Source organism: Scyliorhinus canicula, chromosome 17 (assembly GCF_902713615.1).
Source record: "Scyliorhinus canicula chromosome 17, sScyCan1.1, whole genome shotgun sequence".
NCBI classification, from domain to species: Eukaryota; Metazoa; Chordata; class Chondrichthyes; order Carcharhiniformes; family Scyliorhinidae; genus Scyliorhinus; species Scyliorhinus canicula.
The window spans coordinates 69,784,380-69,928,558 of NC_052162.1; the positions used below are offsets into that span (position 1 = coordinate 69,784,380).

Sequence of the window (144,179 nt, forward strand, 5' to 3'; positions counted from 1 at the left end):
TGGGCAGAGTCTGCATGTTTTCCTCATGTCTGCGTGAGTTTCCTCCAGGTGCTCTGGTTTCCTACCACAGCCCAAAGACGTGCAGGTTAGGTGGATTGGCCATGATAAATTGCCCTTAGTGTCCAAAAAGGTTAGGATGGGTTATGGGGATAGAGTGGAAGTGAGGGCTTAAGTGGGTCGGTGCAGACTCGATGGGCCGAATGGCCTCCTTCTGCACTGTATATTCTATGTTCTATGATGCTGGTTGACGATCTCATGGAATTAGCCTTTTAGCATAAATAAACAGAGTTAAAATAATCAAAATTCCCATAGCAAACATGGTTGAATATTTTAGTATTAGCTAACTTTAATCTGATACTGAAAAATATTATATTTAATTTCCAAGTTTAGGGCACGACTTTGGCAGTGTTTGCAGTCCAAGATACCATCATGTTTTTGCTTAAGTCTCTAACTTTGATTTTTAATTTGCCAAAGATACCTTTTCCCATCTCGTACTTTAGCTGGAATGTTGAACACTTCAGTCAATTTCGATAATACACTTCTTTAAATTTTTTCAAGTCATTGGTTTCCTTATTGCCCTCTTATTCTTCTGTTTCCTTTGTGCTCTAAACATTTTGATAATCTCTGTCCTTCAAAACTTCTCTGGAGTCATATTATTTAAGTGAACAATGCGTCATCTAAAGCATCTTGCCTTGTTGCAATTGAGCATCACTTTTGACCAATTTTCAAAAATAAATCTATTATCGTCAGTCACTATAAAAGGAGGTAATTCAGCTAGAAGATATCAACTTTCTATAAACTTTTACCCTTGTGTGAAAACGTTCAGAGTCGCAGTTTTAGTCTATTTCAAGCATTTTCCTGCACCTTACTATTGGCCCTAAGAGTAAAAAGAATAAGTCAAACAAAAGTAAGAGGAAGCAAGGCCTTGTTTTATTCCGATGTTTTGCTTTTTCCTCATACTTGATTGCTCAATTTCAGTATTGTTCACTGCCTATCTAACTCTACATCTGTTTGTCTGCTGTTAACCTCTTGTTGCTGCATCTTTCTACTACACTTCCCAACCAGCTTTCGAAATTTAATGTACACTTCTTGTCGACAAAACTTTTCTTTCAGTTGTCAGAGATTTGTTCCCATTGTGAGTCCCTATGTCCAATACTTGTAAACATTTTCTGAACTCCCTGGCTGAACAGTAATATACCACCGTGTCCAATTTCTCACGGAATTGTCCGCGTGAACTTGCCATGCTGTAATTATCACCTCCCACCACTGGTGACACTCTAACACCTCAGTTTTGATTCTTTCAGTTCCCCAGTACAGTAGAGAAACTTGAATAAATCAAATAACCCTGGTGTGTTGATTCCCAGCTTTCAAAAAGCTTTACCATTTAACTTTAAATGATCTGTAAAATTAGAGAAGAAAATCTAGATAATGTATGATTCTTAAATATATCCCGATTTATGTGTCATGCTTTATTTACTTTCAACTATCTTTCACCAGAGACCTACACTTGGCTACATGGCAGCACGGTAGCATTGTGGATAGCACAATTGCTTCACAGCTCCAGGGTTCCAGGTTCGATTCCAGCTTGGGTCACTGTCTGTGCGGAGTCTGCACATCCTCCCCGTATGTGCGTGGGTTTCCTCCGGGTGCTCCGGATTCCTACCACAGTCCAAAGATGTGCAGGTTAGGTGGATTGGCCATGATAAATTGCCCTTTGTGTCCAAAAAGGTTAGGATGGGTTATGGGGATAGAGTGGAAGTGAGGGCTTAAGTGGGTCGGTGCAGACTTGATGGGCTGAATGGCCTCCTTCTGCACTGTATATTCTATGTTCTATGATGCTGGTTGACGATCTCATGGAATTAGCCTTTTAGCATAAATAAACAGAGTTAAAATAATCAAAATTCCCATAGCAAACATGGTTGAATATTTTAGTATTAGCTAACTTTAATCTGATACTGAAAAATATTATATTTAATTTCCAAGTTTAGGGCACGACTTTGGCAGTGTTTGCAGTCCAAGATACCATCATGTTTTTGCTTAAGTCTCTAACTTTGATTTTTAATTTGCCAAAGATACCTTTTCCCATCTCGTACTTTAGCTGGAATGTTGAACACTTCAGTCAATTTCGATAATACACTTCTTTAAATTTTTTCAAGTCATTGGTTTCCTTATTGCCCTCTTATTCTTCTGTTTCCTTTGTGCTCTAAACATTTTGATAATCTCTGTCCTTCAAAACTTCTCTGGAGTCATATTATTTAAGTGAACAATGCGTCATCTAAAGCATCTTGCCTTGTTGCAATTGAGCATCACTTTTGACCAATTTTCAAAAATAAATCTATTATCGTCAGTCACTATAAAAGGAGGTAATTCAGCTAGAAGATATCAACTTTCTATAAACTTTTACCCTTGTGTGAAAACGTTCAGAGTCGCAATTTTAGTCTATTTCAAGCATTTTCCTGCACCTTACTATTGGCCCTAAGAGTAAAAAGAATAAGTCAAACAAAAGTAAGAGTAAGCAAGGCCTTGTTTTATTCCGATGTTTTGCTTTTTCCTCATACTTGATTGCTCAATTTCAGTATTGTTCACTGCCTATCTAACTCTACATCTGTTTGTCTGCTGTTAACCTCTTGTTGCTGCATCTTTCTACTACACTTCCCAACCAGCTTTCGAAATTTAATGTACACTTCTTGTCGACAAAACTTTTCTTTCAGTCGTCAGAGATTTGTTCCCATTGTGAGTCCCTATGTCCAATACTTGTAAACATTTTCTGAACTCCCTGGCTGAACAGTAATATACCACCGTGTCCAATTTCTCACGGAATTGTCCGCGTGAACTTGCCATGCTGTAATTATCACCTCCCACCACTGGTGACACTCTAACACCTCAGTTTTGATTCTTTCAGTTCCCCAGTACAGTAGAGAAACTTGAATAAATCAAATAACCCTGGTGTGTTGATTCCCAGCTTTCAAAAAGCTTTACCATTTAACTTTAAATGATCTATAAAATTAGAGAAGAAAATCTAGATAATGTATGATTCTTAAATATATCCCGATTTATGTGTCATGCTTTATTTACTTTCAACTATCTTTCACCAGAGACCTACACTTGGCTACATGGCAGCACGGTAGCATTGTGGATAGCACAATTGCTTCACAGCTCCAGGGTTCCAGGTTCGATTCCAGCTTGGGTCACTGTCTGTGCGGAGTCTGCACATCCTCCCCGTATGTGCGTGGGTTTCCTCCGGGTGCTCCGGTTTCCTACCACAGTCCAAAGATGTGCAGGTTAGGTGGATTGGCCATGATAAATTGCCCTTAGTGTCCAAAAAGGTTAGGATGGGTTATGGGGATAGAGTGGAAGTGAGGGTTTAAGTGGGTCGGTGCAGACTCGATGGGCTGAATGGCCTCCTTCTGCACTGTATATTCTATGTTCTATGATGCTGTTTGACGATCTCATGGAATTAGCCTTTTAGCATAAATAAACAGAGTTAAAATAATCAAAATTTCCATAGCAAACATGGTTGAATATTTTAGTATTAGCTAACTTTAATCTGATACTGAAAAATATTATATTTAATTTCCAAGTTTAGGGCACGACTTTGGCAGTGTTTGCAGTCCAAGATACCATCATGTTTTTGCTTAAGTTTCTAACTTTGATTTTCAATTTGCCAAAGATACCTTTTCCCATCTCGTACTTTAGCTGGAATGTTGAACACTTCAGTCAATTTCGATAATACACTTCTTTAAGTTTTTTCAAGTCATTGGTTTCCTTATTGCCCTCTTATTCTTCTGTTTCCTTTGTGCTCTAAACATTTTGATAATCTCTGTCCTTCAAAACTTCTCTGGAGTCATATTATTTAATTGAACAATGCGTCATCTAAAGCATCTTGCCTTGTTGCAATTGAGCATCACTTTTGACCAATTTTCGAAAATAAATCTATTATCGTCAGTCACGATAAAAGGAGGTGATTCAGCTAGAAGATATCAACTTTCTATAAACTTTTACCCTTGTGTGAAAACGTTCAGAGTCGCAGTTTTAGTCTATTTCAAGCATTTTCCTGCACCTTACTATTGGCCCTAAGAGTAAAAAGAATAAGTCAAACAAAAGTAAGAGGAAGCAAGGCCTTGTTTTATTCCAATGTTTTGCTTTTTCCTCATACTTGATTGCTCCATTTCAGTATTGTCCACTGCCTATCTAACTCTACATCTGTTTGTCTGCTGTTAACCTCTTGTTGCTGCATCTTTCTACTACACTTCCCAACCAGCTTTCGAAATTTAATGTGCACTTCTTGTCGACAAAACTTTTCTTTCAGTCGTCAGAGATTTGTTCCCATTGTGAGTCCTTATGTCCAATACTTGTAAACATTTTCTGAACTCCCTGGCTGAACAGTAATATACCACCGTGTCCACATTTCTCACGGAAATTGTCCGCGTGAACTTGCCATGCTGTAATTATCACCTCCCACCACTGGTGACACTCTAACACCTCAGTTTTGATTCTTTCAGTTCCCCAGTATAGTAGAGAAACTTGAATAAATCAAATAACCCTGGTGCTTTGATTCACAGCTTTCAAAAAGCTTTACCATTTAACTTTAAATGATCTATAAAATTAGAGAAGAAAATCTAGATAATGTATGATTCTTAAATATATCCCGATTTATGTGTCATGCTTTATTTATTTTCAACTGTCTTTCACCAGAGACCTACACTTGGCTTTAAATGAGTACATGGCAGCACGGTAGCATTGTGGATAGCACAATTGCTTCACAGCTCCAGGGTTCCAGGTTCGATTCCGGCTTGGGTCACTGTCTGTGCGGAGTCTGCACTTCCTCCCCGTGTGTGCGTGGGTTTCCTCCGGGTGCTCCGGTTTCCTACCACAGTCCAAAGATGTGCAGGTTAGGTGGATTGGCCATGATAAATTGCCCTTAGTATCCAAAATTTCCCTTAGTGTTTGGTGGGGTTACTGGGTTATGGGGATAGGGTGCAGGTGTTGACCTTGGGTCGGGTGCTCTTTCCAAGAGCCGGTGACGAAGCTGGTGTTTTGGTTTTCTTTGTTGTCTCTTCAGTCAGTTTTGAGAGAATTCATCTGTTTCTAAGAAGAAATGTTTCGGCTTTCCAAGAAGAAAGCAGTTTCAGACCCATGGGACTCTAACATTCCAGACGGACACTACGGCTGAAGGGATAGCGTCGTAAAAGCGCTATAGCTTCGTCGTGATGATGCGATAGCTTCATCACAGATAAAAGCTCAATTTGTTCTATGCTCTGAAAATTCTGGCCAGAATTTTACCTTGATGTTGAAAGGTTGGGCTGATCTGTCTCGGCCTGCCCTGAAAGTCACGACTCTATTCTACTTGATTTAAACAAATAGTTCACTGAAGTTGTGATTATTGCCTGCCTGAGGCAGGAGGCAAACAAGCAACCCCCCACCCCCCAACCCCAGTGCAACCAGGTGGTGTCAGGGATTGGCCCCAGCAAGAGAGAGAGAGAGAGGGTTATTTGGATCATTGACAAGGGCAAGGTAGTTTCCCCATAGCAACAGCCTGTATCATTGGGATAGACAGGGTGTCCATCTCAAGTGCAAACCTTACCCGCCTTCCCCAAAATCCTGCAGGGAGGCCATCAGTGTTTACTTGATCGCCTCCCAGAAGGCAAAATGACACCCTCCCCCCTACTGTTCAAATTCCAGCAGAGACACAACGGTGATGGGCACAATAAACCTCCCTTCATCCCCAACTCACCATCCCACCTGATTTTACATCACCACCACCCTGGCTTCTCGCCCCACACTCTGGTTTCTCGCCCCACACCAAGCATAATGCTCTGGCTGCAATGTGCATAAACAGAGACCTCACATTTTTATTCTTCTTTAATATTGTTAAAGTTGTGTCACAGTGGCAGCAGCCTGCAGAAATTTCAAATAGATAAGGAATAATTGGCAAGTATCAATCTACTTATTTAAGAAATACAATTAACAACAGTCTTCCAAGTTGTATATTGCAACAGAATGTGACTATCATCACGGTGACAGAATTGTAGTGGGTGTTTTTCATCAATATGCCGCAGATAGTCAGCAAATTGTCAGACAAGGAATCTCCGATACATCCCTTTTGACAGTACTTTATGCCTGAAATCTACTGCAGTGATATCGCACACCAAACGTATGTTCAATAAGGCTCAATCCAGGCAGAGTGGCTGCTTTATTTTGTAAGCCCTTGATTGATTCCCTTGCTCTTTCGTGGCAGCTCAGCTGTTTGCCATTGAAGACAATGCTACCTAAAACAACACTGCAGTCTGTAATACACACTAGTCTGGGCGCCTCAACTCTCTTCCTTCTGTTCACTCCAACTTACCTTCATGTGGATGGCAAGCACAACTCCTTTTAGTTTGCCATCCCCTCGCTTTCCACTAGTTTCACTCTTATCCTCTATGCTGCACAGTTACCATTGTGCTGTGATGTCTCATTTCAGGTAGCTATATATTTTTTTACTATTTGCCACCTCTGCTACTTGGAGTAATGACGGGCCCTTTCACTGTGCTGACCTCTCTGCTGACCATGGTGTTGAATGCATCTTTGCAGTGCGTCCTTCTCCCTTCCTATAACCAACATGGTAGCCACGTTTTTTTTACTGTGTTACCTGTATTTATGTGACACAGGGTTATTCTGCTACAAATAGATTGATACTGCCGAAGAACCTACAATTTTGCAGGCTGCCGCTAGTACGACCTAACTTTAACTGTCTGATACATGCCGTTGTTATACTGTGCAATTTTCTGTCACAGCTTTCTGCACATTGTGTACACTTCTCCTGTGCTACCTTATTCTTATTCTGCAACCAATGGTAATTGTATTCTGTTAGCCTCCCTCTCCTCCTATGTGTCTTTTTACGGTTACCTTCTTTCTCTGTCATAATTATTTACTAAGCTGAACTACCTCGTCTTACTCTCGCCCTGTCATTTCTAGTTATTATCTACCCATTTACAGTGTTGTGCTCTGATGTACCATCGATTGCACGCGAGGCGAGTGATTTACCAAAGTCTGGCTTTAATTAACTAGAACACAGCTCTGCGATCGTCTTCAGTGGAAAGGGACGATTGTCAGGCGTTTGAGCATTTATACCTCGTTAATAGAGGCGTGGTTAACTCAGCCTCTCAGCCAATCGGTCGAGAGGCACATGACCGACCAGGGCCAATGGTAAGCCGGCGTTCTGGCCCAATGGTAGATGAGTATGCAGATCATATCATCACATGCTCTCATCCTCTCTCCCTCTCTGAAACGTGTGGGGGTTTTCATGTCCTTTTATTGTGCTGCCCTTTCTCCTTGCTAAGCATGGTTACAGCACTGCACTGGTCTCTTTCTTTGTCTCCCTGCAGACTACTGCAACGACTTGCATTTATTTAATGTTGGCAAACATCCTGAATTATTTCACTGGAGCATGACAAGATGAAATGTACACTGAAACAAAGATGGAGACCCTGGAATGGGTAATTAAAAACTTTGTTCATGAGTTAGATTTAAAACAGGGTCTTAAAGGAGGTGAGAGTGGAAGAGAGGGAGGAAGATTTACTGAGGGAATTCCAAAGCTTAGGACAGAGAGAATTGAAGGCCGCCAGTGGTGACCTGATGGAAATCAGCGGTTCACAAAACTCTGGAGATGGAGAGTGCAAGCTCTCTGAGGGTTGAAAGTTTGGAGGAGTTACAGACAAGGGCAAAAGTGAGCCATGGAATGATTTGAACACGAGGATCAGAATAAAAAAATGGAGCCATTAGTGGACAGGTTCAGCAAGCGAAGGGTCAACAGGCAGACAGGTATGTGCTCGAATGCCAGCAGCATACTTTTGGATGACCTTACGTTTAGCTTTATTTTATTCTCCATTTATTTTACGAACCTTTTTCTTTTTTTGCTATTCAGTTTATATATTCCTTTTTACTGGGCTATCCCTCTTGCCGGTCTCTTGAACAGCATTGCTTTAAATGCAAACGGCCTAATCTTTTTTTTAAAATTTAGATTACCCAATTCATTTTTTCCAATTAAGGGGCAATTTAGCGTGGTCAATTCACCTAGCCTGCACATCTTTGGGTTGTGGGGGCGAAACCCACGCAAACACGGGGAGAATGTGCAAACTCCACATGGACAGTGACCCAGAGCCGGGATCAAACCTGGGACCTCGGCGCCGTGAGGCAGCAGTGCTACCCACTGCGCCACCATGCTGCCCCAAACGGCCTAATCTAACAATAGGTTTCTATTGGAGCTCTCACACAAGCAGGATGTGCATTGACTCCATAAACTATGTATGAGAACGTAGACTTTCATAAAATGTATGTGTGATTATACAGCTAAAGATACAGTGGCCTCATAAAATATCTGAATCTGTACCCTTAGTCAAGCTTTATAAAATATAAATGAATGTACGCCTACATGTGTTGCAACATCTTTAAGTGTGAAGTATGAAGCCATGAGAAAAAGGAAAAACGAAAATGAAAAAGAAATTTGATCTGGTACTAACAGTCTGTGATTTTCTTTTCACAGCGCCAGGTACCTTGAGTGACTGTCTAAGTAGAGTTTACACATCAGGGGCAGCTAAATCACTGGCTTTTAAAGCAGATCAAGCAGGCCAGCAGCACGGTTCGATTCCTGTATCAGCCTCCCTGGACAGGCACCGGAAGTGGCGACTAGGGGCTTTTCACAGTAACTTCATTGAAGCCTACTCGTGACAATAAGCAATTTTCATTTTCATTTAATTCTTCCTCTGTCTGCGTAGGTTTCCTCTCGGTGCTCCGGTTTCCTCCCGTAGTCCAAAGATGTGCAGGTTAGATCGATTGGGCGTGCAAAATTTCCCCGAGATGGGGTTACAGGGATAGTGTGGGGGATTGGACCCGGGTACAGTGCTCTTTCAGAGGGTTGATGCAGACTCAATGGGCCAAATGGCCTCCTTCTACACTGTCAGGATTTTATGCTTTGGTGATTCTATAAAAATGCATTTTTTCCTCACCATTTATCCCCTCAGTTTCCTCGCCATTCTCTTTCCCCTTGTCTCCTCCCCTTTATTGTACTGTTGTCCTCTATCACTTTGCCCAACTGGCCATTGTGCACGTATGAGAAGTATGAGATTTGAGAGTGAATAGCAATTGGTTATTTGATTGTGGGGATCTTCACACCCGAGTAAAATCCTATGCCCACCTGATGATTACATATGATTGTTTCCAGCAAGCCCAGCAGGATGGTAATTAGAGGCAGACATTTTGGAAAATATTCCCATCTCTAACCCAGGTTACTAAATCCATTCTCAACATCTCAATGTCTGACCTTGCTGACTTCAGCTAACTTAATGTCGATCAAGGATCGAACAGAAGTGCTCTGGATGAGTTTACTGAGGTTTTATGGGCAAGCATTTCGACATTTGGCTTGGATGGGTGTGGCCCTTGCTGACAACTATTTCACTCAAAACATGTCACAATCCAACATCATATGAATGTCAAACTGCAGGGGATATTTATCCAAGCAGATCTAAAATTGGATGTTAATTTCCTTATTAAATGAGCTAACGACCATTTATACTTTAAAATTAAAGTAAAACACTGCGGATGCTGAAAATCTGAAATAAAAACAGAGAGTGCTGGAAAACTCAGCAGTTCTGGCAGCGTCAACTGCACAGAATTTTCCCATATTTTATCAGAGTGTCAGGGTCTGACCAAAAACAAGGGTGTAGCTCTATAGCTGCACAGCCAACAATTTAGACCAGATTTTCTGGCATTCTGAAAAAGAAATTGAGCGGGCAGGGTGAATACTGTCACTGTGGCAGGGCAAGCCTTGATAGAACCGACAAGGCCTATTCCACAGAGATCAGGGCGCTATCTTTAAAGGGCGCCCCGATTAGTTCAGAAATTAAATGCCGCCCCCCCCCCCCCCCCCCCCCCGAGCCACCCACAACGGACATGGGGGACCCCCCTCAAAAGCATTGGGAGCTCCCATCCCACCACCACAGCACAAGCAATGGGGCTTTCTTCGATCCCTCCCCCCCCCCCCACTTCCCCCGCCAGCCACAATGCCAAATTTGGGGAACTCCACCACAGATTCAATATTTCTCCACCCCCACCCCCGCCCCCCCCACCACCACCTTGCAGGTATCGAGGCTCTCCCCTCTCTTCCTCCCTCAACACCCCCCCCCCCCCCATGCCCTTCGCAGAGCAAACCCTCCATCATCAGTCTCAGGGGCATCTCCTCCCTTTCTACCCTCCATAACTGCAGTCTCGGGGGCACTCTAGTCTCTTTCCATCCCCTACAACAACAGACTTGGAGGCCCTCACCAACACACATAAGGGAAGTTCCTCCCACGGGTCTCCTCAGAGGGCCCATACCTGGTACTGTTCCTGGCACTGCATTGCTGGCACCATCAGGTTGACATTACCAGGGCATCTCCCTCTCACCCAGGGGCTATACTTACATTCACACCCCCGGCAGGTTCCCCTCGACTGCTTCCCGTCTTCAGAAACTGTTGTGAACGTCGCCGATGTGACATCACGTTGGCAAGGTTTCAATATTCTTTGAGGGGGGATAAAGGGGTGAGGAGTGGGGAAAATCGGGAAATTACATTACGCCGTCGAGAAACCCGCTTCCAGATTCTCACAGAATTTTGCACCCTTGTTGCCATTCTCGCTGATGACAAACACGGGCACAAAATCACCCCCAACGTTTTGAGTCCTTATGACTCTTCTTTAGCGGGGAGAAGAACTCAAGCAGATTCAAAGTATTGACTATTTGTCTCTCCACAGTTGCTGTCAAGCTGCTAAGACTTTCCAACATGTTTTTTATAAACATTTATACATGCTTTGGAAACTGACATACCATTCCCTCTCAAGCATTTTTGCATTTATTGCTTGCCCTGCTTTGGAATACGGGGACACCAACTAAGTGGAATTGCAAAGCAGTGACGCAAAGCCATTGGAATTGTTTTGAAAAAGCTCAGTAATGACTGTTGTGGCCCTAATTGCCTTAGTTGTTCAAATGTCTAATACGATTGCCGTTTGGAGGCAGTTGAGGACAGGTACGATCATCGCTGCCGTTCTTTTGCAAAGTTGCTGCCAAAGTACACACTTCATTACTCATTACCTGTAGACAGATCTCCCAACAAACTACCAGCTACTAGATTTTGAAACAATGAACTGAATTAAAATATAAAATGACAAGATTTAGGAACAGTCCAACACCATGGGCTGGATTCTCTGATCCCCAACACCAAAATTGCACTCGGCGAGGGGGCGGAGAATCACCGATGATGGCAAAATCGGGGCGGTGCTGCTTTCGGGATGCTCCACCCCGTGAAAAGCGAACGCCGCGCCACGTATCCACGGCCTCAAGCCATTGCCTGAGACCTGCCCCACGATGCTCCGTCTCCGACTGGCCGAGCCCCTGACGGTGTGGGACTCTCATGGTCTCACCTGTCGTGAACTTAGCGTGGCGGCTGCGGACCCAGTCCAGCGCTGCCACAGTCAGGGGAGGGCCGATCCGCTGGCAGGGGGGGCTTCATTCAAGGGTGGGGGCACTGTTGGGGGGGGGGGTGCGGGGCGCATGAGTGGCCGAAGGGGGGTACTATTTTTGTGGTCCGGGTCCACTGGGTGAGCCTGCCATGAAGCCCGGTGCTGCCGCTGCAGGCGCATGAGCGGCCACGGACCTGGCAATGCTCCAGGCCCATATCGGCAGCTATAGCTGGGAGCTCTATGCTGCCTCCCTGCTAGCAACCCCCCCCCCCCCCCCCCCCCCCCCCCCCCCCGCCCACCCCAAGCAGGGATTCGGTGGTCGTTTCGTACCTGTTTTCCTGGCTTAAAGCACCACCGATTTCACGCCGACGTGGGGTCGTAGTCTCCCAAACGGAGAATCCAGCCCCATATCTCTTCCTCACATTGAACAAACTCTGATGACTGTTACCACCCTAAAGACCCAAATCTAAAATCAGTATGTTACTGTATTCTGTTCTTTCTATCATTATTTGTATTGTTATATTTCATCTGAAATTAATTTTAAAATTTACCTCAATTTGGCCCACGGCCAAGTCGGAGGGTGATTTTTAGATAAATAAACTTTAGATAGTAACTACTTTAGGTACTTGGGGGTACAGGTGGCTCAAGACTGGGCTCAGATCCGTAAATTATGCTTTACAAACGTAACAGCAAGGGTTTAGGGTGACTTACAAAGAGATGGGATAGTTTGCCCCTATCGCTTAAACTTCTACCAATCTTTTAAAAGAAGACCATTCCTTCGTCTCCATTGTAACCTCCTTCTTCTTTGCTGAACGATGCGATGACAGTGTTGCGGATTGAAGGGGGAGTTATCTCAGCTGTTTATGGGAAAATTATGGAAGCAGAGTCAGAATCCCTGGATAGGGCGAAGGCCAAATGGGAGGAGGAATTGGTGGAGATGTTGGAGGAAGGACTGTGGTGCAAAATTTTACAGGGGGTAAACGCATCGACCTCATGCATGGTTGGCACTAATAGAATTCATGGTATTTCACAGAACACATTTGACGAGATCACAAATGGGTCACCTGTTCAATGGGGTTGCGGACATTTGTGAAAGGTGCGGGAGGGGACTAACCCATGATGTGCACATGTATTGATCGTGCTTAAAATTGAGGAAGTTCTGGAGCACCTTCTTTAGCACCATCTTGACAGTGTCACAGTTGGACCTAGAACCCAGTCCCCTGGGGGCTTTACATGGGGTGTCAAACTTGCCAAAGCTCCATACAGGGGCGGGGGCAGACGTCTTATCTTTGTATCACTGGTGGTGAGGAGCCAAATCCTATTGGGTTGGAGGTCAGTTGCTCCACCCTGTGCATCAATGCACCAGTATGGTTGAGAGACTTAATGGAGTTTCTAAGCCGAGAGGTTAAATTTAGCTTAAGAGATAATGAGGAGGGTTTCACAAGAGATGGTGTCCATTCATATCACACTTTAAGGAGTTAGACTCAGTCAGCAGTTAAAAGGAGAGGGGGGGTGCAATTAGTTAGTTGATTAATTGTTTTCAGGTTGAGGGAGAGATTGTAAAATGTTAGTTAAAATATGCGTAATGTAAATTATGCAAAACATTTTGAAAATGCTAATCAAAATATTTATTAAAAAATGAATAGTAAGATCAGGGTGGAATTTTCCATTTTTGTAACTAAGTGCAGTGATGGGCGGTTCCAATGATGACCTTTCCACTAGCCAAAATGACGGAAACTCGGGCCCAATTCCGCGCCTCGTAGCTAATTAATTATGCACAGGCGAGTATCAGGTCGTATCACCTGGCAGGTCAGGAGCTCATATGTCTGCCTGCTGTCAACTGGGGAGTTTGAAGGTCCCAATGCCATATTTAAATGCCAGTCCAGCACACACATCTTGCTCACTCCAGCCTATCTGCCCTCACGTGACCGTGTAACATGTCCTCAAGCCAGAAGCAAAAGGCTTGCAGCCTCTAGAAGAAGATCGCGACATGGGCCCTCGAGGCCTTAATCCAATGTATCCATGCACAAAGGCATATCCTCTACCCCAGTGCTGGTTTGAGGAAGCATACAAACCTCACATTACTGGCTTGGAGGTCAGCACAGCTGGCAACCATGCCCAAAGTAGCATCCAGTGCACGAAGAGGATAAATTCTCTCATCCACTCTGTTGGGGTAATTCATATCTCAATTGCATCAAATACGAAAAGCTCATCATCGCATCATGTAGTCAAATGGCTACTCTTCACGGATCTCATACATCCTTTTGCAGGAACACATACCAACTCTCATTCCCTCTCGGAGACTTTCACATCACCAACATCAGTCATGACCTCATTGAATGGCAGAGCAGACTCAATAGGCCAAATGGCCTAGTTCTGCTCCGACGTCTTATTGTCTTATGATTATGCCACTTATTGGTCACACTCCATCCTCTGCCCCTTCTGCAGAGGGTTCACCATATTCACATGGGACATGCAGTGACCCAAAACTCTGCTGCATCCCCTCTGATTATGTTACTTTTTTTCATCTTCATACAGGCCAAGCTGTTACACAAGTGTGAAAGAGGCAAGAGGAAGGACGGCTGAGATCATTGACCTCAATGGGCTGGAGGAGCCTTCAGCCAACTTTGCAGGGGAGGAGAGGGATTGCTCCTGGAAGGAAAGGGAGATTGGTCTCTCCCAACAAACTAGTACAGGCCACAGCGCCATCACTTCATGGAATCCTGACAATCACCGTGAGACATGTACTTTTACTTAGCTTATGCTCATCAACTAAAATTCTATTCTTGATTTCCTAGGCACCAGCAGATCCAGAACCTCTAGACAGCCATGTCCTCAGAGCATGCCCAAGGATGAGGAGGTTCATGAAGAACCGTCACAGCGCTCACCTTCATCCTCCACTAGCACAGAGAAACACACTTTGGTGTGGCTTAGCTCTAGGTTACTTTCTGGAGAAAACTTCACTGACATGTCCCCGCAGCAGTTGGAGGCAGGGACAGCCACTCAGTCCCAGTCCGATGATGAACCTCTGGAGAGGGCTTGATATTCATTGCTGCCGATATGACGGACGGCAGAACAGCAGACAGTGATTCAGTAATCACTTAGCAGACTAGACTCAATGTTGGAAGAGTCTGTCTGTGTTCTGTTTAATGTTATGGCTCTGATATAGGTTACGGTGAGAAGGCCGATGACCACCCTGGAGACCTTGGCCCAGCAGATTTTGCTGGATTTGTGCTCAGCTGTGCTTTACACTCAATTTGGCTCTGTTTTGTTCCTTAGCTCTAGAGTCGCCAGGTATCGTTAAGATACCGCCACGAGTTTCAAGTTCAAGTTCAGACCAATAACTCAATACACCAGTTAGTAAGTTCAAACAAGACACGTTTATTATAATAGTTATCTACGAATTATGCATATAAAACTACAAGACTAGGCTAATCCTACCACTAACAGGCCAATACTTATTTGGAATAAGGGAACTGCCGGATCAGGGAACAATGGCCTCTTGCTTTGTCCTGGATCCGCAGGCTTCCAGTTGGTGTGGACTAAAGGGGTCAGGAGTGTCTACTCTCGTAGCGTGCGTTGTATGACACTTACTTGATGGTGGCTGCTGACCAGGCCTCTCCTTCTCAAGGTTCTTCTACGGCAACGGTGTTCTGCTAGGAGGGCTGGCTGGTCAAGAAGAGGCTGGCTAAGAGAGCGAATCAGTTCTGGGACCTGACTTTTATAGGTCCTAGGGGCTTCTGCACCAGGAAACCCACTGGCGTGGGTGCGCTGCCGGCAGGAAAAATGAATCGCAACAGCCGGCGAATTATGGCCGGTGTGAATTTATACTTTGGAATCCTCTCATTTCGGGTTTTAGTTATCCTCTCACTCAGTGACCCAATGCGAAATAAACATTCATGTGATGTTAACCTCAGTTGAACTAGCCTCCTTACCCTTGTGTGTTTTCACGGAGATAACATTAAACCTTTAGTAGAATTGTATGATGGAACCGCACTGATACAAAAGCAGCATTTGGGTCTCCTCAGTGGCAAGCATCCCAACACAAGATGTACTGTTTCGGATGAGGTACCTAGGCGGGTTCTTATCTCAGTCATGGCAGTGTTTGCATCATTAGATGGCGACAAACGTATCAAGGTTTGTTTTGCATCGCTATTGTTCCTCAGTGGACTCAAAGTTCGTAGTGTGAATGGATTCACAGGACATTGCAGAACAAAGCTGAAATCATGTCCTTTCGTGTCATGATCCTAGACATGCAGGACCCATTTTCTCAACAATTGTTTCGACATCTCTTGGGATGACAGAGAATTTTGAGGGCTCGGTTGGATGTGTTAACTTTACTCTCACTGGAACCTGTCCGCAGATAAAGTCTCATGGTAACGTCTATCACATCTTCCCTCCTCCATGTCATCAATGCACTCAAATTGTCTCTCAGCAGACCTCTGAACTTCCTGGACATCTGTATCTTCATCTTTTGATGAGCTCTCATCCATTAGCTCACTCGCTGGCAAGGGATTGTAGTGATCTGCATACTTGTATCATAGAATTTACAGTGCAGAAGGAGGCCATCTGGCCCATCGAGTCTGCACCGGCTCTTGGAAACAACACCCAACCCGAGGTCAACACCTCCACCCTATCCCCATAACCCAGTAACCCCACCCAACACTAAGGGAAATTTTGGACACTAAGGGCAATTTATCATGGCCAATCCACCTAACCTGCACATCTTTGGACTGTGGGAGGAAACCGGAGCACCCGAAGGAAACTCACGCAGACATGAGGAGAACATGCAGACTCCGCACAGACAGTGACCCAGTGGGGAATCGAACCTGGGACCCCGGCGCTGTGAAGCCATCAAATACATCAAAGTCGTATTCAAACGATGCACAGAGGAGGATGTGCAGACTCCGCACAGACAGTGACCCAAGCCGGAATCGAACCTGGGACCCTGGAGCTGTGAAGCAATTGTGCTATCCACAATGCTACCGTGCTGCCCTTGTATGTACATACATGTATGCAGATCATTACATCCCCTTTTTTTTAACATATTTTCTGTACTGTTCCTTTGTTTTGGTTTCAGGGTTTTAAATTGCATTGCAGATCTGCATTCTGAGATTGTCTTTGATTTTTCCACACTTTAAATATTGTTTGCCTTTAGCCAGACATTGCCCTTTTAAGTGGGCGTTGCCACATCAATGACTCCTCATGACGTCGTCTCTCTGATGCATTAGACACATTCGTGCATGCGCAAATATCTTTTCATCAGTTTTGCATTTTCATGCAAAGTGCGCATGTCCCAGGCTGGAGGTTGCGCGCGCAGGGTAGCTGCTGTTTGAAATGTGCTTCCCGGCTGCCTGTGACACCATCTTTATAGACTCAACCTCATGGTGGACTTTTGGGCCCTTTTCACAGTAGTAGAAAACTCATTATTTTGTTCTTTACTTTGTCATGAGATAAACACGTTTGAGTCGTGATTTCCAACGTTAAATCTTTCTGTTTTAATGATTCTCTGAGGCCCTCATCACATATTCCATGCACAATTTGGTCTCTGATGAGAGAATCATGCAAATCTGCATAGTTGCAAGTTTGTGCCAATAACTTTAAATCGGTGACAAAGCTGATGAAAGATTCCTCACCTTTTTGCACACGTCTGTTGAACCTGAATCTCTCAAAGATTTATTTTGTCTGTGTTTTGCAGTGGTCACCAAATTTGTTAATTATTCCAAGTGTTCTATTGTCCTCCCTTTCAGAGTAAGTGAGGGCAGCACGGTGGTGCAGTGGTCGCACTGCAGTCTCACGGCGCCAAGGTCCCAGGTTCTATCCCGGCTCTGGGTTACTGTCCGTGTGGCGTTTGCACATTCTCCCCGTGTTTGCATGGCTTTCGCCCCCACAACCCAAAGATGTGCAAGGTAGGTAGATTGAACATGCTAAATTGCCCCTTAATTGGAAAAAATGAATTGGGTACTCTAAATTTAAAATAAGTGAAAGAGTTGTATATTTCTACAGCTTGCTGTCCTGCGATGGATAAAAGCAGAGCTAATTTTCTAGGTTCAGAAGCGGTGGTCAAATCCTGTCCTTCTAGAAAGATATGGAATTGCTTTTTAAAAAGTTTCCATTTTGAGTTAAGATTACCGGTAGAATCTAGTTGACGTGGGGCTTGTACATGGGGTCCATAGAGTCGATTGTTCGCTGAGGGATCCAAATGCTGCGAAGCCTTCCAAAGTCGAATAGTCGGTCCGAATGTTTGTGCTTTTTTTCTTTCTAGTTCTTATCTAATCTATCTAGTAAGCTTTTTTGAAGTCAAACCCTGGTACCATGTTACATTACTATTTCAGGTAGCAATGTTATATTGCTTTGTGCAATATATGTTACTCACTTGCTTCTTGCCAGGATGATCTTTAACTCAATGTTGATGAACACTCGTAGTCTTCCAGTTAGAGCAAATACTTTATTGAGTAACGTTAACAAATAAACTGAGTTTGTACTTTCTCCAATACTAGATGTTACATGAAGAAGATCGAATAAGAAATACTTATGATTAACTACACCTGCGCTGAGCTGTCTCTGTCTGCCTCTGGTTACTTGTCACTGTCCTTACAAAGAGGCAGATCTTTGCTTGAGTATGCCTTTTTATGCCCATCTCTTAGTGCTGTCCTCTGGTGATTACTTAGCTGTTATGTCTATACATTAACCTCTTGTGTACATACAGGTATGCAGATCACTACAGGGATCACCTCTCTGCATAGTCAGATTGTGAAGGACACAGCACACTGTGGTCATACAGCAAACCCTCCACGGTGTGTACTGCAGACAGCCACCTGAGCAAATGAAGCGGATCTTCAGAAGTCCTATGGTCTGCTCTAATAGGGAGCATGTGGAATTGTGAGTAGCATTGTATCTCTCGTCAAAACAGCTCTGAGCCAATGAAAAGGAGCCATCAGCCAATATTTCAGTGGGTATCCCTTATTTCCCAGTAACCAACCCTGCTGACATTTTGGCTCCTTGAAAATCTCTGGCACCTGGAGGTAACTCAGGATGTACGAGTCATGGAAACTCCCAGGGTTTCATGCACAACATGCAGGATCACTCCCGATGATTACACATTGATGAAATGGAAGCCCTCGTGGTTTATGAACAATAGGGGCTGCTGCCCTGAAGCCCGTATAGCCACACAAGTGTAGTCTATTGCACACTGCACTCTTGGGAAGCCTGAGATGGTGATGAAGCCAGGGAATTTCACTGCCTGGCTATCTTCATCCAGAGTGAGCCTGACATAATGATGGGCCTTGCTGTAAAGGGCATTGGAGACTTCTTTTATGCATTGATGTGTTGTAAACTTAGAGATGCTGCACAGGTCTCTTATTGATCCCTAGAAAGACCCAGAGGCAAATAAATTGAATGTTCTGGCCACTTTCAAAGCTACTAGCAGAGGGAAGCCTCCAACCCCACTGACATCAGGTCTTTTTGAATAATGTGCTATCTGTGATGGACTCCGTCTCTAGACAAGCACAGGCATGCCTGACACTGCCCCTCACTCACTTGTAAGAAGAACACTCCAATAATAAACTCGTGGTCTGGTGAGTCGCCTCTACTTTCTGGGTCTCTCCTTCTCATAACCCTGTTCATGCTCTGGCTCTCTTTGGCCACGTCCCCCAAGGCTGTACCTGCAGATGGAGCAGAGCTCGGCAAAGTCACTCTCTCCTTCACCTCCTCCATTGCACAATGACTCTCACAAAGGCAGCATTGAGACCTAAATCCATTCATCCTTTTGCCTTCTCTCTGAAATGAAACATTGAAGATCAGAATGATTAAAGGGTCAAGAAAGAGAAATTCTGATTTAGAAACCTATGTGAAATGTAGGACTCAGCTTTGGGTCCCTTATTTGCTTATTGTACCGAGACGTTCGCGCACACATTGAGATGATCAAATTGGCATTCCAGAAATGTGACATCTGGAGCTCTCTATGGAGTAAGCAGGCGTAAATGAGATGGTTAAACCAAAGAAGCACTGTGCTTCATTCTCTGAAGTGGCATACCAATGACCTATCAGTTGCTCCTGGTCAATGAATGAAAGCCGTTTCACCAGTCATGGTGAATATATGTTTGACCTTAACTGATGGAATGCCATATATGATGCAGCTTCACGATTGCCTAAATTCACCAAGTCTACATTCCTACCTCATTCTCTTTCGATGATGCGACTTCGATCTGAAGCCATTGAGTTATGTGACTCCTGTAAAAGTACTAAGGAGTAGGTTGGCTTTTATTGCTCCCTGGGCAAGGTGGTCTTCATTTGTAACTAACTTGACTCCTGTCCACTTTTGTTAATCCAACAAGTTAGAAAGTGTCCCAGGAAGGGGCCCATTGGCCCAGGATAACAGTCCTCCCACATTACCTCACACCCCTCCAGGGTGGAATTACTGTTACTTTAATTTTCACTGAACATCATTACCCTGGGGTGCTGCTAAACCTGTACTTCAGGACCATGTTCAACGCTTCTTTCCTCACTGTCTGCGTGTTTCAGATTTACCCCAAGCCTCGCGGTGTGAAGGTATAGCTACCTTCTGCTGTTCTTCAGCTTCGCCCATTGACAATGGATTCCACCGTTGTACTGGACATTTCGATCCCCACCTCCAACAAGCCTCCCCCCACCTCCTGGGATGTGAGCCCATCACCTGAGAAGTGCCCATGCCGCATGTGGACCTTTAACCATCCTATCTCGAGGCTGTGTGCATGGTCACCTACCAAGGTTAAACCCCCTTCTCTTCCCCCCCTCCGGCGAGAGCTTCACATACCCACCCCTATATTATTCAATCAGTATCTACAGGCTGCGGATGTCTCCAATGACAATTGCCATACACTCCCTCACCAGCCCAGTACAGAGCCCTCCAAGCCCTGGGACATTGATTGTCAGACAGCTCTGCACGCTAAGCTGTGCTTTTTCCCTCTGGAACATACAACTCCTGCCCCTCATGCTTCCAATGATTGCTCCTGCTGTATTCCCGCTGCTCTTCTGCACTGTCTCCTATCTCTGACTTCAGACTGAGGGCCACATAGCTCCGGGCTATCTGTAATCTGTGACTCCTTTCCATTTTACAACAGCAGTGTCTGTACTTTGTGACCCCCTGTCTGCAAGCCTCGGACCAAAGACTTTAACCTTACACGGAGTTCCGTGTTGCACGAAGACTACGGACAACAATGCTTCTCCCAAAGTACACCCCCAACTCCTGAACCTTCCCTGATGTGCCAGCCACCCGCCTCCCCTCTTCAATTCCGGAGTCTGTGTGCATCCCCTTCCAATGAAAGATGTGATATTGCTTTGACCACCTTTAATGTCCACACGTAATGAAATATTGTCTGGGTCCAGCTTACCACCCCTCAATCTGCCCTGTGCCTTTCATTGCTCGCCTTCCAATGTGCCCCCTTGCCTTCCAACCCCCAAATTCCCTTGTTTAGCCTTTATCCCTATTGCTCCCCATGGTTTTGCACTCCCCCCACCCCCCCCCCCCCCCCCCCCACCCCCTCACTGCCCTGGCAAAGGCTTCCTTCCCCAGTGTCCCCCTTTTCTTCATCAGCTCCATCCTCAGCTTGCACCTCAACACAGTCGAACTTGGAGCTGGTCAAAGTGAAGGCTGCATGAGTCGGCACACAGCACAGTGCTGTCCTTGAGGACGACAGTGTCAGGCACCAGGAGCAAAAGACCCCTGTGCTCCCAACACGGGTGGAGTGCTGGACAAAGTGGAGGCTGCATGATACTGCAGCACAGTAGTGTACTTGCAGACAACATCAACAAAGAGCAGAAGGGCGCCAACCGTTACAGTCCCAGCAGTGTGGCGTTGAATGAAACAAAAGTGGTGAGCACTATGGCAGGCAGGCTCTGTATGGAGTACTCACTCTAAGTCACTTGTGAACTGAGGTCCGGCCTGTGCACACCACACATTTTCAAACAGGTTTGAGTAATTTCCCACCGGTGTGATTCAAGATTTGAAGACATGATGAGGTTCCGGTGAGCCGCTGCTTTAATGAGCATTCATGAGATGTAATTAATGGCATTCTCACCAGGCAGTGGGATAATTCACCTGCATTGGGAGAACAGCAAACTGTTTTTACGTAGGCGGGTTTCAAACGTTTGCCGCGAGACTCTCTGCTCCCGCCCGCCACGGAATCCACCGCGAGCAGGATGGGAGAATTCTGCCCTATGTTACGAACGTTTCATGGCCAGATTAGACAGAGATAACTGAAATAATTGCTACTTGATCCAGCATTCTGCTGCCAGCACATTAGTAAAGCTGCAAGTGAAGAGTTAGAAGGATGCAGAGGGCGCAATAGTAGAGACAACAGAGAACTGCATCTCAAATGGAAAGTAAAGGCATAGCGACAAATAAAAAGAAAGCCCATGGTATGATGTCAAATGTTCTAAAAGTTTTTGGACAGCTTTAATATGAGCATCAAAACTATTATCGACTATTTTCAAGGCTCAAGGAGTAACATACTAAGAAAAAGTCTTGCAACACCAGGTTAAAGTCCAACGGGTTTGTTTTGAATCACTGGTTTCTCCTGAGGAAGGAGCTGCGCTCTGAAAGCTAGTGATTCAAAACAAACCTGTTGGACTTTAACCTGGTATTGTAAGACTTCTTACTGTGCCCACCCCAGTCCAACGCCGGCATCTCCACATCATACTAAGAAGAGATGGGAAAACATGAAGGAAAAGTAAATCTAAAGAGCTGGCATCAGAGGAAAGTTCCATATGTGACCTATCGTCCCTCTATTCCTGTTGCTGAAGTGTTCAATGTGTATGCAAAGGTTGTCATATATGTCCTTCCACTGCTGACCCCACAGAGCTTTGTATTCCTGGATAATTACAAGGAAATGGACCAAACTTTCAGCCACGTATGATCACTACTGTCGCTGACTTGGTGTCAGTCCTGTGCAAGTTTCCCAGAAACAGATGGGACAAATCGGCATTTGTCCCTCTGCTTTCCTAGACCCTGAGAACACAGTAACCTCATGATGGTTGTCAGGTAGTTTGCAGGATAGAAAGAACTTGCATTCATACCACAATTTTGTTGATCCCAAGGTATCCCAACTTTCTTTCCAGCCAAGTGTAAGATATGTTACTTTTCTGAACCTAGGATTTGGTTTAATATCAAATGATTGAATTGTTTTCTTTCTTTTCACTTGTAAATAATTTGTTCTCTTGTTCTGTATCTGGAAATAATTAAATGGTCAAGTTGCTCATTCCCCAAATGGTGACATTTAGCAAAAAAAGGAAAGGTGTTTTGTTAGTCTGACAGACCTGAGTAAGGAATAGTTGTCGACAAGATAAGAGGGTAGCTAATATGACAAAAAAAATGATCAACAGAGCAGTTAGGAAACAATTCCTTTTTAAGGGATGGTCACGTGTGGCTAGAACCCTTCAAAGAATTTAAGTTTTCCTTCAAAATTCATAAAGAAAGAGAGATAGAAGAGTAAACCAAATGGATGAATGTTAGATTGGCTGTCCAAGACTGAAAGCAAGTTATATTGATTGTTTCTGCACATAACCATTCCTACAAATATTGAGTGGAGCAAGACTCAAGCACAAACTATTATTTGCATTCAAGAACCTTAAACAAGGAATTGCTTTTCATGTCTAGTTACTGTTGCTACGTGGACAAATCCAGCGGCCAGGTTATGCACAGCAAAGTTCTAGAAATCAACAATGAGTGATCTGTTTTGTGCTTTTGGTTGAGGGATCACTGTGGCTGGGGCAGTGTGAGGACTCCCTGACTTTTCTTTGAAGAATGCACTGTGGCCTTTTACATTCACCTAAGCTGGCAGACAGGGCTTTTTTTATTGCTTCATTCAAAATGTGGGGCGTGATTCAACGGACAGAAGTTAAAGTCCGCTTTGCAGTTTTTTTAGCTTTGCAGAGTTTCTCCCTGCTAAGGCTCCTCACAGGTTGGTGTGCCATTTTGTCCGGCACCCCGATCTTTCCCCCACCGCCTTTCAAGCACCCCTGCTTTTTTGACCCCTTCCCTCATCCCCGAAACTTGGGGCAGCCCCTGGGATCTCCCTTCACCCCGGCTCTACTTTGCAAGGCCCTCCTGGCCCAAACCATGGTAGTGCCAAATTGTATTTGGGTGCCAGGTGCAGTGCCACCCTCCACTGTCCCCAACCATCTGGGGTCTCCAATGGCCTAGGAGACCCCCACCAATGATGTTACGCCTCATCCACATTTGTGTGAACCAGTACTGAACAGCATCCTGGCGAGGTCTCCCAGGCGCGGCCAGTGAGTCCTGGTCACCAGGTTAATCCAGCGTCTGGGTATTTCATTGAGCCATTAGGCTCAAATAAATATTCAGATTTGGATCGCGCCCTGCGAGGGCGCGAGCCAGATCACACCGGATGGAGCGAATTGGGTGACTCATGATTGGCACAGAATGGAGCCCGATTTGGGCTCATTTGCGCCCGTTGTCGATCTGGTAATGAGGTACGCACTGAGTGCTACATGGAAATGTCATCTGCGATTGTGTGTTAAAGTCCTATATTTGGAACTGAAAAACACAATCTTCTGTATCAATACTGAGGGTAACAGTGAGAGGTTCACCACTGAGTCAAACTGATAAGGACATGCAGAAATAGTTGGTTTGTTGGATGTAGCCAATCAGGCAACACTGGATAGTGATCTGACTACCATTTGTGTAGGGTGTGATCCAACGGCCACGCTGCACCTGAAAAGCAGCTCGCCATGGTGCAACCTGGCCGATAAAAGCCGTGAGAGATTGCTCCTGGGATCTACCGCTCGCAAGACTTTGTGAGATCCAACGCGACCTCGTGAGACGTAATGATATAAATCCCACCCATTGTGGGCGGGACCACTTTATGGCAATTAGTCTCACTCTAATGTGCAGATTCCCAAGGTACCTGAGCCTTTGGAATTCATCTCCATTGCCTCGGAAACCTCGGATGAGCACTGTTCACCACGAATGGGGACTAGATGGAATATCACTCCCAGGGGATTGGAGGCCCCCAGGTGCATGCCTTTTGGGCAAGGTGGTAACCTGGCACTGCTAGTGCCACCTGGGGATCCTGACAGTTCCAGCCTGGCACTGTTGAAGTGCCACCTGGGTTCCAGCTTGGCACGCCAAGGTGGCATTGCCAGTTGGCATGGACACTTCCAGATTGGTGGTGCCACGATGGCATTTTTTGTGCATTTGATTTGGTTGGGGGTGCCCTGTGTGTGTGTTGGGGGGGTGTGCAGGGGTATTTGGGCTGGGGCATCATGGTTTGCTGCGGGGACCTCAGAGATTGGGTCACCATTTTAAAATGGCGTCCAGATCTCTCCTTGTGTCTGTGTGGGTTTCCTCCAGGTGCTCCAATTTCCTTCCACAGTCCAAATATTTGAAAATTGAAGCTGATTGGCAATGTAAGCAAAATATCCCTTCCTCAACAGTTTGCCATTTTAGCCATTTCCTCTGCAACTGACCCATAATTATCTGACAATTTTGCCATATCAAATTTCCTACCTTAGCCATATTACTTTAATTCACATTTGAACACTTGGCATTAGACATCCTCTGTATGGAGATTTTTCAATGCCTCCTGTTCTTCTCTGTAATCTGTGATCAGACAGATGAGAATTGGTATGGAAAGTGCCTGTATTCAATAATTTGGCTACTAGCCTATGAGCTATATGGAGGAGACGAGGACAGAAATGCTACATTACAAGACATGGAGAGCTAATCCACACCATTCTAATTTCCAGGCAGACATCAATGTCACACTTTGACGTGAATGAACATTCAGTTCTCTTTTTGACTCTGGGTGCAAACTTGAAGTATCTAAATTTCTGATATGCAGATTGAAAAATTTGAAATCAAGGCTTAGCATTGAATGAAAACATCCAAGGAATTAGGACACTGGGGCAACGTCTTACACCCTCACCATCTCAATCACAATGAGAGTCTCGGAGGACTCACTGATGTGTAACCATGAGAGCATTAGGGAAATGGGATGAATTCGATGGACCAAGAAAACACATCTACCTTGATCTCTTTATAAAGGAATAAAAACTGAAAACAAGCCAATCATTCTCCTGGCACCTGCAAATAAAAACATAGAAGCCTGTGAAAGATGTGCGTGGAAATGCTTGGCACCCACAGAGAGCATGCAAAGATGGGAAAAATATCCACAACGTGTGTGCAATATTACTTTCTCAAATGAACAGGCAGAATTGATTCAGATTTGACATTCTGTTCACAGCTCTACTCTAAAATGTTCACGCCACATTTGCACCATTTGTTACGGAGATACCAGCCAAATATCAATTGCCTTTTCAGTAGAACTAGTGCCCACGTGTCTTGGCACTCATGGAAACCTGCGATCAGCATTTTGTTCAACCTCCTGATTTTGTGGAAGGGACTGATAGATAAAGCAAACTGCCGGAATTATAGATAAGCTATTACTTCCTTGTCGTTGGCTTTTTGGCCACTGCCATATTCATTAACTAAATGAGGGTGAGAAATGTCTTCCTCTCTGCAGATGTCGCATCTTTGCTTTGCTGGTTAAGAAATGCTTATTTTTCATTGATGCAATCTAACACCAATCCAGCTAATAGGAATGTCTACAATGCTTTGTTTATGTTGAGACCTTGTGTTGTAAACCAGCCTCCCAGTACTGATTGCATGCAAACTAACAAATGACTGCTTCACGTATACTGAATACGTTCTGTAAGCAACCATTATGCCTTTGCGAGGGTTGGTTCAATTGTCCACATGGATTAAATAACCTTTTCTTCAAATGTAACACTGTCGCTTTGTGTGCATTCCTAGTGGCTAGCTTTATCACCCATACAGCAAGGTCACAGGCTAGTCTGTTCTCAGTCAACTGATTGAAGCGGAGAAACCTGGGAATCCACTGTTCCCAACTTCGGAAGGCTCATGGCACCCATTCTGGTCCTCTTTCCAATGAGTGTCTGAAGTTGCACACAAAGAGACAAACCCAGGACTGAATCACACTTAACGTACACATACACCCACAAGCAGGCCTCCATCCTCACCCCCCATCCCCAGCTTACATACGAACAACACTAAGAAGAGTAGGCCATTCGGCCCCTTGAGCCTGCTCCACCATTCTATAAGATCACGGATGATCTGATTTTAAACTTGACTCCCGATTCCCAACTACCCCCGGATAACCTTTCACCCCCGCCCCCTTACTTATCAAGAAATTTTTTACCTCGGCCTTAAAAATATTCAAAGACTCTGCTTCCACCACCTCCTGAGGAAGTCAGTTCCAAAGTCTCATGACCCTCTGGGAGGAAAAAAAAATCTCATCTAAACTTAAACAGCTGAAACTGGACTATCAATACTTACTGCCAACACAAAGCTTGCATTTGAAGGTTGGTCACAGGTAGCCAAGGACTGTCAGGAACCATGGGTTCACACCATAATATCTTCATGAGAGATGGGGAAAAATTTGGAAGAAAGTTAAATAACGTACATTTCTATCGCATCCATCATGCGTAGCAGATATTCAACAGTGCTTTATAGCCAATCAAAACCTTCTACCAGTCACTGTTGTACAGAAATGAAAACATTTTAAAATGCTTGACATAGAATTCCTACAGTGCAGAAAGAGGCCACTCGGCTGATCAAGTCTGCACTGACCCTCTGAAAGGGCACCCCATCCGAGTGCACTTCCTCACCCTATCCCAATAATCCCTTAACCTAACCTGCACACCAAGGGACAATTTAGCATGGCCAATCCGCTTAACCTGCACATCTTTGGCCTGTGGGATAAAAACGGAGCACCCGGAAACGGGGAGAATGTGCAAACTCCACACAGTCACCTGAGGCTGGAATTGAACCTGGGTCTCTGGCGTTGTGAGGCAGCCATGCTAACTACTGTGCCACCGAGCCGCCTCACATATTCTTATTGGTTCTTGCTATCTAAGGTTCAGTTAGATGGAGTATTCGGTCCTGTACCTCAGTTGTTCCTGACACCAATTACTTTCAATAGTGAACGTTGTTAAGATTAGAAAGCTTTATTTTAAGTGACACCACACAGTAATATCCATGTCACCCTTTACCACTTTAAAACATTTCAAATATCTTTATAGAATTAGTTATTTTTGAGGCATAATGACCGTTGTCATGTCAACAAATGTCTACAGCACAATGTTCCCATGACAAACTCAAACCCATATCACTGCTGTTGAAACAGCTGAAGAAGGGTTAATCAAACTGTGAAACAATGATATGATAGTAAACGCACACCCTCTAGAGGGCAGCCTTGTCTAAGCAGACATCCTCACTTGCTGCAACTACCTTAGACTTGTTTTGTTAAATTGACAGTATTAATTTTTCAAATTGAAACCAAATTTAGTATTGATCTAGAATTTGTGTTGTTAATTTCCATATCCACACCTTTGAGTGCACTACCTCATAACAAAACACATGCTGCAGCAAATATTACAAATACTAATGCTTCTGATTGGGAGAATTATAAATCTGATATGTTACGTTTGCACATTTCGACTATCGAAAAACTGGGTTTGGGCAGGTTAGGGGCTGAACAAGGTTAAATCACAGTAACTTTTAGAACAAAAGCCTTCATGTCACAACAATCATTGAGCAGAGCTCAAATCGAACCTCGGGTTTACATTTCTGACATTTTTGCCATCACTCGAAACAGCTGCCGTCGAGTTAAGAACTGGACTGGTGAGCGACACAAGTACTTCAGGCGAAACTGTTCCTCCTTCGCACAAATTCTGCTCCTTTCATGTTGAATTACTCCTTCTCTCTCTACCCTTCAATACCTGCGATTAGTTTTTAACCGTGTGTCCTCGTGTATCCTCCATCTCAATTTCTCTATTTCACTAAATCCTTTCCTGCTTTCAAATTTTTCTTTTTAAACCATCTGCCTTGTTCATGCGTTCACCCCCCCCCCCCCCCCCCCCCCTCAATGTTACAGCTCATCTCCATTTTTTGTTCCTGCTTGCCTTTTTTTCTCTCCAACCTGCAAAGAATTCTAAGATTTTTATCTACACGAGAAGCACAGTAGAAATGGGAGCCATTATTGGACAGAGAAATTGTGTATTTCTACATTTGTCTTTAAGAAACGCAAACTTTTCCTCATGGCCACCAACCCTGAGTCATCTTTCACCGGCAGAAGGACAGCGTGACAAGTATTATCACATCTACCAAACCACCAATTTGTGACAGGAGTTATAATTACACAACAGCAGCTTGCATTTACATAACACCTTTGACAATGTAAGATGTCCCAAGACACACCGTGAGACAAAATCTAACACCCGAAGGAGATATGTGAACAGGTGACAAAAATCTTTGCTAAAAGTTTTGAGGTGCGTCTCAAGGAAGAGATGAAAAATGCGGAGACAGGGAGACTGAGGGAGGAAATTCCATCGAGGCGAAGGAAATCAGTCAGCGAGAGGCCGGGTATGGAGGAATACAAATTTCTCAGAGGATTGTAAGACATTGCTGAAATATGGAAAGACACAAGGGGCATTATTCAGACATTGTGTTCTAGGCGCAAAGCCTGTCGCCAAGGGTGAATCGCAGACAAGGCCCAAATCAGGTTACTCGCGATCAGTTTGGCACGATTTGGATTAAACCCAGATAATAATATATAAATTAGCCATTCGGCTCATTTAAATATGTCGACGCCACATTCACCTGCCGTCCAGGAGTCATCAGCAAGGCCTCAACCGGGTGACAATTAACACGAGTCGCCACAAGCAGAGACTAGTCAAGATGGCCATATGGGGGTCTCAGAAGCTATTGGAGCCCCCCAGGTGATGGGAGAAAGAGTAGGGCCATACCTTGGCACTCCTCCTGGCATCTGGGCATCCAGGGTGCCAGGGACTCTTCCCAGGTTCCAGGCTGTCGGTGCCAGGGTGCCAGATTGGCACTGCCAAGGGTTGGGGGCCAGAGGGGGACCATGCCCATGAACGGTGGGGTGAAGGGGGTTCCTGAAAGGGGGGCTGAAACAGAGGGGTCCTCATTGCTGGATGTCCTCATTTCAGGGCGGGCAGTAATGCCCATGTGTGCAGGGGGTGACATTGCCCATGGGTGTGCAATGTGTGGGACACTCAAGCTCAATTCGAGACTGGGGCACCCTTTCAATATGGTGTCCTGATCTCTGAGAAGCCGGCCCTGCGGACTAGTTCAGCTCCCCAATGCTGAAAACATTTCTAAGTGTGGGCTGTACCTGGGAGAAACTCCAAGGACAAAAAGATTGACTAAGGACGTGATCTTCCCAAAAGGGAACAAAGTTCCCTAGCGAGCACATTTAGCCACATGTTTTCCAGCACTCGCAGTGCCGAGAAACACGTGGCAATTCAACGCTACTCGTGCTGAATAAGGGGCCTAAACAGGAAACTCAGGGCCATGGTCACACATAGCCCAATTTTTTTATAACGGGGAGCTCTGCTCATCAAAACTGCTGTTGTAGCGAGAGATCGGGATGCCATTTCTAAATGGTGCTAGATCCCAGGTTTGATTCCCGACTTTGGTCACGTTCTGTGTGGAGTCTGCCAGTTCTTCCTGTGTCTGCGTGAGTTTTCTCCCGGTGCACCAGTTTCTTCCCACAAGTCCCGAAAGACATGCTTGTTAGATGAATTGGACATTCTGAATTATCCCTCCGTGTACCCGAAAAGGCGCCGGAATGTGGTGACTAGGGGCTTTTCACAGTAACTTCATTGCGGTGTTAATGTAAGCCTACTTATGACAATAAAGATTATTATAATTATTATTATCTCTAAGGCCCACAGAACAAAACCCGACCTCTCCCCTGCCCGAACACAACATGGGAGGGTCCCCCGCACCCCCCCCCCCCCCCCCCCCCCAAGGCTCACAGTGGGCAACCCCAGCCCAATCACAAGTATGCAAAATATGCCATCTTGGCACTGCCAACCTGGCACCATGGCATGGCCCACTAGCTGGCAGTGCAACCTCGGCAGTGCCAGGATAACACACAGGTGGCACTGCCAAGATGCCAGGCTGACTCTGCCAGGGCATCACCCTGCCCAAAGGACATGCAGCTGGAGGCCTCCGATCGCCTTGGAGACTCCATGAGCAACGTTCCACCTGATCCCCGTTTGTGGGGACTAGTGCTAAATGGCGCTCGCCTGAGGTCTCCAAGGCGAGGGGATTGAATCCCAAAGCCTCAGGTACCTTGAAAATCTGCCGTCCCGTTCCAATATGCAGATTTATCAAAAGATTATCCCGTCCATCGAGGGCGGGATTCTCCTTGCAAAGACTCGTGAGATTGCGTTGAATCTCGCAAGGCATTGCGAGCCGGGTCGATCCTGGGAGCGGTGTCTCCCAGCTTTCACCGGCCACCTTGCGCCGCAGCGGGATGCTTTTCTGGGGCAGGGTGGCCGGAAGATCGAGTTCTAAGTGTGGGTGAATCTAGCTCTCGATCTCACCCAAAAGGTCCGGCGTGAAACACCCCGCCAAACCTGCCCAAAATGGCACTGTGGGCGCGATCCAATGGCCACACTACACCTGAAAAGCAGCTCGCTGTGCCGCAGTGTGGCCAATAAATGCTTGGAGACCCCGGCATCTACCTGGCTCGTAACGCGTGACAAAATCCAACGCTTTGGAGTTGTTTTTGCAGTGAGCAGTGACAGTGCTCAGCCATTGTTTAGTTGACAACGCTTTCCTCTGAATTTGAAAGTTGTGGGTTTCCCACTCCAGAGTTTTGAACATAAAAATCAGAGTTGGTGCACTCCCTTTCGGATGAGATCTCAAACCAAGGACTCCCCCCCCCCCCCCCCTCCCCCCCCACCCCCCCAACCCCCCCATCTGCTCCATCAGGTGAATGCAAAAGATTCCTTGGCACAATTTTGAGGAAGAACATGGAAGTTAGCCCCAGTGTCCTCTGGCCAATATTTATCCCTTATTTATCATCACAAAAATGGATCATCTGGTCGTAATTACATTGTCATTTGTGGGAGCTTGCAGTGCACAAATTGGCTGCCATGTTTCCTGTGAGAGTGAGTTCACATCAGAAGTCCGGAGACTGGAGGAGGTGGAGTTGTTTTCTTTTGAGTAGTGAAAGTGTTCAGCCATCGTTTTATTTCCTATACAGTGTTTTGGGATATCCTGTGGTCATGAAAGGTGCTATATAAATGCAAGTCCTATTTTTTAGCAGTGAAGGCTGGAGAGTTTTGAAAGAGGTGGTGAAAATCATGAATGGTTTTGACAGAGGAAATAAAGAGGAAAGGTTTCCACAGAGAGATGAGTCAGCACCAGGAGGTCACAAGAGGTAAACAGAATCAAAGATGACATGCAGAAATTTGTTATTATTCCTGTAAAGAAGGATTAGTGACCACCAGTCAGGATGTATAATGAATTTTAACAGTTTATTCACAAACAGTATTTACACAGAGTCTTTCAGAATGTTAGCACTGCCAGCTCTGGGATCTGCTTTGGTTGTCAAAACCTGCAGCCTTCACCAAGGTTCCCGCGCTCAATTCCCATTGGGTGGTGGGGGTCACATGACCTTCCCAGCATCTTTCCCTTAAAGGGGCCAGCTACTACGCTTACATATTGTGATCCTGAATACACTAGTTGAAAGGGTGATGGGAGCAGATTTAATATTATCATTAAAAAATGGATCAACCCTTAAAGAAAAAGAGCAGAGAAATGGGCCAAATTGAAAAGTCCCATCAAAGAGCTGGCATACACACAAGGGGCTGAATGGCCTCCAGCTGTGCTGTATTGTTCTATAATTCTATGATCAGTCAGTCACCAGGGCAACAGTTTCACACCACTATACAATTGTTTGTTTATGCTCACCTCTCTCCAAAGTTGACATCATAATCCTCACCCCCAGAACCTCAATTGCGTTTTAGTATGCTGAGCTTCGAGGTTACTGAGCACATGGGAGTATCTAAATTTACAACACAGGAGGAGGCCATTCTACCTATTTAATCCATTCACTTCAGCCAACACTTTTGTTTTTTATGTAAACAGATAGTCTCAGTCATATTTAGCCATCCTGCTCCCATTATCTCCACAATCCATTTTCCTTCTCTCCATTTCACCATGATTTTTGGCATTACCTATGCTCCAACCAGTTACCTTGCAATGATGATCGCATAATGTATAAAGACATTACCTCTGCTCTCTGCTTGAATTCGTTATATTTCTGACCCAGTGCTTTTGATTGGTGCACCCTGACTTGGATAGCCATGTTGCTTTTCACTATCAGTACCACTTCTCCTCCAGTTGCATTAAACAATATTTTGTTTACAATACAGATAACGCACTGATGTGACAATTAATCCAGGAACTCTGACACCACTTAGTGAGACCTATATGCTCATCCTGCTACCCTCACTAAGCCCCATTTGGTCCCCATCCCTCAGTATATCAATTTCAAGAGTCACCTCTTCATTCTCAAATCCCTATTTGGTCATGCCCCACCCATGCCTCTCATGAAATGTTTGGCAAAACATCCCTTGCCCGAGTTGCCGGACTCAAGCTGATGTTTATCCTGCACTCCAATCATTTCATTTGTGGAAGTCTTCCACCGGCTACTCCCTCGACCATTGTACTTCTCCAAAAACTGCTTTAATTCCCTCTCTCTTCCTTCAAAATTCTCCTTAAAACTCCAACTATCAATAATTCTTCCACCCCAATCTTAGCATCTTTTGTGCAATGTTCCTCTCTATCCTTGTGAAACTTGCTGAGACATTTGTCTACACGAAGGATGCCATATAAATGTAAATGAAACTGCTGTAAGTTACAGTTGATGTAAATTGACTGTAAAAAAACCGATGTTAACAGTTTAAAACAACATGCAAATTCAAGGAAAAGGACAGAAATCAAACACTCCTCCATTATTCAATAATCTGCAAAACCTTGCTACGGTTAATGGAAATGAGACAGGATTCTGATGTACAAGGCTGGCACAAATTCAGGCGTGTCCTTACTTGACATGCAGTTGTTCTGCAAAAATGGTGTTTGCTATTTGATTTGTGTGCGAGAAACCTAGAATGACATTTAGTGGGCAGCACGGTAGCATGGTGGTTAGCATAAATGCTTCACAGCTCCAGGGTCGCAGGTTCCAGGTTCGATTCCCGGCTGGGTCACTGTCTGTGCGGAGTCTGCACGTCCTCCCCGTGTGTGCATGGGTTTCCTCCGGGTGCTCCGGTTTCCTCCCACAGTCCAAAGATGTGCAGGTTAGGTTGATTGGCCATGCTAAATTGCCCGTAGTGTCCTAAAAAAAGTAAGTTTAAGGGGGGGGGTTGTTGGGTTACGGGTATAGGGTGGATACGTGGGTTTGAGTAGGGTGATCATGGCTCAGCACAACATCGAGGGCCGAAGGGCCTGTTCTGTGCTGTACTGTTCTATGACACCAGCACCTCTGCAGTTAGAATTGCCTACCCTCCCACATTACCCAGGAGGCTCACGGGTTGAGGTGTGACTCTTCCGGAACCTGCTGTGAGATTTTGCGCTTTAATTTCCCTCCTGTAGCAGCTCCCTCCATTCTGCGACCTCACATGTACCGTTGGAGAATGCTAAGTACGCGGTTGATAAATCCCGATGGGGAAGGGGGGTGGCTGATGAGGGGGGGGGGGGGGGGGGGGGGGCAGGTAATCTGGGGAGTTGGGGTCTTGGGAGTCTGGAAAAGAGAATGACTGCAGAATGAGGTTGTGGGATTGGGGCTGAAGTAAGAAGGGGAGGAAACTGGAGAATGGGGTGATTGGTGGTGGTGGGGGGATCTTGTCAAGCTGGGTGCAGAGCTGTACTAACACTTGGTCAAACTTCATACGGCTGAGGCCATCCAAATCAATGCTGCCTGTACCCTGAACTGTACCAGTGTAGTACACTAGGGAGTGGAACTTGAGTTCTTTACTGTGTGTTAATAGTGAAATATTTTTTTCCACCAGTGGACCATTGGAGACAAAGGGAACAGAGACTGATTTCTTATCTCAATTCTCCCTCTAGGCTAAATCATCAGACACCACAACATTAGTTATCACGCATATGTTGCTGGCACCCAGTTCCCCAACACCACCACCAACCCCTCTGCTGTTTCTAACTTGTCATATTGCTTATCAGACATCCAGTACTGGATGAGCAAAGATTTACTCCAATGAAGCACTAGGCAGCCAGATGCCATGTTTTCAGTCTTGGCATAAACTTCATTGCCCAATTACCAACTCCATCCTTGGCATCAGTCTGAAACTTAACCAGACGGTTCACAACTTTGGTATCATATTGATGAGCATTTTCAACTACATGCCTGACCTATCACCACTTTCCACTGTCATCCGAATCCACTTCTGCCTCAACTCATCAGCTGCTCAAATTCTCATCCATACTTTTCTTAACTCTAGATTTAACTGTTTTAAGTAGTGCTGCCTGGTCTCCCACGTACGACCCTTCCTAAGGCTGAGGTCATCCAACTCAATGCTGCCTGTACCTTAAACTGCACCAACTCCCTCTCACTCATCCTTTACCCCTTGCACTCATTAACGTAGTCAGGCTTTTGGTTAAGTCTCAATTTTAAAAAATACACACATCCTTGTTTACAAATCTGTCCATGGCCTCAGCTCTCCCTATCTCTGTCATCTCCTCCAGCTCTACAACCATCTGAGATAGCTGCACACCTCCAACTTGAGTATCCCTGATTTCATTAATTCCGCCGTTGGTGGTTGTGCCTTCAGCTATCAAGGTCCTGAGCTCTGAAATTCCCTCCCTAAACCTATCCATCCCTCAACTTGCAGATCCCTGCCTCCTTTAAGATGCTCCTTAAAACCTACCTCTTTGACCAAGTTTTAGTCATGGGTCCTAGCACCTCCTTTATAGGGTTGGGCACGATTCTCCCAAAAGGGAACAAAGTCCCCGAGTGATCGCGCTTTGCCGCCTGTTTCCCGCCACTCGCATTTTTAAATGGCATCCCTTTCTCCGAGGCCCTTAAAACGATCCCCGACCCCCCAGCCCAAGCTCACTATGGGAGGATATCCAGCCCCCCTCCCACCCCCCCCCCCCCACCCTCCCCCAACACCATGCCGGTCAACCCAACCAGACCACACAGACACAGAAAATGCCAATTGGCAGTGCCACATGGTCACCTCATCAGGCTCGTATTACCAGGGTGCAAGACTGACGTTGCATGGTGTCAGGCTGACAGCAGTGCCAAGGTACCAAAGAGCATGCAGCTAGCAGCCTCTGATCCCTTGGCCAATGAAGGACGGGAGGCCGTTGGTTAAGGGGTGGCTCCCGTTAATTGAATGGAAGGAGGGCATAAGTGATGATTGCCACCTGCTGTGTTCTCATTTTTGGCCTCTCCTGCTATTCACCAGCCTCATTTCACTCGAGCGAGAGTGCAATAAGGTCGAAAAAGTGCACCCTGTGATGGAGACTCGAAAATCGGTTAAAGGGGAATGGTACGTATATCTAAAAAGGAATATTCTAAACAATCTTCTGGGCGTTGGGGTACAAGAGAGAGTATTTTATTTCTGCCACAGGAAACTGGGGCAGAATGTTCCCCTCGCTGGACTATCCAGCATTCTACAAAAACTCTCCTTTATTGAGTCTGAATCCAGGGAGTGGAGCAGAAATGTTGGAGTTTCACTGAATTTACGAAGATGTGCCCTGTAAGATTTGCCACCAACACTGGGCCCTTTATGTTCTCTCTCATTTTGGTTCAGTTTGGTCTGTGCCAGCTGGTTTGATGTGTAAAGTCGAAGTACAGATCAGCTCTCTGAACTTCTTAGTTTAGTGCCGACAACTTCTCACAGATGTTGTGTTGAAACCGGAGCCCAAGTAGATAGGAAGAGAGATTGCGCCAAATAAAACATCAACTGGGATTGCTGGCCATACCTTGTGGAATGCAAAGAGATTCTGCCTGTTGAAAGAAAATATCAATAGACTTTTCGATTACTACTAGTTGATAATACATCAGGGATTACTCCTGCTAAATATATTGAGTTATTGCATTACTGTTGGAATTTGAGTGTTACCAGAATTACAGTTAATTAATGGTGAAAATTACAGTTAATTAATGTTGAAAAGTTACTCTGTTCCAGGTGAAATCAATGTTGTCCCACCTCTGATTTCTTCTTTGCAAATTGTTCCTCCATCTCCGGTTTCCTCTTTTCCCATCCCCTTTGTTTTCCTCCTTCACTGCCTTCATTCTCTCAGTTTTCCTTCCTCTCCCTATCTGTTTTCCCTCTTCATCAACCTGTTTCTTATCTTCTCCCTCACTTTTCCCTCTTCCTCAACCGCAAGTTTCACTTCTTTGCATGTTCACATGTAACCTCATGGTTCTTCAAATCCATTGCACAGCAGTTAAAAGCACACAAACCACAAAGCAAAGACATACACCCACAGGGAACCCACACCCACGGATGATCCCTGGAATGGCGGGTCTAACATATGATGAACGGCTGAGGATCCTGGGATTGGATTCATTGGAGTTTAGAAGGTTAAGGGGAGATCTAATAGAAACTTACAAGATAATACATGGCTTAGAAAGGGTGGACGCAAAGAAACTGTTTCCGTTAGGCGAGGAGACGAGGACCCGTGGGCACAGCCTTAGAATTAGAGGGGATAAATTCAGAACAGAAATGTGGAGACATTTCTTCAGCCAGAGAGTGGTGGGCCTGTGGAATTCATTGCCGCGGAGTGCAGTGGAGGCCGGGACGCTAAATGGCTTCAAGGCAGAGATAGATAAATTCTTGATGTCGCAAGGAATTAAGGGCTACGTGGAGAATGCTGGTAGGTGGAGTTGAAATGCCCATCAGCCATGATTGAATGGCGGAGTGGACTCGATGGGCCGAATGGCCTTACTTCCACTCCTATGTCTTATGGTCATGGTCTTATGGAACCCATCCTCTTGTGTAAATAATATTGGCTGATGTGATCAGATATCATGTGGTCAGAACATCATATGACCAAGCTTCCAGCAATGCCTCCATCCAGATTTGACCACTTGTCGTTGCATTGGGGAAGCAAGCTTTGTCCAGTAAGGCCAGGTCAAACTGAGCTGAAGTACGCTTTCTGGTAAATACAACCACATCCCAGCATTAAGGCAAAATGTCTTTCTCCTTCCTTCATAAATGGGCGTGCACGTGTGCCTCGAGAATAAAATATACTTTGGAATGATCCAATAGCTTTCTTCATCAGCCTGCTGTCTTAGACAATCCCCTTTGTAAACTACGGGGACAATTTTCAGTCACTTAGCTGTCAGTGAGAATGGCAGATGGAAAATCCCACAAGAATTGGAGAATCTGATTCTCACCAGCGAGATTGCGTTTTCTGATTTTACACGCCTGGTGAAGTAATGAGGTGCTCCTGCAGACAGGGCAGGAACCTCATTTAAATACATAACAATATAAATACCAGCCCCATCGCGGGAACCCCTTTCGGGGAGGGGTTCACATTATGTCTGTTGGGGAGTGCAGGTGGTGGTGGAAGAGGGGAAGAGAATTCTGATGCTAATGGTGGTGGAGAAGGGGATGAGGGCCCTAATGCTGATGGTGGTGGAGGGGGGTATAGAGCTCCGATTCTAATGGTGGTGAAGGAGGGAATGTGAGTCCTGATGCTAATGGTGGTGGAGGAGGGCATGAGAACACTGATGCTGATGACAGTGGAGGGGATGAGAGCCCTGATGCTGATGGAGGAGGGGTGAGAGCCCTGATGCTGATGGAGGAGGGGATGAGAGCCCTGATGCTGATGGTGGTGGAGGACGGGATGAGAGCCCTGATGCGATGGAGGAGGGGATGAGAGCCCTGATGGTGGTGGAGGAGGGGATGAGAGCCCTGATGCTGATGGTGATGGAGGAGGGGGTGAGAGCCCTGATGCTGATGGTGATGGAGGAGGGGTGAGAGCCCTGATGGTGGTGGAGGAGGGGATGAGAGCCCTGATGCTGATGGAGGTGGGGATGAGAGACCTGATGCTGATGGAGGAGGGGATCAGAGCCCTGATGCTGATGGAGGAGGGGATGAGAGCCCTGACGCTGATGGAGGAGGGGTTGAGAGCCCTGATGCTGATGGAGGAGGGGTTGAGAGCCCTGATGCTGATGGAGGAGGGGTTGAGAGCCCTGATGCTGATGGAGGAGGGGTGAGAGCCCTGATGCTGATGGAGGAGGGGGTGAGAGCCCTGATGCTGATGGAGGAGGAGATGAGAGCCCAGATGCTGATGGTGGAGGAGGAGGGGGTGAGAGCCCTGATGCTGATGGTGGTGGAGGAAGGGGTGAGAGCCCTGATGCTGATGGAGGAGGGGATGAGCCCTGATGCTGATGGAGGAGGGGATGAGAGCCCTGATGCTGATGCTGATGGAGGAGGGGTTGGGAGCCCTGATGCTGCTGGTGGTGGAGGGGATGAGAGCCCTGATGCTGGTGGAGGAGGGGATGAGAGCCCTGATGCTGATGGAGGAGGGGATGAGAGCCCTGATGCTGATGGAAGAGGGGTGAGAGCCCTGATGCTGATGGAGGAGGGGATGAGAGCTCTGATGATGATGCTGATGGAGGAGGGGTGAGAGCCCTGATGCTGATGGAGGAGGGGATGAGCCCTGATGCTGATGCTGATGGAGGAGGGGATGAGAGCCCTGATGCTGATGCTGATGGAGGGGTTGAGAGCCCTGATGCTGATGGAGGAGGGGTGAGAGCCCTGATGCTGATGGAGGAGGGGTGAGAGACCTGATGCTGATGGAGGAGGGGATGAGAGCCCTGATGGTGATGGAGGAGGGGATGAGAGCCCTGATGCTGATGGAGGAGGGGATGAGAGCCCTGATGCTGATGGAGGAGGGGGTGAGAGCCCTGATGCTGATGGAAGAGGGGCGAGAGCCCTGATGCTGATGCTGATGGAGGAGGGGTGAGAGCCCTGATGCTGATGGTGATGGAGGAGGGGATGAGAGCCCTGATGCTGATGGTAATGGAGGAGGGGATGAGAGCCCTAATGGTGGTGGAGGAGGGGGTGAGAGCCCTAATGCTGATGGAGGAGGGGTGAGAGCCCTGATGCTGATGGAGGAGGGGATGAGCCCTGATGCTGATGGTGATGGAGGAGGGGGTGAGAGCCCTGATGCTGATGCTGATGGAGGAGGGGTTGAGAGCCCTGATGCTGATGGAGGAGGGGATGAGAGCCCTGATGCTGATGGAGGAGGGGATGAGCCCTGATGCTGATGGTGATGGAGGAGGGGATGAGCCCTGATGCTGATGGTGATGGAGGAGGGGGTGAGAGCCCTGATGCTGATGGAGGAGGGGGTGAGAGCCCTGATGCTGATGGTGATGGAGGAGGGGTGAGAGCCCTGATGGTGATGGAGGAGGGGATGAGAGCCCTGATGCTGATGAAGGAGGGGATGAGAGCCCTGATGCTGATGGAGGAAGGGATGAGAGCCCTGACGCTGATGGTGATGGAGGAGGGGATGAGAGCCCTGATGCTGATGCTGATGAGGAGGGGATGAGATTCCTGATGCTGATGGATGAGGGGTTGAGAGCCCTGATGCTGATGGTGATGGAGGAGGGGTGAGAGCCCTGATGGTGATGGAGGAGGGGATGAGAGCCCTGATGCTGATGGAGAAGGGGATGAGAGCCCTGACGCTGATGGAGGAGGGGATGAGAGCCCTGATGCTGATGGAGGAGGGGATGAGAGCCCTGATGCTGATGCTGATGAGGAGGGGATGAGATTCCTGATGCTGATGGTGATGGAGGAGGGGATGAGAGCCCTGATGCTGATGGTGATGGAGGAGGGGATGAGAGCCCTGATGCTGATGGAGAAGGGGATGAGAGCCCTGATGCTGATGGAGGAGGGGATGAGAGCCCTGATGCTGATGGAGGAGGGGATGAGAGCCCTGATGCTGATGGAGGAGGGGATGAGAGCCCTGATGCTGATGGAGGAGGGGATGAGAGCCCTGATGGTGATGGAGGAGGGGTTGTGAGCCCTGACGCTGATGGAGGAGGGGTGAGAGCCCTGATGCTGATGGAGGAGGGGATGAGAGCCCTGATGCTGATGGAGGAGGGGTTGAGAGCCCTGATGCTGATGGAGGAGGGGATGAGAGACCTGATGCTGATGGAGGAGGGGATGAGAGCCCTGATGCTGATGGTGGTGGAGGAGGGGATGAGAGCCCTGATGCTGATGGAGGGGTGAGAGCCCTGATGCTGATGGAGGTGGGGATGAGAGACCTGATGCTGATGGTGGTGGAGAAGGGGATGAGAGCCCTGATGCTGATGGTGATGGAGGAGGGGATGAGAGCCCTGATGCTGATGGAGGAGGGGTTGAGAGCCCTGATGCTGATGGAGGAGGGGATGAGAGCCCTGATGCTGATGGAGGAGGGGGTGAGAGCCCTGATGCTGATGGAGGAGGGGATGAGAGTCCTGATGGTGATGGAGGAGGGGGTGAGAGCCCTGATGCTGATGGAGGAGGGGGTGAAAGCCCTGATGCTGATGCTGATGGAGGAGGGGATGAGAACTCTGATGCTGATGGTGGTGGAGGAGGGGGTGAGAGCCCTGATGCTGATGGAGGAGGGGATGAGAACGCTGATGCTGATGCAGATGGAGGAGGGGGTGAGAGCCCTGATGCTGATGGAGGAGGGGATGAGAGCCCTGACGCTGATGGAGGAGGGGATGAGAGCCCTGATGCTGATGGAGGAGGGGATGAGAGCCCTGATGCTGATGAGGAGGGGATGAGATTCCTGATGCTGATGGTGATGGAGGAGGGGATGAGAGCCCTGATGCTGATGGTGATGGAGGAGGGGATGAGAGCCCTGATGCTGATGGAGAAGGGGATGAGAGCCCTGATGCTGATGGAGGAGGGGATGAGAGCCCTGATGCTGATGGAGGAGGGGATGAGAGCCCTGGTGCTGATGGAGGGGTGAGAGCCCTGATTCTGATGGAGGAGGGGATGAGAGCCCTGATGCTGATGGAGGAGGGGGTGAGAGCCCTGATGCTGATGGAAGAGGGGTGAGAGCCCTAATGCTGATGCTGATGGAGGAGGGGTGAGAGCCCTGATGCTGATGGTGATGGAGGAGGGGATGAGAGCCCTGATGCTGATGGTAATGGAGGAGGGGATGAGAGCCCTAATGGTGGTGGAGGAGGGGGTGAGAGCCCTGATGCTGATGGAGGAGGGGTGAGAGCCCTGATGCTGATGGAGGAGGGGATGAGCCCTGATGCTGATGGTGATGGAGGAGGGGGTGAGAGCCCTGATGCTGATGCTGATGGAGGAGGGGATGAGAACTCTGATGCTGATGCTGATGGAGGAGGGGGTGAGAGCCCTGATGCTGATGGAGGAGGGGATGAGAGCCCTGATGCTGATGGAGGAGGGGATGAGCCCTGATGCTGATGGTGATGGAGGAGGGGATGAGCCCTGATGCTGATGGTGATGGAGGAGGGGGTGAGAGCCCTGATGCTGATGGAGGAGGGGGTGAGAGCCCTGATGCTGATGGTGATGGAGGAGGGGTGAGAGCCCTGATGGTGATGGAGGAGGGGATGAGAGCCCTGATGCTGATGAAGGAGGGGATGAGAGCCCTGATGCTGATGGAGGAGGGGATGAGAGCCCTGACGCTGATGGTGATGGAGGAGGGGATGAGAGCCCTGATGCTGATGCTGATGAGGAGGGGATGAGATTCCTGATGCTGATGGATGAGGGGTTGAGAGCCCTGATGCTGATGGTGATGGAGGAGGGGTGAGAGCCCTGATGGTGATGGAGGAGGGGATGAGAGCCCTGATGCTGATGGAGGAGGGGTGAGAGACCTGATGCTGATGGAGGAGGGGATGAGAGCCCTGATGCTGATGCTGATGGAGGAGGGGATGAGAGCCCTGACGCTGATGGAGGAGGGGATGAGAGCCCTGACGCTGATGGAGGAGGGGATGAGAGCCCTGATGCTGATGGAGGAGGGGATGAGAGCCCTGATGCTGATGCTGATGAGGAGGGAATGAGATTCCTGATGCTGATGGAGGAGGGGATGAGAGCCCTGATGCTGATGGTGATGGAGGAGGGGATGAGAGCCCTGATGCTCATGGAGGAGGGGATGACAGCCCTGATGCTGATGGAGGAGGGGATGAGAGCCCTGATGCTGATGGAGGAGGGGATGAGAGCCATGATGGTGATGGAGGAGGGGATGAGAGCCCTGATGCTGATGGAGGAGGGGGTGAGAGCCCTGATGCTGATGCTGATGGAGGAGGGGATGAGAACTCTGATGCTGATGGTGGTGGAGGAGGGGGTGAGAGCCCTGATGCTGATGGAGGAGGGGATGAGAGCCCTGATGCTGATGCTGATGGAGAAGGGGATGAGAGCCCTGACGCTGATGGAGGAGGGGATGAGAGCCCTGATGCTGATGGAGGAGGGGATGAGAGCCCTGATGCTGATGAGGAGGGGATGAGATTCCTGATGCTGATGGTGATGGAGGAGGGGATGAGAGCCTTGATGCTGATGGTGATGGAGGAGGGGATGAGAGCCCTGATGCTGATGGAGAAGGGGATGAGAGCCCTGATGCTGATGGACGAGGGGATGAGAGCCCTGATGCTGATGGAGGAGGGGATGAGAGCCCTGATGCTGATGGAGGAGGGGTGAGAGCCCTGATTCTGATGGAGGAGGGGTTGAGAGCCCTGATGCTGATGGAGGAGGGGATGAGAGCCCTGATGCTGATGGAGGAGGGGGTGAGAGCCCTGATGCTGATGGAAGAGGGGTGAGAGCCCTGATGCTGATGCTGATGGAGGAGGGGTGAGAGCCCTGATGCTGATGGTGATGGAGGAGGGGATGAGAGCCCTGATGCTGATGGTAATGGAGGAGGGGATGAGAGCCCTAATGGTGGTGGAGGAGGGGGTGAGAGCCCTGATGCTGATGGAGGAGGGGTGAGAGCCCTGATGCTGATGGAGGAGGGGATGAGCCCTGATGCTGATGGTGATGGAGGAGGGGGTGAGAGCCCTGATGCTGATGCTGATGGAGGAGGGGATGAGAACTCTGATGCTGATGCTGATGGAGGAGGGGGTGAGAGCCCTGATGCTGATGGAGGAGGGGATGAGAGCCCTGATGCTGATGGAGGAGGGGATGAGCCCTGATGCTGATGGTGATGGAGGAGGGGATGAGCCCTGATGCTGATGGTGATGGAGGAGGGGGTGAGAGCCCTGATGCTGATGGAGGAGGGGGTGAGAGCCCTGATGCTGATGGTGATGGAGGAGGGGTGAGAGCCCTGATGGTGATGGAGGAGGGGATGAGAGCCCTGATGCTGATGAAGGAGGGGATGAGAGCCCTGATGCTGATGGAGGAGGGGATGAGAGCCCTGACGCTCATGGTGATGGAGGAGGGGATGAGAGCCCTGATGCTGATGCTGATGAGGAGGGGATGAGATTCCTGATGCTGATGGATGAGGGGTTGAGAGCCCTGATGCTGATGGTGATGGAGGAGGGGTGAGAGCCCTGATGGTGATGGAGGAGGGGATGAGAGCCCTGATGCTGATGGAGGAGGGGTGAGAGACCTGATGCTGATGGAGGAGGGGATGAGAGCACTGATGCTGATGCTGATGGAGGAGGGGATGAGAGCCCTGATGCTGATGGAGGAGGGGATGAGAGCCCTGATGCTGATGGAGGAGGGGATGAGAGCCCTGATGCTGATGGAGGAGGGAATGAGAGCCCTGATGCTGATGGAGGAGGGGATGAGAGCCCTGATGGTGATGGAGGAGGGGTTGTGAGCCCTGACGCTGATGGAGGAGGGGTGAAAGCCCTGATGCTGATGGAGGAGGGGATGAGAGCCCTGATGCTGATGGAGGAGGGGTTGAGAGCCCTGATGCTGATGGAGGAGGGGATGAGAGACCTGATGCTGATGGAGGAGGGGATGAGAGCCCTGATGCTGATGGTGGTGGAGGAGGGGATGAAGCCCTGATGCTGATGGAGGAGGGGTGAGAGCCCTGATGCTGATGGAGGAGGGGATGAGAGACCTGATGCTGATGGTGGTGGAGAAGGGGATGAGAGCCCTGATGCTGATGGTGATGGAGGAGGGGATGAGAGCCCTGATGCTGATGGAGGAGGGGTTGAGAGCCCTGATGCTGATGGAGGAGGGGATGAGAGACCTGATGCTGATGGTAGTGGAGGAGGGGATGAGAGCCCTGGTGCTGATGGTGATGGAGGAGGGGATGAGAGCCCTGATGCTGATGGAGGAGGAGATGAGAGCCCTGATGCTGATGGAGGAGGGGGTGAGAGCCCTGATGCTGATGGAGGAGGGGATGAGGGCCCTGATGATGATGCAGGAGGGGATGAGAGCCCTGATGCTGATGCTGATGGAGGAGGGGATGCAAACGCTGATGCTGATGCTGATGGAGGAGGGGGTGAGAGCCCTGATGCTGATGGAGGAGGGGATGAGCCCTGATGCTGATGGTGATGGAGGAGGGGGTGAGAGCCCTGATGCTGATGGTGATGGAGTAGGGGATGAGAGCCCTGATGCTGATGGTGATGAGGAGGGGATGAGATTCCTGATGCTGATGGAGGAGGGGTTGAGAGCCCTGATGCTGATGGTGATGGAGGAGGGGATGAGAGCCCTGATGCTGATGGAGGAGGGGTTGAGAGCCCTGATGCTGATGGAGGAGGGGTGAGAGCCCTGATGCTGATGGTGATGGAGGAGGGGATGAGCCCTGATGCTGATGGAGGAGGGGTGAGAGCCCTGATGCTGATGGTGATGGAGGAGGGGATGAGCCCTGATGCTGATGGTGGTGGAGGAGGGGATGAGAGCACTGATGCTGATGGAGGAGGGGATGAGCCCTGATGCTGATGGAGGAGGGGATGAGCCCTGATGCTGATGGTGTTGGAGGAGGGGATGAGAGCCCTGATGCTGATGGAGGAGGGGATGAGAACTCTGATGCTGATGGTGGTGGAGGAGGGGATGAGATCCCTGATGGTGATGGAGGAGGGGGTGAGAGCCCTGATGCTGATGGAGGAGGGGGTGAGAGCTCTGATGCTGATGCTGATGGAGGAGGGGATGAGAACTCTGATGCTGATGGAGGAGGGGATGAGAACTCTGATGCTGATGGTGGTGGAGGAGGGGATGAGAGCCCTGATGCTGATGGAGGAGGGGATGAGAGCCCTGATGGTGATGGAGGAGGGGATGAGAGCCCTGATGCTGATGGAGGAGGGGATGAGAGCCCTGATGCTGATGGAGGAGGGGGTGAGAGCCCTGATGCTGATGGAAGAGGGGCGAGAGCCCTGATGCTGATGCTGATGGAGGAGGGGTGAGAGCCCTGATGCTGATGGTGATGGAGGAGGGGATGAGAGCCCTGATGCTGATGGTAATGGAGGAGGGGATGAGAGCCCTAATGGTGGTGGAGGAGGGGGTGAGAGCCCTAATGCTGATGGAGGAGGGGTGAGAGCCCTGATGCTGATGGAGGAGGGGATGAGCCCTGATGCTGATGGTGATGGAGGAGGGGGTGAGAGCCCTGATGCTGATGCTGATGGAGGAGGGGTTGAGAGCCCTGATGCTGATGGAGGAGGGGATGAGAGCCCTGATGCTGATGGAGGAGGGGATGAGCCCTGATGCTGATGGTGATGGAGGAGGGGATGAGCCCTGATGCTGATGGTGATGGAGGAGGGGGTGAGAGCCCTGATGCTGATGGAGGAGGGGGTGAGAGCCCTGATGCTGATGGTGATGGAGGAGGGGTGAGAGCCCTGATGGTGATGGAGGAGGGGATGAGAGCCCTGATGCTGATGAAGGAGGGGATGAGAGCCCTGATGCTGATGGAGGAAGGGATGAGAGCCCTGACGCTGATGGTGATGGAGGAGGGGATGAGAGCCCTGATGCTGATGCTGATGAGGAGGGGATGAGATTCCTGATGCTGATGGATGAGGGGTTGAGAGCCCTGATGCTGATGGTGACGGAGGAGGGGTGAGAGCCCTGATGGTGATGGAGGAGGGGATGAGAGCCCTGATGCTGATGGAGAAGGGGATGAGAGCCCTGACGCTGATGGAGGAGGGGATGAGAGCCCTGATGCTGATGGAGGAGGGGATGAGAGCCCTGATGCTGATGCTGATGAGGAGGGGATGAGATTCCTGATGCTGATGGTGATGGAGGAGGGGATGAGAGCCCTGATGCTGATGGTGATGGAGGAGGGGATGAGAGCCCTGATGCTGATGGAGAAGGGGATGAGAGCCCTGATGCTGATGGAGGAGGGGATGAGAGCCCTGATGCTGATGGAGGAGGGGATGAGAGCCCTGATGCTGATGGAGGAGGGGATGAGAGCCCTGATGCTGATGGAGGAGGGGATGAGAGCCCTGATGGTGATGGAGGAGGGGTTGTGAGCCCTGACGCTGATGGAGGAGGGGTGAGAGCCCTGATGCTGATGGAGGAGGGGATGAGAGCCCTGATGCTGATGGAGGAGGGGTTGAGAGCCCTGATGCTGATGGAGGAGGGGATGAGAGACCTGATGCTGATGGAGGAGGGGATGAGAGCCCTGATGTTGATGGTGGTGGAGGAGGGGATGAGAGCCCTGATGCTGATGGAGGGGTGAGAGCCCTGATGCTGATGGAGGAGGGGATGAGAGACCTGATGCTGATGGTGGTGGAGAAGGGGATGAGAGCCCTGATGCTGATGGTGATGGAGGAGGGGATGAGAGCCCTGATGCTGATGGAGGAGGGGTTGAGAGCCCTGATGCTGATGGAGGAGGGGATGAGAGCCCTGATGCTGATGGAGGAGGGGGTGAGAGCCCTGATGCTGATGGAGGAGGGGGTGAGAGTCCTGATGGTGATGGAGGAGGGGGTGAGAGCCCTGATGCTGATGGAGGAGGGGGTGAAAGCCCTGATGCTGATGCTGATGGAGGAGGGGATGAGAACTCTGATGCTGATGGTGGTGGAGGAGGGGGTGAGAGCCCTGATGCTGATGGAGGAGGGGATGAGAACGCTGATGCTGATGCAGATGGAGGAGGGGGTGAGAGCCCTGATGCTGATGGAGGAGGGGATGAGAGCCCTGACGCTGATGGAGGAGGGGATGAGAGCCCTGATGCTGATGGAGGAGGGGATGAGAGCCCTGATGCTGATGAGGAGGGGATGAGATTCCTGATGCTGATGGTGATGGAGGAGGGGATGAGAGCCCTGATGCTGATGGTGATGGAGGAGGGGATGAGAGCCCTGATGCTGATGGAGGAGGGGATGAGAGCCCTGATGCTGATGGAGGAGGGGATGAGAGCCCTGATGCTGATGGAGGAGGGGATGAGAGCCCTGGTGCTGATGGAGGGGTGAGAGCCCTGATTCTGATGGAGGAGGGGATGAGAGCCCTGATGCTGATGGAGGAGGGGGTGAGAGCCCTGATGCTGATGGAAGAGGGGTGAGAGCCCTAATGCTGATGCTGATGGAGGAGGGGTGAGAGCCCTGATGCTGATGGTGATGGAGGAGGGGATGAGAGCCCTGATGCTGATGGTAATGGAGGAGGGGATGAGAGCCCTAATGGTGGTGGAGGAGGGGGTGAGAGCCCTGATGCTGATGGAGGAGGGGTGAGAGCCCTGATGCTGATGGAGGAGGGGATGAGCCCTGATGCTGATGGTGATGGAGGAGGGGGTGAGAGCCCTGATGCTGATGCTGATGGAGGAGGGGATGAGAACGCTGATGCTGATGCTGATGGAGGAGGGGGTGAGAGCCCTGATGCTGATGGAGGAGGGGATGAGAGCCCTGATGCTGATGGAGGAGGGGATGAGCCCTGATGCTGATGGTGATGGAGGAGGGGATGAGCCCTGATGCTGATGGTGATGGAGGAGGGGGTGAGAGCCCTGATGCTGATGGAGGAGGGGGTGAGAGCCCTGATGCTGATGGTGATGGAGGGGTGAGAGCCCTGATGGTGATGGAGGAGGGGATGAGAGCCCTGATGCTGATGAAGGAGGGGATGAGAGCCCTGATGCTGATGGAGGAGGGGATGAGAGCCCTGACGCTGATGGTGATGGAGGAGGGGATGAGAGCCCTGATGCTGATGCTGATGAGGAGGGGATGAGATTCCTGATGCTGATGGATGAGGGGTTGAGAGCCCTGATGCTGATGGTGATGGAGGAGGGGTGAGAGCCCTGATGGTGATGGAGGAGGGGATGAGAGCCCTGATGCTGATGGAGGAGGGGTGAGAGACCTGATGCTGATGGAGGAGGGGATGAGAGCCCTGATGCTGATGCTGATGGAGGAGGGGATGAGAGCCCTGACGCTGATGGAGGAGGGGATGAGAGCCCTGATGCTGATGGAGGAGGGGATGAGAGCCCTGATGCTGATGCTGATGAGGAGGGAATGAGATTCCTGATGCTGATGGAGGAGGGGATGAGAGCCCTGATGCTGATGGTGATGGAGGAGGGGATGAGAGCCCTGATGCTGATGGAGAAGGGGATGACAGCCCTGATGCTCATGGAGGAGGGGATGAGAGACCTGATGCTGATGCAGATGGAGGAGGGGATGAGAGCCCTGATGCTGATGGAGGAGGGGTTGAGAGCCCTGATGCTGATGGAGGAGGGGTGAGAGCCCTGATTCTGATGGAGGAGGGGTTGAGAGCCCTGATGCTGATGGAGGAGGGGATGAGAGCCCTGATGCTGATGGAGGAGGGGGTGAGAGCCCTGATGCTGATGGAGGAGGGGGTGAGAGCCCTGATGCTGATGCTGATGGAGGAGGGGATGAGAACTCTGATGCTGATGGTGGTGGAGGAGGGGGTGAGAGCCCTGATGCTGATGGAGGAGGGGATGAGAGCCCTGACGCTGATGGAGGAGGGGATGAGAGCCCTGATGCTGATGGAGGAGGGGATGAGAGCCCTGATGCTGATGAGGAGGGGATGAGATTCCTGATGCTGATGGTGATGGAGGAGGGGATGAGAGCCTTGATGCTGATGGTGATGGAGGAGGGGATGAGAGCCCTGATGCTGATGGAGAAGGGGATGAGAGCCCTGATGCTGATGGAGGAGGGGATGAGAGCCCTGATGCTGATGGAGGAGGGGATGAGAGCCCTGATGCTGATGGAGGAGGGGTGAGAGCCCTGATTCTGATGGAGGAGGGGTTGAGAGCCCTGATGCTGATGGAGGAGGGGATGAGAGCCCTGATGCTGATGGAGGAGGGGGTGAGAGCCCTGATGCTGATGGAAGAGGGGTGAGAGCCCTGATGCTGATGCTGATGGAGGAGGGGTGAGAGCCCTGATGCTGATGGTGATGGAGGAGGGGATGAGAGCCCTGATGCTGATGGTAATGGAGGAGGGGATGAGAGCCCTAATGGTGGTGGAGGAGGGGGTGAGAGCCCTGATGCTGATGGAGGAGGGGTGAGAGCCCTGATGCTGATGGAGGAGGGGATGAGCCCTGATGCTGATGGTGATGGAGGAGGGGGTGAGAGCCCTGATGCTGATGCTGATGGAGGAGGGGATGAGAACTCTGATGCTGATGCTGATGGAGGAGGGGGTGAGAGCCCTGATGCTGATGGAGGAGGGGATGAGAGCCCTGATGCTGATGGAGGAGGGGATGAGCCCTGATGCTGATGGTGATGGAGGAGGGGATGAGCCCTGATGCTGATGGTGATGGAGGAGGGGGTGAGAGCCCTGATGCTGATGGAGGAGGGGGTGAGAGCCCTGATGCTGATGGTGATGGAGGAGGGGTGAGAGCCCTGATGGTGATGGAGGAGGGGATGAGAGCCCTGATGCTGATGAAGGAGGGGATGAGAGCCCTGATGCTGATGGAGGAGGGGATGAGAGCCCTGACGCTCATGGTGATGGAGGAGGGGATGAGAGCCCTGATGCTGATGCTGATGAGGAGGGGATGAGATTCCTGATGCTGATGGATGAGGGGTTGAGAGCCCTGATGCTGATGGTGATGGAGGAGGGGTGAGAGCCCTGATGGTGATGGAGGAGGGGATGAGAGCCCTGATGCTGATGGAGGAGGGGTGAGAGACCTGATGCTGATGGAGGAGGGGATGAGAGCACTGATGCTGATGCTGATGGAGGAGGGGATGAGAGCCCTGATGCTGATGGAGAAGGGGATGAGAGCCCTGATGCTGATGGAGGAGGGGATGAGAGCCCTGATGCTGATGGAGGAGGGAATGAGAGCCCTGATGCTGATGGAGGAGGGGATGAGAGCCCTGATGGTGATGGAGGAGGGGTTGTGAGCCCTGACGCTGATGGAGGAGGGGTGAGAGCCCTGATGCTGATGGAGGAGGGGATGAGAGCCCTGATGCTGATGGAGGAGGGGTTGAGAGCCCTGATGCTGATGGAGGAGGGGATGAGAGCCCTGATGCTGATGGAGGAGGGGATGAGAGCCCTGATGCTGATGGTGGTGGAGGAGGGGATGAAGCCCTGATGCTGATGGAGGAGGGGTGAGAGCCCTGATGCTGATGGAGGAGGGGATGAGAGACCTGATGCTGATGGTGGTGGAGAAGGGGATGAGAGCCCTGATGCTGATGGTGATGGAGGAGGGGATGAGAGCCCTGATGCTGATGGAGGAGGGGGTGAGAGCCCTGATGCTGATGGAGGAGGGGATGAGAGACCTGATGCTGATGGTAGTGGAGGAGGGGATGAGAGCCCTGGTGCTGATGGTGATGGAGGAGGGGATGAGAGCCCTGATGCTGATGGAGGAGGAGATGAGAGCCCTGATGCTGATGGAGGAGGGGGTGAGAGCCCTGATGCTGATGCTGATGGAGGAGGGGATGCGAACGCTGATGCTGATGCTGATGGAGGAGGGGGTGAGAGCCCTGATGCTGATGGAGGAGGGGATGAGAGCCCTGATGCTGATGGAGGAGGGGATGAGCCCTGATGCTGATGGTGATGGAGGAGGGGGTGAGAGCCCTGATGCTGATGGTGATGGAGTAGGGGATGAGAGCACTGATGCTGATGGTGATGTGGAGGGGATGAGATTCCTGATGCTGATGGAGGAGGGGTTGAGAGCCCTGATGCTGATGGTGATGGAGGAGGGGATGAGAGCCCTGATGCTGATGGAGGAGGGGTTGAGAGCCCTGATGCTGATGGAGGAGGGGTGAGAGCCCTGATGCTGATGGTGATGGAGGAGGGGATGAGCCCTGATGCTGATGGTGGTGGAGGAGGGGATGAGAGCACTGATGCTGATGGAGGAGGGGATGAGCCCTGATGCTGATGGAGGAGGGGATGAGCCCTGATGCTGATGGTGTTGGAGGAGGGGATGAGAGCCCTGATGCTGATGGAGGAGGGGATGAGAACTCTGATGCTGATGGTGGTGGAGGAGGGGATGAGATCCCTGATGGTGATGGAGGAGGGGGTGAGAGCCCTGATGCTGATGGAGGAGGGGGTGAGAGCTCTGATGCTGATGCTGATGGAGGAGGGGATGAGAACTCTGATGCTGATGGAGGAGGGGATGAGAACTCTGATGCTGATGGTGGTGGAGGAGGGGATGAGAGCCCTGATGCTGATGGAGGAGGGGTGAGAGCCCTGATGCTGATGGAGGAGGGGATGAGAGCCCTGATGCTGATGGAGGAGGGGATGAGCCCTGATGCTGATGGCGATGGAGGAGGGGATGAGAGCCCTGATGCTGATGGTGATGAGGAGGGGATGAGATTCCTGATGCTGATGGAGGAGGGGTTGAGAGCCCTGATGCTGATGGTGATGGAGGAGGGGATGAGAGCCCTGATGCTGATGGAGGAAGGGATGAGCCCTGATTCTGATGGTGGTAGAGGAGGGGATGAGAGCACTGATGCTGATGGTGATGGAGGAGGGGATGAGCCCTGATGCTGATGCTGATGGAGGGGGGGATGAGCCCTGATGCTGATGGAGGAGGGGGTGAGAGCCCTGATGCTGATGGTGATGGAGGAGGGGTGAGAGCCCTGATGGTGATGGAGGAGGGGATGAGAGCCCTGATGCTGATGAAGGAGGGGATGAGAGCCCTGATGCTGATGGAGGAGGGGATGAGAGCCCTGACGCTCATGGTGATGGAGGAGGGGATGAGAGCCCTGATGCTGATGCTGATGAGGAGGGGATGAGATTCCTGATGCTGATGGATGAGGGGTTGAGAGCCCTGATGCTGATGGTGATGGAGGAGGGGTGAGAGCCCTGATGGTGATGGAGGAGGGGATGAGAGCCCTGATGCTGATGGAGGAGGGGTGAGAGACCTGATGCTGATGGAGGAGGGGATGAGAGCACTGATGCTGATGCTGATGGAGGAGGGGATGAGAGCCCTGATGCTGATGGAGAAGGGGATGAGAGCCCTGATGCTGATGGAGGAGGGGATGAGAGCCCTGATGCTGATGGAGGAGGGAATGAGAGCCCTGATGCTGATGGAGGAGGGGATGAGAGCCCTGATGCTGATGGAGGAGGGGATGAGAGCCCTGATGGTGAGAGAGGAGGGGTTGTGAGCCCTGACGCTGATGGAGGAGGGGTGAGAGCCCTGATGCTGATGGAGGAGGGGATGAGAGCCCTGATGCTGATGGAGGAGGGGTTGAGAGCCCTGATGCTGATGGAGGAGGGGATGAGAGACCTGATGTTGATGGAGGAGGGGATGAGAGCCCTGATGCTGATGGTGGTGGAGGAGGGGATGAAGCCCTGATGCTGATGGAGGAGGGGTGAGAGCCCTGATGCTGATGGAGGAGGGGATGAGAGACCTGATGCTGATGGTGGTGGAGAAGGGGATGAGAGCCCTGATGCTGATGGTGATGGAGGAGGGGATGAGAGCCCTGATGCTGATGGAGGAGGGGTTGAGAGCCCTGATGCTGATGGAGGAGGGGTTGAGAGCCCTGATGCTGATGGAGGAGGGGATGAGAGACCTGATGCTGATGGTAGTGGAGGAGGGGATGAGAGCCCTGGTGCTGATGGTGATGGAGGAGGGGATGAGAGCCCTGATGCTGATGGAGGAGGAGATGAGAGCCCTGATGCTGATGGAGGAGGGGGTGAGAGCCCTGATGCTGATGGAGGAGGGGATGAGGGCCCTGATGATGATGCAGGAGGGGATGAGAGCCCTGATGCTGATGCTGATGGAGGAGGGGATGCAAACGCTGATGCTGATGCTGATGGAGGAGGGGGTGAGAGCCCTGATGCTGATGGAGGAGGGGATGAGAGCCCTGATGCTGATGGAGGAGGGGATGAGCCCTGATGCTGATGGTGATGGAGGAGGGGGTAAGAGCCGTATGCTGATGGTGATGGAGTAGGGGATGAGAGCCCTGATGCTGATGGTGATGAGGAGGGGATGAGATTCCTGATGCTGATGGAGGAGGGGTTGAGAGCCCTGATGCTGATGGTGATGGAGGAGGGGATGAGAGCCCTGATGCTGATGGAGGAGGGGTTGAGAGCCCTGATGCTGATGGAGGAGGGGTGAGAGCCCTGATGCTGATGGTGATGGAGGAGGGGATGAGCCCTGATGCTGATGGTGGTGGAGGAGGGGATGAGAGCACTGATGCTGATGGAGGAGGGGATGAGCCCTGATGCTGATGGAGGAGGGGATGAGCCCTGATGCTGATGGTGTTGGAGGAGGGGATGAGAGCCCTGATGCTGATGGAGGAGGGGATGAGAGCCCTGATGGTGATGGAGGAGGGGGTGAGAGCCCTGATGCTGATGGAGGAGGGGGTGAGAGCTCTGATGCTGATGCTGATGGAGGAGGGGATGAGAACTCTGATTCTGATGGAGGAGGGGATGAGAACTCTGATGCTGATGGTGGTGGAGGAGGGGATGAGAGCCCTGATGCTGATGGAGGAGGGGTGAGAGCCCTGATGCTGATGGAGGAGGGGATGAGAGCCCTGATGCTGATGGAGGAGGGGATGAGCCCTGATGCTGATGGCGATGGAGGAGGGGATGAGAGCCCTGATGCTGATGGTGATGAGGAGGGGATGAGATTCCTGATGCTGATGGAGGAGGGGTTGAGAGCCCTGATGCTGATGGTGATGGAGGAGGGGATGAGAGCCCTGATGCTGATGGAGGAAGGGATGAGCCCTGATTCTGATGGTGGTAGAGGAGGGGATGAGAGCACTGATGCTGATGGTGATGGAGGAGGGGATGAGCCCTGATGCTGATGCTGATGGAGGAGGGGATGAGCCCTGATGCTGATGGAGGAGGGGATGAGCCCTGATGCTGATGGAGGAGGGGATGAGAGCCCTGATGCTGATGGTGATGGAGGAGGGGATGAGAGCCCTGATGCTGGTGAAGGAGGGGATGAGAGCCCTGATGCTGATGGAGGAAGGGATGAGAACTCTGATGCTGATGGTGGTGGAGGAGGGGATGAGAGCCCTGATGCTGATGGTGATGGAGGAGGGGTTGAGAGCCCTGATGCTGATGGAGGAGGGGATGAGAGCCCTGATGCTGATGGAGGAGGGGGTGAGCCCTGATGCTGATGGTGGTGGAGGGGATGAGAGCCCTGATGCTGATGGTGATGGAGGAGGGGATGAGAGCCCTGATGCTGATGGTGGTGGAGGAGTGGATGAGAGCCCTGATGCTGATGCTGGTGAAGAGGGGATGAGATTCCTGATGCTGATGGAGGAGGGGTTGAGAGCCCTGATGCTGATGGTGATGGAGGAGGGGATGAGAGCCCTGATGCTGATGGAGGAGGGGATGAGCCCTGATGCTGATGGTGGTGGAGGAGGGGATGAGAGCACTGATGCTGATGGAGGAGGGGTGAGAGCCCTGATGCTGATGGAGGAGGGGTGAGAGCCCTGATGGTGATGGTGATGAGGAGGGGATGAGATTCCTGATGCTGATGGAGGAGGGGTTGAGATCCCTGACGCTGATGGAGGAGTAGTGAGAGCCCTGATGCTGATGCTGATGAGGAGGGGATGAGATTTCTGATGCTGATGGAGGAAGGGTTGAGAGCCCTGACGCTGATGGTGATGGAGGAGGGGTTGAGAGCCCTGACGCTGATGGTGATGGAGGGCGAGATAGAGCTCCGATGCTGATGGTGTGGGGATTGGGCAAAGAGGACTCCCAAAGCTGATGATGGTTGGTGAGGGGAGAAAATGAAGCTAAGTAAGAGTGATTTTTTTTTAGTGGTTGATGAGATGTGGGCATCGCAGGGAGGGCCAGCCCATCTCTAATTGCCCTTGAAATGTGTGGCTTGCTGAGTCAGTTAAGAGTCAATCATATTGCTGTGGATCTGCAGCCATATGTAGGCCAGACCAGGTAAATATAGCCGGTTTCCTCCAGTAAAGGACATGAGTGAACCAGCTGAGCTTTTAATGACAATCAATAATCATTTCACGGTCATCATTACACTTTTCATTCCAGATTTTTATTGGATTCAAATTTCACCCTCTGCTGTGGTGGCATTCGAATCAGGTCCCCAGAGCATTAGCCTGGGTTTCTGGATTACCACTCCAGTGTATGTACCACTACACCACTTTAGCCAGAAGCTACTCCAATATTCGGCATAGAATGGTGCCAGAACTGCTGGACACCATGGATGTTCCTTGGCCACAAATCTACAGCAAACCCTCTTAACCCATCAAAACTACTCTGTAGCTGTGCCTTGCTGTGAATGATCCACGTGCTAGGATTTTCCACTCACAGCACCCACCTGCCAGCAATAAGAAAAAAGAAAAACGCAATAAATGGAGGAAGTGCAAAAAAACAAAAGTTCAATTGTAGAAAATCTGCAACGTAAACAATAAATATTGTAAAAGCACAGCAGGTTAAGCAACATATCCTCCCCCACCAAAAAAACCCAACAATTTTGAAATCAAATTGGCACTTGCTCTGAAAATTGCTTAAAGAGGGCCCACGACTCCTAAAAGAGCATTCACGATGTCGTTCCTCCAGTGAAAGAATAGCATTATATGGAAATACAGTCACTGAAGGAAAATCTCTGTCTCTACTGCTGTTAATTCACCTCTTCCACCTCAGTGGATTGGGTTAGAAATTGCATAACCTTGTTTCTTTGGCCGCAAGTCTAATCCAATTTGCTGTCTTTCTATGTTGGTTCGGGTTGAGGTGAGCAACACACAAAGTTGGTGTGATCGACCCCATCTGAATGATTGTTGCATTGTTTGATTAGTTCCCGCATTGCTTTCTATTCCTGAACACTGTCTGTTGCATCTGTGCACAGCACTGGCAAGGAGAGGGGTTGGGGACGGGAGTCCGGGGGTGGGGGGGGGGGGGAGGTTGCTGACCATGGTGTTTGCAAATCATGCAGTATAGACAGCTTGCTCTGCACTTCAAAAGACAGGTGATACCTTAAGGGGAAAATTCACGCAACAATATTGCTGCAATGTAAGGGCAGGGAGGGGGATCTAGGGGGTTTGTTGCGGCATTGGAGGCACTAGCTCTGCAAGTGCGCGTGACAAGAGATGCCATGGATCTGCTGGAGGCCAGGGGACTCTCAAGAACCACACTCAGATGGGAGAGGGAACAGATGACTGGTGATAAGCTAACTCCTGGACTCTGGGCTTGAGGACCTGGCAAATGTGCCAGAAAAAGTTCAACATCATAATGTCACTGCTCAAGATCAGTGAATGCATCTTCGATGGAAATCTTTTACTCATCACAACACCAGCCTCTCATGGTGCTCAATGCACTTCACCCCATCATTGTTCCAACAGCACTCCTTGACACTCAGGACGCATGTCTAACATCCAGATACTCCATCTCACCCTCACAAACCTACCAATGATGCCAGGCTCGCATCCATCCCTTGCTGCCTTCACAAACCTCCAGCTGTTCAGCTGTGGTAGGCAAACACAGTGCAACATAACCACTGACATTCTGCCCTCTCTCCTTTTCTCTTGTGTGATAAATTGGCGCACCATAGAAGGTACCAAAAGGTGGCAAACAAGAACACCAGCATCCCCTGAGCATGATGGAGGAGATGGTTCCCTTCATCATGCCATGAGGTGCATAACATATTTCATCATTTGGAGCATTCAGGATGATAGTATATTACTGCCTTGTAATTTAAAAGTGGCATCCCATTCTTTAAAAACAATGAAGTTGCTGGTGGGGCGGGCTCTGATGTAAGTTACTAGCTATACGGCGAAGAAAGCTTCCTTTGGGGTTGATGGCTTCAACACCTCTTTTCCTGCCTGCTGCAACACTCTGCCTCAAATAGAGAAAATTCTGCTCCATCACCATCAGTGTTTAATGTGACATATTTAACACACCCAGCAGAGTTCCATGCAAACAGGAAGTAAGAAAGTTGCAAGTGAAGGTCAGCTGAAGATTTTCTTTCCATTTTATTTTTTGCAGGTCTTCCTTGCAGGTGAATATAGTGCTGGAATAGGTTTCCCAGAGGTAGGGTTGTCACTGAATGGCCAGCAGTGCAAACTTGCCATTTCATAGAATCATCAAAATTACAAAGCAGCGGGAGGCCATTCGGCCCATCGAGTCTGCACCGACCCTTGGAAAGAACACCCTACCCAAGCCCACACCTCCACCCTATCCCTGCAACCCAGTAACCCCACCCAAGCCTTTTTGAATACTAAAGGCAATTTAGCATGGCCAATCCACTTAACCTGCACATCTTTGGACTGTGGGAGGAAACCGGAGCACCTGGAGGAAACGCACACAGACACGGGGAGAATGCGCGGACTCCGCACAGACAGTGACCCAAGCTGGGAATCGAACCTGGCACCCTGGAGCTGTGAAGCAACTGTGCTAACCACTGTGCTACCGTGCTTAAACCATTAGAGATGCAGTTTTTTTTAATATATTGGTGCTTGTTTCTGAAATAAAAACAGAAAATGCAGGAAAAACTCAGCAGGTCTGGCAGCATCTGTGGAGAGAGAAACATGTTGATGTTTCCCTTTTCAGTTTTTATTTCAGATTTCCAGCATCCACAGTATTTTGTTTTTATTCTTGTTTTGTTTGGGTTCAATAAGCCAGCTCCCTGCAGTTACCTTATTAAATCTTGCTCTCTTGCCCCAGTAACAGGCTTGTAGATTAATTTTCAAGGGCCTGAACTAAATAAGCAACAGCGTGGATACGGGCTTGTCTCATCTGTCATTTAGTCACAGATTTCCAAGTAGCTGTGAAATGAATTGTACCAATTACACGATAAAGGAAGAGAGCGGACCAAACCTAACTATAGGTTAATGCTAACCTCTGGGCATTTCTGCCAAACGCATCTGTGCAGGAGGAAGAATTAACATGTTGCATTTTGTTAACCTGATGATTTCAATTGCTCACTCCATTCCTCCTTTTTAGTTGAAGGGGCATTGGCAATATGCAGAGTGAGTGTTGTGAATGCAAAAAAGCTCTTTGCAAATGTAATCGACAGTACAGTACTTGCAGATGGAATCTGATGACAAGGAGGCTTTGAGAAAATGCATGTCAGTGCAATTTGCAGTCTTTCACTCTATGCTGGAATCCATCTCTATTGTTTTATTTTCCAGGGGAATATTGCTCAACTTAAAACAAGATACCAAGTCAGAACAGTAAGAGACATATTTTATGAGAGAACAAAAACACAGCTTCCCAGTGAATTGAGAGAAAAATTGCCGGATTTTGTTTCTTTGCAGAGATCCCAGAAGCAATGCAGATAAAGCTGCTTTCATTTTGTCACTAATTTGAATTCATAGTCCAGGCGTGTAGCATCAGTGAGCTCCTAATTTCGGCTCCATTATCCAAGTTCAGACTTGTACGACTTCCAAAGTCTGCCGTCAGAATATGTATGCACAGATTTATTTATTTTTATTTGTTCATGGGACATGGGCACCGCTGGTTGGGCCAGCATTTATTGCCCATCCCTAATTGCCCTAGAGGGGTCATGGATCTAGAGTCACATATGGGCCAGATCAGGTAAGGACGGCAGATTTTGTTTCCTAAATTTCAAGTACACCGTAACGCAGATCTCCTAAGGCAAGCTCAAGAGGACAGAATCCTCCTATGGAGCAGAAAGTCATCATTAGACTTTTAATTCCAGATCTTCATTGAATTCAAATTTCACCATCTGCAGTGGCGGGATATGAACCTGGGTCCCCAAAGCATTACTCTGGGTCTCCGGATTACTAGATCCTAGTTACAATACCACTTTGCCTCCTCTTGATTCTCTGTAAATGTTAAACCAGATCCCAGAGAGCAGTCTCTCAGAATCAAAACAGCTGCCACAATGTGAATCTATAGATGATTTCATCTTCTGATTCTGTTGGACTTTTTTTTTCCAGAAAATCACTTTGTCGGTTGCTTTCTTCCTTCTTTGTACTCAACAGGAAACCAGGTTTGAACAGCACATGCTGTTAATACAGACATCCAGAGATTGTCGCAGAACTCGTAACTTTCAGATTTAGGCTTGTTGATTTTTATTTATCCATGGGATGTGGGCAGCTCTGTATGACCAGCATTTGTTGTCCATGCCTCATTGCCCTTGAGACGGTTCAGGTTGAGGTGAGCTACCTTCTTGAACTGTTGCAGTCGATATGGTGTAGGTATACCCAAGTGTTGGGTTGAGGAGAGATTTCCAGGATGTTGACCTGGGGAACTTTGAGGTGGTGGTGTTCACAGGTTCCTGCTACCCATGCTCATTTGGGTGGCAGATGTAGCTGGTTTGAAACGCACTATCAGAGGAGCCTTGGTGAGTTGCTGCAGCACACCTTGTGAGTGGGACACAGCAGTGGCAGAGGGAGTGAATATTTAACATTTTGGATGATGTGCCAATATAGAAGGCTGCTTTGTCTTGGATGATGTCAAACTCCTTAGGCATATTTGGAGCTGCACTCATCCAGGAAATTGGCAAGTACCCCATCACACTCCTGAAATGTGCATTTCAAATGGTGAACATTAAAATTCATTAAAATTGTGTGGTTAATCGGATTGCCCATTTACAGATGCATGTTTTTATATGGGGCTACAATGCGTCTGATTTACTGCATGGCGCACAGCCAGTGGAGGCAGAACATGTGCGTCAGCAGTTGCCTGCACTCCAGTACCAAAAGAGCATCTCAACTTGGCAGCAATCCATTATATGGGACAGTACTGTATTCTCACTTTGGATTAAATGGACAATCACTCACTGCAAATGAAAAGAGAGTGATAAAGCAAACTGCAAAGAACCACAGAAAACAAAAATAAAAGCTGTACTTATTGTGAAAAGTGACGGTTGGATTTGGCAAGATTTAGGTTGGAATTGTTCACTGAGCGAGTTTGGGCCCTGGGTTTTCCTGGCGTGTATGCCCTGATAGGCCCTGTAATCTGGGTACAATGTGGCTTCAAAGAGTTTGGAGAGTGTCACTACCGTTTGTCTGAGCTGCCTCAATCTTTTACAGCTGTTACTCAAAACTTGTCTTTGAATGAATCTTCACCCTCAAAACTGGCCAAATAGCCCCAGCTCTCAAATATGAGTGCATTCCAGTTGCGCACTGGCCCTGAGGGATCTCTCAACTTCATGAGCAGATTTTTAAGCATAGCAGGAAACAAATGTATCTTTATGATCTTTTAATTGCAATCTTTTAAACATTCTATTTTAAAATTTATCCTTATTGCTCTTCTATTATTTTGAATTAATTTTATGGCAAATATGTCATTTTTGAAATTCAAAATGTTTGCCTGATTACAGGTTTTCAAAATGTTGTTAGAACTGTGCACAATTGATGATGGATAAATTGAAACTTTATACATTTTAATCTTGAAAGAAGCAGACTGGTGTGTGGTCAGTTTTTCCTATTACACCCTTCGGCCGGGATTTTCCAGCCATGTGGTGGCAGGCCCCACCACAGGAGATTCGGCAGTCCAGCCGAAACTCCATTGCCCGCCAGCAGGACCGAACGATCCCAGCAGCGTGCAGGGTCAGAAAATCACATCAGGTGGTGACCCAGGAGACTCCTCACTAAAATGCCCCATCGAGGTGATAGTCTCTGTGATGTGGGGGGTGCAGGTGAACGCAGTGCCGAGAAATCCGTGTCTTCCCCGGGCTGGTCCACCGGGGTGCGCTGGGGTTGAGGCACCCCCAACAGGCCGTCATGGTCTGATGGTGATCCTGCAAGACGAAAGATAAGTCACATGGTAAGATCTTGGGGAGGAGCGACCTGGGAGAAAGCGGTGATTCACTTACTTTTTGTGACATCACTACATTGGGAACACACTTGGTTGTTGCCTGCCGACCCCCCCCCCCCACCCCCTCGGAAATAGCCCTCTCTTGCACCTCCCCGTCTAATTCCATCACCTTCTGCTTGGCAGTGGTGAGAGCCCTGAGGACCGGCACGGCCCCTCTGGTATTCTTCCACTCTCTTCTATTATGGGCCGCCTTTTCCTAAGTTGCATAAACGACATGTTGAGACGCATGGAGACGAGTTGCACAGCGGGTCTGTAGCTGGTGGCCTGTGTGTGCAAGGCACCTGGCCAAAGAAGACAATATAAGTGTTTGGTGCAGGGTGGGATGTGAGGGAGATGCAAGCAGGTGGGCTTTGATTGGCCTCTATGGGACTGGGGGTTTGATGTGAGGAGTGAGGGACGGGAGTGATGCCAGAGGAACAGAGGTGGTGGCTCACCCGAGCTGCCCTAAGGAGGCCGTTCATCTTCTCACTGCACTGCGTGCCAGTCTGCCTGGTAAGGTTCACAGCACTGCCTGCGTCGGCCACTTCCACCCAGGCCTTGTTGACAGCTGCAGGCGGAAGCCTCCTGCGCACCCTGAGGAAGAGGGTGTCTCCTCTCTTCTCCACCACATCCACATTGCATTGAGCTTCGACTCGGCGAACCCGGGGTTGCTCACCTCTGAGCCATCTTCTTGGCTGGAATGAGAGTGTGTAGGGAGTGGAGTGCTTATTAGCAGTTCCAGCTTGTCAAGCCTTTCAGCCTCACTTCCGGCTCCGGCAAATCTGATGCCAGTGGAAATGAGAATTGCTCTAGATTCAGGTGAGCAGAGTACTGGCCCAATAGCGTGCCTGAATTGCTCCAAAATAGTGCCCCCAATGGGAATGTGAACTTCAGGCAATTCAGTCTTGGCATCAACACTTAGGGTGTGATCTAATGGACAAATTTCTATTGTGGCGGGGTTTGCTGGAAGATTCACCCAGCTCTGTCATCAGGATTCCCACCGCTATCTAGCCACACTTTAGGCACTTTATTGGGCCCTGGGCCAAGCCCACACTTAGAATTTTTTCCATCATTGGGGAGCTGAACTCGCTGGCCAGACCGGCTCCTCAGAGATCGGGCCACCATTTTGAAAGGGTGCACCAATCTCGAAGTGAGCTTGAGGATCCCCCACAGGCAACGTCATCCCTCACACACATGGGAATTACCCCACGCCACCCCAAATGAGGACACCCTGCATGGGGCTAATGAGGGGCCCCTGTTTTCAGGCCTCCATTCTTTCACCTCCCCCAACCTCCTGAAAAACCCTTCATACCTGCCCTTTACCCCCACCACTCGTCATAGCCCCCCAACCCTTCTTTCCTGGAGATGGCCCCCTTCAGGCCCTGACCTTTGGCAGTACCACCCAGAACTTTGAGCAAAATTCATTCCCAATTTGGTATTCATATTGGCACCGCTATATGCATTCCTAAGAACAAATCAGGAATATGCATGGAAGGCATCACAAGAAGAGGCGTTTGCCAAAGTAAAGTAACAACTGTCAACCTTGAGTCTGCTAACGCATTACTTCCAGATCACTCCTGATCATGTGCGATACCTTCCCATATGGCATCAGGTTGGTGTGGTCCCACTGGATGGATGATAGGATGGAGAGGCCAATAGTGTATACATCGAGAACTTTGGACAATGCAGAGCATAAGTGCACTCAGATCAAAAGGAAAGTGTGGCCATGTTCTTCGCAATCAAGAGGTTCCACTACTATATTTATGGGCATCACTTTGCAATCATAACAGACCACAAACAGTTGCTCACCTGACCAAGGAAGAGAAGAGAATAGGGGCGGCCAGGATCCCGCGATGGGCACTATTGTGGCGGCATATGAGTACAATTTTGAATATCGCCAGGGTGCACAAATAAAGCATGTGGATGCCATGAGCCAACTCCCATTGCTATGGTGTCCTGTCCTTGCCTGTAGCACACAAAATCATCTTGTCACTAACGTTTGTGGACAACTAGCCAGTCATAGCCTCGCAAATTTGTGAGTGGGGGCACAAAAGGACCTGATCTTGGTACAGTTGCGCCACATCGTCCTGCTTGAGGGACTACAAAGAAAACTGCCTGAAGAACTGCGGGTTTTCACAACCAAGTGTTGAGGATGGCATTATTCTGTGGGGAGCCCATGTATTGGTACCAAGGCAGGGCAAGAAAGCCATTTTGCAGGTCATGGGAGTGTCCAAAATAAAGATATTCGGTCGGCAGACATTATGCGTGGTTGGTGAAGCAGTATACAGCATCTCAGGACAATCAATAGCTCCCGCCATCTGCTTGCTTCTCTTCTGCCCTGGGAGTGGCCAGGCCGTCGCTGGGTGCGGTTACACGCCGGTTTCGCCGGGACTTTCTTTGGGTGAATGGTTTTGCTAGTCGTCAACGCCCACTCAAAACGGTTAGACCTTTACCGCATGCCATCCACCATTTCACGGACTACTATTGAGAAGTAATTTAGTATCCATGGTATCTCAAAGGTGCTTGTTCCTGATAATAGTAACCTTTCACCTGCGAGGAGTTCTCATAATTCAAGCAGGTGAATGCAGTGAAACATATTCAGACTGCCAAGTAACACCCTTCTTCAAACGGCCTGGCTGAGCAGGCATTACAGTCAGACCGGTAGAATTACTGATGGGCCGAAGACTCCAAATGCGTCTAAACCTGACGTTTCCTAATTTTGCTGGGAAGGTGGAGAGAAAACAAGATTTCCAGAAAACGTACCATAGCCAACGGAAGGGGGACAGAGGGTTCATGCCAGGGGATACTGTACGTCAGGAATGTTGGAGACGGTGCCTTGTGGGTACTGGACTGGACCGGTCTCTTCCACGGTCAAAACCTAGGAGCAAACCGTTTGCAAACACGTGGACCATCTTAAAGGTAGGGAACCAACACCAGGAAAGGCCCCGACAGATTAATCAATCCTTCATCCATTTTGCCCATCAGTCAGGGGCCAAGGAGCAACAATCCCCCAGGTCCAGGACACAGATATGCTGAAGGAAGACTCGGGGTCAAACATGGGCCGAGATTCTCCAACCCTGCGACCAAGTTCTGACGCCGGCATGAAAAGTTTCATGAACCACTCCGGCGTCAACGAGCCTCACCTGGCAGCTATCCACCCCTTCCCAGGGGGCTAGTATGGCGTCATCGTGGTCTCTGCAGCTCCGGCGCCCGAAAGCCGGCTCACCACGGCCGGTGCGAGTTTGTGCATGCACATGGATTCCCGTCTCTGCGACGGACCCCAGGCAATATGGCGGAGCCCTACAGGGGCCCGGCGTGGAGGAACATAGGCTCCAACAGAACCAGCCCATCCGCTCATCGATAGGCCTCAAATGCGGGCCAGGCCACCGTGGAGGTCCCCCCCCCCCTCGGGTCAGATCCCACCACCAGGATGGCCCCCGCATACAGAACTCCGAGGTCCCGCCGGGTGGGACCATATTTAACCCACGCCGGCGGAACTCGGCTAAACTCAACGGACACTCGGAGGCCGTCGAGGCCCCGATAATCGCCAGGGGGGCCGCTTTCAACAGCTCCCAACCGACGTGGCCGTGATCCCGCGGGCACCCGAAAATCGGCACCGGAGAATCAACGAGTCGGCGTCGGGGAATGGTGGCGCAATTTTCTCGCTCCCCCCGGGGATTCTCCAACCGGCACAGGGTCAGAGAATCCCGGCCATGGAGTCAGAAGCATCCAGCCTCGGGTGGAACTTTTTCCAGGGTGGGACCGCTATCAGCAGCCCCCAGACGATTGCACAGTAGTAACGCTCCCCAATGCATTCCACGTCCCCGACCCGGCCACACACTGATGGTGTAGCCACCTGGGTTGGCCACTTTCTCACACAAAATGGAAGAACGCAAAGATTGCAGGGTAAAATGGACATTGGCAAAGAAACCAGCAGTCTGCAGAATCCCCTGTATTCTAGCTGCCACGGAAACCCGACAGAATTGTAACTAGCAAGCTGCGCATATTAATGAGGCGATTTACGGTGATTCCCTGGCACAATGGACACAACAATTAAACATTCTATGGAATGGCAGCACGGTGACGCAGTGGGTTAGCCCTGTTGCCTCATGGCGCCGAGGTCCCAGGTTCAATCCCGGCTCTGGGTCACTGTCCGTGTGGAGTTTGCACATTCTCCCCGTGTCTGCGTGGGTTTCGCCTCCACAACCCAAAGATGTGCAGGCTAGGTGGATTGGCCAAGCTAAATTGCCCTTAATTGGAAAAATGAATTGGGTACTCTAAATTTATTTTAAAAAACCAAAAACATTCTATGGAAGGCCAGACATTCTGGCGCCAGTAGAGTCTAAGACAAAGGGCACCAATAAGGTGTAAGGAATCGGCCGGTGATCGAGGGACAGCCCCGTTATTGGGGAAATTCAAATCAATCGATTGGGAAGAGACCCAATCGATTGCAGGTTTATAGAGGGTCCGCCCTGAAGGAGACGAAGCCCCTGGGACCTATAAAAGACAGGTCCCAGAACTGATTCGCTCTCTTAGCCGGCCCTCCCAGCAGCTCTCGAAGAACCTTGAGAAGGAGAGGCCTGGCCAACAGCAGCCACCATCAAGTAAGTGTCATACAATGCACGCAACGAGAGTAGACACTCCTGACCCCTTTAGTCCACACTGACTGGAAGCCTGCGGATCCAGGACAAAGCAAGAGGCCGTTGTTCCCTGATCCGGCAGTTCCCTTGTTCCAGATAAGTATTGGCCTGTTAGTGGTAGGATTAGCCTAGTCTTGTAGTTTTATATGCACAATTAGTAGATAACTATTATAATAAACGTGTCTTGTTTGAACTTACTAACTGGTGTTATGAGTTATTGGTCTGAACTTGAACTTGAAACTTGTGGCGGTATCTTAACGATACCTGGCGACTCTAGAGCTAAGGAACGAAACAGAGCCAAATTGAGTGTAAAGCACACTCACCCAGAACGAGCAACAATGGAAATAAGGTCGCAGGTGAAGCAACGAAGGAGACCTCCTCCACCCTCAACAACAGAGGGTCTTACAAATTTTGCGGGGGGGGGGGGGGGGGGGGGGGGGTTCAGGTCGAGGGAATTTAACAATCCTCACAAGACCCAAGGGACCGACCCAATTGATCTCCCCAAGGGGCTCGTGGAATACGAACTACCCCATGAGGGGGCAGAGCCCTATCAGCTGGGACTCGTGAAACATGCACTTAAAAGCCGGTCAGGATTGGAAACGGCATGATCAGTAGTCCCGGCTGGGACGGATGTACTGCATGCTGTGTTGCAGTCTTATTTTTCTTTGACTAAATAAACCTTTATGATTAAACCTTCTCGGGACTGCTGTGGATATTGTACACAAGAGGGTGCTTACAGCAAACTAGAGTTCTGTTTTTAAGGTCAATTACTTTTGGCTGGGGGGAGTTGAATTGTGCCAACTTCCAATCCAAGTAGCTTCACGTATCTAAATTCATAAACATCCCCTTGTGTTTACTTTTCTTTTATGTTGACCTTGCATATTTTATTTACTGAAAAGCCATAAAATGTTTTGATCTCCCTTGTGAAGCCAGATGGAGAATTCCACTACAGCCCATCTTTTGGCCTATGTCGTAAAAAATTGAAGAAAGCAACTTTATAATTGTCGGCTTTGGTGTGAATTCATTAGCATGTGACCTAAGGAAGTCTGTTTAAACGATGCTGTTAGTAAATTTTGTTGGTGTGTGACTTACTTTTATCAGCTTCCACAACTTTTATCAGCTTCCACAATGTTTCTCTTGCACGAAAACCAAATTTGTTGAAAATAAATTTCAAGAGATCCCCTTGTTTTTTTGGTAAATTCGCAGTTTGGAACAAAATGGCACCTGTTTAATCTTGTTCATGGAAGTACACACCGCGGCTCAGTGAGCTCAGTATGAACAGGAATAGATAATACAGCCCATCAAGCTTGCTTTGCTATTAAATACAATCATGATTAATCGTCTGCCTGAATTCCATTTCCCACATCCCATGATTCCCTGAGTTATCAAATTTCTGTCTATCTCAGCTTTAAATATACTCAATGATGCAGCATCTGCAATTGGGGTTTTCCAGTGAGGAGCTAAGCCATGTAGATGAGGAGGACACCAGCTACAATGCCCTATCTGCACTTTGTTAGCTGATCTCAATTTGGATGACTCAAGGGGCACCACATTTGGTCCTGGTGTCCTCAGGGAGGGGAGACGTAGCCGGGATTGAAACCCACTAAAAAAAGTGCAGGTGAGTGTCGAATTGAGCCGAGCTATGATCTGCCATCAGGTATATTTTCATATGCTCATTCATAAGTCAATCTCAAAAGGTTAAAAATTTTAGTGCTGGTTGAAAGTTAAGTGAAACTTAACCTGGCAAGATGTCAATGGGCGGAATTTAATCATGCCGGTTACAGTAGGAAATATGACAGCTGGGTCCACTTACTTGTAGGAGACAACACACTTTTCAGTGACAGGAACATTTTCTGTGATGCAGTTGAAGGTGGGAAGGAGCCATGCACAAAATCTGCAGCTTGGATAAGAATTTCGATTGGGATCATTATTGTGCCAATTAATGAACTCCTGAAACTACACCTTCCAAACCCCCAAGCTCTACCACTTAGAAGGACAAGGGAAGCATGGGAACACCACGACCTACAACTTCCCCTTCAAGTCACACTTTACCCTGACTTGGAAATATATTGCCGTTCGTTCACTGTTGTTCTGAGTCAAAATCTTGGAACTCTCTCCCTCACAACACTGTGGGCGTACCTACAGTGGACTGCAACGACTCAAGAAAGCAGCTCACCATCACCTTCTCGAGAGCATTTAGAGGTGGGCAACAAATGCTAGCTTAGCCAGTGACACCCTCATCTCATGAGCAAATATATGAAAGTAAACTATCTACAAGCCCACTGGAATTTAGTGGTGGCTCAATAATTAAATGGGAATTGCACAGCTCTCCTTTGCCTCCACTGCCACAAGCTTACTGGGTGGGTCCCTTGTTATCAGGCACTCTGTGTTATTGAGGGACTGGCATCAGTAAAGGGAGGTTGGCCACTCAAAGTAGAGCCTCTACCCTTGCCTCCAACACCCCACCCCCCCCCCCCCTTCCGCATGCCCCCGACCTCCTCTCTGCTTTGCAAGCCATCATTGCGCCATCATTCACCTAGATCCAGTGATGAATCCTGATGGCATTACTGGCAACAGCCACTGCTCCAGGTGGCGCTTCTGGCAGTGGATAGTTACTGGCCTCCAATTGGCCGGCAGTCTCTTGGCGGGACAGATTTCTGCCACTGAGGCCTCAGTCGTGCCTTACCCACAGAAGACATATGGGTCTCCCACTTGTTCTAAAATCGATGGGCAGGATTCATGTCAGGAACATTAAATTCCACTCAATATATGAGAAGTAAATAAAGAAAACTGTTGAGATGTAACTGTGCATCCATTTTATTGTGAAAGCATTGAATGATTTTGCGATTAAAATATTATTTTCAAAAATAATCTATAACAATGTTAGTACATAAAGTTCAAAGTATTTCAATTTTAAATGGTTTATGTATCAAGAGGCAACTGGGCCATTGGGATGTTAAAATCCTTTTAAGCATTGAAAATTATTGTTATAGTTTTTATTGAAAGGAAACACACTGGAAATGGTCATATTGCAGAGATTTAATGGAGGTATAAATATTGTAAGTAGCGCCTAACATTTCCACATGATCACCTCAGCAACAAAATTTTCTAGGTCCTTGTAATTTCCTTGAGCTCCTCAAAGGTTTGATCAGAAATGTGGAACAGTAAATGGTACAAGGATCACCATGGTGATGGAACTGTTTTCAAAATGAGGACGATCGGTTTTCCAGATTTCTATTTTGCTGTCTTACCTTTTTTGTTTACATAATACGTACTTTGAACTTTCAGTTGGGGGGAAAATACTGTCAAGACTAAAGAGTCAGCCAAATTTCCAAGATATGAGTGTGTGGTGGAATGATTAGCATAGCTGTCTGCCATTGGTGCAGAACACCAGCTTACCATTGGTCCTAGTCGGTCATGTGCCTCTCGACCGGTTGGTTGAGACCAGTCATGTGACAGCTCCCCGATTGGTCGAGAGGTTGAGTTAACCCTGCCTCCAGGGCAGGGTATAAATACCCAGTACTCCCGGCGGTCGTCCTGTAATCGAACGCAGGGCTAACATCTAGTAGATTAAAACCATACTTTTGTTCAGCAACTCGTCCCGCGTTCAATTGATGGTACATCAATTTAATCTACTAGAAATTTGAAGATGGAGCTCCGGACCAAGCCCGAATGCCTCCGCATCAGCCCGCAAACTCCGAACGCATCGGCAATCTTCAAGCATTGGCTGGCGTGTTTCGATAGCTATCTGGCGACCGCAAGCAGCCCCCCCACCATGGCACAGAAACTTCATATTCTCCATTCCAGTGTGGGCATGGCAGCCTACATGATGATAGAGGAAGAAAAGGAATATGACGTGGCCATGGATAAGCTAAAAGGACAATTTCTTAAGCCGGTAAACCGAGTGTACGCCCGTCATCTGCTGGCTACCAGACAATAGTTCCCCGGTGAGTCCTTAGATGAGTTTTAACGGGCCCTCGCTGTCCTGGGGAGGAATTGCGCCTGCCTCCAAGTTTCAGCCACTCAGCACATGGAACTTTTAATCAGAGATGCTTACGTGGCTGGGATGCAGTCCGCCGCTATCCGCCAGCGGATGCTGGAAAAAGACGACCTCAGCCTAACTGAGGCACGGACTCTCTCCACCTCCCTGGAGGTCGCCGACTTAAACGCCCGCGCCGATGTCCCCAGCCGCGCTGCAGCACCCTGGGCCTCCTGGCACACTTCCCCACCGCCATCCGCCGCTCCCAACCCCCCTCAAGCCTGCGCCGCGGGACGCCCCGACAAGTTCGCGGGGCCCCGCTGCTATTTCTGTGGGCTTGCCAAACACCCCCACCCACGCTGCCCAGCCCGTTCCGCCCTTTGTAAGAGCTGCGGGAAGAAGGGCCATTTCTCGTCGGTCTGCCAGACGAAGTTGGTCGCTGCTGTGCCGCGCAGCGACCGGGGATCTCCTCCTCCGGGCCTTTCCCGGCTCTTCCAGCGCACCGCGTCAATCTCCCCTCCCGCCCCCGTGCCCCTGCGCCCGGCCTGCGCGCCTCTCTGCCCCCGCTCTCAGCCGCTCCGATCGGCCCGCCGGCACTGCTAACCCCGCCCCCCGCAACCACGAGGGTCCTGCGGGCGTCGCCATCTTGGGCCCCGGACGCCACGTGCGGGTCCTGGGCGCCGCCATCTTGGGGCGCAGACTCCATGTGTGGGTCCTGGGCGCCGCCACCTTGGGGCCCCGACTCCACGTGCGGGTCCTGGGCGCCGCCAGCTTGGGGCCCTGACTCCACGTGCGGGTCCAGGGCGCTGCCATCCTGGACTGGCACACAAGGTCCTGCCAGCACCCACTCGGCTGACGACGACGATTATGGATCTTCTCCACGGCTCGCGGCCATTCAGCTTGACCAGTCACGTCCACGCACGCTCGCCAAGACGACGACGCAAATCCACCTCAACGGCCACGAGACGGACTACCTGCTGGACTCCGGGAGAACGCAAAGCTTCGTACACCCTGACACGGTAAGACGCTGCACGCTCCCTGTCCACCCTGTAAAAGACAAAATCGGGTTAGCCTCAGGTTCGCACTCCGTCCGCATCACCGGGTGCTGCATTGCGGACCTCACGGTCCAGGGGAAGGTTTTTAAAAATTATAAACTCCTTATCCTCCCCGACCTTTGCGCACCGGCACTCCTAGGACTGGACTTCCAGTGCAACCTGCAGAGCTTGACCTTCCAATTCGGCGGCCCTATACCCCCTCTCACTGTCTGCAGCCTCGCGTCCCTCAAAGTGGACCCCCCCTCCTTGTTTCCTAATCTCAACCCCGATTGCAAATCCATTGCGACCCGGAGCAGATGGTACAGCGCCCAGGACCGGACCTTCATCAGGTCCGAGGTCCATAGGTTGCTGAAGGAAGGGGTCATCGAGGCCAACAACAGTCCCTGGCGAGCCCAAGTGCTGGTGGTCCAGACTGGGGAGAAAAACCGGATGGTCATCGACTACAGCCAGACCATCAACCGGTTTACGCAACTGGACGCGTATCCTCTTCCCCGTATTTCCGCCATGGTAAACGAGATTGCGAAATACAAAGTCTTCTCTACGGTGGACCTCAAGTCCGCTTATCACCAGGTCCCCATCCGCGCGAGTGACCGCAAGTACACCGCGTTCAAGGCAGATGGGCGCCTCTACCACTTCCTCAGGGTTCCATTCGGTGTCACAAATGGGGTCTCGGTCTTCCAACGGGAGATGGACCGAATGGTCAACAAATACGGATTACGGGCTACCTTCCCGTATCTCGATAATGTCACCATCTGCGGCCACGACCAGCAGGATCATGACACCAACCTCCGGAAACTCCTCCAAACCGCAAAACTCCTGACTTACAATAAGGATAAGTGTGTGTTTAGCACCGACCGTCTAGCCATCCTCGGCTACGTAGTGTGTAACGGAGTGATAGGTCCCAACCCTGAACGCATGCGCCCCCTGATGGAACTCCCTCGCCCCAATACCCTCAAATCCTTTAAACACTGCCTGGGTTTCTTCGCTTACTACGCCCAATGGGTTCCCAATTACGCCGACAAGGCCCGTCCCCTCATTCAGTCCACGACCTTCCCGCCGTCGACAGAGGCCTGCTAGGCCTTTAGCCGCCTCAAAGCGGACATCGCAAAGGCCACGATGCGCGCCATCGACGAGTCCCTCCCGTTCCAGGTCAAGAGCGACGCATCAGAAGTAGCTCTGGCGGCCACCCTGAACCAAGCGGGCAGACCCGTGGCCTTCTTCTCCAGAACCCTCCAGGCTTCCGAACTCCGCCACGCCTCAGTGGAAAAGGAAGCCCAGGCCATAGTCGAAGCTGTGCGACACTGGAGGCACTATTTGGCCGGCATTAAGTTTACCCTCCTCACAGACCAACGGTCAGTAGCCTTCATGTTCGATAATGCACAGAGGGGCAAGATTAAGAATGACAAAACCTTGCGGTGGCGGATCGAGTTGTCCACGTACAACTACGATATCTTGTATCGTCCTGGGAAGCTCAATGAGCCTCCTGCTGCCCTGTCCCGCGATACCTGCGCCAGCGCGCAGATAGACCGCCTCCGCTCCCTCCACGCGGACCTCTGCCATCCAGGGGTGACCCGTTTCTATTATTTCATAAAGACCCGCAACCTGCCCCACTCCATCGAGGAAGGCAGGACAGTAACCCGTGACTGCCACATCTGCGCAGAGTGCAAACCACACTTCTACCGCGCCGAGCGCGCGCATATGATCAAAGCACCCCGCCCCTTCGAACGTCTCAGCATAGACTTCAAGGGGCCCCTTCCTTCAAGCAACCGCAACATTTACTTCCTGACGGTTATCGATGAATACTCATGCTTCCCCTTCGCCATTCCCTGCCCCGACATGACCACATAGACCGTCATTAAGGCCCTCCTCTCCATCTTCTCCCTGTTCGGCTACCCCGCATACATACATAGCGATCGGGGGTCCTCATTTATGAGCGACGAGCTGCGTCAATTCCTGCTCAGCAGGGGCATTGCCTCTAGCAGGACGACCAGCTATAACCCCCGGGGTAACGGACAGGTCGAGCGGGAGAATGGTACCATCTGGAAGACCATCCTACTGGCCCTCCGGTCCAGAGATCTCCCTATTTCCCGATGGCAAGAGGTTATCCCCGATGCCCTACATTCTATCCGCTCCCTCCTCTGTACCACAACTAACCAAACACCTCATGAACGTCTTCTTGTTTTCCCCAGGAAGTCATCCTCTGGTTCTCCTCTCCCGACGTGGCTGGCCGCCCCTGGACCCATCTTCCTCCGGAAGCATGTGCGGGTGCACAAGTCCGTTGGTGGAACAAGTCCAGTTACTCCACGCTAACCCGCAGTATGCGTATGTGGAGTACCCCGACGGTCGGCAGGACACGGTCTCCCTCCAGGACCTGGCACCCACCGGCGTGCGGCCTCCCCCCCCTTCACCACAGACACCCCCCTGCCCCTTTTCCCCCAGCGCCCCACACAGGCCACCCCTTCCTCATCCATGGCGTCTCCATCACCAGCCCGGGGTACGGAGACAGTTCAAGGACCATCGCTCCCGGAGTCGAGGACATCACCACCATCGGTTGAACCAACAGCACCAACTCCCCTGCGGCGGTCTGCCAGGACGTCACGGGCAACAAAAAGGCTGATCGAGTCCATTTAACTTCAACACCACCATGGACCTTGTATGGACACTATGTACTGTTGCTAAATGTCTGGGCCAGTGGGAAGCCAAGGATACATTTTTGTTTCCTCTCCTTAATACTCATACCACCAGTTCTCCCTCCCCCCCTTCCCCCCCAGCTCTCGTTGACACACACACACCCCCCCCCGGCTTCTTTCTCCACAAGGGGTGAATGTGGTGGTATGATTAGCATAGCTGCCTGCCATTGGTGCAGAACACCGGCTTACCATTGGGCCTGGTCGGTCATGTGCCTGTCGACCGGTTGGCTGAGACCAGTCATGTGACGGCTCCCCGATTGGTCGAGAGGCTGAGTTAACCCCGCCTCCAGGGCGGGGTATAAATACCCAGTACTCCCGGCGGTCGTCCTTCTACTGTAATCGACCGCAGGGCTAACATCTAGTAGATTAAAGCCATACGTTTGTTCAGCAACTCGTCTCGCGTTCAATTGATGGTACATCAGAGTGTAGGCAAACCTGTTGGAAATTCAGGGACTGGTTTAATATTTCCCGAAGTTTTGTGTTGTTCCAGATCTTTCACTTGTTTTGTTTGACAGAAGAAGAACTAATAAACTAAATAATATGGCCGGAATCTTGAGGCCGCAACCGCCGCTCCCGACATTAGCGGCAAGAGCAGGAAATCCCGCGAGAATCGGGAAATGCAATTCTCCTCGGAAAGATCGCCATTCCTGATTTTCCCCACACCTCGCCGGCAATGTCACGGGATTTATGTCTACAAAGGGTGTGAACATCATTTGAATAAACTTTAATACATTTCCATATACTTAGCGGCCCCCTCGCTAAATATTCTTACCTCGCCGACATGACCATTTACAATGGGTTGGGCAGTTGAGGGGATCCCTCTGGGGGCAGAGAGGTAAGTATAGCCTCCATGGAGGTAGAGAGACATGCCCTGGCACAGGTTGGTGCCACCAGGTTGGCACTGTCAGGTTGGCCAATCTGGCACTGCCAAGCTGTGGCAAGCGCAATACCACGGGTGGACTCAGTAAGAGCCCCATGGGGAGGGTGGGATGCACATATGTGTGGTGGGTGGGCCAGCGATGAATGTCAGTTGGGGGACGAGGGGTGTTTTCCTGGCAATGAATGTCCGGTGTGATTGTAGGGGGATGGAAAGAGTCCCTGAGAACTCTGTGATGTGGTTTGAGTTCTGTTAGACTGCAGCCCTTTCAATTTGGTGCCCCGACCTTTTGAATGGTTTCCTGACTCTTAAGAGCACCCCCCTCCCCAGAGTTACGATGTAAATCATGGCCTTTCATTTATTTTTCGCAAATTGGCTCAAGATTTCAGGAGAAAACTGGGGTGGACTTCACCGTTCCTGAGGCTAAGTGCTGGCACCAACGGAGAATCCGCAGGTGATTCACGACGGGAAAACTGGCGCAAACCCCTCACCGGTTCCGGTACCGGTGAGGGGCTAGCACCGGCACCACACGGAACACCAATGGATCACGCGGAAAATGGCCGGAGCATCGTCGGCTCCTGGGTCGCACATGCCCAGGGCTGACGAGCTGCACCGGTCACACCGGAAAACAGCCCACCTCCTGACCACTCACCACCACTACCTCCAGCCCTGGTAGCAGCGCCTCCCAGCCAGTAGCACGTATCCCGGACGAGTGTAGTGGCGCTGGACACTGTCAGGTGCACCAGGTTCCCGGACACTGAGACTACACATGTCACGCGCCATCAGTAACTCAGCCCATTGGGGGCAGAGCATCGCGGGTGGGCCAGCTGGTGACGTGCCAACGGCATTGTGACTGCGCGCAGCGCGCGTACCGATGATGCGGATTCGGAGGGGTGAAGCACTGCAACCCAACATCAAATCGCCGCCTGCCCCGAATCCAACGTTGGAAGCCATCCTCCGCCCGATCGCTGATCCCGATTTCGGCATCGGGCTGTGGAGAATATCACCCCTGGTCTGTGGAACAGTTTTCTGTGGGAGTTCTCATTTTGCCAAATTCTGGTAATGATTCTGCATGATTTGTAGATTTTAGATTTAGATTTATTGTCACGTGTACCGAGGTACAGTGAAACATATTGTTCTCCATACAGTCCAGGCAGATCACTCCATACATGTACATGGGCATTTCAAAATATTTCCTACTGTTCCAAAATTAAAATTCAATTAATATAGAATTTTCACTGACATGAGCTAACTCTTGCAATTGAAAGTATCTCTGTGGCTATCATTGCTCACGGTTATTTTGGAGAGAAATCAGACAGCACCTTTACCAGCCGCACGTGTAGTTAAACGTGGAAACTAGGAAGATGTTTTACATCAGAACATAAGAAATAAGACATCAGAGCAGGTTTAGGCCACGGCCCATCGAGCCTGCACTGCCATTCAATCATGACTGATATTTTTCTCATCCCCATTCTCCTGCCTTCTCCCCATAACCACTGATTCCCTTATTGATCAGCATCCTATCTATCTCTATTTTAAAGACACTCCGTGATTTGGTCTCCACAGCCTTCTGCGGCAACGAGTTCCACAGATTCAATACCCTCCGGCTAAAGAAATTCTTCCTCATCTCTGTTTTAAAGGATCTTTTAGTCGGAGATTGTGTCCTCTGCTTCTAGTTTTTCCTACAAGTGGAATCATTCTCTCCATGTCCACTCTATCCAGACCACGCAGTATCCTCTAAGTTTCAATGAGATCCCCCCTCATCCTTCTAAAGTCCAAGGAGTCCAGACCCAGAGTCCTCAACTGTTCCTCATGCGACATGCTCTTCATTCCAGGGATCATTCTTGTGAACCTCCCCTGGACCCTTTCCAAGGCCAGCGCATCCTCCCTTAGATACAGGGCCCAAAACTGCTCACAATACACCAAATGGGGTCTGACCAGAGACTTATATAGCCTCAGAAGTACATCCCTGGTCTTGTATTCTAGCCATCTCGACATGAATGCAAAGATTGCATTTGCCTTCCTAACTGCCAACTGGACCTGCACGTTAACCTTAAGAGAATTGTGAACAAGGACTCCCAAGTCCCTTTGTGCTTCTGATTTCCTAAGCATCTTCCCATTTAGGAAATAGTCTATGCCTCCATTTCTCCTTCCAAAGTGCATAACCTCACACTTTTCCACATTGTATTCCATCTGCCACATCTTTGCCCACTCTCCTAGCCTGTCCAAGTCCTTCTGAAGCCCGCCTGATTCCTCAATACTACCTGCCCCTCTCCAGATCTTTGTATCATTAGCAACCGTTCCTTCAGTTCCTTCCTCCAGATCATGAGTGTATATTGTGAAAAATTGTGGTCCCAGCACCGACCCCCGAGGTACACCACTAGTCACCGGCTGCCATCCTGAAAAAGACGCTTTTATCCCCACTCTCTGCCTTCTGCCAGTCAGCCAATCCTCTATCCATGCCAGGATCTTTCCGTGAACACCATGGGCTCTTACCTTATTCAACAGTCTCCTATGGTGCACCTTGTCAAAGGCCTTCTGGAAATCTAAATAAATCACGTCCACTGGCTCTCCTTTGTCTAACTTCCTTGTTACTTCCTCAAAGAACTCTAACAGATTTGTAGGCATGACCTCCCCTTGACGAAGCCGTGCTGACTCAGTCCTATTTTATCATGCAGTTCCAAGTACTCTGCGATCTCATCTTTAATAATGGACTCTAAAATCTTACCAATGACCGAAGTCAGGCTAACCAGCCTATAATTTCCCGTCTTCTGCCTCCCTCCCTTCTTAAACAGTGGTGTTACATTAGCCACTTTGCAGTCCTCTGGGACCCTTCCTGCCTCCAGTCATTCCTGAAAGATCATCACCAATGTCTCCACAATCTCCTCAGCTATCTCTTTTAGAACCTGGGGTGTCGTCCACCCGGTCCAGGTGATTTGTCCACCTTCAAACCTTTCAGTTTCCCCAGAACCTTCTCCTTAGTAATGATCACTGCACTCACCTCTGCCCCCTGGTTCTCCTGGCGCTCTGGTATCCTACTGGTGTCTTCCACAGTTCGTCTGCCATTTCTTTGTTTCCTATTATTACTTCTCCAGCCATATTTTCCAGTGATCCAATGTCTATTTTTGCCTCTCTCTTACCTTTTATATATTGAAAAAAAACTCTTCCTATCTTCCTTTATATTACTAGCTAGCTTGCACTCATATTTCATCTTCTCTCCCTTATTGCTTTTTTAGTTGACCTCTGCTCGCTTTTAAAGGCTTCCCAATCCTCTGGCTTCCCACTAATCCTCGCCATTTTGTGTGCTTTCTCTTTAGGTTTTATGCTGTCCTTGACATCCCTCGTCAGCCATGGATGCCTTGTCCTCCCCTTAGCATGCTTCTTCCTCCTTGGGATGAATTTATGTTGTGCCTCCCAAATAACCCCCAAAAACTCCTGCCATTGCTGTTCCACTGTCTTCCCTGCTAGGCTCCTTTTCCAATCAACTCTCGCCAGCTCCTCCTTCATGTCTTTGTAGTTACCCTTATTTAATTGTCATACCATTACATCTGATTGCAGTTTCTCCCTCTCAAACTGCATCTTAAGTTCCCTAATCAAGTCTGCCTCATTCCACATCACTAAATCCAGAATTGCCTGTTCCCTAGTAGGCTCGGTCACAAGCTGCTCCAAAAAAAAATCATCTCTTAGACATTCCACAAATTCCTTTTCTTGGGATCCACTACCAATCTGATTTTCCCAGTGCATCTGCATATTGAAGTCCTCCATGATTATTGTAAAACTGCCTTTTTTACATGCCTTTTCTATCTCCTGATTTATTTTCTGCCTCACCTCCTGCCTACTGCTCGGGGGCCTGCACATAACTCCCATCAGGGTCCTTTTACCTTTGTGATTCCTCAACTCTACCCATAGAGATTCTATGCCTTCTGATCCTATATCACTCCTTGCTATCGATATAACTTCATTCCTCACCAAAAAATGCAACCCCATCCCCTTTGCCCATCTGCCTGTCCTTTTGATAGGACATATACCCTTGTATATTTAGATCCCAGCCCTGATCCCCTTGCAGCCCACGTCTCTGTGATGCCCACAACATTGTACCAGCTCCTCCAGACACATTGCTATTTTGGTACCTAGTCAAGAGACTGGCTATTAAGGTACATATAATGGCAGAAATGTGTGCTACTAACCGATAACTATCCACTTATCAGACCAGAAAAAAATAGGACATGTCCATTCAAGAGTAAGTGATTTCTAACAGCATGAAAAGACTGAATCGATGCCAGTGTCACTGTCACGAAAAATGTTTTTTTTACAAATATGGGCTTTCATTCCTTCATATTTTGTTATTGTGGAGTGCGAAAAAAATACATTTTAAAAAATCTTATTTTGTTTCTGCCTCTTATTTCTCTTTTTTCTTTTACTAGTTTATCTTTTTTTACTTTCCCCGCCTTAATTTTGCCTTTGGCGCATCATTTTATATTTAACTAAAAATTCCAACTTACACTTCTTGGTTTTACAATCTGCATATCTCAGCGAGGATTCTCCAATCTGTTTGGTTGAAGAGACGCAGTGTTTCTGGCCCTGTTCCCACAGATGCGAGATCCCCTGTCGAGGCACCACACCGCATAGACTGTCTGAAAATCCAAAATAGCAGTATAAAAGCCTGGAGAAATTCTCTGGGCAAAGTTAAACTGAACGACCAGCAACGGCCATCTATTTGGCACTGACCACCACGTCTGCGTAAACATCTTCTTTGCCTATATTAACCATCGACAAGGAACAAAATCTTACTTTTTGTTGGGAAGCAAGCCATAAATTCTTTTTTCAGTTCCTGTCTTTCATTTCCTCCTTCATGGATATAGGCAGCTCCTCAATACTATCAGAACATGATTTTACATTCCTTGGGCGGTATTCTCCGTTGCCCGACGTCGATATCGTAATTGGCGATCGGGCAGAAATTCCTGTTTACGACCGAAACAGTTTTCGAATGCTCCACCCCCTCCAAAATGGCATCATCGAGGAGTATGCTGCACGCCGTTGGGACGGCCTCAGGACGTGACCTGAAGGCCCACCCCGACACACCGCCCCGATGGGCGGAGTTCACAACGGCACGAAATGCGTGTGCTCTCAGTTTTTGTGAACCTGGCCGCCACAGTTGGGGGGGGGGCTTGCTGCTGGCCGAGGGGTGGGGGGCTTCGGCGAGGGCTGGGGGCACTGCTTTCCAGGGCGGCACTATCTGGCAGGTCGGGTCCGCGCGAGGCCGGTGCCATGTTGGACAGCGCAACCGCTGCAGGTTGTACATATGCGTGGCGACAGACACGGCAATTCTCCAGGCGTTTATATCCGGAAAGCCTTGCATTTTATGTGGCACGGCTGCTATTGATGCGGGGGTGGCGCCAACCTTTTCACCGTAAAACCAAACATTTTCTCCAGACATTGTCTCAAAATCAGTAAAAACGCAAAGTTCAGAGCACATCACAGGGTAGTGGATTTAATGACAAATGGATACCAATTCGAGATGAGGCAGGGGAAGGAGGGAAAATAATTGAAATCAAGCAGAAACAAAATCAAAAAGGAGAACCATAGGAAATAGGCCGTTGAGCCCATAAAACCTGCGTCACCATTCAATAAGATCACGGTTAATCTGATTGTGGTATTAACATCATTGCCTTGTCTGTCCTCCAAAACCCTTGATTCCCTGGTCAAGCAAAAGACTATCTAACTCAACCTTAAATATCTAATGAATGACCCAGCTTCCACTGATCTCTGCAATCAAGAATTCCAAAGACTAGCAATCCTCTGAGAGAAATAAATTGCTCATCATCTCTATCTTAAATAGGGGAAACACTTATTTTTAAGTCACACTCCCTCGTTCTAGTTTCCCCCATGAGCAGAAATATCCTCTCAGGATCTATCCCATCAAGCTTCCTCAGAATTTTACATTTCAATAAGATCACCAGTCAATGAGTATAGCCACTATCTGCTCAATGTTTCCTCACAGGGTGACACTGCATCCCAGGAATTAGCATGGCAAACCATCTCTGAACTGCTTCCAATGCAAGTACATTTCTCCTTCAGTAAGGATATAGAATGTTCCAGAGATGGGCAAGAAAAAGAGGATGTGAAGTAGGTCAGAAAACTCATGAGGAAAAATATTGCTGATCAAGGCCACAGGGGCATGGAGATGAACCATTGAAAATGAAGGTTAAGATTTTAAAGTTAATTATTGAAACATGAGGCATGATTGTATGGTCCTCTACGGCACGTTTCTCATCAGCTGAAGGCGTGGCAACCATAAGGAGTCCTCTTCCTGGAGAGTGGCTGTTCCAGGCACTTCTTTGTTCAGCGTACTTTTCTTGCACTTTTAAATCCTCCTCCTCTACCCTTCCTGCTGCTCTCCTGAGGAGCAGTCTCCTGCCTCACCATTCTCAAGATCCACTTCTTTCTGGAGAGCCATGTTATAGAGAGAGCAGCAGATCACCACAATAACTGAGGCCCTTGAAGGAGGCTCTTGAAATGCACCAACTGACCGCTCCAGGCATCAGACCCATTACCCTCAGAACTTGAGTTGTCCTATCACTGATGGATGTGTTGTCCAGCCTTGAGAAAGAGGGCATCTGTCATCTGGGAGGTAAAAACTAACAATGACACAGGAGTCTGTGTCAACCTGCTCAGAGAGTTGCAGTCTTCTTCGGCACTGGTTCTCAGTCATTTATAAGTATATTTGCTTCTGCCTGTAAATCCTATGCTCAGGGTAATATATCCTTCTTCTTCGTGCCCCTTGTTCCTTCCTTGTAACCTCCTGCTACCAGCACTCTGTCTTTCCTGTGCAGGTTTCTGCTTCTCGTCTCCAATAGTCTCAATTTCTGAGGGTGCAGCGCCCATTTCCAGCTGTACTCTTCCTCATGCTCAGGGGGACCTAAGAGGTTTTTCCACTGCTCCAATGCCCACAGAATTCCAGAGGGGTGATGACCCCTGACCTGGCAATGTTCTTATTGCTGACTCCTCCTCAGGGGCTGGATTCTCCGACCCCCCCACCGGGTCGGAGAATCGCCGAGGAGGCGGCGTGAATCCCGCCCCCGCCGGCCGCCGAATTCTCCAGCAACGGATATTCGGCGGGGGCGGTAATCGCACCGCTCCGGTCGGTGGCCCCCTCCCCCAGCGATTCTCCGGCCCGCGATGGGCCGAAGTCCCGCTGCTGTAATGCTTCTCCCACCGGCGTGAATCAAACTACCTCCCTTACCGGTGGGACTGGCGGCGCGGGGGGGCTCCGGGGTCCTGAGGGGGGGCGCGGGGCAATCTGGCCCCGGGGGGTGTCCCTACGGTGGCCTGGCCCACGATTGGGGCCCACCGATCCGCGGGCGGGCCTGTGCCGTGGGGGCACTCTTTTCCTTCCGCCTCGGGCCATAGCCTCCACGATGGCCGACGCGGGTGTAACCCCCTCCCCTGCACATGCACGGGGATGACGTCAGCAGGCGCTGACTCTCCGGCGCATGCGCGGACTTCCACCGGCCGGCGAAGTCCCTTCGGCCCCGGCTGGTGTGGCGCCAAAGGCCTTCCACGCCAGCTGGCGGGACGGGAACCACTCCGGCGTGGGCCTAGCCCCTCAAGGTGAGGGCTTGGTCCCTAAAGTTGCGGAGAAATCCGCACCTTTGGGGCAGCCCGATGCCGGAGTGGTTCACGCCACTCCATCCCGCCGGGACCCCCTGCCCCGCCGGGTAGGGAAGAATCCAGCCCCAGATGCGCAATGGGTTGCTGCAACTTCAACTTCACCTATGCTAAGCTACTGCACTTACTTTTTAAAATGTTTCCAACCTCAATGATTACCGCCATCTTGGTCCGTGCTTGCCTCCAGCTAGCCTGACGCAAAGAGCTCCTAAAGTTGACTAATAGTGTAGGTCAGATAGGCTTCAAATGGTTTCACAGGTCGGCGCAACATCGAGGGCCGAAGGGCCTGTACTGCGCTGTAATGTTCTATGTTCTATGTTCTATTTCCAGAAAATTCTGAAAGATTCACAGAGGCAGGCTTTTAAATCAAGCTCTTCGTGAGCTTAACTGACCAATTTAGGAGCCTGCGTGAACTTGCGGGCCTGCACTCCACCTATTCTTGGGAATATTTCTGACATGGGGACAGAGGCAGGACATCCAGATGGATGACCTCATTGTCATTTTACCTGACATCCTGCCTCCATTTTGGCCTGATTTGGACCCAAATAATCCGCCACTTTGGAGTCAGTCACGAACCAAGTGGGAGTTTAGCATAGAGAGCATTGGAGAAGCCTGACTGTGAAATTATGAGATTTGTTTTTAGAGAACGAGGCATAGACAGAAATGATTGATGTTAAGGAGGTCTTGCTGACAGATTTGATAACACAACTTAGCATTAAGTCATATGTTAATGTTCCATCCCTCTAAGCTAAAGCTGTGGTGATCTATGGGGCGTAAACTGAATCAAGGTTGGAGGTGTATAGATGCTTATTAGAATTCAGAAGGAAAGCTTTGATTTTGTTGACATTCTTGTGACTTATTTAGGTCTTAATAACCTTATTTTCTCTCTACACCAACATGTCGGCCTTTCAGCCCCTGCAGACAATGGATTTTGGAATTCAACCAGCAATGGTGGCATTGCAAGTCGCCGCAGCCCTGGGAGATGCTTTGCTGGTGCTGCCCAAGAAGGAAGAAGCTGCAGCAGCAGAGCATGCAGCAGCACAGCTTGCAACAGCAGAGTGTGCAGCAGGAGAGTATGCCGCAGAGGGACAGGAGGTAGTCGCCCAGGATGGAGAACCAGCCAGCCGCCCAACAGGCCGAGCAGGAGGAGGTGCCAAGGAGGCACCGCATGAGGCCTTGTGTGTACCGGCACCGCCTGTCATTTGAGAACCTGCCTGACCTGGCATGCCATCGAAGACTCCGGCTGAGCAGAGAGGGTGCAACATATCTGCCAGACGATGGCACACCTGGGACCGCAGGATATGGGGAAGGACACCCACTCCCGGTGGCCGTCAAGGTGACGGTTGCCCTTAACATATACGCCATGGGGTCCTTCCAGGCGCCAAGTGGGGAGCTGACCATTCCATCACACGGTCTTTTCGGACCCCTGGGGTGACAGTGGTGAGGACGGTTGGAGGGTTGGTCATCCGCGATGTTGTCCATTCCTCCCCGTACCTCCTCTCTGCCCAGCCCAGATCAGCCCACTCCTCACACCCATCTGTCAGAGAACCAAGGCAGGTTGTAACTGTGGTAATAGGTGTTAAATGTGAACAAATATATACAGATACGTGCCCTAGCCCTTATTACTAAACTGTGCCCTGCACCCGTGCTAACTTAACTGGCGCCTAACTTTCTGGCCTTCTGGGCCCAAACGCTAGGTCTAGGTGGGTCCCCAGATTCTAAGGCAGGAGTGGAGGCAGCCTGCTATGATTCCCGCCCAGTGACCTGGGTCCCCGTTGGCAGGCGCCTTCTGGGGCGACCGGGCCTGGATGGGCTGCTGCGCGGGCGTCCTAGGTGGCGTGGTCCGCCATTGCCCATCAGTTGTACCAGGGACGGGAGGTGGGGTGTCCGAGGTAATGTGGTGTTCCAGCACCTCTCCTGGGGGAGTCACCGGCACAGGTCCCATCAGCCCCTCCTCCCTTGGGGTGCCAAATGGCCAGGGGCTACTCCATGAGACAGGGGTGTGCGTGAAGGCACAAATGGGAACCAGGAGGAACGGAACTTGGTTGTTGGAGTTTCCCAGGCGAACAGAGAACCTTGGGTGGTTAGTATTTGGGCAGGGTAGCACCCTGGCACTGCTGATACCACCCAGGCACCTTGTCACTGCCAGCCTGGTACCCTGGCCGTGCCACCGAGGCACTCTGGCTGAAACTGCCAGCATGCCCAGGTGGCACTGCCAGGATGCTAATTACGTAGTGCCAAGGTGCCCGGGTGGCATTTTGACCCACTGAGGCCAGTTCGATAATGGGGTCGTTCCCGGCACTACAAGCGCCCAGAACAGACTGATCGCGCACACAATGGACTGGGTTCTGCCAAAATGGGGCTATGTCCCCATGCTGGCTTAACAACGCTGGTGTTGCACTCGCCAGTTTCCTGTAAAAAATAAAAGTCGATTCACTTACCTTCTGGGGCTAGCAGGGACCCGGGAAGCTTCACACAGATTTGGCTGAGGATAAGGGCCCCGCACATCTGGTTGCGAGTCCGCGCATGTGCCCGGCGGCGGCCTTCTGCAACCATGGATCAACACCAACAAACCAGGCCTCCCCTATCTGCCACGCGCCCGAGAATCCTTCTGACTGAGTCCGCAGCCGACACTGTTGGGAACTGGGCCGGGAGTGGAGAATCGCTGGGCAATCTCTGGCAATGGCCCGCCAGCCATGCGGAGTTATTCGCAAAAATGCCGATTCCCGAGTCCCGGAAAATCGGCGGACTGGCGGCGGGCCCGATTATGGCGCAAAAGTTGATTCTCCGCCCCCGCGCCAAACCCGGGGCTGCAGAGAGTCCAGCCCAATGTCTACATGTTCACAAGTAGGTGTGGAAAAAGATGAGAGCAGAGCTATCATGGTGTACTATGGAGGTGTACTGTACTAAAGGGCCGGGTTTCTCCAATCCCACGGCCAAGTTCTGACGCCAGCGTGAAAAGCGGTGCCAACGGTCCTCAATAATTATGAATGCTCCCCTTACAAGGGGGCTAGGTCGGCGCCAGAGTGGTCCCCGCAGCTCCAGCCGGCGCGGCACGGATGGTGCGAGTTCACGCATGTGCGCTATGGCCAGCGCGAGTTCGGGCATGCGCGCTGCGGCCGGTGCGTGTTCGCACATGCACGGCACGGCTGCCATGATTCCGTGTATGCCCGGGAGTTCCCGTCTCCGCGCTGGCACCTGGTAAATATGCTGGAGCCCTGCAGGGGCCCGGCGCGGAGGAACATGGGCCCCCAGGGAACCAGCCTGCCCGCTGATCAGCAGGCCCCCATCGCGGGCCAGGCCACCGCGGAGCCCCCCTTGGTCGGATCCCCCGCCCCTTCCTCCTTCCAGGACGGACCCCGCAGACACACCTTCTAGGTCCCGCCACCTTCGAGGCGTTAGGTATGGAGGTGACTGGTGTGTTGAGGACAGGGCAGTCACCCACGGATGTTGCACAGTGAGGAACATCGGGCTCCCTCCACCCGGGGGACCTATCAAACATGAGCAGTGATTGTCTTACTGACTGACCCATCCCTCCCATTGACCACATGTCCATTCTCCCCAGGATCTCCACCAGCCGGTGCCGCCGGCCCTTTCTGGGCAGCTCCTTCCCCTGACTCCGAGGAGAATACCTCGGACGAGAGCTCCGAAGGTGCAAGCGTTATAGCTGTGGCACAGCTGTCATCCCCACCCTTGACCAGTGCAGATACACACATGTTAGTGGGGTATGTTAGTGGACAGACGTCTGGGGCACAATCTGTTGAGCATTACACTGCTCCTGATGTATGTCAGGTGGAGACAGGAACTCCCAGTCAAGACAGCAGTTGGAGGTCTGTTGGACCCCAGGACCCAGCCGGGTCCCAGCCTTATGCTGAGCCTCTGAATGTGGGTTACCCGGAGCTGATGGAGACCATAGGCAGTCTCCCGGGACATTCAGAGGGAGATGTCAGCATCACTCCAGCAGATCCATAGCCGCTGGTAGGAACCCCAGAGGCTCCGGATGCAGGAGATGGCACCGGCAATGAGGGGCGCCGAGGCAAACACTGCTAGGGTGGCAAACCCAGTGGAGAGCCTGGTGCACGTCGCCGGCACTATGAGTGAAGGTGTGGCGCAGTTGGTGATGTCCATAGCTGACAGTCTCAGCAGTATGTCTGACTCGCTGCAGGATGTCACCCAGTACCAGGTTAACCTTGATGAGGTTCTGCGGACAATGTCCCGCTCTCAGATGGGCATGGCCGAGGCACTGCGGAGCTTGTCCCAGTCCAGGTGGGCATAGCTGAGGCTCTGCAGAGCATGGCCCAGTCACTGATGGAGGGGTGGAAGGTGGTAAGATTGGGGGTGGGAAGGGGGTTGGGGTTGGTTGCTGGGGGGTTGGGGGGGGGTGACACATTAGGCACATTAAACAACTTTTGCACAGGGCAGCACGGTGGCCTAGTGGTTAGCACAGCTGCCTCACGGTGCCGAGGTCCCAGGTTAGATCCCGGCTCTGGGTCACTGTCCGTGTGGAGTTTGCACATTCTCCCCGTGTCTGCGTGGGTTTCGCCCCCACAACCCAAAAATCTGCAGAGTAGGTGGATTGGCCACGCTAAATTGCCCCTTAATTGGAAAAAATAATTGGGTAATCTAAATTTATGCAAAAAAACCTTTTGCACAACCATTATGATGCCTCTGTCACTTTCTTCCGCAATGTGGATTGACCCCCCGGACCCTTTGTCCATCTCTGCATGCAAGACCCGCTCCCCATGGCACCCACCCACCCTCCAGTCATGGAATGTCCCCAGAGCTGTGTCCCATGCCCTGGGTGTTCGGATGTTGGCTGCTGCGTGTGTTGTGTTGTCTCCTGCAGTGTTCAAGCACAGTGTCCAGGCATCATGGTGCGACTGGAATGCTAGGCAATGATTCCCACATGCTACATGGCCCGCCTACCCATGTGAATCCACTTGGCATGTGCCAAGTGCTCACTTAACCACGATTGCCAATTCCCTGTTAGCGATGGCCTTCAGCCGCAGCCAGAGTCAACAGCAGTAGTATTAATCGACGGAGAGTGAACACCTGCTAGGGATGCCAATGACTGACGGAAGCCCGGTGGATACGGGGTGACTCTCGTTGATTGTATGAAAATGGGGCTTAAGTGGTAATAATTGGTTTCTCGCCACGCTACGGCGAGGTCCAGATTGCTCCTACAGGAACGGGCCGGTTGCATCGCAAACTGTTTGGTGTCTGGCGCAGATCCCGTTTTAGAGTTCACTCGCCAGTCACCGGCCTCTTTGCGCTTGAGCGCGACTGTAATGAGGCGGGAAGATCGCGCCCAATGTCAATGGTGTTCTCACAAAGTATTAGAACTGAAACACTGCTCCCTCTTCTCTCTGGTTAACTGACCAGTTGTGTAGTACCAGCATTTTGGCTATGCTAATTCGGTGTTGCACCCCACGGTGTGTGCCAGTCACTGCTGCACATCTCATCATCACTTCTGAACAGCAACGGTAAAGCCAAAAAGTGGAATTTCACCATTATTTTTGCAGGAAACATTGTTTTTAAATGGCCTACTGCACCACAAAATAGTGTGATGCAATTTCGTGCTCATAAATTTACATTGGCAGAAAGCTATTAACAGCAGGCGTTTGGTACTCCTGCTGTTGATAACACGGTCTGATCTAAAGCAGGCAAACTGTGCACTTTTAATGAAGCCCAGAGATCAAATTATCAGGAGGTCAGGAGCACAGAAAGCAAGTGTCTCCTTCAATTGGCCCTCCAAAAGGGGCTGTTGCCGCACAGAGGCAGTGAATTGAAGAAAGCTAAAATAAGAGGTCTGAGCCTCTGCTTGATCAGAGCAAAAGTTCTTGTCGTTATCAATGCAATGCTGAATTCTAGCTGAGAAGGATCACAAGTATTAGTGCCAAATGCAGAATAGGCACGTTCCTATGATGAGGGATGCAAAGCTGGTAGGCAAGGCAATTCAGGCCATGCTTATGCAAATACAATGAATTATCACAGAATAATACAATTCATAGGGAGCTAAGAAAAATGCAAGAAAAGGAAAGAATTGAAAAAATATATATACTAATTTAAATGTTTAATCAAAATGTTTGAATGCGATGGGATTATTTTTCCACCTGTGCCCCACTCCCTCCCCTGTTAATACCTTCTTATCCATAGTATCATAGATGGCATTCTTCCATATTTAGGGGTTAACTTCATTGTTGTGGCCACAATTCCCCCAGACCAGGAACGACTGTCACATTTAGGCTTCACGTGTCCTACCAGTAATTCCTCCAAATGAGGTGGAGAGATTGAATAAATGGTGGGGTGCTTGTGGCTGGGGCAGGTCGAAGCATTCAAATAAGATGCTAATGAAACAGGAATAACTACAACGTTCACCCATTTTTATGGCTCTCCACCAAACCATATCCAAACTATAGAATGACCATTAACGGTGGACATCCGTTGCATCCAGCCCTCTAAGACTAAAGAATTACAATCGACAGTGTATTCACATCTCCATAGAGGAAAGTGAAAAAACTTGAACATCGCCTGGCCACTTGGCCCATGCACCAAGTGTAAAATTGGACCAATTTAATAGGCTTAATTTCCCTTTCAGTTGTCAGCGGTAACATAGAATCTCTACAGTGCAGAAGGAGGCAATTCGGCGCATCAATTCTGCACCGACCCTTGGAAAGAGTACCCTGCCTAAGTCAAATCCCTTGCCCTATCTCCAAAACCCCACCTAACCTTTAGGACACGAAGGAGAAATTTACATGGCCAATCCACCTAACTTGCCCATCTTAAGATTGTAGATGGATACCCAGGCAGGCAAAGTGCAAACTCCAGACAGTCACCCAAAGTCGGAATCAAACCTAAGTCAAACTAGTGCTAACCACTGTGCCACTGTGCCGCTTCTGACTCGCGCACGCCCGCTGACCAAAATATCATGTAAGAGTGCCATAACGTCAGGACATGTGTCAGATGTCTTCTCACACAATTTCACTTGAGTTTGGGCCTGATGAATGACGGCTCTAGCTCTGTAAAATTCTGGCCATCATTTCAAGTCAGGATGGTGTGTGGCTTGGAGGGGAATTTGATGGTGGTAGCCCTTGCATTTGCTGCCCTTGTGCTTCTTGGTGGTATCGGTCTTGAGTTTGAAAGGTAATATCAAAAGAACTCTGGCATGTTTCTGAAGTGCATCTCATAGATACTACTGCTGCCACTCTGTGTAGGTGGTGGAGGGAGTGAACGGTTAGAACATAGAACATAGAACAGTACAGCACAGAACAGGCCCTTCGGCCCTCAATGTTGTGCCGAGCCATGATCACCCTACTCAAACCCACGTATCCACCCTATACCCGTAACCCAACAACCCCCCCTTAACCTTACTTTTATTAGGACACTACGGGCAATTTAGCATGGCCAATCCACCTAACCCGCACATCTTTGGACTGTGGGAGGAAACCGGAGCACCCGGAGGAAACCCACGCACACAGGGGGAGGACGTGCAGACTCCACACAGACAGTGACCCAGCCGGGAATCGAACCTGGGACCCTGGAGCTGTGAAGCATTTATGCTAACCACCATGCTACCCTGCTGCCCCTTTTAAGCAGGTGGATGCCAATTAGGCAAGTTGCTTTGTTCTGGCTGGTGTCAAGCTTCTTGATTATTGTTGGAGCTGCACTCATCCGGGCAAGTAGATTTGTCACTTGCGGCTGATGGACAGGCTTTGAGGAGTCAGGAGATATGCTGCGTGCCAGGGAATCCCCAGACTCTGATATGCTATTGTATCCGTTGGGCAAATTTAACACTCCTCAGCCAGCCGGTGGGAGGGGGTGGGGGGTGGAGGAGGGGGGGTGATGTAGGAGTTGTTTCACGACCTGTGTATTGAGTCAGCTTCCACATGGAGTTAGTCCCGTGGCTCAACTCAGTACAGAGAGGAACAAACACGACAACATGGATAAGATGGCTATTTAATCAAGCTTGTTACGTGTACACGGAGAACAGACTGAATATCTGCCAAGATGTGTTCTGCCGAACAAAGACCAGAACACAGTACTTACACAATTTTCAAAAATCAATAGCCCACCCCAGTTGGACATGATCCAATCCCTGAAGCTGCTACTTTTAAAATTATCCAATAGAATTGCAAGAAGTGTTTAATCTCACCCAATAGAATCACAAACAATGCATGATTGATCCTCATCCTGACAGCTGTGTTCACTAGTAATTTGCTGTGCATTCATTGTCTGTGAGAAGCAGGATAGCAAAACCCACATCCTGGATTGTTTCACAAAGACAAGGGGCTGGATTCCCCAACCCCCCGCTGGGTCGGAGAATCGACGGGGGTCGGTGTGAATCCCGCCCCCGCCGTCTCCCGAAGTCTCTGGCACCAGAGATTTGGCGGGGGGGGGGGAATTGTGTCGCGCCTGTCGGCAGCCCCCCCCCGGGTGATTCTCCGGCCCGTGGTGGAGTCAGAAAGTCCAGAAAAGGCTGCCACCGTTTATAGAACCCTTGTACTGATCCTCTCAGGGCAAATTTGACCCTCTCCAATTTTACAAATCCCGCCATGTCACTGATCCAGGTCTCCATACTTGGGGGCCTCGCATCCTTCCACTGCAGCAAGATCCTCCGCCGGGCTACTAGGGACGCAAAGGCCAAAACACTGGCCTCTTTCGCCTCCTGCACTCCCGGCTCCGCCGCAACTCCAAAAATCGCGAGTCCCCAACCTGGTTTGACCCTGGATCCAACCACCCTCAACACCGTCCCCGCCACCCCCTTCCAGAATTCTTCCAGTGCTGGGCATGCCCAGAACATATGGGCATGATTCGCTGGACTCCCCGAACATCTGGTGCACCTGTCCTCACCCCCAAAGAACCTACTCATCCGAGTCACAGACATATGGGCCCGATGCAGCACCTTAAATTGGATGAGACTAAGCCTCGCACATGAAGAGGAAGAGTTAACCCTTTCCAAGGCATCCGCCCAAGTCCCATCCTCTATCTGCTCCCCTAGTTCCCCCTCCCATTTAGCCTTCAGCTCCTCCACTGACGACTCCTCCACCTCCTGCATTACCTTATAAATGTCAGACACCTTCCCCTCTCCGACCCACACCCCCGAAAGCACTCTGTCCATCGCCCCCCACGAGGGCAGCAAAGGGAATTCCTCCACCTGTCGCCTAGCAAACGCCTTTACCTGCAAGTATCTGAACATGTTCCCTTGGGGGAGTCCAAATTTATCTTCCAATTCCCCCGGGCCCGCAAACCTCCCGCCAATAAACAGGTCCCTCAATTTACTGATGCCCACCCTATACCACCCCCTAAATCCCCCATCAGTGTTCCCCGGGATGAACCGATGATTTCCACCTAATGGAGCCTCCAACGAGCCCCCCGTTTCCCCCCTATGCCGTCTCCACTGTCCCCAGATTCTTAGGGTCGCCGCCACCACCGGGCTCGTGGTATACCTCTTAGGAGAGAGCGGCAACGGCGCTCTTACCAAGGCACCCAGGCTCGTACCTCTACAAGACGCCATCTCCATTCTTTTCCACGCCGCCGCCCCCCCCCCCCTCTCCCCCCCATCACCCATTTACGCACCATTGACACATTGGCCGCCCTATAGTACCCCAAAAGGTTGGGCAGCGCCAACCCGCCTCTATCCCTCCCTCGCTCCAGGAAAACCCTCTTCATTCTCGGAGTCCCATGCGCCCACACAAAGCTCAAAATACTGCTAGTCACCCTCCTAAAGAAGGCCCTGGGGACGAAGATAGGCAGGCACTGAAAGAGGAACAAGAACCTCGGAAGCACCGTCATTTTGACGGACTGCACCCTCCCCGCCAACGACAATGGCAACATGTCCCACCTTTTGAACTCCTCCTCCATCTGATCCACAAGCCTGGTGAAATTACGCTTGTGAAGAGTCCCCCAGTCCCTGGCCACCTGCACCCCCAGGTACCTAAAACTCTCCCTTGCCCTCTTAAGTGGGAGCCTACCAATTCCATCCTCCTGGTCCCCAGGGTGCACCACAAACACCTCACTCTTGCCTAGATTTAGTTTATAGCCTGAAAAGGTCCCAAACTCAGCTAGCAGCTCCATCACCCCCGGCATCCCTCCCACTGGGACCGCCACATACAGTAGCAGGTCATCGGCGACAACGACACCCTATGTTCCTCCCCACCCCGCACCAAACCCCTCCACCTTCCTGAATCCCTCAACGCCATCGCCAACGGTTCGATTGCCAATGCAAACAACAAGGGGGACAGGGGGCAACCCTGCCTGGTCCCTCGGTAAAGCCGGAAGTACTCCAACCTCCTCCCATTTGTGGCCACACACGCCATCGGGGCCTCATACAGTAGCCTCACCCATCTAATAAACCCCTCACCAAATCCAAACCTGCCCAACACCTCCCATAAGTACCCCCACCACTCTATCGAAGGCCTTCTCAGCATCCAGCGCCACCACTATCTCAGCCTCCCCCTCAATCGGCAGCATCATGATGACATTCAACAACCTCCGCACATTTGTGTTCAGCTGCCTTCCCTTAACAAAACCTGTCTGGTCCTCGTGTACAACCCCTGGCACACAGTCCTCTATCTTGGTGGCCAGGATCTTTGCCAGCACCTTGGCATCCACATTAAGGAGAGATATGGGCCTGTACGAACCACACTGCTGGGGGTCCTTGTCACTCTTTAAGATTAACGAAATCAGCGCCCGCGACATCGTCGGTGGCAAAGTCCCCCCCTCCCATGCCTCATTAAGTGTCCGCACCAACAGGGGGCCCACTAGGTCCACAAACGTTTTATAAAACTCCACCGGGAACCCATCTGGCCTCGGCGCCTTCCCTGACTGCATCTGCCCGATCCCCTTAACCAGCTCCTCCAGCTCAATCGGCGCCCCCAACCCCTCCACCTGCTCCTCCTGCACCTTCGGGAAAGATAGCCCGTCGAGAAAACTCTCCATTCCCCTCCTCTCCACCGTTGGCTCCGACCGGTACAGTTCCCCGTAAAAGTCCTTGAAGACCTCATTCACCTCTACCCCTTCCGCACCACATTCCCACTCTTGTCTCTCACTCCAGCAATTTCCCTAGCCGCATCCCGCTTGCGGAGCTGATGAGCCAGCATCCTACTCGCCTTTTCACCATTTTCATACACTGCCCCTTGTGCCTTCCTCCACTGTGCCTCTGCCTTTCTAGTGGTCAACAAATCAAATTTAGCCTGTAGGCTGCGCCTCTCCCCCAACAATCCCTCCTCTGGTGCCTCCATGTACCTCCTATCTACCTCCAGGATCTTCCCCTCCAGTCTATCCCTCTCACTCCTCTCACTCCTCTCCCTGTGTGCCCGGATGGATATCAGCTCCCCACGAATCGCTGCCTTCAGGGCTTCCCAGACCATCCCCACCCGGACCTCCCCCGTATCATGCGCCTCGAGGTACCCCTCAATACTTGCCCGGACCCTCCTGCACACCTCCTCCTCCGCCAACAACCCCACATCCAACCGCCACAATGGGCGCTGGCCCCGCACCTCCCCCATCTCCAAATCCATCCAATGCGGAGCGTGGTCGGAGATTACAATGGCCGAATACTCGACCTCCTCCACTCTCGGAATCAGTCCCCTGCTCACCACGAATAAGTCTATCCGAGAATAAACCCTATGTACATGGGAGAAAAAGGAATACTCCTGTGCCCTCGGCCTCACAAACCTCCATGGATCCACCCCTCCCATATGGTCCATAAACCCCCTCAGCACCTTGGCCGCCGCCGGCCTCCTACCCGTCCTTGAACTGGACCGATCCAGTGAAGGATCCAACATCGTATTGAAATCCTCACCCATAATCAGACCTCCCGCCTCTAGATCCGGGATACGTCCCAGCATATGCCTCATAAAGCCCGCATCATCCCAATTTGGGGCATACACATTAACAAGTACCACCTTCTCTCCCTGTAGCCTGCCCCTTACCATAACAAACCTACCCCCCTTATCCGCCACCAACTCAGATGCCTCAAACAACACATTTTTCCCCACCAGAATCGCCACCCCCCGGTTCTTCACATCCAACCCGGAGTGGAAAACCTGCCCCACCCACCCCTTCCTCAGACGGACCTTGTCCTCCACCTTCAGGTGGGTCTCCTGAAGCATTGCCACATCTGCCTTTAGCCCCCTCAGATGAGCAAGTACCCTAGACCGCTTCACCGGCCCATTCAGTCCTCTCACATTCCAGGTGACCAACCGGATCAGAGGGCATCTCGCCCCCCTCCCCCGCCGACTAGCCATAGCCCGTCGACTGCCCGCCCCAGGCCAGCACCCCCCCACCCGACCCAGTCCCCATGGCGACAGCACCTCACCTCTGTTCCCCCGGCCCACACCAGCTCCTTCCTGACCCTGCCAGCAGCAATCCGGTATTCCCCTTTCCCCCACCTCGCTCCCCCCCCAGGCTAGGACCCTTCCTAGCCGCGACCCGTCCTCCATTGTACATCCGTGGGTGAGCTAACTTCTGCTGACCCCGGAAACCCCCGCCAAAACCGGACCCCTCCAAAAGTGGGATCGTCCCCCCTCCTGTCACTCCTCAAGGCACCGCTCCAGCGCGGGAAGGAGCCAGTAAAGGCCCCGCCCCCCCTGCCATCTCCACCCCTCCAGCCCCGCAACGTGGGAAACCAGAGGAAAACCCGCGCTTTTGCACTGCCTCACCACACCCTACTGACGCAGCTCCCAAATACCAGCCCCACCCCATACCCCCAACCCCATACAGAATGCAACAAACCCCAACCCCCGCCGCAAAATACAAAACTCAAACCATGCCCCCCAACAGAAAACAGAACAACACCCCAATAAATAACCATATCAAAATTACAAAAGTACAGAAAAAACACAGCAACAGCAGAAACCAGCAATAAAACATTACAACTGACCCCGCAACCCCCAATTCCTAGTTCAAGTCCAGCTTCTCCGTCTGCACAAAGACCCACGCCACCTCCGGGGAATCAAAATAGTAATGCCGCTCCAAATAAGTTACCCACAAGCGCGCAGGCTGCAACATTCCGAATTTTATTTTCTTCTTATGGAGCACCTCCTTCGTCCGATTAAACCCGGACCGCCGCTTAGCCACCTCCGCACTCCAATCCTGGTAGATCCGTACTACCGCATTCTCCCAATTGCTGCTCTTTACCCTCTTGGCCCAGCGCAGCACACACTCCCGATCGCTGAACCGGTGGAACCTCACCAGCACCGCACGCGGGGGTTCATTCTCCTTGGGCCTCCTGGCCAGTACTCTGTGGGCTCCCTCCAGCTCCAGGGGCAGACTGAAAGACTCTGCCCCCACCAACGTGTTCAGCATCCTGGCCACGTAGGTTGTCAGATCCGACCCCTCCAGACCCTCCGCAAGGCCCAAGACCCTCAGTTTCTTCCGCCTCATGCGGAGATCGAGCTCCTCGAAGTGGTCTTGCCACTTCTTATGGAGTGCCTCGTGCCCCTCCACCTTACTCACGAGGACCACGGCCTCCTCCTCTCGTTCAGCGGCCTGCTCCTGCAACGCCTGGATGGCAGCTCCCTGGGTCGTCTGGATCTCCAAAAGCTTTTTATTTGTTTCCTGCAGAGAGCTCAGCAGCTCAGCCTTAAAATCTGCAGAACAGCGCAGGAGAGCAGCTTGCTGCTCCTGCGCCCACAGCCTCCACTCCTCTGGTGCTCCGCCGGCCGCCATTTTGAAATCCTTCCCCCGTTTTTTCTGGGGAGCTGCTGCCGTTTTTTTCCGCGTTCCACTCCGAGTTCAATGCATTAAATGTGGAGAAAGTTGATCACAACACCTTCTCCCACCGGGAGACGTCGAAGAAACTCCGTTTTGGGCTCTAAAAAGAGCCGAAAAGTCCGTTTAAATCGGGAGCTCCCAAATACGCGGCTTACTACGTCATCGCCGCCACCGGAACCTTAATGGTTAATAATGATTACTTAGTCCTATAATTCATCTCAATCCTTAAAGCAACTTATGTAAAACTACTTAGTGGCATGCTAACTATTTAGTTTTAAGAGGTATCATTACTGAAGCCCCCATTCAGGGGGTTGGGGGGGATTAAAAATTGGTGGTTTGCTCGCCAACTACCCACTTGACAATGTCCACACCACAATTTTACCAGTGGCATGGCTAGTCAGGTTGCCCACCTGCCAGTTGACAAACTAAGGCTAATGTCCACTTATGACCACCAACAGTATTTACTCAGACGCTCATGTCAACTTCCCAGCTCAACAAGTTTCTTGGTGTCATCTGGGCCCATTAGAGGCACTGCCCAAGGTCTTAACACCCTACCAAGTTCCATTCCGTCCACTGCCTCCCAGATACCAGCTTCCCACTCTATCATCGAGACCTACAGTCTTGCATCTGATGAGACCCCTCCTTTGAAAAAGTCCATGACACTCCATAAACTTCAGCCCTTCATGTTTATGTGGCTGGTTCAATTAAGTTTCTGGTCAATAGTAACCCCAAGGATGTTGATACTGGGGTATTTAGGAATGGTAATGCTTTTGAATGTTAAGTGGAGATGATTAGATTTTATCTTTTTGAGATGGTCATTGTCTGGCACTTGTGTGGTACAAATGTTACTTGCCACTTGTCAGCCCCATTTGAAAGTTGTTGAGATCTAGCCGTACTTGGGCACAGACTGCTTCATTACCTCACGAATGAATGCAATCATCAGCAAACATTCCTACTTCTGACCCTATAATGGAAGGAAGGTCATTGATGAAACAGCTGAAGATGGTTTGGCTGAGAAAACTATATTTAATAAAGTGTATAACACATTGTTATTAAGTAGGTGTTTCTGAAGCTTTGTTAAAATGTTGTACGTGGAATTATGCAGAGTTTCAAAGAATCATGTATTCCTGTGAAGCATGTTACAGGAAAAATTATGCAGAAATCATGTACAACAAGTTATGCAGGTGGCATAAATATAATGTTGCATATTATGCAGATTGAGAGAGGTGAGTAATACTGGCATCGTAGTCACTAGTGGTACATTCATTATGGTACAGTAGAATGTGTTTACAAGCATAATTGGAAAGGCATATAACGTACACTTTCAGGCAAAAGGCTTGATAATCTCTTGTTTGAAACCTTTACAATATCGTGGGTTGAGGTAGTGCTTGTGACAAAATAGTTGATGTTTGATACAATATTGACGGGATAAACAGAAATGTTGAGCTCCTGAATGGCTCAGGGAGTTTATCCTGTGAGAAGTTTGTCAACTTGACTGTGATGTCAGTACTTTCAGTTTGGAGTCCTAGGTTTGTGAGTTCGAGCCTGCTCCGGGATCTAAATGTGGAATCTAAATCAAACTTCACGAGCTGGAATGCAAAGATATGAGGTATTGAAGAAAGGCTGAGGCCCCCCCGCCCAAAGCCAACGGACTTTTGGCTGGTCTGTCAAATTTCCAGTCCAGCCCATGGTGATTCCCACCTCAATATAAAGCTCAATGCAAAGTGAAAGAGAACATCAAAGTTATACCAACAGATTTACCTGAAGTAGACGGTTGGAGAGTTGAAAGAATGAGAGGGAACATCCAAAGAAAATGGTTTCAGTTTTGACCAGGTTAATCTGAAATGAACTCTGGGTGTTGTGAATTATTTTCAGATGGGCAATAGTTTTAGTATCTATAACATTGGTTCAAATGTATTATTGGTTGGCAGGGGACGTTGAGATTAACCATCTTGTCGTGAGGTCCCCAGGACAGCATGTAGATCAGTCTTCTTCAAAGTCGGGGGCGCGACCCGCGGGTGGGTCGCGGGCAGGTGTCGGGAGGGCCGCGGAGCCATTGTGCGGCGCTCCCGATCGCGCAAATCCCGCGCAGCAGCCGGCTTTTCATAACGCAGCTGAAAGCAGCCGGGAACATGTTAAAAAGAAAATCGGCCACGAACATGAAAAAAAGTTTCACCGCATTGCACCTGTGCGCACGATGATCGGTGCGCATGCGCAAATCGGTCACGCATGCGCAGTGCAGCCACTATTTTTTTAAACGGTTGCAGCTTTTTGTTTTACAAGTTCTGTAGTGGTTTTGATTCATTTATTCACTTATTTTATTTATTTAATTTTTATTTTTTTCATTTATTTTATTCATTTTATTTTTTTTACAAGTTCGGGGGTGTTTTATTCATTTTTTCATTTATTTTACTCATTTTGTTTTTACAAGTTCGGGGGGGGCGTTATTTGATAAAATTTTACAGGAAAAAATTCAGAACTTTGGACAGATGGAGACTCCATACTTTCTGACACCGGAAGGCTTCACCTTCATCAGGTTCATTGGAGGAGCGTATACGAGGGCCAAAGGGACCCAAAATCATTTCCTCCATTTTTGTCAGCAGCAAACAAGGTAAGAGAAAATGATGGGTTGCTCAGGTTGGCCGGCGTGGGTTGTGAAGGTCGGCCGGCGTGGGTCACGAAGGTTGGCTGGTTTGTAAAAATGGGTCCCCGGAAAAAAAGTATGAGGAACACTGATGTAGATGATGAATTGAGCACCTAAATTTTCTCTTGGGGTTGCATTGTTTATGTTGGCCAAAGGCAGTGCACGTTTTTGAAAAAATGTAGTGATTAAATTGTAATGATATACGGTAATACAAGAATGAAGTACCACAGTGTTGAAGAGAAGCAGTGGTGAAGAATGGACCGGTCAATAATACCAAGCATTACAAAGATACCAAGGAGGACAAAGAGGGTCAGTAGGCCACAGTTGCAAGCAGAAAGGATGCCTTTGGTGAGATTGTGGTGCTGTGCCAATTGAGAAACCAGCAGAAATAAACAAATGCATAGTTGAACATTTATGAATCCAAAGACTAATCAGAACAAAGGAAAGCTGGAAATAAACCCTTATTTTACAGTTAAACAGATTGGCATCAAATAACATTCAGAACTGGTGCAATCTTATTTTACTGCCACTATATATATTTTCTTCTCCAATTCTCACTGATTTTCTCTCATTCTTTCGTTGGGACATGATGCTGTAGTTACGCAGGAACCAACCTTTACGCATGAATTCAGATAGTCAATGGTGGAAGGTGTGACAGGCCTCACATCCACACGCACATCAGCAAGCTCACTGGTTAGTCAGTGAGAACTGAATGAGAGTGAGGCCGAAAAACTTTTCTTATAAACCAGGGTGTGCTACAATCAATGACTGCCCCAACTCATACAAAAGCAATAAATGGTAATTGGCCGGAAACATATTTCTGTTTTTCTCTCCATACGCTGCCCAATTTGCTGAGTCTTTCCAGCAATGTTCTGTTTTTATTAGCACTCTGAGATGAGGTAACACAGACAAACTGAAGACCAAACCTGCTGAGCTATTAGGGGACGCATTGTGACAATGCTAACATGTTGCAAACAGTGATTAGATGCTCTTCATTTTTAAAATGTTTTGGAATCTTTTTGTTCTTTGTTTGCCAAACACTGCCTGTAATATTGAAAGCTGCGTTGAAGCACGAACCTTCATAAACACGCCCGCCACTACATTATTTGTGTTTGAGTTCATTGCAAATAAAATAATAGATGCGATTTATTCAAAGTGCACTGCAATAAAAAAAATCAGTTTGATTGTTAAACTGGGTGCCAATTCTCTATTTGTGTTTTGTACTCACAAACAAGGCAAGTTTTGAAACCAATTGGGGAGGGATTGACTGAGGGGACAGAGAATCGAGTGTGAGTCTCAAAACAACCTTTACACGCAAGAAATTTCCTTGTTCGAATGTTCCTCACCCATGCCCTCCTCTCCCCCCAGCCAATGATGTAACTGGAATCCCGACTTTAAAAGTCAAAATCCTAATTTGCATTTAAGTATGCATATCAAGATTTTAAGCCTGATAGTTCCCCCCACACACACATTAAATTGTCCATTCACGATCATGACAGGTCCCCAGGACGTACACCTGGTGATCAGAGCAGGCTGGGGCACACAGGTGAGTACAGCCCCGAGGGGGAAACGAGTGGGTACTGCCCCTTGGTAGTGCCACAACCCCCACCCCATTCCACCTTTGTTGGCACACATTGACAATATAATCACTGGCACCACTTCCTTCTGGTCTTGCCTTGTGTGTGTTCTACCCTAAACCTATAGGCCCTGCATTTGGTCTTTACCCTGTAGGCCCTGGTCATTGGCAATTAGGAAATCTGAATGTTGATGTTTCTTTTTTATGATTGTACTATTATTTAATATAAGATGCCTTGCTGGTGGCCACAGTTTCAGGCGTGCAGATCTTACACAACAGATGTAATGTTATAGTATACTTGCTGGGATTTCTTAGATTGGAGATGGTCAGGAACACCCCCTTGCACAGAGTCTTCCTGTCTCCTGGTCTTTGGAAATGGGCTATAAATTAGATAGTCTGTTTGTGGAATGCAATTTTATCTCATGCCTGATTGAGATAAAGCCGACAGCATGCGATCTTCACGCTGCCCAGTTCTGGATGTGTTGCTAACTACCTCCATGCGCAGTCGAGGTTGGTTTCATGCAAGGCTAGCACGAGATAAAGTCAGCCTGCCCTGCGTAAAGGCAGCTTTCACCTTTGAAAGATGAGGTGCATTCAGACGACTGGAGAGGCTAGAATGGTTTGTGGAAGAATTTCTCAGAGGAAGGAGGAAGAATGGAGCAGTGGATCACAGAGACGGCAAACTCCCAGGGTGCCTAATGCAGCATTGGAGGCCGTAGTGAAATGAAATGAAATGAAAATCGCTTATTGTCACGAGTAGGCTTCAATGAAGTTACTGTGAAAAGCCCCTAGTCGCCACATTCCGGCGCCTGTCCGGGGAGGCTGGTACGGGAATCGAACCATGCTGCTGGCCTGCTTGGTCTGCTTTAAAAGCCAGCGATTTAGCTCAGTGAGCTAAACCAACCAGTGATGGAGATGAAGAGGAGGAGAGTGCACATTTTTCCACAAGGGACCAGAGGATAGACACATCAATGGGAATGGGAGCAGATAGTCATTGAAGTCAATGTCAGAAATCTGACCCCAAGAATCTGGATACAGTGCCGGAAAAATGTTCAAAGACGTCACATCAGTGGTCAAGGTCAGTGCATGCATTTTGAATAATAATAATAATATTTATTGTCACAAGTAGGCTTACATTAACATTGCAGTGAAGTTACTGTGAAAATCCCCCAGTCACCACATTCCTGGGCCTGTTCGGGTACACTGAGGGAGAATTCAGAATGCCCAAATTACCTAACAGGTAATTGTTTCGGAACTTGTGGGAGGAAACCAGAGCACCCGGAGGAAACCCACGCAGACACAGGGAGAATGTGCACACTCCACACAGACAGTGACCCAAGCCGAGAATCGAACCTGGGATCCTGGAGCTGTGAGGCAACAGTGCTAACCACTGTGCTGCCCTACTACCGTGCCGCCCGTACCCACTGCACCACCAAACTCTCACACTACTTGAAGCACACACCCCCATCATTCATCCATCAGTAATCTTAACAGGTCTCCTGCCTGACATTCAGATGTTCCATCTCGTCCTCACACACATACCACTACTAAAAACCACACACCCCATCTCATAGCTTCCACATACTTCCAGCTATTCAACAGGCACCACCAAACTCTCACACTACTTGAAGCACACACCCCCATCATTCATTCAACAGTAACCTGCCTGACATTCAGATGTTTCATCTCGTCCTCACACATCAGCTAATAACATCACAATACCGTCTTCCATTACTCTCGCAGGACAAGGTGGTGGAACGGTAGCACAGTGGTAAGCAATGTTGCTTCACAGCGCCAGGGTCCCAAGTTCGATTCCCGGCTTGGGTCACTGCCTGTCCGGAGTCTGCAAATTCTCCCCGTATCTGTGTGGGTTTCCTATGCGCGCTCCGGTTTCCTCCCACAGTCCAAAGATGTACAGGTTAGGTGGATTGGCATATTCTAAATTCCCCTTAGTTTCCAAAAATGGTTAGGTGGGATTACTGGGTTACGGGGATAGAGTGGAGGTGTGAACTTAAGTGGGGTGCTCTTTCCAAGGGCCGGTGCAGATGCAATGGGCCGAATGGCCTCCTTCTGCAATGTAAATTCTATGGATTCTATAACTGGAGGGAGCAGCAAAGGGTTGGCAAGGGATAAGCATGACTGACCTCATCCCATTGGCAGAAACGTCTTTGGCTTTATTGCTGCAGCAATCATAGTTTCCCTACAGTGCAGGAGGCTATTTGACTCATTGAAGCTGTAGCGGCCCTCTGAAAGAGCACCCTACCTCAGTCCAATTCCCCATCCTATCCCTGTAACCACACCCAGGGGAAAATTTAAATGGCCAATCCACATAACCTGCTTTATATGGAGCTTCGGAACCATATTTTGCAGAATCCATGAGAATAGTTGCAAATCCAGTGTGATGCAGCAACTGATGGCTGATTTCTCAGCTTCCATTACAGCTCAGGCAGGCAGATGTCACCCAACATCTGAGTGGAACCTCATGCTGACGTCATGAGATTTCTGCCAATTGGATGCAAGCCCAGCTTGGTGCCACAAAGGTACAGAGTGTTGCCAGCACAGCTGCAGCTCCCAATGCTCAAAGGGTCTCGCAGATGTCTAGAAATCTGTCCTCCAACATATTACTAGAATCGCTGAGGGATCATGTCAGGTTGTACCAGTGACTCCATGGGGTGGAACAGAAAGACAGCATTTGTCATCCAAACACTCCACTATGCCATTGTCGTTGCTGGTACCCATCAGCCAGTCTAGATTGCTGTCGCCATGCTGTGATGGTGCAGTCCTAAGCAAGGCCCTCCGGGCCCCAGTAATGCCACCTGCAGTTTACCCAATAAAAGTCAGCAGGCTTTCTACAGCCATTGGGCAACACTGCATAGGGGTACTAGGACACACAAAGGCACCTGCAAGTGAGGCACTATGGAAAATAATAAGTGAGAATAGGGGGCAGCACGGTAGCATGGTGGTTAGCATAAATGCTTCACAGCTCCAGGGTCCCAGGTTCGATTCCCGGCTGGGTCACTGTCTGTGTGGAGTCTGCACGTCCTCCCCGTGTGTGCGTGGGTTTCCTCCGGGTGCTCCGGTTTCCTCCCACAGTCCAAAGATGTGCGGGTTAGGTGGATTGGCCATGCTAAATTGCCCGTAGTGTCCTAAAAAGTAAGGTTAAGGGGGGGTTGTTGGGTTAGGGGTATAGGGTGGATGCGTGGGTTTGAGTAGGGTGATCGTTGCTTGGCACAACATCGAGGGCCGAAGGGCCTGTTCTGTGCTGTACTGTTCTATATATTCTAATAGTTAATGAATGTATGTAGGTATTGTTTGAAATGTTATTGGATGGAATTGATGTGGAATGACAAGTTTGTGGTGTCTTTTATTTCAGAATGTTGACCAAGAACTTACTGTAATAGACAATATGATAGAGGCGGGATCAGAAATTGATCAAACTCCACCTTGAGTATGTTCAATGATCCAGCCTCCATTGCAGAATTCCAAAGATTAACAACCCTCTGAGAAAATAAATTCCTCCTCATTTTGCCTTGAATGGGTGACCCTTAATTTTAAACTTCACCTCTGAGTTGCAGTCTCTCCCACATGGGGAAACACACTATCAGCATCCAATAAGAAAGGTGAGATTAATGTAAGGAGTAATGAGAAGGGGCAAAGCCAGGAATCAGCATGCTAGGGGGTCAGTGGAGATTGTGGGAACATCGAAGAAAGTTGCCAAGAAGAGATTGAAATAATGTGGTCACTTGCTGTGGACGGAGGGAAGAAATCTGATGAGACAAGTGATAGAGATGTGACTGCCAGGGAGAAAGCAAAGAGGTTGGCTCAAGAATAGATGGGAAGATGTGGTGGCGCGAGAATTAATTGCAGAGGGATTGGAAGCGGAATGGGTGACTGACAGGATGTGAGAGATAAGGGTGATCAGCCAGCAACCCCAAGTAAATTGAAAGGAAGAAGTGGCGTTGATGGTGGTTCTTGTGGTGGTTCTTGTGGTGCTGATGGTGGTGATGATGGAATTTGGTGAGCTGGTGTTTTATGAGATGCTCACAGGCAGCTTGTCTAGAATGATGGTGTCCTGGTTGTCTTTGTCTTTCTTCCTCCCTACTCTTGAGGTGTTTGCTGAAGGCCTACTGGTGAGACCTTCACCTTCACGGTTGTGGAGAATGCAACAGATCACCACAAATCATTTAACACCCTCCGGAGAGAACTAGAGATTCTGCCCTGGAGTGGCCCATGCAGTGGAGATGATCTTTCAAAATGCTGATGGTTTGGTCCCCAGTGTTGCAATTAGAAATGGGTAATAGATGCTAGTGTAGCCAGGGATACCCACATCCCATGAATGAATACATTTTTTAAAACATTGCTCATGTTGTATCATGACGGCTCGCAGGATAGTGGGCATTCAGCAACATTATTTAACAAATACATTTAGAGTACCCAATTCATTTTTTCCAATTAAGGGGCAATTTAACATGGCCAATCCACCTAGCCTGCACATCTTTGGGTTGTGGGGGTGAAACCCACGCAGACACGGGGAGAATGTGCAAACTCCACATGGAATGTGACCCAGAGCCAGGATCGAACCTGGGACCTCAGTGCCATGAGGCAGAACTGTTAACCACTGCGCCACCATGCTGCCCTGGCGTTCACTAACATAATAAACAGAATAACTAGGTGCAGGAGTAAGCCATTCAGACACACGAGGCTGCTTCACCATTTCGGCAGAACGGTAGCATAATGGTTAGCACAACTGCTTCACAGCTCCAGGGTCCCAGGTTCGATTCACAGCTTGGGTCACTGTCTGTGAACTGGTGAACTGACAATTAAGGGGCAATTTAAGGGACAATGACTGGTGAACTGAGTGTGCACGTTTTTACCGAGTGCGCGTGGGTTTCCTCCGGGTGCTCCGGTTTCCTTCCACAGTCCAAAGATGTGCGGGTTAAATAGATTAGCCATGCTAAATTGCTCATTGTGTCCAAAATTGCCCTTGGTGTTGGGTGGGGTTACTGGGTTGTGGGGATGGGGTGGAGGTGTGGGCTTGTGTAGGGTGCTCTTTCCAAGAGCCAGTGCAGACTCGATGGGCCGAATAGCCTCCTTCTGCACTGTAAATTATATGAAAAAAAAATGATGGCTGGGCTGGTTGTATCCTCAACTCTACTTTCCTACCAGTCCACCATAACCCTTGATTCTCTTGTAGATCAAAAATCTATCAAATTCCACCTTGAATATTTTCAATCTTCCAGCCTCTGTTACAGAATTCCACAGATTAACAACCCTCTGCGAAAATAAATTCCTCCTCATTTCTGTCTTGAATAGGAGACTTTTATTTTTAAACTTTACCCCTTAATTGTAGCCTCTCCCACATGGGGAAGCGTCCACTCTGTCTCCTCAGGATCTTATAGTTTCAATAAGATTACCACTTAGTCTTCTCAACGCCAAAGCCATACTCAACCTTTTGTCATAAAATAACACCTTCATCCAAGGAATCGAGTGAACATTGTTACACAGTAGCTGTATATTCAAGGAATGGAATATTTTGCTGTTTCGGTGCATGTCACCATTGAGATATGGTGCTCACAGAGGCCTATTCATGCATTTACTGGCTGCCTGCACCATGGGTAAAACCGATACCTTGGTAAAACCACACACCCACTCCTCCCAAGTTTCTCTGCCTAGAAAGAAGACAGTGAAGTCCTGTGTCCTTGCATAAAGAATCTCAGTTTCCTTCCTGATGCAGCAATGACTGGTGAACTGAGAAATATTGCTGACATTGCCACTTCCAGCAGCATGATGTCGTGAAATTGAGGTGATGGTGACTTTAACAGCCACTGTTAAAGCCTTCACCCTACCCTCCAGCTGCAATTCTGGTTGGAGGAGGTGGCACGGTTCATTGATCACTTCCTTGATGAATTGTGGCAATCCCAGACACTGCTCCTGGCTGAAGTGAGGTTCAAAATGTGCTGCGGAGCTAAGGCCTTCTATTGAGAGCCTTCCTCATTTCTCCTCTGTGCACAGCTTCGATTCTCTGATGCCTCTGTTCCATCTTTATCATTCTGTAGACCAAGATAGGCTATAACTAGATTTCCCGTGACTGAGAGCATGTTATGCACTCAGAGGCCTCTCCTTTCCACTCTTCGCAAAGGTCCAGCTGCACCCTCTTCTAATTCAAATAACTTGGGTGAACTCCTCCAACAACAGTGTACACAGTACTTGCACTAAATCTACAGCAGCAAAGGATAGTCAAAAGCACCTCACTTAGCGGTTAGGAACATAGGAGCAGGAATAGGTTATTTAGCCCCTCAACCCTACTCTGCCAGTTAGTAAGTAAGATCATGGCTGAAATGTGACAAGTCTCTAATTTATTCACCTTCCATGGTGATGCTTTTAAATAGTGCTGTGGGGTGGGGGCGGTGGTGATGGGGTGTGGGAGGGGGGAAAAAGAGTCCTTCTTGCAACTCATGTAAAGTTTTGTGCGTTTGAGCATGGTCCTTAACAGGAACTGGAGCTGCAGTGTCCAAACTGTCAGGTCAGACCAAATCAATGTTACAGATGCTGACTAATTATACTATATGCATACTCTGCGTGCTTCTGAAACATGCTTTTGGCACCCATGTGATAGCCCTTCCTAACATGGTCATCCGAGGTTGATGGGAGCAGCCCCCTGGCATTTTTGTGATTTGTGATGCCATAGCGCCAAAACGCCAGTGCTATGGAGTTTAATTTTGCAGCCAGCAAGCAAATATGGCTTCTGATTGTAGTTGGCTGCGGGAGATCTACATGTCGAGAGCTCCTGCCACCAGCGACGCAATTAGAGGTATTCCTGGACGTTTCATCACATGACCTTAACATCCAATCGCTCTACCCTGTCAAAAAGGGTTGGTAGCCTTAGACACGCTATATGAAAGCAGCTTTAGCCCTGTGGGTAGCCTAATGCTACAGTGGAATCTGCTCAACCACGTAGTCAGGGTGAATTCCAAAGAGCTGATAGACCGGACTATTGGAAAGTTGCTTCATGTAGAAAGAATACTCTAATGCAGAAACATTAAACTGTGTTGTAGTACAGATGCGAAAATTCACATTTCTATTTGTTACATTGCGCTCCCAACATACTAACAGATAATTTACTACATTGTAATGGCACAGTTGTTCAATCATTTGTCTTGTCCCTGTGAAGCATTACCCTTCCAGCTAATTACACACACCAGACATGAATCTATTCTATTACTAATATATTGAAATGCTAACAGAAAAAATACAGGCATTAAACCACAGACGTTTAGACCAGAAATATCTGAAATCTCTGAAACATGGAAAATATAACACAATTTTTTTGAAATATTACAGACTTAATGGAATGTTTTAACCACATAGTATTCAGGTTTTCAAAGGTCAAATTCCACTCATTCATATTTTGCCATGTTAAACAAAAAGAACATTCTTCAGCAAAGTCCCTAGTTTAATATGCAAAGCGTCATTAAGCAGCACAGGAAACATGCAACTATCTGGAATCCTTACCTTACAAATGCTAATCTGATCACTCATATAACTCTTCTAATTGTTTTGGGCCTTAAAGTTATATCAGATAGCTTGGAGACATACAGCATGAGACTGAAGCCTTATCAGGTTAAGGTGTATATTTATTAATTGTATTGAATGATTATCCAGAAAAAAATAAAGAGAACTTGTGCCAAGTTGTGTCAGTTCTTAGGTCATTTGTAACACGAGGTTGTGAAGACCGTTTGAAATATAGACTTGTATGCCATCGGGTTCAGCTCTTTGTTATGAGTTAACTGTCAGCTGAAGGAATGTAGCAGGATGAACAACTGAAGCATCTTGCAGTATTTAATGCAAAAAGTCTGTTGAACATCAAAAGTTACTGTCCCTGAATTAATTAATTACTGTCCCTGAATGAATAAATTACCTCCAAAGAGTGTGGCCAGTAAGTCTATTTTTTCTAGGTCTCAGAACCTGTTACCAATCAACCTGTGCCTGGTGAAAGAACTGCACTAGAAGCAGCAAAATCTAGGTACACCTTTTTGTTAATGTACATCACAACGTCCATATATTATACATATATGCACCAGATATCGTGGAGTTTCTTTGTACTCCTCTGGAATTACACCTAGCATGACCGTTCACCTGTATGTCTTACTAACATCTCCTCCAACCATTTCCCGATTGCCGGATGTGTCCCCCTTTATATTGGAGTCCCTGGTTACATGACCACGGTCTTGAAACCGCATGGGGTGTCTGCACCGCCACCTACTGGTTGGAGATCACACACCATCCAGTGATAATATTGCTTGCAGGCATATCAGCACATACATAATAGAAGTTATGACTACTTAATAATAGAGAAATTTACTCTAAGGTTGGGGATGGGTGGCCAAGAGTGAGGTGTATTATGACAGAGGCTTTTAGCAATGAGAAAGGAAAGCATATAATGAACGTGGTAGTCTTCAGGGGGGCACGGTAGCACAGTGGTTAGCATAGTTGCTTCACAGCTCCAAAGTCCCAGGTTTGATTCCCGGCTTGGGTCACTGTCTGTACGGAGTTTGCACTTTCACCCCGTGCCGATGTGGGTTTCCTCCGGGCGCTCCGGTTTACTCCCACAGTCCAAAAATGTGAAGGTTAGGTTGATAGGCCATATTAAATTGCCCTTAATGTCCAAAAAGGTTGGGTTGAGTTACGGGGATAGGGTGGGGGTGTGGGCTTAGGTAGGGTGCTCTTTCCAAGGGCCGGTGCAGACTCGTTAGGCCGAATGGTCTCCTTCTGCACTGTAAATTCTATGATAGTTTATAACTAGTATAGGAATTAGGGGGAAACACTCCACTGGTTAGTTAGAGTCATCCTGAACACAAAGGAAGATGATTGTGGCTGTTGGAGGTCAATCATCTCAGCCCTTGACATCGCTGCAGGGGTTCTTCAGGGTAGTGTCCTAGGCCCAATCATCTTTTGCTGCTTCAGCAATGACCTTCTCTCCATCATATGGTCAGAGTGGGGATGTTCACTGATGACTGCACAATGTTCAGCATCATTCGCGACTCCTCACATACTGAAACTGTCTGCTTGCAGTGGTCTCATAAATATGAACTGACTATTATGATTTATATATGGAGGATCATCACTGTACATGTTAAAAGTGTTTTTCTCACCCTAAATTGTGCCTGATTACTTGCAGGATTTGTGTCACCAAGTGGTGATGAGATGCCATGGTCAAACAGTCACTAGATATATTTCAAATCCTGAATATTTGTTCTCAGTTTCTGGGGGATACTAAGTGCACCAACTCTTATGATTATGGATAATGGTTAAAATTATCAATTGTAATTTGTTAAAGCATTTGCCTAAACATCCTGGGTAGGTTGCTGTTATGGGAGAGGTGTATTCAGAACCCCAAAATGTATCATGGAGTTCAACCAACCCCCCACCTTTAATAGATTGTTGCTTTTGAAGCACACGGCTTGTTCCCCAGGTGTAGTATTACAATTATGGACACGTGGTTTTTAAAACAAAACAATGTTTATTCCATGAACTCATATTAACCTTTTAAATAAACATTGGATATCTTCACACCCCTCACTTCAAAGATAACCCTGAAAATAATATAACACTACCCAATCCTGCAAACTGTTCCTTTACACAGCCAAAAGACTTCACCTTCACAAAAACGGTAACACACCAGGCTAAAGTTAATATGTATTTTCTGTTGGAATGCAGAGATATTTCAGCTTGGTTGACTTCAGCTCCAGCACCGTGCTTTTTCTTCATGCGGCTCACAGCCAAAAGTGCAGTCACACCCAAGCTGCTGTCTCAAACTGAAACTAAAACTCCCAAAAAGCAGAAGTGAGCTCAGCTCTCCCCCCCCCCCCCCACCCCCGTGACATCACTTCAGTAATATGATCAGCTCCATCTCTTAAAGGTACATTTCTTAAACATCCAATTCTTAAAGGCACTCTCACATGACATTACAGTTTGAAACATTTGCAGGAGAGGTCCCATTATGAGCTCTTCTAACAGTCAGAGAGAGAGTTTTGTCCTATCGTGTGAGTGTCAGCCCAGGAAAGGGACCCTTAGCATGAGAGTTTATAACATATTTGACCATTCACGGAACAGATCATGCATCAGGTAAGCCAATCATTGACTGCCACAAGGCATGAGCATTGAGAAAGGCCATGAAGTAAACTGCATAAAAGGGCCTTACAGCTTTGTTTCACTGCTGTACAGCCAAGACCGTTGGCCAAATCACATCAAAAAAATCCCGAGCATCTCCATAATGCAGGATTCTGTGCTCTACGAGCTGTTAAGCACACCAAGACAAATGTCAATTGCTGCTGGAACCTCATCAATTCGGTGAAAGATGCTCTTCTTTTGTTTGCCTGAAATTTGGTGATCCTTCAATGCAAAGAGTTGTCTCTTACAAAGTGGTGTCGCAGACTGGCTCATTCCAAGGTCCATGACTAGATGCAGGGGGAAGCACCGAAGCTTGAGGCAGCTGCTGCAAAGATGCAAAGGCAAAAGAAAACTTTCTGTCATAATGTACCGGGGGGTGGCAACTTATGGAACTAATTTGAACTGATTTGGAATTAACTTTCAGATTTACAAATGAAGAATATTTTTGAAACAAGAAATACACTCATGGTACTCAGCGTATGTTGAGAGAATTGAAACAATGACTGAAGAGCCGGAGATGGGCTGGATAAGATAAAAGCTTAAAGATTCATACCAGACCAGACAACTGGGAGAGAAACATCCTTTAGTGGTTTAAACAGGCATTGCAGAGTTGGGTGACACAGTGAGACCAATTTTCTCCACGAATAAAGACAGATTGGATGGGATGGATCAGTCTGCATCAAGAATACATTCTGTGCAATGATATTTTCTTGTTCGCAGTTATCAGTGTGCTATTCCTATTCTTGGCGTTTGAAGCGTAATTCAATCAATTTAATTCAAGAATTTTGTAATGCTGTACCTCTTGTCACTGTCGTCACAACCTATTCAAGTCTGAACCCGATTTCTGGTTAAACGTGTTAAAGTGTCCATATGCAGCGTCACCTGGACAACATTCAGGCCTGCATTGATAAGGGGCAAGTAACACTCATACTATATATGTGCCAAGCATTGACCATCTCCAGCAAGTGACCATCCTCCCATTGAAATTCAATAGCATCACTATTGCTTCATCCCCCATGATCATCAGCCTTGGGGCTACGATTGGCCAGGAACATAACTGGACCATCCATATAAATTCTATGTTTACAAGAGCAGGTCAGACATAGGGAATTCTGCTGCAAGTAACTCCCTCCTGACTGTCCACCATCTACAATGCACAAGTCAGGAATGTTGTGGAATAATCTTTATTCGCCTGGATGAGTACATCTCCAACAACACTCCAGAAGCTCAATAACAGCAAGAACAAAGCAGCCCACTGGATTGCCACCCCATCCATCACCGTTAACAATCACTTCTCCCAACACTGATGCACAGCCAGTGGAAGCAGAGTGTACCATCTGTAAGATAAGTTGCTGCAACACACCAAGCGTCCTTCAACAACACCTTCCAAACCTGGGAACTCTACCATTTTGATGGGCAAGTGAAACAGATGCATGGGAACATCATCAACTGAAAGTTTTCCTCCAAGCCTAACCTCATCCTTATTTGAAAGTATATCACCATTCCTTCACTGTCGCTGGGTCAAAATCCTGGAGTTCCCTCCCTATCAGCAGTGTGGGTGTACTTCCACCACATGGACTGCAGTGAAACTTAATAAAGGAAACTACAATGATATGAGGTGCCAGCTTTCTATGATAGATTGGGAAATGTTACTTAAAGGAATGGCAGTGAAATGAAATGAAATGAAAATCGCTTATTACCACAAGTAGGCTTCAAATGAAGTTACTGTGAAAAGCCCCTAGTCACCACATTCCGGTGCCTGTTCGGGGAGGCTGGTTGAGGAATTGAACCGTGCTGCTGGCCTGCCTTGATCTGCTTTAAAAGCCAGCTATTTAGCCCTGTGCGAAACTAGTGAATAGGCAATGACAAATAATCAAGTTGCGCATGGGGGAACTGGAAAACTTGTTGATTCCTGTCTGGCACAGATGTAAAATGGGAAAGGTGGCCAATCCATGGCTTACAAGGGAAATTAAAGATAGTGTTCAATTCAAGAAAGAAGCATACAAATTGGCCAAGAAAACCTGCAGATCTGAAGATTAGGAGCAGTTTAGAATTCAGCAACGAAGGACTAAGGGATTAATCAAGGGGAAAATAGAGTATGAGAGTAAGCTTGCAGGGAACATAACAACTGACTGTAAACGTTTTGATAGGTCCATGAAGAGAAAAATATTGTTGAAGCCAAATGTAGGTCCCTTACAGTCAGAAACAGGGGAATGTATAATAGGAGACAAAGAAATGGTTGAGCAACTAAACACATATTTTGGTTCTGTCTTCACAAATGAGGACAAAAATCAGATATCAGAAAACTTGGAACACAGGGTTTCATGAGAAGGAGGAAATGAGTGTCAGTAAAGAAATGGTTTGGGGGAAATTGATGGAATTGAAGGCTGATAAATCCCCAGGGCCTGAAAGTCTGCATCCCAGAATATTTAACAAAGTAGCTTTGGTGACCACCTTCCAGAATTCTGTTGACTCTGGAACAGTTCCTGCAGATTGGAGTGTTGCCAATGTAACCCCACTATTTAAAAGGGAGGGAGAGGGAAAACAGGGAATTATAGACCAGTTAGCCTGATGTCAGTAGTGGGGAAAATTCTGGAATCCATTATCAAAGATTTTATAGCAGAGCACTTAGAAAACAGTGGCAGCATGGAACAGATCAGCATGGATTTATAAAGGAGAAATCATGTTTGACAAATTTACTGCAATTCTTCGAATATGTAACTAGTAGAGCTGGCATGGGGAAGCCAGTGGATGTGGTATATTTGGTCTTTCAGAAGGCTGTTGACAACGTCCAGTTGAAGAGATTAGCGTGTGAAATTAAAAGCATGGGATTAACGGTAATATATCGAGATGGATAGAAAACTGGTTGGCAGACAGGAAACAAAGAGTTGGAATTAACGGGTCATTTTCAAATTGGCAGGATGTGACCAGTGGGGTATCGCAGGGATCTCTGCTAGGACCCCAGCTATTCACAATATCTATTGATGATTAACATAAAGGGATAAAGTGCAATATCTCCAAATTTGCAGGTGACACCAAGTTGCGTGGGAGGGAAGGCTGTGAGTAGGATGCAGGGATCCTAAAGTGTGATTTGGACAAGTTGAGTGAATGGGCAGATGAATGGCAGATGCAGTATAATTTGGAGAAATGCAAGGTTATCCACTTTGGAAACAAGAACGAGAAAGCAGACTATTATCTGAATGGCCGTAAATTAGGAGAGGGGAATGCACAATGAGACCTGGGTGTCCTCATACACCAGTCACCGGTAGGCATGCAGGTACAGCAGGCGGTAAAGAAGGCAAATGGTATGTTGGCCTTCAAAGCAAAAGGATTCGAGTGCAGGAGCAGTGATACCTTGCTGCAATAAAAAAGGGTCTTGGTGAGGCCTTACCTGGAATATTGTGTGCAGTTTTGGTCTCCTTATCTGAGGAAGGGTCTTTTTGCTCTAATAATAGAGCGAGTACAGCAAAGGTTTACCAGACTGATTCCTGGGATGACGGGACTGACGTATGAGGAGAAATTGAATTGGTTAGGGTAATATTCGCTGGAGTTCAGAAGAATGAGAGGGGATCTCATAGAAACCTATAAAATTCTAACAACTAGACAGGATAGATGCAGGAAGGATGTTCCCGATTGTGGGTGAGTCCAGAACCAGGGGTCACAGCCTGAGGATACGGAGGGAAAGCAGGATTAGGCTATTGAGTTGGATGATCTTCCATGCCAAATGGCCTCCACCTGCTCCTACATTCTATGTTTTTACATTCTAGGAGACTGCTCACCACCACCTTCTCAATCGCAATTGGGAATGGGCAACAAATTGCGGCCTAGTCAGTGATGCCCACATCCCACTAAAGAATTAATGAAAAAAGGTTTTGTGTGTAATGGTGTAATTAATTGATGACGCCATTCTAAAATTACCCTCTGCATATTCAATGTTCAATTTGTCATAACCAATTTGCCTTTCCTTCTGGTTCACAGGGAGACCAACAGTACGTTTTGAAAAAATACTAGGAAAGCGATATGTTTATGCTTGGCCTATGATACTGAATGCTGTACAAACCAGATTTAATCCTTGACCTACACCCAGTTAGCTGATGTTAGCTGGGCAGAAGTAGATGCATTATAATTAAACAGCTGTTCTTCTACCGCTTGTTTAGATCAGATACTGGGAGACAATCATTCCAGTATTTATGTTAGTAGCCCAAAAGTAGTCTCATTGATCCACAAAGAACTAGATCTGTGATTTTTGCCACTAGTATCAAGAAGCAGAATTAACAAGATAAATGCCAGGAGCTGTCTCATGGATGCCTGTATCCCAGAGTCCAACAAAGGCTGTCACTAGTTTCATTGGTTCAGAAAATAAGTGTCAGCCACGACTTATGTCGGCCTGCTCAGTTGGACTAAAAACATGGCATTATCCCAAGAACAACAGCCATGTTCTCCAACTACCGTCACCATGATTTTCCTTCAAGCAACACTAACAAAATCAAATTACTTTATGTTTTGCTCATCTAATATTTACGGGACCTTCCTCTGTCCAAAAATGGCTGCTGTGTTTACCTCTATAACAGTAAAGACACTGCTCAAGAAATCCACCCATTGCCCCTTGTGTTTAATTATCTTCTTCCCCTCATTAAGTAATACAATACCCCTACACCCACCCACCAACTGTGGTGATATGCATCACTGTAAATACACAAGGGGTTAATGTAAATACATGTAGACTAGATAGACACTAGAGGGAGCACCAGAGACATGACACAAAGACATTCAACCAATAGGTTAGTAAGATAGGACACGACCAATGGGCAGTCATGACACACACACAGGTGACACTACCACTGGGGGGCATTACACCAACCCATATATAAGGATGATGTGCAGATGCCAGCGTTGGACTGTGGTGAGCACAGTAAGAAGTCTTACAACACCAGTTTAAAGTCCGACATGTTTGTTTCAATCACTAGCTTTTGGAGCTGAGGAAGGAGCAGTGCTCCGAAAGCTAGTGTTTGAAACAATCATGTTGGACTTTAACCTGGTGTTGAAAGACTTCTTACCATATATAAGGACACAGCACACATGATCTTTCTCTTTTACAGTGGAGACACTTAGTGAGTAGACAGGGTTGATTTGAAACACATCACACCCACCACCTGGATTGTAGCAGACTGGTTCGTCAGTCTGAGTAGCTATAGCAGGATTAACAGGAGAGGCGAATCCAAATAGAATTGTTAACAGTTTCATCAATGTGTTAAAGCTATCTCCAAGTCTGAACCTTCCTTTGTCAGAGTGCACATCAAGGAAGCAGCTTATGCTACGTCAAGAGCATAACAAAACACCAACGTCTCTGTTCCACTGAATCTGCTGTCCTGTGAATGTCTCATTCCCTTTTGCCTGCACTCTACACTTTGCAATGTCTTTCCTAAACCATCAAACCTCCCACCTATCCCCCTCAAAACCACTTTTTTTAACACCACCCCCACCCCACCAAAATGTAATAGCTCCTTCCTTCATTCTCTGCCTTTATTTTGTTATTTCCCGATGAAGCATCTTGGGATTTTTATTTTAAATTAAATATACCATGTGAATGCATGCATGTAACGTTGAAAGTGAAAGAGGTTAAGTACTTGGCTGTTGGATAACTTGCAGCCAGTTTCTCAGATAGGCTGACAGTTAATGGCGTTGATGGATTTGTTGCATTCTGGGGAAATAAGGCTACGCTCCCTGAAACCAGGTTTTGTTGAAATGACCACTGCGGTAATACTTCTGAGGCCCACCAAATCTGGTTTGAATGGAGGAGGCCCAATGGAGGTTTGCTAGCAGCCACTGAATTTCAATTTTCCCTTTTGTCCAGCATAAAACATGGAAACAGGAGATTGGATTCTCCCAAAATGGGGCTACGTCCCCATGCCGGCGTAGAAAGGCTGGCGTTGCACTCCTGGGTTTCCTCAACAAAAGATAATCCGATTCACTTACCTTCAGGGGGCTGGCAGGGACCCAAAGTAATTCACTTAGCTTTAGCTGTGGACACGGGCCCCCGCAGTTCTGGTTTCCAGTCCGCGGTCTCCAGTGGCCGCGCCGAGCACCATGGCGGACTCAGACCACGGAGGCAGCTCCGAAATGTAGGCTCCCCCGATCGGCCACGTGCCTTTGCATCGGACCGGCCCGATCTGTCCCCCGACCGCCCACAAGGCCCGATCCCTCCCTCACCCACCAGGGCTGCCACGGACTGAGCCCACAGCTGCCACGCGCGGTTCCCGAATGGCAATGGGTGGTTAGAACCACGCCGCCGGGAACTCAGCCAGCTGGGAGCAGAGGATCGCTGAGCTGGCCTCTGGCAATGGCCCTCCAGTCGCGCGCAGTAATTCATGAAATCGCTGATTCTCGGGTCCCTGAGAAACGCTGGAGAGGCGCGAATGTTGATTCTCCGCCCCCACGCCAAACTCGATTTCAGCGCGGGGCTGCAGAGAATCCAGCCCAGTCTGGAAAACACATAGTCTTTTGGTGTTGGCTCATCCTTGAACAATTAGATGTATGAATTCCAAAGATGGCTGTGAGATGCCCTCACATATGCCAATATTTAATTAGGTTTGCTTTTGAGACATTATTCTGCTTGTAATGCAAATGCTTTTGATTACAGGTCACATGATTTGCGGCAGGCACCTAAGCAGCTTCCTTGTGTCCAATTTTTGAAACAATTAACTGTAAGTTCACCCTCTACTGGGCTTGACCGTGTCTTGTGAGAGCACCGTTAAGAAATGGGTGTTTTTAATGGAATAACTGTGGTGGGTGTATCTTTAAGAAATGGGTGTTTATTACTGCAGTGATGTCAGAGAGTGGGTGGAGCTGGGCTGTCTGTCTGCATTATTTTCGATTTTCAGCAGGTTGCTAAAGAGTGAGTTTTTAGTTTTGTTTTCAGAGAGAAGAGCTGCAGTGAAAGCCAGCAGATGTGCATGGATCTCTCGACAAGCTAAAGAGTGTTCATTTGGGTGATTTCAAAGGGTTAACTGCTCTCAGAGAATTTAAACCTGATCTCTGTGTTAAAAGGGTATTTTGTCTTCTGGATGTTGTTTAGGAATTTATTAAGGATTACTTAGTGTTGTATTCTTTGGGGGCTTATATTTGAATTAATGGTTGCTAAGATGTTCACTGTATGTTTTAAAAAGATTAACTGGAGTTCATAGTCTAAACATTGTTTAGCTTCAAAAAATACCTTTCGATTTCTGTTGTACCACACCTGTAGAGTGGGCCATGTGCTCCCCATATCATAATCTATTAAAAGTTGTGGGTCAGGTGAACTCCATGATACACTTTGGGGTTCTCTAAACCCTGACCAATAACAACCGTAAGAAGAAAAGCTTTTGTTTCTTTGTCAGGCAGCTTCATTTCAATACAAACTTAACATTCCAACTGTCCAGTTGAATAATTTAACTCTTAAGTACTTATTTTTTTTTGTCAAGATGAAACACTTAACCATGCATTCTGTACAAATTATTCCATTTTTCAAAATAATGTGTATGCGATATGTCAACACAACAATGTGAAACACAAGTATGAATTAATATAAGAGCCTGCATGCCGCTCTATTTTGTTGGAAATTTCATGTATTGTTTTGCATAGTATTAGAAAATGGACTAACGGTCATCTGCTCTCTCATTTGGGTTACTAATCTCAACTGTGATGCTGTGGGGTATCCTGCAAGCAGAGCAGAATCTAAACATTTTGACAGAGGGACAAAGAAGAAATCAGAGAGTACTCACTCCAGGCAACCTTTAAAGGGTGCCTCATGGAGCAGAGATCTAAGAGCAAATCTCTTTCATGCACTCTCCGGCAGGAACTGGGTGCAAGTCAGAAGCAGATTATTCACTTAAAACGTATTGACTCCTCATCAGAAAGGTCACGAAAAGATCCATATTAATGAACGGTGACAACAACATCAACAGCAAACATGTCACATAGCAATCAAAACATCCAATGGTGCTTTGCAGAGAAATAGCAAGAAGAATTGAAACCAAGGCCATAGAACAGAGCTTGGGAAAGGTGATCAATGAAGAATTCTTAATTATTCTTAGTGCTTATCATCACTGGTAAGGTTATTAAATATTAGTGGAGTTTATCAGCATGAGACAGGTGTATTAGACTTGGCAAAACTTTAATAGTATTGGTAAGGTTTATTACCAGTACTACGTTTTAAGAGCAGTAACAAAGTTATTAATTAATTAATAGAGGAATAGCAGGGCTGCTTCAACGCAAGAGAGCTTTGCATGTCCTGGATAACTATCTGTGCAGTAAGTGTCATCAGTTGCAGCAGCCTGATCTCCGGGTTTCCGAACTTGACCAACATCTGGTACCACTGCGGCACATCATGGATAGCATGTTTATACACTTTGCAGGAGTGGGAATGGGAGACCACCAAGCAGTCAAAAGGAGTAGGTTATACACGGTTCCTCTGAGTGCATCCCGCTTTCCAAATACTATCCAGTTCTCATGTGAATGATGGTTCATCTGAAGAGTGCAACCAGAGCTAGGTCCATGACACCACAGGTAGCTCAGCTGTATAGGAATACAAGGAAGACTGGAAGAGTAACAGTGGTCGGTTATTCAAAAGTTAAGATGCCTGCCAGCACGAACTGAGTGCGGTTTGCATCCAGAATGGCAGACCAGTCTATTTCATGTCAAGATCCTTCTGATGATAAGATTTGTATGTCAAAATTGACAAGCCCTCCTCTTCATTTGTCAGAAATGTTATGACTTCAAATATGGTCATACTGTAAATGTTAAATCGCGTCATCACGACTGCAGATCAGTTCTGCAACCTCAATGTCATTTACAAGCATGGTAAGGAGTTGTACCTTGCTGATGCTCATTCCAGTGCCTTCCTACCCAGGGCAGCACGGTAGCACAAGTGGGCAGCACAAGTGGACAGCACAGTGGCTTCACAGCGCAAGGGTCCCAGGTTCGATTCCCCGCTGGGTCACTGTCTGTGCGGAGTCTGCACGTTCTCCCTATGTCTGCATGGGCTTCCTCCGGGTGCTCCGGTTTCCTCCCACAGTCTAAAGATGTGCAGGTTAGGTGGATTGGCCATGATAAATTGCCCTGAGTGAACAAAAAGGTTAGGAGGGTTATTGGTTACGGGGATAGGATGGAAGTGAGGGCTTAAGTAAGTTGGTACAGACTCGATGGGCCGAATGGCCTCCTTCTGCACTGTATGTTCTATGTACCCACCATTGACCACACAGCTGGTGAAGAGGACATCATGACCATAAACGTCCTTTCATTTCGTCAAATTGAGGAACTTAAGGATGCTTCACAGCCAAATCTCATAGGCAGGCAACTCCACAAAGTCATTGGCCAGATCTCTCCAGCCGTTCGCTGGTGGCAGGATTCTCTGGTCCCATCAGCAGCGCACCCCTGCCCATGGGTTTCCCAATGGCGCAGGGTGGCTTCAATGGGAAATCCATTGACAATGGCTGGAGTAGAGAATCTTGCCACCAGTGAAAGTGGGCCGCCTCCTGCCACCAAGAACCATGCAGCTGGGAGGCCGAAGAATCCCGCCCATTATGAAAGGCTGGCCCAAGTTCTCAAAGGAACTTCTTATGAACTGCGCACATTATTCTCTATGCACGAGGAGCTAACTGTACAAGACAGGCTGATACTGCAGGGTCAGCGATTTGTCATCCCTACCTCTTTGCAGAGATATTACACCCAGCAACTCCAGCAAGGGGACACAGGTTTGGAGGCAACCAGGTGCAGGGCAAGGGAATCCTTATACTGGCCATCGATCTATGTGAACATGGAGAGAGAAGTATTCAGATGTGCACTATGCAACGCACACAAGCCACATCAAACCAAGGAACTCACCTGAGATCCAGGAGCTCCCAGGGTCATTCTTGCAGCTGATATTTTCAAATGGAGTAGTAAACAGCTCTTGGTCCCAGTCAACTTGTACTCTGGTAGGTTTGAAATAGACCACCTTACAGACATGAGGAGCAACACGGTTATAAACAAGATCAATGGACACTTTGCCATACACTGCATCCCGCAGCGCATAATGATAGACAATGCTTGCCAGTTAGTTTCCAGAGAGTTTGGAGTTTTTGCAAATGCATGGGGGTTTGAGCACATCACGAGTTGTCCATTGTATCCACAGTCCAATGGTCTGGCAGAACAGACGGTGTATTCACCATAGCACCTGCTTGAGAAATGTGCCCAATACCATAGAGATTTCTATGCTGCACTCCTCAGCCCACAAAATATGCCGAGACAAGAACTGACATCGTCCACGCAGCGTATGTCTCTCAGTACACTAGAACCACAAGTCCATTGCCAAGTCTGCAACCAAAGGCCAAAAGCAATGCAACATCAAGTGGCGACACAGCGGAAAGAGGTATTATGACTGCAATTCTCTCACACTTTGTCTTCTGGAACTTGGTCAGTCAAGATCCAGTCAACATGTGGCCACGTCAAATTGGCGGTGGTACACGGTCATGCTCCACTGCCTACAGCAATGTGGTTTCCTCGGACTGTGCTCAGTATGTACAAAAGTGGCATCACCTACTGCAGGTATCTGAACAGTCATCAACCACCACCGTACTCCATGCACCCAACCTGCAGTCCAGTCCTCCACATCAATGAAAATGAAGGCCCCTCCAGAAGCCAACAGCAGGCCCTGCAACCTTGGGTTACACCGCAAGGACACCTGATGGCATTCACGCTGAACACACCAAGCCAAGGGCACTTCAAGCACAGTCGACTGGTACAATCAAAAGCTCAAGGCACCTGAGCCAGCCAATCCAAGTTTCACGGAATTTGTGATGAACTAGTATATGAACTAACTTTGTTTTAAAAGGGGAGGGGGGCAGGAGATATGAATGGGCAATGTGCCAGCTGCAGGAGCCCAATCAGTATTTTACATATTGTAAATAGCTATGTGTTTCTGACCTTGTTTACCTTTATATGTTGGAAATAGTTTCTACTTTGTGACTTTTCTCATACATTGAGAATACTGTACTGGTTGTCCCAAATTAAAGAGGGAAAGGGCAGCAGGGTGGCGTAGTGGGTTAGCCCTGCTGCCTCACGGCGCCGAGGTCCAAGGTTCGATCCCGGCTCTGGGTCACTGTCTGTGTGGGGTTTGCACATTCTCCCTGTGTTTGCATGGGTTTCGCCCCCACACCCCAAAAATGTGCAGATTAGGTGGATTGGCCACGCCAAAATTGCCCCTTAATTGGAAAAAAATTAATTGGGTACGCTAAATTTTGGGAAAAAAAAATTAAAGAGGAAAGGTGTAAACCACGTGGATGTTGGGATGATGTGGGTACAATTAGTTGTCACATGTCATGAAGCGGGAGTTCTCCCTGAGCTTGGGTAGCATGTAAGAGCTGCTCAGTTATTGTTAATATACGCCTACTGTTGTTAGTCCCTGGTCACCAGTTATTGGAAACCAATACATCATTTGGTGTGAGGTAGCAACTGAGCAGCTGCATTGTGGACCAGGTGGGGTTAATGGCAGGTTGCTTGTAGAAGGCCTGCATGTAGAGTAATCACACTCAGAGGTGTCAAAGGCATGATTATAGCTTACAGTAGAAGTCAAATTGAAAGAATACAAAAGTCAATATTATGGAGATGGAAGTAAATGTGATATAAAGGAGGAAGCACAATTCAGGGTCAGATATAATGGCATGATTGCTCGTAGTTTTGTATAACCAAAATAAGTGACCAGAGACTGCAATAACAATGCCAAGGCAGCAGAGTTCATGGTGGGCAAATAAATTATGGTTTCCACCTTCCCAACGTCCCACTGATGGAAATTGTGAGACATCACAGAATCTTCAATTCCACCTTCCAGATCGTGATCTGTAGCCCTGTAGGTAACAAGGTTTCAAGCACAAGTCTGGTGCTCCTGATTATTAAGGGGATCTCTTGATTAATAAGGGCATCATGGGTATGGGGAGAAGGCCGGAGAATGGGGATAAGGAACATTTCAGCCATGATCGTATGGCGGAGCAGACTCGATGGATTGAATAGCTTAATTCTGCTCCTATATTGTTATAACCTGCCTGCTTACCATTGGCTGGGGACTAATGACAATCCCACAATCCTGTGGGAGTATGAGCTTCCCCAATGAGGGGGGCGGAGAAATCATTAGCAGACTCCCTGCATAAATAGAGCTGGCCAGTTTGGAACCAGGGAGAGAGGAGTTGGCAGCAAGAGAAGTTGTTGCTGCTGTTGTATATATATATATATATATGTTAATCTGTAAATAAATGTTATTTCTTTGTATCCTGAAAACTCGTGCTGGATTCTTCGTGGCCCTCACAAAATATATCTTATGGTCTTATGGTCTAAATAAAAGTGCTCAATGGAGACCTGGGGCTGGATACTCCGCCCTGCCATGCCACATTTCTGTTTCACCCCGCCGACAGGATGCTCCGTTTTGCTGGCTGGTCAATAGGGTTTCCTATTGTGGGGCAGCCCCCTGCCATCGGGGAACCCCCTGGCTGCCGGCAAAATGGAGCATCCCGCCGGCGGAGAATCGAACCCCTGAAGTCCCATGTTCTGATCAGTGATCTATATTGGGTTAACTGATGTCACCTAAAGTGGGGATTGCAGTGAGTTGAGGGAGGGTGCGCTAGGAGGTGTATTGCAATTAATTTCACCATGCCAAAGTTTGGGAAAGGAAAATTAATTAGCTGGAGATCCGTGCCTTGATTATTAATCCAACAAGTTATAGTGGAAACCCTGATAACGTCTGAGCTTTGGGAATAACCAGCAAATCCCCTTCACTGAACAGCCTATTGATATTTCTCGTCAAGGCTTAGGTGTTGGACAAAAGACTACTTGTGCAAGGTAGTGCTGGCCAATGAGCTTTGGAACCTTGTAATGAGCAGTTACCGCCTTCAGGAAAATAGTGAAAAAAGATCCAAAACACAACAACGCTGTGCAGAAGCTGAAAAGATCAAACAGATATTCAGAGCAGAGTTAAAGAGCCAGAAGGTTCGTTGGATCTGACTAGGAGAGATAATGAGTGAATAACCTTCAGCTGGCTGAAGCAAAGTTAAGAAGACAGGAGCAGGATGGAATAGTGTTGAGAGCATTGAAAAGTAACTGCTGAATGCTGAATGATGGTTGGAGGAGGTTTTTTATGCATAGAATGTTAAATACAAACGCATTTCATTTTTTACTGAGCATTAGAGAATCAGAGGAACAATAAAACCAGTATTTCTAGCATAGCCTCATTACTGCAGATACAAATGGAATAGTATTCCCAGCTATTTCCTGCACCTGCCGATGTACACAGACTCGTATGATTTTAATCAAAGAAGTATGGTAACTGGAGATACGGAGTGGATTTAGAGAAGTGCTATATGCAGTATTTATAAGGGTCAGGGGTGTTTTAAAACAGCACTGAATAACCCGGGAGATCTGAAAGAAATTGAAGCATTGATAATTGGAGAGCTTGGATTAATATTTAAAGTAGCTGTAACTAGCTAGGGGAGATTGGAATGGTGTGTGATACAAGAGAGAACTGCAAAGTGTTTTCAGTATTAGCATGCAGATAAAACTATTGAAGGGAATCAGTGAACAGCCTCAGGCCTAAGTGGGGCTCCTATGCAAAATCTCCACGTGAAGCATATAAATTAGTCTGACTAAGGCCCACAGTTTTGCATAACAGCATTTGAGGCTTTGGCTGAAACACGATTTAGAAATATCTGAAGATCAGATGAATCAGATGTTCATTGGCTACTCTAAATTTAAAAAGAAATGAAGAACCTCTTCTAATATCAGCACACCAAGATTTTACTCTGATCCTTTCAATGGAACTCAGGATACAGTCTTTGATGAAGAGATCACGCTAGTCATTTTTCCACTAATTTATGGGCCCATGATGTTATCACACATGGATGTCATGCGGTGCATTAGTTGCACCCCTACCTGTTAGGCAGAAGCTCTGGGTTCAAGTCCCATGGCCACCGAAGGTGTGTTCAAAACGTGGCCAAATGGGTTCACCATCAACCTGCAAATCCTTCCACTCTGCCTGTGGTAAGAGCATGACTAGGGACCAATGGAGTCCACAGTTACAAATGCCCTCTGAAGGCATGCTGGGGGATGTTATTGCAAGGCTAACATCAAGTTGCATTTTCACATTGTAACACAAGAGTCTTGTTTTTGATCTATGTCTCTGTGTCGAAAACTATTTGTCACGCATTGCTTCATGTCCCTTTACGAAACCTGAATCTCAACTGCTGGTGCAGAGTTATGAAAATCAGGTCTGAGATAACCACCCATTCAGTTTTGAATAAAAACAAATCAATGGGGGTAAGCAGTCCAGAAATTTCACAAATGTAACCCAGACATGGAAAGTACGGTGTTTTTCCAATGAGACTATTACTTTTGTTCACCTATAACTACTTCAGTGGTTTAGCGGGAAACAGAGATCCTCACACTCCTATAAGCTTTGAAGACTTGGACAACCTCTGGGGGGCATCTCAAAGCACTGGAGAAGTACCTCCGTGTGCCTTTGTAAGGTCTGCCAAACTCAGTGGCAAGAAAAGCAGTTCAACAGCAGGATCCTTTCCCAAGCCAACTTGCTCAGCATTGAGCCACTAATGACACAAAACCAGTTCCCCTGGATGGGACATGTAGTTTCTACATCTGACACCAGACTCCTGAAGCAACTGCTCTATTTGGAACTCAGTCACTGTTGGAGGCTGCCAGGAAGATAGCGGAAAAGCTTTAGGGATGATATCCCTGAAGAAGTCAAACATCCTTGCCAACGTGCGGGAGTATCTGGTTTGTGACCAAACAAAGTAAAGAAGGCTCAAAGATACCAAACACATCAAGAGGAACATGTAGAGGCCGTTAAGGTCTTGGAGGGGGCTTGCAAACCTTCTAATAACTCAGTTGCTCAAACCTTCAAGCACCACTGCCCTCTATGTGGCAGTGTCTGCAAACCATGCAATGGACTTATCAACCTTCTCAGAAACCATCAAACTGGGGGGCATCCAAATTATGCTTGATCCAGGACTGTCTGAGAAGATAGAGGCAGCACAATAAAAAGTCCAAATAACCTCCTTCTAGAATGTACATTTTTATGATTCAAGATGTGCCACATCAATAGATATTCAGCAAACAAATATTAAAATTTGAGCCATGTTTGGACCCCCTATTCAACAACGACTTGCATTTATTATAGTACATTTACATAGTAAAGTAATCTCACAGAAAAACCATGAGGCAAAATGTGACAACAGGCCATAAGGAGATACAGTACAGGTGACTAAAAGCTTGAACAAAGAAATGATTTTACGTGCCTTAATGGGGAACAGATATGTGGAGCAGAGGAGAGGTTTTGAAATAGAATTCCAGGGGCTGACATCTCATGCAATTTTACACTCCTCCCACCTCAGAACCTGCCTTGGAGGAGCGGAAAATTGCAAGGACGGGATTCCACCCGCCCCGATCCAGATGCAATTTCACAGTTGGGTGGACAGGATCTCTGGCCGGAAATTTGCCCTTTCACCTGAGACCCATAAGTGGCCCAGATTCAATTTTTAGGCTGGCATGAGTGGGTTGGGTGAGAAACGAAGAAATGAACGCTTCTTCATCTTGGGCAGGAAGACCTCAATCTAAAGGTTCCCAGAATCGGGAACCCTTCGACCTCTAGGAGCTCCTGTCCTCCCTATTCCAACCCCCGGCCTTCCCCCCGATGCAGCAATCGCCTCCTCCAACCCCCCGGCCCCCAGCATCCCCTCTGTTTCTGCCCCCGCGGCCCCAGGTACTTACTTTGAGAACGGAAATGGTCTGGGGCTTCATTCCAAGCAGAGCACTGCAGCACCTCTTCTGGCCACTGCAGCGCTGTGCCTGGCCGGGTTGGAGAGCTGTCAATCAATCTGAGTGACCGACAGCTCTCAGGCAGGACTTCTTTCCAACGGTGGATTGAAGTCAAGACCACTGCCAGTCAACGCTCAAATGAGCACTGGCCGTCCTTAAACCTCAATCTTGGGAATTTGGACAGTTTTAAAGCATGGTCACCAATGGTTGGCGTGAAGAAAACCAGAAGCACAGGAGGCCAGAATTGGAAGATCACAGAATTCGCACAAGGTTGTAGGGCTGGAGGCGTCTAACCTATATTTGCTTGGACTCAACAAACAATGCAAATCCAAAGTGCACATTTGGAACACGGCCACGTGCTCAGAGATCAAGGCTGTATTTGAAAATGATGTGTGAAGTGATGAAATATAAAATAGACGTTGTCTCCCAAGAACCAGAACTACACAATAAGTTCTCAGAGGTTTGAAAATTTAAGCGATGTACCGAGTTGAGCAAACCACCTGTAATAAAATTTCTTGGCTTGAACCCAGTTCTAAGGCACTCTGGTGAGTGTAGCAGGTTAAGGCAATGAGTAAATGAAACTTTTATATTGTGGCCTGGATTTGTGGGACACCAGTTAATTGCACCACCGTCTCATACTTATCTTTATGAAACACTGCTAGTGTTTACCTAGTATGGCAGGAGTTGGGAAAATTAGGAAAATTCTCATCTGTTGACTTATGTTGGAGATTCTAAAACTAGGGGGAATAGTCTAAAAATTAGGGCGAGATTGTTCAGGAGAGAAGTTAGGAAGAACTTTTTCACTCAAAGGGTGGTAGAGATTTCGAACCCTCTCCCACAAACAGCAGTTGAAGCTAGATCAATTGTTAATTTTAAATTTGGCGTGAATAAGTTTTTGTAAAACAAAGATATTAAGAGATATGAAGTATATTACATTCACTGCTATGAATTTAAACAAAGGCAGGCAAATAAAGTTAAGTCACAGATCAGCCTTGATCTCATTGAATGACGCGATGGGCTCGAGGGGCTGAATGGCCTACTCCTGTTCCTATGTAAGAATATAAGAAAGAGGAGTCTGCTCTGCCATTCAATTTCAGTTAGCTGAGGCTGTAAGGTGTTTGTGCCTGTCGGGGAAAACTGGCAGTGTTCCCAATTTGATCATTAATCAGTTATCCAGCGACAACACTATTACCCAACCTACTGCATGTGTAAATGCGGTATATGTGCAAATCGTATGTTTGGGCTCAGATGTGAAACACACCATGATAGAATGGAACAGTCTGCCAACACATGCTTTCTTGGTTCATGTAGGATGAGAGTTTAGGTGAGTTGACTGAAGGCTAGATTGAAAAGTCAGGCTCTGAGATGACTTTTAAAGGGAGCCATTGAAAGTGGAACAAGGCCGAGCATCAACATGACCCAACATTCAGACATTGATGGACCTAAAACATATCATACTCGACTCCCCTAGGAATGAATCTATCCTGGAAACATTGGAGATATTTTTAAATGAAAAGAAAGTAAATTAGTACAGATCAACACAACTTTATGGGCTCCAATTTCATCTGTTGTGAATCTAACCAATCATTCCTGGGTTTTATGTGGTCAATTTGCTTGAGGGATATAAAAAAAAGACAAACAGCAAAATATTTAACTCGGATCTTGTTTCTCTCCTACTGTGGAGTGACAGATGGTAAGGATTTCATGATAAGCAGTGGGACTGGACAGGGCAGGCTGTCATGGCATATGGAAATCCTGTACAATACGGGAAAACTGTGGCAAAAAATCTAATGGTGACTGATACATTGGAGAGTTCTGCTAGGTACAGGCCATCAAAGGGCACGAGCCATTACATTTTACTGTTTACAAATTAAATGCAGACTCATAAACACAGGATAAATTATTCACACTGCTGGAGTGTCTGCATCGCATCTCCCTCACAAGCTGCACCAGATTCTCTTTACTCTCACGATTTATTAACATAAACAAATGCTTTGAGGGATGGGCATCTCATCAATCAGAGAAACTCGGCTAACATACCTGTCACAATCCTGTCACCTCAAGCTGGAATAAAAAAAACTACTGAGGATCACAACAAAATCCTAATGCAATGCTTTGCAGCCCCTGAGAATGCAGCAGCCTCTCGTGATTCATGTTTCAATACATGCACTCCCTTGAGAAGATCTACTCCCAGTTTAGGATTTTGCTTGTATTAGCATTGTATTGTCTTTTAGAACATAGAACATAGAACATTCCAGCTCAGTACGGGCCCTTCGGCCCTCGATGTTGCGCCGACCTGTGAAACCATCAGAAGCCTATCTGACCTACACTATTCCATTTTCTTCCATATGTCTATCCAGTGACCACTTAAATGCCCTTAAAGTTGCCAAGTCTACTACTGTTGCAGGCAGGGCGTTCCACACCCCTACTACTCTCTGAGTAAAGAAACTGCCTCTGACATCTGTCCTATATCTACCACCCCTCAATTTAAAGCTATGTCCCCTCGTGTTGGTCATCACCATCCGAGGAAAGAGACTCTCACTGTCCACCCTATCTAACCCTCTGACTATCTTATATATCTCTATTAAGTCACCTCTCAGCCTTCTCCTCTCTAACGAAAACAACCTCAAGTCCCTGAGCCTTTCCTCGTAAGACCTTCCCTCCATACCAGGCAACATCCTAGTAAATCTCCTCTGAACCCTTTCCAAAGCTTCCACATCCTTCCTATAATGTGGTGACCAGAACTGCACGCAGTACTCCAGGAGCGGCCGCACCAGAGTTATGTACAGCTGCAGCATGACCTTGTGGCTCCGAAACTCAATCCCCCTACTGATAAAGGCTAGCACACCATATGCCTTCTTAACAGCCCTGTTAACCTGGGTGGCAACTTTCAGGGATTTATGTACCTGGATGCCGAGATCTCTCTGTTCATCTACACTACCAAGAATCTTGCCATTAGCCCAATACTCTTCATTCCTGTTACTCCTTCCAAAGTGAACCACCTCACACGTTTCCGCATTAAACTCCATCTGCCACCTCTCAGCCCAGCTCTGCAGCTTATCTATGTCCCTCTGTATCCTATAACATCCTTCAGCACTATCCACAACTCCACCGACCTTCGTGTCATCTGCAAATTTACTAACCCATCCTTCCACACCCTCTTCCAGGTCATTTACAAAAATGACAAACAGCAGTGGCCCCAAAACAGATCCTTGCCTTACACCACTAGTAACTGAATTCCAGGATGAACATTTGCCATCAATCACCATCCTCTATCTTCTTTCAGCTAGCCAATTACTGATCCAAACCGCTAAATCACCTTCAATCCCATACTTCCTTATTTTCTGCAATAGCCTACCGTGGGGAACGTTATCAAACGCCTTACTGAAATCCATATACACCACATCAACAGCTTTACCCTCATCCATCTGTTTGGTCACCTTCTCAAAAAACTCAATAAGGTTTGTGAGGCATGACCTACCCTTCACAAAACCGTGTTGACTATCGCTAATCAACTTGTTCTTTTCAAGATGATTATCAACCCTATCTCTTATAACCTTTTCCAACATTTTACCCACAACCGAAGTAAGGCTCACAGGTCTCTAATTACCAGGGTTGTCTCTACTCCCCTTCTTGAACAAGGGGACAAAATTTGCTATCCTCCAGTCTTCCGGCACTATTCCTGTGGACAAAGACGACATAAAGATCAAGGACAAAGGTTCTGCAATCTCCTCCCTGGCTTCCCAGAGAATCCTAGGATAAATCCCATCTGGCCCAGGGGACTTATCTATTTTGACATTTTCCAAAATTGCTAACACCTCCTCCTTGTGAACCTCAATTCCATCTAGCTTGATCGACTGAACCTGAGTATTCTCCTCGACAACATTGTCTTTCTCCAGTGTAAACACTGACAAAAAATATCCATTTAACGCTTCCCCTATCTCCTCTGATTCCACACACAACTTTCCACTACTATCCTTGACTATCTTACTCTAGTCATTCTTTTGTTCCTGATATACCTATAGAAAGCCTTAGGGTTTTCCTTGATCCTATCCGCCAACGACTTTTCGTGTCCTCTCCTCGCTCTTCTTAACTCTCCCTTTAGGTCCTTCCTGGCTAACTTGTAACTCTCAAGTGCCCTAACTGAGCCTTCATGTCTCATCCTAACATAAGCCTTCTTCTTCCTCTTGACAAGTGCTTCAACTTCCTTAGTAAACCATAGTTCCCTTGCTCGACAACTTCCTCCCTGCCTGACAGGTACATTCTTATCAAGGACACGCAGTAGCTGTTCCTTGAAAAAGCTCCACATTTCGATTGTATCCATCCCCTGCAGTTTCCTTCCCCATCCTATACATCCTAAATCTTGCCGAATAGCATCATAATTGCCTTTCCCCCAGCTATAATTCTTGCCTTGCGGTATATACCTATCCCTGCCCATTGCTAAAGTAAACATAACCGAATTGTGATCACTATCACCAAAGTGCTCACCTACATCTAAATCTAACACCTGGCTGGGTTCATTACCCAGTACCAAATCCAATGTGGCCTCGCCCCTTGTTGGCCTGTCTACATACTGTGTCAGAAAACCCTCCTGCACACACTGCACACAAACTTACCCATCTAGTACTCGAACTATAGTATTTCCAGTCAATATTTGGAAAGTTAAAGTCCCCCATAACAACTGCCCTGTTACTCTCGCTCCTGTCGAGAATCATCTTTGCAATCCTTTCCTCTACATCTCTGGAACTATTTGGAGGTCTATAGACAACTCCCAACAAGGTGATCTCTCCTCTCCTGTTCCTAACCTCCGCCCATACTACCTCAGTAGACAGTCCTCAAACGTCCTTTCTACCGCCGTAATACTTTCCTTGATTAACATTGCCACACCCCCTCTCTTTTACCATCTTCTCTGTTCTTACAGAAACATCTAAATCCTGGAACCTGCAACAACCATTCCTGTCCCTGCTCTACCCATGTCTCCGAAATCGCCACAACATTGAGATCCCAGGTACCAACCCATGCTGCAAGCTCACCCACCTTATTCCGGATGCTCCTGGCGTTGAAGTAGGCACACTTCAACCCAGCGTCTTGCTTGCCGGTGCCCTCTTTCGAACTTTTAACCCTATCCCTGACCTCATTACTCTCAACATCCTGTACACTGGGACTACAATTTAGGTTCCCATCCCCCTGCTGAATTAGTTTAAACCGCCCCGAAGAGCACTAGCAAATTAATTTTCTGATTAATTTTCCTGGCGTCCACTAAGAACTATCTTGCTTTCTCTCTCTCTCTCTCTCTTTCTCTCTCTCTCTCTTTCCATCCCAATCTTCATTATCATCTCCTCAACCGAAGATCATTGCAACCAGTTTGGCTGGGTGAAACCTGGTAGTGATGCAGTCGAAGTAAACTGCCGTATGTGGTTTATGTGAATTAACCACTCTCTGCAAAATCTCCCATCCCTGACCAAGTACAGAATATCCCTTTCTCAGGTGGCTTAAAGACCTCCATCTTGTCACTGACAAACTCCATCTAGTCACTGCTTGGCTCTGAACCCATGTACATGTCAAATATATGAATAAACTTATAGGTCCATTAGTTAACTGACCAATAATTCTTGATGCCTGAAATATCTGTAATCTGGCTGGAGGTGAGTAGAAGAAATGAGCTGCAGTGGATCATGGGGCAAACTCACGTACATGGGAGGATGAATTTTACAAGGAAATAAGAACAATTTTAAGATCATTGCTGGTGATCTTGGTTCTGCTAAAACTATCGCAAATGGATAAAATCCTAACATTTGCTCAAACTTTCAACTGGTTAAAAAGTCCCCTGAATTAAAAATGATTTTCATAATTGTCTTGCCTCTGGGACTGAAGGCACTCGGAGGATAATAGTCAATTCTAAAATAACATTCATCCTCCTGCACTCCAGGGATTCTCCAATTCTATGGATTCTGTGATGGGATTAGTCCTTGGAATGTAAACATAAAATTCTGGAAGTGTGCAGCAGATCAGGTGGATTCTTGAGAGAGGAAAAGAGAGTTAACTGGGTCACTCAGTAAATTGTAGGAAGTCCCAATTTGGGATCCCTCACGTGGAGGTCAGCCTGAGTGATAATCTAGGGATCCAGTTAAATGGGGATCTGGTCAATGAAATTTGCAGGAGCAACAGAATCCACTTCGATGTTGGTGAAGGGTGAGGGGAAAGTCTGATGGATGATTTGGGATGGGGATTGATGTGGGGCGTTAACTAGGGGAAGAAGGGAGATTGATCTGTAAGAGATCAATCAAGGATGGGGAGGAAGGTGAAGTGGGAGGGGAGGCATCAATTGGAGAGGGGTTGTCCACAGGAGCGGTCAAGAGAGAGTTTGAGGGTGTGGGGCTGGGACGATGCAGAGACCAAAGGCCAGAGACATGAGGTAGGAAGGTCAGAGGCCTTAAAGTGGGCAGAATAACAAGCCTAAGGTCGGAGAACGGAGGTTGCAGCAGGTGGAAGGGATCAGGGCTTGGCAATCTTGGGGGGAGGGGGGTGCAGGGTGAGGAAAATTGGCAGCCTCACCATGGGATTAAGGGCCTTGGTGTAGATTTTTGGGTGAAGTGGGTTAGGTGGGGGTTGCCCAATCGTGTCCGTTCTGTAGGTAGGCACCTGGATCCAAGAGTTAGGTTCGAAGGCCACTTCCGAGTCCACCAGTTCCTTATAGAGCTGTTAAATCCCCAGCACATTGAAACTCAACTGGCTGCAGTTAAAGTTCAAAACCCGAATCACATCAAGGCGTGCGGACTCATTATCATATTGGAAATTGCTTCCTTGGAGTGGGTTGTTTGCACGATCACCGGCTGGCAACAGTCAATACCAGAAATGGGTGTGTTGAAAGCATGTTCAAGTCAGGGACTATATTTCTCAACTTACTCTCCACAATCCAACCTAAACCTGCCTTGTCTTTAGGTTAAAATACACTCCAGTATTTCTGGTGCTGCCTGACCCATAAGGTAGTTCCAGCACTTTTTGTTTATTTTGGATTTCCACCATCCAAAGTATTTTGCTTTTTTAATCAGGGTTAATCTTTGGATTCAGGATAATTGAAACTCAGGCATGCTACCGACATGTTGTGATGTTATTTAATGTTGTTGGCTCTGAATAAGGTTCTGGCTGAAGCACCTGAAGACAGTGGACCATGGGTCTAACGCCAAGACTAATGAGAAAAAAAAAGCCTTAGACTAATTATAGTTGGTGGCCCACTTAAGAAATAAGCACTTGCTACAGGGCGTCACAGTGGCACAGTGGTTAGCACTGCTGCCTCACAGCTCCAGGGACCCAGATTCATTTCAAACCTTGGCTGACTGTCTGTGGGAGATTGCAGATTCTCCCCGTGTGTGTGGGCTTCCTATGGGTGCTCCAGTTTCCTCCCACCATCCAAAGATGTGCAGGTTCGGAGGATTGGCCATTCTAAATTGTCTCTTGGTGTCCAAAGGTTGGATGGGGTTCCGGGGATAGGGCAGGGGAGTGGGCTTGCGTGGGGTAGCTCTTTCAGAGGGTCAGTGCAGACTCGATGGGCAGAATGGCCTCCTTCTGCACTGCACGGATTCTATGATTCTATGAACAGAAAACCTAACAGGCAGAGGAGCCTTGGAAGCAATTGGGATCACAACCTTTTTGTTCTAGTCAGGAATTAGCACAAAGGAAAAAACATCGGAGAGTAGGCCTACATCAAACAAATTGACATCTGGAAATCAAAGGTTTGATGCATGCTTATCTAATTGATTGACACCTTGGAAGGGATTTAAGTGTTCAAGTTAATCCTCTTAACATTCATTACATATTTTACAGATTCACTGCTAACTGTTGGTTGTATAAGTGGACTTACCTTAATAGGATTGAATGTATAAAAAGAGAGACAGACAGAGAACGAGAGATTTCCAAGACCCTGATGGAAAACTTTCCAGAAAAAACAGAAAATCAAGGGAAGTTAAAAAGAATTTAAATTTAATCAAACAGAAGTAAACGTTGTAGTTCTGACTGTCCTCCCATGAATGTCCCAAGTATATATCAGGCAATACTGAGCGAAATTTGGCAAAAGATGCTGAACGCTTGGTCTTTTCATGATTGCACTCAGCATTTTTATCCATTGTGAACCTAAGGGCGTGATTTAACGGAAATAAAACAGACTCTCATGTTGAGCGCGTTTAGCCTCGCTATTAAATGGGACTCTGCTTCACTTCTGTGCCTCGACGTGAAATGCCCCACCGAGGCTGCACTTAGTGCCTTTCCTGCACTAACGAGTTCCTCTCACCAGTGCAGGAAGTGATCTCGGGGTGCCAATTTTAAATGGTGACCCGATCTCTAGTTCCCTCCCCATGCGCCAACTCACTAATAAAGGGGCCTTTGAGCCCCCTTCGCACTACGCATGATCTTGTTAGATCTCACAAGGCATGACCTTGCATGAGATTTACCAACTTCGTTGCATCCTGAGTTGGCAAGGCTGATAGATCCTGCCCTAATCCTTCTAAATCAGTGGTTAAATGGATTTAAAAATATATATTTTTATTGACGCGTCTGTTTTAACAGTAAATGCAAACAAAAACAAGAAGAACAAACAGGAACATCATAATAAATAAACAACTAACCAACACCCCACCTCCTTGCCATTCCCCTGCTCCTGTCCTGCCTTCCCCATTTTACCCCCTTTATCTCACCCCACTACCCTCTCATCCCGCCCCCATCCACACCTCTGCTGACACCTCAATTCTCCTTGAAGAAGTCAATGAACGGCTTCCACCTCCATCATCCGATCCTTTTAAGATAAACTTGATTTTCTCCAATCTTAGGAACTCCGCCAGGTCGCTCATTGTCACACCCGGTTTCAGTGGCTCTGGGTGATGCGACCATCAATTCACACGAAACAAGGAGCAGAAGTAAACTGTGGCTTTAATCGACTAGAACAGTGCCAGCCTGTGACTGCTCTGTTACTGAGAGCCGCCTACAGGGCTATTGCTCTTTCTACCTCACCTCAAGGGGAGGAGCCGGGGCGGAGTCCACAAAGGCACCAACATGATACATCACAGGTAATACCTTACAATGGTCAATAGGTGGAGCCCTCATGGGCAACAGCGTGATAGTTACATACATGGTGAATGGTTAATGCAATACATTCACCACATTCACCCCCTGTTAAAAAATGAAGTTCGGCAGGGGTGAAGGGTTCGCAAGTTCAACCTGTCCGGCGCCCGGATCATGCGCTGTGATCGCCAGCGCTCTGGTATCGCAACTGACCCGGGTGTCGAACTCATCCATGCGGGCATGGGTAATGATGTTGCCAGTGCGGGTACAGAGCTGGACTCCGGGAGCGTGTCTTCCGGAGCTTCGTTCCTGTGGGTCGGTGAAGAAGGAATGGGGGCCGGGAGATGGTGCGGGTGCCATGTAGGGGTGGGGACTCTGGTCAGTGTAGATTGGGTGGGGTAAGTTGGGGTAGCGGTGGTAGTGGAGCATGCGGGCACTAGGTCCCGGAGGGAAACCGTATCCTGTCGGCCGTCGGGGTGTTCTATGTATATGTACTGGGGGTTGGTGTGTAGGAGCTGGACCCTCTCAACCAGGGGGTCGGACTTATGGCTCCTGACGTGTTTGAGTAGGACGGGCCCCGGTGTCTTCAGGCGGGACGGAAGCGAGGCCCCGGAGGTGGATTTCCTGGGGAAAACAAACAGGCGGTCATGAGGGGTCTCGTTTGTGGCCATGCAAAGGATGGACCTAATGGCGTGAAGTGTGTCGGGGAGGACCTCCTGCCAGTGGGAAAGTGGGAGATCCCCAGACCGTAGGGGCAGGAGGACGGTCTTCCAGACCGTCGCGTTCTGCCTCTCCACCTGCCCGTTTACCCGGGGGTTATAACTGGTAGTCCTGCTCGAGGCGATGCCCTTACTGAGCAGGTACTGACGCAGTTCGTCGCTCATGAACGATGAGCCCCGGTCACTGTGAACATACGTGGGGAAACCAAACAGGGTGAAGACACTATGTAGGGCTTTAATGACGGTGGTGGCGGTCATGTCGAGGCAGGGAATTGCAAAGGGGAAGCAGGAGAATTCGTCAATGACGTTGACGAAATATGTGTTGCGCTTGGTGGAGGGGGGGGACCCTTTGAAATCGATACTGAGGCGCTCAAAGGGCCAGGATGCCTTTACCAGGTTGGCCATATCAGGACGATAGAAGTGCGGCTTGCACTCCGCGCAGATCAGCCAGTCCCTGGTCATGGCTCTGACCTCCTCAGTGGAGTAGGGCAGATTGCGGGCCTTGATGTAGTGGAGAATCCGGGTGACCCCTGGGTGGCAGAGGTCAGCGTGGATAGCCCGGAGTCGGTCCTCTTGCGCGCTGGCGCATGTGCTGCGGGACAGGGCATCTGGGAGCTCGTTGAGCTTCCCAGGGCGATATACAATATCGTAATTATAGGTGGAGAGTTCGATCCTCCACCTCAAGATCTTATCGTTCTTGATTTTGCCCCGCTGCATATTATCGAACATGAAGGCTACTGATCGTTGGTCGGTGACGGGGGTAAACCTCCTACCAGCGAGGTAGTGCCTCCAGTGCCGCATGGCTTCCACGATGGCTTGGGCTTCTTTTTCGAACCGAGGAGTGTCAAATTTCAGAGGCGGTGAGGGCGCGTGAAAAAAATGCTACTGGCCTGCCTACCTGATTGAAGGTAGCGGCGAGGGCGACCTCTGATGTGCCGTTCTCCACCTGGAAGGGGACGGACTCATCCACCGTGCGCATTGCAGCTTTGGCGATGTCCGCCTTGATGCAGCTGAAGGCCTGGCGGGCCTCAGCCGCCAGTGGGAAGGTAGCGGCCTTGATTAGTGGGCGGGCTTTGTCCGCATAGTTGGGGACCCACTGGGCATAATAGGAAAAGAACCCGAGGCACCTTTTCAGGGCCTTGAGGCAGTGGGGAAGGGTGAGTTGCAGCAGGGGGCACATACAGTCAGGGTCGGGTCCTAGAACCCCGTTTTCCACGACATAGCCGAGGATGGCTAGCCTGGTTGTGCGGAAAACACATTTCTCCTTGTTGTAAGTGAGGCTAAGGGTTTGGGTGGTTTGGAGAAATCTCTGGAGGTTGGCACCGTGGTCCTGCTGATCATGGCCGCAGATGGTGACGTTGTCCAAGTACGGAAACGTGGCCCGCAGCCCGTACTGGTCCACCATTCGGTCCATGGTTCTTTGAAAGACCGAGACCTCGTTTGTGACGCCGAAGGGGACCCATGAGGAAGTGGAAGAGGCGGCCGTCTGCCTCAAAGGCCGTATAGTGGTCCCTCAGGCATATTGGGAGCTGGTGGTACGCAGACTTCAGATACACTGTGGAGAACACCCGGTAGTGCGCGATCTGGTTAACCATGCCTGTGATCCGGGAGAGGGGTTTTGCATTAAGGTGCGTGTACCGGTTTATGGTTTGGCTGTAATCTACAACCTTCCACTTCTTTTCCCCGGTCCTGACGACCATCGCTTGAGCTCTCCAGGGGCTATTGCTGGCCTCTATGATCCCCTCCCGCAAGAGTCGTTGGACCTCGGACCTGATAAAAGTCCTGTCCTGAATGCTATACCGCCTGCTTCTGGTGGCGACTGGCTTAGAGTCGGTGGTGAGAATTGCGAAGAGCGGGGGAGGATCAACGTTTAGTGTTGCGAGGCTACATACGGTGAGTGGGGGTAGGGGCCCACCGAATTTCAGAGTTAGGCTCTTGAGGTTACACTGGAAATCCAGTCCCAACAGGAGAGGTGCTTAAAATCGGTGTACTCAGCGCCATGTATTGCTTGGGTTGCGATAGTGCACCCCTGGATCTGCACCGAGTGCGACCCAGAAGCAAGGGAGATTGTTTGGTGTGCCGGGAAGATTGGGAGCGAGCAGCGTCTTACCATGTCTGGGTGAATAAAGCTCTCCCTGCTCCTGGAGTCGAACAGGCAAGGTGTTTCGTGTCCATTTACGCGGACGGTCAGCATGGAGCTCCGGAGGTGTTTGGGTCGCGACTGGTCCAGGGTGACCGCGCTGAGTTGCGGGTAGCCGGCGTGGTCGGAGGTGCTAGGGTGGTCCCAAGATGGCTGCCCCCGTCGGTCCCACGTGTCGGGCGGCGTTTCAGATGACGTCCAAGATAGCGGCCCCCACGAGTCGCACGTAGCAGGCTGCATGGGCAAGGATGGCCAAGATGGCGGCGCCCGTGAGCCACACACGTTGTGCGGGCTTGAAGATGGCTGCCCCCACGGACAGCACGAGGCCGATGACGCATTCAGGAGCGGAGCCGGCAGGCAAGCTGCTACACTGCGGGATCTGCGGGCCTGTGAGTCTGAGGGTCGGGCCTACGATTTTGAGGGTTTGGACCTGGCCAGGCAAACCTTAGCCAAATGTCCTTTTTTCCCGCAGTCGCTGCATTTCGTGTTCTGGGCCGGGCAGCGCCGCCTGGGGTGCTGATGCTGGCCGCAGAAATAGCAGGGTAGCCCCCCGTGTTGGACGGGCAGCCGTGCAGCACAGGCCTGGGGTACTCTTTGGTCGGAGGTCCACGAGGGGGTCGCGTGATCCGCCGGCACGCGTTGAGGCTTTGGAACGCTACTTCTAGGGAATCGCCGTTCGCTGTGATGGGCCGAGCGGCCTGCCGTTCGCGGCCGTTTCACGACGGCAGCAAACACATCTGATCGCTGCCGTCGTGAAACGGGACTGAGAAGCCCGTTTGGGGCTTGGAGGTGGCCTAGAAAGGAAAGAGAACCACGACTGTGCTCGGGACGGGACAGGCCCGCGATCGGTGCCCACCGATCGTCGGGCCGGCGTCCAAATCGGACGCACTATTCCCCCTCCGCCGCCCCGCAAGATCAAGCCACCACGTCTTGCAGGGCGGCTGAGGGGAAAGACGGCCACCGCGCATGCGCGAGTTCGTGCCGTCAGCGTCATGACGTCAGCCGCGCATGCGCGGGTTGGAGCCGGCCAACCTGCGCATGCGCGGCTGACATCATTAGGCGCGCCGGCCGCGCCATTCTTGGCACGACACCCCCGCGGCCGAGATTTACGGAGCGCCTCTCCTTGTCCCGCCGGGAGGGGAGAATAGAGGGCGAGGAGCGGCCTCCGAGGCCGTCGTGAAACGCGGCCAAGTTCACGACGGCCCTCCCGATTTTTCCCGGGAACGGAGAATTCCGCCCGTGCTTCTTAGCTAAGTTGGACATTCTGAACTCTCCCTCTGTGTACACGAACAGGCACCGAAATGTGGCGACTAGGGGCTTTTCACAGTAACTTGATTGCAGTGTTAATGTAAGCCTACTTGTGGCAATAAATATTATTACTGTATTCCTCCTCCAATTCCTCTAAACATGCAAAGCTGCCCCCACAAACAAGTCCCCAAACCACTTGCTCCCTGCCCGTCACTACCCCCGAAACCTCGCGTCCAATCCCGCCCCCGGTGCGAACCTGTGGTTGTCACAAATTAGTGCCCACACCAAAGCAACTTCCAACCTCAGATGCTGCCGCCACTGCCCCCATACCCTCAGGGCCGTCACCACCATTGAGCTTGTGGAGTACGTGGCTGGGAGAACAGCAGAGGTGCAGTCAACAATGCTCCTAAACTTGTACCCCTACAAGAGGCCACCTTAATCCGCCCCCAAGCCGACCCCTCTCTCACTACCCACTTCCTCACCGTAGCATTGTTTGCTGCCCATTAATAATTCATTATGTTTGGCAAAGTCAACCCGCACCCCCTGCCCCCTGTTCCAGCACCACCTCTTAACCCGTGGGGTTTTCCCCACCCACAAAAATTCCACGTCAAAGTATTGACTTTCTTAAAGAATTATTTGGGGACGAAGATCAGGAGGTTCTGAAAGATAACTAGGAGCCTCGGCAGCACCGTCATCGTCATTTTCACTGTCTGCACCCGCCTCTCCAGCAACAGTGATCCTCGATCGGGATAACCTCACTCTTCCCCATGTTTAGCTTATATCAGGAAAACCGACCAAACTTCTCCAAAATATTCACAATTCCCCCAATACCTCTCAATGGGTCCAAAATATGGAGCAGCAGGTTATCGCGTACAATGAAACCCTGTGATCAACACCCACTCCGCTCCCCCAGCATAATCCAACTCCTTGACACTCTCAACACCATTGCCTATGGCTCTATAGCCAAAGCAAAAAAAACAACAGGGAGGGTGGGCACCTCTGCCTTGATCCACACTGTAACGCAAAGTACCCCGAGCTCACCCAATTCATCCAAAAGCTCGCTACCGGAGCCCTATACAACAATCGGATGCAGTCCACAATCCCCTGCTGATCAAAAGCCATCTCTGCATCCATTGCCACTGCCACATCTATGTCCTGTCCCTTCGGGGGCATTATTATCACAATTAGTAATTTCCTAACATTCGCCAATAATTGTCTCCCTTTTACAAACCCTTTCTCTTATCACCCCCAGCACACATTCCTCGATACGTGAGGCCAGGATCTTAGCCAGCAACTTAGAGTCCACATTTAATAGCAATATCGGGCCTGGGACCCACACTGCTCTGGATCTTTATCCTTCTTCACTATTCGGGATATGGACACCTGCAATAATGTAGAGGGGAGTTCCCTCTTTTCCCTCGCCTCATATATGCTCTAACCAGCAGAGGCTCCAGGTCCCCCCCAAACTTCTTATAAAATTCTACATGGAACCCATCCGGGCCCAGGGCTTTTCCTGCCTGCATCGCCCCCGTGCTCTCCATCACCTTCACCAGCCCAATGGGGGCCGCCAACCTCTCCACCTGTTCCTCCTCTACCTTGGGGAACTCCAACCTATCCAGGAACCGCCACATTCCCTCCCCCCGTCCCTGGCTGGGGGCTCCACTTTATAAAGCCTCCTGTAGAACTTCACAAATATCACATTCACCCGCACCGGGTCCAGTACCACTCTTCTCCTCCTGTCGTTCACCCTTTCAATCTCCCTCACTGCCTCCTGCTTCCTCAGTTGGTAGGCCAGCATCCTACTAGCCTTCTCCCTGTACTCTTAGAGTGCCCTTCTGGCCCTCCACAACTGCCCTACTACCTTCCCCGTGGACACCAGCCCGAACTCCATCTGGAGCTTCAGCCTCTCCTTCAATAACCCGTCTCCGGGGCTTCCAAATACCTCCTGTCTACCCGCCTTGGGTCACTGTTTGTATGGAGTTTGTATGTTCTCCCCATATCTGCATGGGTTTCCTCTGGCTGCTCCGGTTTCCTCCCACAGTCCAGATATTTATAGGATAGGTGGATTGTCCATGCTAAATTGTCCCTTAGAGGCCAGGGATGTGAAGGTGAAGGTTGGGTTTTGGGGTCGCAGGGATAGGGTGGGACATGGATCGGTGCAGCCTCGATGGGCCAAATGGCCTCCTTCTGCACTGTGGGTATTATATGATTCTGTGACACCCCCCCCCCCTTCCTCCCACGCCCCGTGGTAGTTCCCAGGTAAAGATTAAATGGTAAATGTCAAGTTCAACATGCAATGGACAATTGTCCTGAATTGGGAACCATATGAAAATGCAACTAACATCTCAAATGTTGGCTATTTCTGACTGTCTGACAGTAATAGTTACGCAGAAAAAAAATTAGAAGAATTAAAACCACTTCTATCTTCTAGGTAATGATTGTATTGACCTTCCACGGCTGCCCAACAGGATACCGCCTCACGCTCTCAGACACCACATGGAAGCAACCCCTTCCCAAAATTCCCATGGATCCCCCCACCACCACCGAAAGCCCCCCACCCTCCACTCGGATACAGCCTCAAAATTCCTATGGAATGCCCCTATTCCCCCTGACCCACACCTTCCCTCTCAACTACAGCTCCTCCTGACCTCACCTGATTTTACCAGAAGCTGCTTCCTCAGTAATTGCAAGTCTCTCTTAATTGATAAGCAAATCATTCGCCAGTCTCTTGGAATCCATTTCCTTGATCCCATCAAGCGCACAAAGCTATTTCCTCCATCCACCCCACCAGAACCAGCTTCCTCTTCCTACTCTTTACTTCTGGAGAATCCTGTGAACTCGCCGCTGAGTATTTCACTGAATCTACTAGCATCCAGCCAACTTTCTAGCAAGACTGAACTTCCGCCTTCATGATGTCCTGAGGCATTCTTGGAGGGTTCAAAGTTTAATTGGCCACTTCTGTTAAGCAATCAACCACATTAGGGGAACTGGGCACAATTTTCAGGTTTCTGAGAATGCTCCCTCTAATGTGTACAAGTGCTGAGCAGAGATTATACCTCGACTCAGATCTATTTGCATGACAGATATAAAGGAATTTTAGCCTATTGTTCCCTCATAAATTATGGTGAGCTCCAATCATATTTTACACTTATTACTTTTCATCTGACTTGTCATTTTCTTTTGCCTTTGGAAATAGTGTCTGGCCTTTACACGCTATTTGGAGATTTCTGAGATTGTTTCAGTTCTGTTATCAACGGGTTAATTGCTGCATAAATATTTTGTTTACACCATGCTGGAAAGATTAGTATTACAGGGACAGTGGGCTGGATTCTCCAGTCCCCGAGCCACGTGTTTCCCGGCGGTGCGCCATTCACTGGTGGCTAAATTCTCTACTCCCGTCGCTTGTCAATGGGATTTCCCAATGAAGTCACCTTATGCCGACGGGAAACCCAAGTGCAGGGGTGCACTGCTGCGGGAACAGATAATCCCAATAGCTGGAGAATTCCGTCCAGTGTCTCAAAACCAACAACCTCGGGCCAGAGGCTCTGCCGCATTTCGGATCCTGCCGCATTTCTGGTTGGGCGGGTCATTCCATGGGGGTGGGGGGAGTGGGGGGGGGGGGGGGGGGGTGAGGTTTGAGCCAAACATGGTTGGATTGGGTCAAGGGTGGCTCAGAGAGCGATAGTAGACTGGTGTGCTCGCAGCAATGCGGATAACTAGTCCAGAGCCACACCACACCAATGCAGCATCTAACTGAATTTTCCAGGTAAATTTGTTTTTTCTATTTTACTCAATTGATGCATGGCAAATTCTAAAAATGCCTGGCTTTTGGGCAACTCCAGTTGTTGGGCAGTTGAATTGGAGACACTGTACTGTTGTTTAAATTTGCCATTTTGTATTCAGCAATGTCCCACAAGCAGCAATGATTATCTGTTACATTTACCGCTTCCTCTACTGTAAAAACCGTCAGAAAGCAATTATTCAACAGGTTTGCCAATCCCCTATTTTCTTTATAAATTTAGAGTACCTAGTTTATTTTTTTCAAATTAAGGGGCAATTTAGCATGGCTAGTCCACCTAACCTGCACATCTTTGGGTTGTGGGGGTGAAACCCACGCAAACACGGGGAGAATGTATGAACTCCACATGGACAGTGACCCAGAGCTTGGATTGAACCTGGGTCCTCGGCGCCGTGAGGCAGTAGTGCTAACCACTGTGCCACCCTGCTGCCCTATCCATTTGCCTGTTTTCATTGACAATATCACTGTTGCTATTTTCAACCCACTCATTATTCTTGTCACGCTCATTTGGTTAATATATTTGTGAATTTTGAGGGATTGACGTCTCTTGCACATTTCTTTCCATACTATATTTTTGTAACTCTGATAATTTGTACCCCTTGGCTGACCTTTATCTCTCATGTCCTGAAACTACGACTTTTTCTTGTGCATTTTGAAAAAAAGATTTTTTAGCATTCCTTAGCTTTGGAAGATCCCAGAATCAATATATGGAATGAACTATTTCTACTTATCTGGCCAATGGAAAGAATCATATTTTGCATTGTAAATCTATAAGCAACCTTTCTGTTATTGGGCTTTACAAACATTTGTTGAAGAGCTCTTCCGAAAGGGGTGGAGAAAACCTAGTTCTCAGATTGCCGACGTAACTACATATCTTCTGTCACATCTTGTACCACAAATCAATAACTTAGGATACTGGCAGATTTGAAATACCATTCACTTCATTACAAGTGAAGAGGTCATTCCTGTTGAGGAGAAAACTCAAGCATAATGGTAATCTACCCACCAAAAATGAATTGATTTGATAGCTAGATAAATAATATTCACTTTTTGTGGCATT

The 144,179-nt window shown here is 48.7% G+C and overlaps 2 long non-coding RNA genes across 2 annotated transcripts; both read right to left on the minus strand.

The window, feature by feature from the left end:
* Window positions 1-18,432: 18,432 nt before the first annotated feature.
* Window positions 18,433-79,182, minus strand: LOC119952045. Its single transcript, XR_005457750.1, has 3 exons — window positions 79,057-79,182; window positions 26,828-26,907; window positions 18,433-19,251 (listed from the first exon to the last, which is right to left on the minus strand). It is a non-coding gene; the product is annotated as an uncharacterized LOC119952045 (long non-coding RNA).
* A 30,570-nt stretch (window positions 79,183-109,752) lies between these two features.
* LOC119952046 lies at window positions 109,753-120,284 on the minus strand. Its single transcript, XR_005457751.1, has 3 exons — window positions 120,190-120,284; window positions 120,013-120,111; window positions 109,753-110,653 (listed from the first exon to the last, which is right to left on the minus strand). It is a non-coding gene; the product is annotated as an uncharacterized LOC119952046 (long non-coding RNA).
* Between the last annotated feature and the right edge of the window lie 23,895 nt (window positions 120,285-144,179).